At 43.4% G+C, this 144,179-nt stretch overlaps 2 protein-coding genes, 1 long non-coding RNA gene and 3 pseudogenes across 5 annotated transcripts in view; 3 read left to right on the top strand and 3 right to left on the bottom strand.

Moving 5' to 3' along the window:
• LOC105728059 (class I histocompatibility antigen, Gogo-C*0202 alpha chain-like) overlaps window positions 1–2,693 on the top strand; it is a 3,404-nt gene extending 711 nt beyond the window's left edge. The window contains exons 3-7 of one of the 3 annotated variants that reach the window (XM_064380596.1): window positions 129–404; window positions 945–1,220; window positions 1,361–1,477; window positions 1,916–2,102; window positions 2,269–2,693. In XM_064380596.1, coding sequence (XP_064236666.1) covers window positions 129–404; window positions 945–1,220; window positions 1,361–1,477; window positions 1,916–2,061 — 815 coding nt within the window. In that variant the 3' untranslated portion in view covers window positions 2,062–2,102; window positions 2,269–2,693. The other 2 variants (XM_064380597.1, XM_064380598.1) reach the window with 2 other exon arrangements.
• A 6,129-nt stretch (window positions 2,694–8,822) lies between these two features.
• Window positions 8,823–109,345, bottom strand: LOC135276615 (uncharacterized). The gene is made up of 3 exons (XR_010344158.1): window positions 109,237–109,345; window positions 61,842–61,997; window positions 8,823–9,042 (listed from the first exon to the last, which is right to left on the bottom strand). It is a non-coding gene; the product is annotated as an uncharacterized LOC135276615 (long non-coding RNA).
• On the bottom strand, window positions 25,956–26,666 carry LOC105728050 (E3 ubiquitin-protein ligase RNF34-like). The gene has a single exon (XM_064380656.1). The coding sequence runs from the start codon at window positions 26,664–26,666 to the stop codon at window positions 25,956–25,958; it is 711 nt and encodes a 236-aa protein (XP_064236726.1).
• LOC135276604 (G1/S-specific cyclin-E1-like) lies at window positions 39,624–45,050 on the bottom strand (annotated as a pseudogene).
• On the top strand, window positions 108,260–112,077 carry LOC135276613 (class I histocompatibility antigen, Gogo-C*0203 alpha chain-like; annotated as a pseudogene).
• Window positions 112,078–139,869: 27,792 nt separating this feature from the next.
• LOC105728060 (class I histocompatibility antigen, Gogo-B*0101 alpha chain-like) overlaps window positions 139,870–144,179 on the top strand; it is a 12,711-nt pseudogene continuing 8,401 nt past the window's right edge.

A 144,179-nucleotide genomic window follows, 5' to 3' on the forward strand; every position in this document is an offset into this window, starting at 1 on the left:
TCGTACCCTGGACCCGAGAGAACCCCAAGGCGCGTTTACCCAGTTTCATGTTCAGTTTAGCCCCAAATCCCTGCGGTTTGGTCGGGGCGCGGCTGGGTGGGCGGGGCTGACCGCAAGGGCGGGGCCAGGGTCTCACACCTTCCAGGTGTTGTTTGGCTGCGACCTGGGGCCCAATGGGCGCCTCCTCCGCGGGTACTGCCGCATAGCCTACGACGGCAAGGATCACGTCGCCCTGAACGAGGATCTGCACTCCTGGACAGCCGCGGACACGGCGGCTCAGGTCACCCAGCGCAAGTTGGAGGCAGAGAAACATGCAGAGCGGTTGAGGGCACAGCTGGAGGGGGAGTGCGTGGAGAGGCTCAAAAGATTCTTGGAGAACGGGAAGGAGACGCTGGAGCGCGCGGGTACCAGGGGCAGTGGGGAGCCGTCCCCATCTCCTATAGATCTTCTGGGATGGCCTCCCACGAGGAGGGGAGGAAATGGGATCAGCGCTAGAATATCGCCCTCCCTTGAATGGAGAATGGCATGAGTTTTCCTGAGTTTCCTCTGAGAGCCCCCTCTGCTCTCTAGGACAGTTAAGGGATGATGTCTCTGAGGAAATGGAGAGGAAGATGGTCCCTGGAATACTGATAGAGTCTCCTTTGACCCCTGCAGCAGCCTTGGGCACGGTGACTTTTTCTCTCAGGCCATGTTCTCTGCCTGACACTCAATGTGTCTGAAGGTCCGATTCCAGCTTTTCTCAGTCCCTCAGCCTCCACTCAGGTCAGGACCAGAAGTCCCTGTTCTTCCCTCAGAGAATAGAACTTTTCAAAGAATAGATTATTGCAGGTGCCTGTGTCCAGGCTGGTGTCTGGGTTCTGTGCTCCCTTCCCCACACCAGGTGTCCTCTCCATTCTCAGGATGGTCCCAGAAAATTGCCTAAATTTTCTGACTCTTCCCATCAGAACCCCCAAAGACACATGTGACTCACCATCCCATCACTGACCATGAGGCCACCCTGAGGTGCTGGGCCCTGGGCTTCTACCCTGCGGAGATCACACTGACCTGGCAGCGGGATGGGGAGGACCAAACTCAGGACACAGAGCTTGTGGAGACCAGGCCAGCAGGGGATGGAACCTTCCAGAAGTGGGCCGCTGTGGTGGTCCCTTCTGGAGAAGAGCAGAGATACATGTGCCATGTGCAGCACGAGGGGCTGGAGGAGCCCCTCACCCTGAGATGGGGTAAGGAAGGGGATAGGTAAGGAGGGAATTGGGGGGAGTCACATCTCTTCTCAGGGAAAGCAAGAGCCCTTCTGGAGCCTTGAGCAGGGTCAGGACTGAGGTCTGGGGTCAGGGCCCCTCACTTTCCCCTCCTTTCCCAGAGCCGTCTTCCCAGCCCACCATCCCCATCGTGGGCATCGTTGCTGGCCTGGCTGTCCTAGGAGCTGTGGTCACTGGAGCTGTGGTCACTGCTGTGATGTGGAGGAGGAAGAGCTCCGGTAGGGAAGGGGTGAGGGGTGGGGTCTGGGTTTTCTTGTCACACTGGGTATTTCAAACCCCAGGTAGAAGTGTTCCCTGCCTCATTACTGGGAAGCATCATCCACACTTGGGCTGACCCAGCCTGGGGCCCTGTGTGCCAGCACTTATTCTTTTGTGAAGCACATGTGACAGTGAAGGACAGATGTATCACCTTGATTGTGGTGATGGGGTCCTGATTCCAGCATTCATGAGTCAGTGAAAGGTCCCTGCTAAGGACAGACCTTAGGAGGGTGGTTGGTCCAGGACCCACACCTACTTTCTTGGTGTTTCCTGATCCTGCCCTGGGTGTGTAATCATGATTCTAGAAACTTCTCTTGGGTTCAAGACTAGGAGGTTCCTCTAAAGTCTCATGGCCCTGCCTCCTCCCTGTCCCCTCACAGGACATTTTCTTCCCACAGGTGGAAAAAGAGGGAGCTACTCTCAGGCTGTGTGTAAGTGGTGGGGGTGGAAGTGTGGAGGAGCTCACCCACCCCATAATTCCTCCTGGCCCACATCTCCTGCGGGCTCTGACCAGGTCCTGTTTTTGTTCTACCCCAGGCAGTGACAGTGCCCAGGGCTCTGATGTGTCTCTCACAGCTTGTAAAGGTGAGATTCTGGGGGGCCTGAAGTGGGTACGGGGTAAGGCAGAGGGGAAAGGACTGGGTAATGGTGATTATTTGATTGGGATGTTTCGAGTGTGTGGTGGGCTGTTCAGAGTGTCATCACTTACCATGACTGACCTGAATTTGTTCATGACTGTTGTTTTCTGTAGCCTGAGACAGCTGCGTTGTGTGGGACTCAGATGCAGGATTTCTTCACGCCTCCCCTTTGTGACTTCAAGAGCCTCTGGCATCTCTTTCTGCAAAGGCATCTGAATGTGTCTGTGTCCCTGTTAGCATAATGTGAGAAGGTGGAGAGACAGCCCACCCCATGTCCACCGTGACCCCTGTCCCCACGCTGACCTGTGTTCCCTCCCCAGTCATCTTTCCTGTTCCACAGAGGTGGGGCTTGGTGTCTCCATCTCTGTCTCACCTTCCTGGTGCACTGAGCTGCAACTGCCTACTTCCTTATAGAAAATAAGAATCTGAATATAAATGTGTTTTCTCAAATATTTTCCAGGAACGGTTGATGGGTTAGTTAAATAAGTCAATTCCTACAATTTGAGAGAGGAAATAAAGACCTGTGAACCTTCCAGAATCCATGTTCCCTGTGCTGAGTCTGTTGCAGGTGGGGATGGAAAAGGCTGTGAGGAGCTGAGTGTGGATGGGGCCTGTGCCCTGCTGAGTCCATCATGGGTTTTATATGGTCAGTCCTCAGCTGGGTCAGCTTCACTGCTCCATTGTCCTTGTCCCTTCAGTGGAAACTTGTCTCATGGGAGCTGTGACCACAGAGGCTCACACATTGACCAGGGCGGCCCGTGCACATGGGAGTCTCTGTGTTTCTGAGACAAATTTTCAGACCCATTCAGCTCCTGCCCTCCTTCTAGGGCTCCTCTTCTGCTCTGCTCTCCCACCTTCTCTTCCTGCCCTGGTTCCAGTGATCTTGGTGCTGGCTCCAATCCCAACTCATGAATCTATAAAGCAGAGTCTAATTTAGACTTACATTTGTTTGTGAAATTGGATCCATCATCAAGGACTATTCTTTCCTGAAGAGAGAATCCTGATTGTGTGCTGCAGTGTGCAGGGGTGTGTGTGGGTTGGGAGTTGGTGTGGGAGGAGGGATGAGGGAGGGAGGACACACTAGCAGCCCTGCTGAGAAAAGCACAGGTGGCTTGGATGTCAGTGTGAGGGGTCCTTGTTTGGTAGCTGCCAAGTAACCACACTTGGCCGGAGTCTATGTTAATAAAGATACTGCCTTTAGAATAGGAGATGCTCTAGAGTGACCTTCGTTGTCGGCCAGACATAGGACAGAGTGGTTCTGCATCTCGTGAACATCACTGAAGTAAAATCAGAAAAATCTGTAACCTTGTGGAGCATGTGCTCCAGTGGGAAGAGGCAGACGATTGATACACTATAACCAGAGCAAGGAAGGAAAGTGCTAGAAGATGGTAAGTGCAGTGAGGCTGGTAATCCAGGGTATGAAGATCAGGGACAGGGAAGGTGGCTGCTGTGCTGAAGTAGTCAGTGTGCACCACGTTGCAAAGGTGACCTTTGAGGAAAGAGTTGAGGGACATGAGGAGTGTCCACGAGGATATCTGGGGAAGTTCTTTCCAGGCAGGGGAACCTCCAGTGCAAATGCACTAGGGCAGGAAGGTGTCTGTGTTCCCAGGAGAAGAAGGAGGCCAGGAGGGCTGGAGAGAGAGAATCGGAGGTGAGGTCAAAGGTACAGCCAGGGCAGGTGGGCCTGGAGGGTGTGGAGAAGCACCTGACCTTTGCTCTGAGTAAGATGGGGAGGTAGCAGACAGTTTTGAGCAGACGAGAGATGTGGTACAACTTCTCTTTTAAAAGGAGCTCTGACTGCTGTGCTGAGAACAGAATTAAGAGGTGAGGGATGAGGGAGGCAGAAGGGTAAATAGTGGGAAGCGAGTGCAGTATTCCAGGCTGGAGATGTCGTTACCTTGACCGGGGTGTCGGCAGGGGAAATAGCGGGATGTGAGGGGATTTTGGATACATTTTAAGATGGACTCACAGCATTTGCCAATGGATTGTATCTGTGGTCGAATCAAGGACATCCACAGTTGTGAAATGAGTGAGTAGAAGGAAGGGTGGAGCTGCTGTGGAGATGGGGAGACTCTGGCAGGGGCATACTGAGGAGGGGGCATCCCAGGCACTCAGTGGAGGAGATGTCTACTCAGAATGCAGATGAGGGAGCTGGGGTGGCAGTTGGACAAACTCCAGAGTTTAGGGGAAACGAGAAATAGAGTGGACTGGAGACATAGATTTAGGCGGTCACACTGTATAAACAATACTTAAAACCTCAAGCATGGATGAGGGCACCAAGGAAGTGACTGGCTGTAGAAAAGAATGAGTGCAAGGACTGAACCCTGGACCTTCAGTTCTAAGGGATCTGATCAGACCATACCGAGAGCAGACTGCACAGTTCTGACCCTATGCCTAGAGGACACTGAGACAAAGAACTCCCATGTGCACAGGAATCACCTGGACATGGTGCTGAGATCCAAGAAGTCTAGGGTTGAGCAAGAGATTCTGGATTTATGACAAGACTGGAGCCTATGTTTCTGGTCTCCAGATCAAGAACACCAGGATCCCACATGTCTGAGCATCAGCCTCGCCTGCAGTGCTTGTTATATAAGTGATGTTTTGGTCTTGTGTATAATACTCTGAGACAGGCATTCTGGGAAGTGGCCTGAGTATTTTCTAAGTCTCTGCCCTCTCTGTTGGGAGCCAGATTGGGAACCACTGAGATCAGAGATCAGAGTGCCCAGGGTGGGTGGATAAGGTGGGTTTCCAAACCTTGTGTAAAAGAAGATTTTTCTCTCAGAAATAAAAGGCAGGATGTATATAATCAGTTATGAGATGTGATATTCCCTGTTGATCTCTTCACCATGGGGCAGAGGCCAGGTAGACAATTCAGGATGTGGCTCTCACACAAAGAACACCTCTGAATGCTGCTCTCTGACACTGCTCCACACACTGATTTCTCACTCACTTCTTGGCACAAACTATGGAAAACAAATTTCTCTAATTTATACATAAAGTGGTAATACATGGCATTGGGGGCTAATTTTATTGTGGGGAAGGCCACAGAACAAGGATGGAAATTACACAACCAGGAACAAAATCCACAGCCCACCTGGGATGAGGTCCCTCCTAGAAACAACTGCCCCTGCTGCTGAGCACAGACACCACTGCTCACACCTCTGATACCCTGGTGCTGGACACTGGACCCTGAGGCTAAGGCAGATGTCACTGCTGCACCTGGAAACTGGACATCACCACTGCCACTCAGCCATCTTTACTAAAATGCATTCTGCACAGTCCCAGCCTTTCTGTGTCACCTCATTCTGGCTCAGATTCTGGCAGTGATACAGGAGTTAAGAAGAAATTATTTAGGCAGAGAGCATGAGTATAGAAGCCCTCAGTAATGTTTTCCTTTTAATGAAAAGTGGCCCCAAATAATTTTCTTTTCTAACAAAGAGCAGCCTGTAAAATCAAGCTTCAGACACAGACAGGCAAGCTGGGAGCTGTCATGGGTGAATGCAGCAGCTGTGCCAATAGGAAAAGGACACCTGGGACTAGGCATGGTCCCCATGGTGGCTCTGTCTTCCTTTCTCTTTACCAGCCATGTGTACAGTAAAGAGCAGACAACATGGGACCAGCCAAGTGGAAAGCCCATTTCATAATAGGATTAGGGTGGGGTGAACAGCCTTCCCCACGAACTGTGTAAATGTCACACCTGGTCCAACCAACCTGTAAGCCCTACATAAATCAGACACCATCTCCTCAAGCCTGCCTATACAATCCGATGCAGTCCCATTCCAGGCTGGAATTCCCTTTCAGGAGCCCATCTGTCTCGCAAGAGAGAGCTGTTTCACGTTTTCTCTCTTTTGCCTATTAAACCTCTGCTCCTAAACTCACTCCTCATGTGTCAGTGTCCTTAATCTTCTTGGTGCAGGACAATGAACCCTGAGCATTTACTGGAGAGAAAGATGCTGCTTCAGCAGGTGGTCATCTGACTGGTGCAGCCTAAGACTCGTGTCCATGATCAACTGCAGGAGTGACTGGAGTGTTGTGCTCTTCTAGGAAGGTAGGTGGCTTCTGTCTCCTCTCAAAACTTTACATGTTGTAGGCCAGGCATGGTGGCTAACACCCTTAGTCCCAGTACTTTGAGAGGCCGAGGTAGGTGGATCACCTGAGGTCAGGAGTTTGAGACCAGTCTAGCCAACATAGTGAAATCCCGTCACTACTAATAATACAAAATTAGCCAGGCATGGTGGTGCATACCTGTAATCGCAGCGACTCGGGAGGGTGAGACAGGAGAATTACTTCAACCTGGAAGGTGGAGATTGTAGTGAGCTGAGATTGCACTCCAGCCTGGGAGCAAAACTCCACCACACACACACACAAAATCACACACACACACACACACACACACACACTCTTTACATCTTGTAAACCAAAAATAAACTTCAAAGCCCCCCCTCCCAACCATCTTAATGTACACCCTCCTCAGCCAGGGCACTCAACAGTTAACCTGAAATACTGGCTCAGGTCACCATGGGAAGTATGTGTTGAACATGTCTCATTATGCCCTCTACCCTTTTAGAGTTTAGGAAAAGCTGACCAGCATTTACCATCAACACAGACCTTAAGTCTGATCAGAAACATTTCCAGTCTATTCTCTCTGAAGGCGGCCACATGAAGGCTTCATCTGCACGATTAAATTTTGGTCTCCACAACCTCTTATCATAACCCAGACATTCCTTTCTATTGATAATAACTGAATCATTTGCCAATCAGAACATTTGAAAATCTACCTATATCCTAGAAGCACTACCCCCACCCCCACTTGCTTCAAGTTGTCCTGCCTTTCTGGACTGAACCAATATATATCTTAAATGTATTTGATTGATGTCTCATATCTTCCTAAAATGTATAAAACCAACCTGAACCCCAACCACCTGAACACATGTTCTCAGCATCTCCTCAGGGCTGTGTCATGGGCTGCAGTCACTCAAATATGGCTCAGAATAAATCTCTTCAAATATGTTACAGAGTTTGACTCCTTTTATTGACAGTGTGGAATTCTGATGTAGGAAGAGGGTTCAAGTGCTGGGTGTGAGGGGTGGGAAAAGAATGATAAATTTTAATTCTTAGAGCAGTGATTCAAGACTAGAACTTTATCTGGTACCTGGTACTTGGAGTGTCTGAATGAACCCGTGACTAATAAATAACATCTTTTCACCCTTCCCTTGAAAGTAAGTTATTACATCAAGTGTTCATCTATCCCAGTTCATACTCTAGATTATTGGAGTGGCATTGTGTGATGGTGAAATGATTATCACATGTCTTCCCTCAGCATTGTCTTTGACAAGGATTTAAAAACCCAGGTTTGTAAGATCTCAGAAGATCTAGGTGCACATTGATGTTTTATATTAATATCTATATTTTCTTGTGTGTGGAAATATTTTTAGGGAAAGAATCTCTACCATTTATTAGTTTTTATGTGACTCCCCTCAGAGGCCTAAAAGAAAATCCTAACTTCTAGGTTAGAGGTAGGACCACTCCACGTGTGGACAATAAACAGCTGCTAGCAACCTGTGTTTAGCAGAGTAGGATCATGAAATAAATGTTTATGATTTTTTATCTTTTCCTCTGGGACCAAAAGGTAGATGTTTACTTGCTTATTCTGACCGTAAGTTTCTCTCTGTGGGATAGTGATGGGATTTTACTCCACCTAAATAATTTTCTGAATATCCAACAGCAGTTGAGAGTCCTAGAATTTGACACAATTCTGACACTAACTACCTGGAGTTCGACTCAGATGCCACAGGTTTAAGGGCTTAGTCCCACAAGACTGTCCTCACTTCAAATGCAAGTAACAAGTCACACGTGGTCCAACCAATCTTTGGCCCTACATAAATCAGACATCATCTCCTCAGCCTGCCTAAAAAATCTGGGGCACTCTTATTCTGGGCTGGAATTCTCTTTAGGGCTCCCTTCTCTCTCGCAAGAGAGAGAGAGCTTTCCTCTTTATCTTTCTTTTTGTCTATTAAACCTCTGCTCCTAAACTCACTCTTTGTGTGTCAGTGTCCTTAATCTTCTTGGTGCAAGATGAGGAACCTCAAGTATTTACATGAGACAATTATGCCCCTTCAGCAGGTGATCATCTGACTGGTTTCATGAAAACTGACCCAAGAAGAAATAGAAAATGTGGCCAGCCAGAGATAAATCACAGAAATTGAATTTGTAATTGAAATACTTCCCATAGAGGAAACTCCAGGTCCAGAAGGCTTCACTGATGGATTGTATAGAAAATATAATTGAGAAATAGCATCAATTTTACAGACACTCTTTTAGAAATTAAAGCAAGTAAACATTTTCAACTAAATTTATGAGGCCAACATTATGTTAAAAGAAAAGGAAAGAAAGAAAGAAAGAAAATCCAGACAACAAAATCACAAGAAAAAAGAACCACAAACAACTATTTTTCTAGAACCCAAACCCAAAATTCTTTTCAAAAATTATTAAATTTAAATAAACTTAAAAAGAGCAATATGTCATGCCAGATTGATTTTTTTATGGAGAAGTAAGTTTGGTTTAACACCTGCAAATTAAATAGCACAACTCAGTCAATTAATATAATAAAAAGCAGGCTGGATGCAGTGGTTCACACCTGTAATCCCAGTACTTTGGGTGGCCCAGCTGGGCAGATGCCTTCACATCAGGAGTTTGGGACCAGTCTGGCCAACATGAAGAAACCCGTCTCTACCAAAAATACAAAATTAGCCAGGCATGGTGGTGGGCACCTGTAATTCCAGCTACTCAGTAGGCAGAGGCAGGAGAATCTCTTGAACATAGGAGGTGGATGTTGCAGTGAGCCAAGACTGTGCCACTGCACTCCAGCTGGGCAACAGCATGAGAATCTGTCTCAAAAAAAAAAAAAAAAATTTGAGATAGGGTCTCACTCTGCCACCAAGGCTGAGTGCAATGGCATGATCATAGCTAACTGAAGCCTCAACTTACCAAGTTAAAGCAATCTTTCTGGCTGTCACAATGCCTGCACCAGTGCTAGGGCAGACACCAGCAACTCCATCCCCACCATCACCAACACTGCTGTCAGGAGCATTGCACAGGAACACCACAGTCCCACTCCTGGTGGTACCCCACACCAGCCAATATGCCTGCATCCCACTGTGCTACCTCAGCTTCTGGCATGTACCCCAAAACTAAAATAAAGGGTTAAAAAATAACATTAAAAAATTTTTTAAAGGTATCAAATGAAGATGGCAAAAGTCAAATGCAAATAAAACAAAAATGGACAAATAGAATCTAATTGAAGAACTTCTGCACAGCAAAATAAACTATCGACAGAGTAAACAGTCAGCCTACAGAATGGCAGAAAATATTACAAACTATGTATCCGACAAAGGTCTAATATCCAGAATCTATGAGGAATTTAAACAAATTAACAAGCAGAAAACAAACAACCCCATTAAAATGTAGGCAAAGGACATGAACAGACATTTATGAAAAGAAGCCATATGCACAGCCAAGAAGCATAGTAAACACACTAATCATTAGAGAAACATAAATCCAAACCACAATGAGATACCATCTCACACCAGTCAGAATGGCTATTATTAAAAAGTCAAAAATTACAGATGCTGTTAAAGGTTGGAGGGAAAAGGGAATGCTTATACACTGCTAGTGGAATGCAAATTAATTAGTTCGGCCATTATGGAAAGCAGTTTGGCAATTTTTCAAAGAACTTAGAGCTACCATTTGACCCAGCAATCCATTTATTGGGTATATTCCCAAAGGAATAAAAATCATTCTACCTTAAAGACACATGTACGTTTATTTTTATTGCAATATTATTCAGAATAGCAAAGACATGGAATCAACCTAATTGCCCAGCAATAGTAGACTGGATAAGGAAAATGTGGCACATCTATACTGCAGAATACTACACACACATAAAAAAGGACAAAGTCATGTCCTTTGCAGCAATATGGATGGAACTAGAGGCCATTATTTTGATAACTAACAGAGGAGCAGAAAACCAAACACCACATGTTCTCAAGTATAAGTGGGAGCTCAACAATGACTACACATGGACTCAAAGATGGGAACACTAGACACAAAGGCCTACTTAGGGGTGGAGGATGGGAGAAGAGTGAGGATTAAAAAACTTCCTATCAAGTACCATGTCTGTAACCTGCTTAGTGAAATAATCTGTATATCAAACCCCCATGACATGCAATTTAAATAGATAACAAGCCTGCACATGTACCAGTGAACCTAAAAGTTAAAAAAAAATTAATGAAAAATAGAATGCAACACTTATTTGTGATGAAAATTATCATTAAATAGGAATAGTAGGCAAGTTCTTCAATTTTATAAATGGCTTATATGTAAAACTACAATTCACATCATATTTGAAGATGAAAATTGATTATTCTCTACCTAAGAACAGGAAAACGGCAAAGATGTTATGGAGGTCCTGGCCAGAGCATTAAGCCAAGAAAAACAAAGGAAAGACTTATAAATGAAAGAGAAGTGAAGTGTTCTAGTTTGCAGGTGATGATATTATTGCCTATGTTGTCTTCCAGGGTTTTTACTCCAGGGTTTTTACTCCAGTTTTGGATTTTACATTTAAGTCTTTAATCCATCTTGAGGTGATTTTGGTATATGGTGTAAGAAAGGGGTTCCATTTAAATCTGCATAAGGCTAGCCAGTTATCCCAGTACCATTTATAAATAGGGAATGCTTTCCCCATTGCTTGTTTTTGTCAGGTTTTTCAAAGATCATAGTTGTAGGTGTGTGGTCTTATTTCTGGGTTCTCTGTTCTGTTCCATTGGTCTACGTGTCCATTTTTCTACCTGTATTGTGGTGTTTTGCTTACCATAGCCTTGAAGTATAGTTGAAATCAGATAGGGTAGGCCGGGAGTGGTGGCTCATGCCTGTAATCTCATTATTTGAAAGGCTGAAGCAGGTAGATCACGAGGTCAGGAGTCTGAGATCAGCCTGGCCAACATGGTGAAATCCCACCTCTACTAAAGATACAAAAAATTAGCCTGGCATGGTGGTGTGTGCCTGTAATCCCAGCTACTTGGAAGGCTGAGGCATGAGAATTGCTTTAACCCAGGAGGCAGAGGTTGCAGTGAGCAGATTGCACCATTGTACTCCAGTGTGGGAGATGGGTGAAACTCTCTCTCTAAAAAAAAAAAAAAAAAAAAAAAAAAAAACAGAAAAAAGAAAAGAAATCAGTGTGATGCCACCAACTTTGTTCCTTTTGTTTAGGATTGCCTTGGCTATTCAGGCTCTATTTTGGTTTCATGTGAATTTTAAAATAGCTTTTTCTAGTTCTGTGAAGAATGTCAGTGGTAGTTCAATAGAAATAGCATTGAATCTACACATTGCTTTGGGCAGTATGGCCTTTTTCATGATATTGATTGTTCCTATCCATGAGCATAGGTAGTTTTTCCATTTGTTTGCAACATCTCTGATTTCTCTGAACAGTGGTTTACAGTTCTCCTTGTAGAGATCTTTTACCTCCCAAGCTATCTGTGTTCCTAGATATTCTATTCTTTTTGTGGCATTTGTGAATGGGAGTTCACTCCTGATTTGGGTCTCAGCTTACCTGTTGTTCATGTGTAGAAACGCTTGTAATTTTCTCACATTGATTTTGTATCCTGAGACTTCGCTGAAGTTGTTTATCAGCTTAAGAAGCTTTTGGGCTGAGACTGTGGGTTTTTCTAGACATAGAATCATGTCATCTGCAAATAGGAATAGTTTGACTTCTTTTCTTCCTATTTGAATACTTCTTATTTATTTCTCTTGCCTGATTGCCCTGGCCAAAACTTCCAATACTATGTTGAATAGGAGTAGTGAGAGAAGGCATCCTTGTCTTGTGTTGGTTTTCAAGGGGGATGCTTCCAGCTTTTGTCCACTCAGTATGATGCTGGCTGTGGGTTTATCACAGATGGTGTTTAATGTTTTGAGGTGTGTTCCTTCACTACCTAGTTTATTGAGAGCTTTTTAAAAACATGATTAGATGTTGAATTTTATCAAAATCTTTTTCTGTGTCTACTGAGATAAACCTGTGGTTTTTGTCTTTAGTTCTGTTTATGTAATGAAGCACATTTATTGATTTTCATATTTTGAACCAACCTTGCATCCTGGGGATGAAGCCTACTTGACTGTGGTGGATGAAGCTTTTTGATGTGCTGCTGGATTCAGCTGGCCAGCATTTTGTTGGAAATTTTTGCATCAATCTTCATCAAGAATGTTGGCCTGAAGTTTTTGTTGTTGTTGTTGTTGTTGTTGTTGTATCTCTGCCACATTTTGGCATCAGGATGGTGTTGGCCTAATAGAATGAGTTGAAGAGGAGTCTCTCCTCCACATTTTTTTGAAATAGTTTCACTAGGAATGGTATCAGCTATTTTTTTTAACATCTAATAGAATTCACCTCTCAATCATCTGGTCCTGGGCTTTTATTGGTTGGTAGGCTGTTTATTAGTTGGTAGGCTGTTTATTACTGCTTCAATTTCAGAACTCATTATTAGTCTGTTCGTGGATTCAGTTTCTTCCTCGTTCAGTCTGGTGGGCTGGCGTATGTGTCCAGGAGTTGATCCTTGTATTCTAGATTTTCTAGTTTATGTGCATAGAGGTGTTCAAAATATTTTCTGGTGGTTGCTTGTGTTTCTGTGGGGTCAATTGTAATGTTCCTCTTACTGTTTCTAATTGTGTTTATTGGAATCTTCTCTCTTTTCTTCCTTACTAGCCTAGCTAGGGCTCTATTTAGTTTATTAATTTTAAAAAACCTCCTGAATTTGTTGATCTTTTTTTAAAATTATTTATTTATTTATTGCATTTTAGGTTTTGGGGTACACGTGAATAACATGCAAAATTCTTGCATAGGTGCATATGTGGCAGTGTGATTTGCTGCCTTCCTCCCCATCATCTGTATCTGGCATTTCTCCCCATGCTATCTCCCCCCAACTCACCACCCCCCACTGTCCCTCTCCTATTTCTCCCCAACACACCCCAGTGTGTAGTGCTCCCCTCCCTGTGTCCATGTGTTCTCATTGTTCAATACTCACCTATGAGTGAGAACATGCGGTGTTTGATTTTGTGCTCTTGTGTCAGTTTGCTGAGAATGATGGTTTCCAGGTTCATCCATGTCCCTACAAAGGACATGAACTCATCGTTGTTGATGGCTGCATAATATTCCATGGTGTATATGTGCCACATTTTCCCTGTCCAGTCTATCATCGGTGGCCATTTGGGTTGGTTCCAGGTCTCTGCTATTGTAAAACAGTGCTGCAATGAACATTCGTGTGCATGTGTCCTTATAGCAGAACAATTTATAAACCTTTGGGTATACACCCAGTAATAGGATTGCTGTGTCAAATGGAATTTCTATTTCTAGGTAACTTGAGGAGTCACCACACTGTCTTCCACAATGGTTGAACTAATTTACACTTCCACTAATAGTGTCAAAGTCTTCCTATTTCTCCACATCCTCTCCAGCATCTGTTGTCTCCAGATTTTTTAATGATCGCCATTCTAACTGATGTGAGAAAGTATCACAATGTAATTTTGATTTGCACTTCTCTAATGACCAGTGATGATGAGCATTTTTTCATATGTTTGTTGGCCTCATGTATGTCTTCTTTTGTAAAGTATCTGTTCATATCCTTTGCCTACTTTTGAATGGGCTTGTTTGTTTTTTTCTTGTAAATCTGTTTTAGTTCTTTGTAAATTCTGGATATCAGTCCTTTGTCAGATGGGTAAACTGCAAAAATTTTTTCCCATTCTGTTGGTTGCCAATTCACTCTAATGACTGTTTCTTTTGCTGTGCAGAAGCTGTGGAGTTTGATTAGGTCCCATTTGTCTATTTTGGCTTTTGTTGCCAATGCTTTTGGTGTTTTGGTCATGAAGTCCTTGCCTACACCTATGTCCTGAATGGTTTTGCCTAGATTTTCTTCTATGTTTTTTATGGTACTAGATATTATGTTTAAGTCTTTAATCCATCTGGAGTTAATTTTAGTGTAAGGTGTCAGGAAGGGGTCCAGTTTCTCCTTTCTGCATATGGCTAGCCAGTGTTCCCAACACCATTTATTAAACAGGGAATCCTTTCCCCGTTGCTTGTTTTGGTCAGGTTTGTCAAAGATCGGATGACTGTAGATATGTTGTGTTGCCTCTGAGGCCTCTGTTCTGTTCCATTGGTCTATATCTCTGTTTTGGTACCAGTACCATGTTGTTTTGATTACTGTAGCCTTGTAGTATAGTTTGATGTCCGGTAGTGTGATGCCTCCTGCTTTGTTCTTTTTGCTTAGAATTGACTTGGCTATGCGGGCTCTTTTGTTTCCATATGAAGTTTATGGTGGTTTTTTCCAGTTCTGTGAAGAAGGTCTTTGGTAGCTTGATGGGGATAGCATTGGATCTGAAAATTACTTTGAGCAGTATGGCCATTTTCATGATATTAATTCTTCCTAACCATGAACATGGAATGTTTCTCCATCTGTTCGTGTTCTCTCTTATTTCCTTGAGCAGTGGTTTGTAGTTCTCCTTAAAGAGGTCCTTTATGTTCCTTGTTAGTTGTATTCCTAGGTATTTTATTCTCTTTGTAGCAATTGTGAATGGCAGTCCATTCTTGATTTGGCTCTCTTTCAGTCTGTTATTGGTGTATAGGAATGCTTGTGATTTTTGCACATTGATTTTGTATCCTGAGACTTTGCTGAGGTTGCTTATCGGTTTCAGGAGATTTCAGGCTGAGATGATCTTTTAAGTGATTTTTCACTTCTCTGTCTCCTTCAGGAGACAATACCTTAGTTAATTGTTTTGGTTGTTTCTTGTCTTCTACCTTTGGGATATGTTTGCTCTTTGTTCTCAAGTTCTTCTGTTTGCAATTTCAAGTTGTTAACTTGAAATCTTTCTATCTTTTTGATGTGAACATTTAATGCCATAAATTTTCCTCTTAACACTGCCTTAGCTGTTTCCCAGAGATTTTGGTATGTTGCATCTTTGTTCTCATTATCTTCAAAGAACTTCTTAATTTGTGCTTCAGTTTCATTATTTACCCAAAAGTCATTCAAGAACAAGTTATTCCGTTTCTATGTAATTGCATGGTTTGAGTGATTTTCTTAATCTTGATTTTGAATTTGATTGCACTGTGGTCCAAGAGAATGTTTGTTATGATTTCAATTCTTTTGCATTTGAAGAGGAGTGTTTTACTTCCAACTGTATGATCCATTTTAGAGTAAGTGCCATGTGACAACGAGAAAAATGTATATTCTGTTGTTTTGGGGTGAAGAGTTCTGTAGATATTTATCAGGTCCATTTAATCCAGGGCTGAGTTCAGGTCCTGAATATCTTTGTTAATTTTCTGTCTTCATGGTCTAACATTTTCAGTGGAGTATTAAAGACTCCTACTATTATTTGTGAGGTTCCAAGTCTCTTTAAAGGTCTCTAGGAACCTGCCTTATGAATCTGGATGTTCCTATATTGGATGCATATATTTTTAGGATAGACAGATCTCCTTGTTGAGTTTAACCCTTTACCATTATGTAATGCTCTTCTTCGTCTTTTTTGACCTTTGTTGGTTTAACACCTGTTTTGTCAGAAACTAGGATTGCAACCCTGCCTTTTTTCCTGCTTTCCATTTGCTTGGTGAATTTTCCTCCGTCTTTTTTTTTTTTTTTTTTTTTTTGAGCCTGTGTATGTCATTGCATGTGAGATGGGTATATTGAAGACAGCATACTGATAGATCTTGGTTCTTTATCCAGCTTGCTACTTTCTGTCTTTTAAATGGGGCATTTAGCCCATTTACATTTAAGGTTAATGCTAATATGTATGGGTTTGATCACTACCTCATGATGTTAGCTGGTTACTTTACAGACTTAGCTTATGTGGTTGCTTTATTGTGTCACTAGACTGTATACTTTAGTGTGTTTTTGTAGTGGCTGGTAACTGATTTTCCTTTCCATATTTAGTGCTTCCTTCAGGAGTTCTTGTAATTCACGTCTGGTAGTAATGACTTCCCTTGGCATTTGTTTGTCTGAAAGGAATCTTATTTCTCCTTTATTTATGAAGCTTAGTTTCATTGGATATCAAATTCTGGCTTGGAAATTCTTTTCTTTAAGAATGTTGCATACTGGCCCTCAGTCTCTTCTGCTTGTAGGATTTCCACTGAGGGATCAACTGTTAGTCTATGGGCTTCCCTTTATAGGTGATCTGGCCTTTGTCTCTGGATGTCCTTGACATTTTTTCTTTCATTTCAACCTTGGAGAATCTGATGAATATGTGTCTTGGAGATGACCTTCTCATGAAGTAACTTACTGGGGTCCCTGCATTTCTGAATTTAATGTTGGCCTGTCTAGCTATGTTGGAGAAGTTCTCAGGGATGTTATCCTGAAGTGTTTTCCAAATTGGTTCCATTCTCCCCATCTCTTTCAGATACACCAATTTTTCTTAGGTTTGGTTTCTTTACATAATCCCATGCTTTTAAAAATTTTATTCATTCCTTTTCCTTCTTTTTTCTCTATTCTTGTCTTCCTGTCTTATTTCAGAAAGCCAGTGTTCAAGTGCTGAGGTTCTTTCTTCCACTTGCTCTATACTGCTGTTAAAACTTGTGAGTGCACTATGAAATTCTCATAGTGTGTTTTCCAGCTCTGTCAGATTGGTCATGTTCTTTATACTGGTTATTTTGTCTGTCAGCTCCTGCAATGTTTTATAATGATTTTTAGCTTCCTTGCATTGGGTTACAGCACACTCCTTTAGCACAGTGAGCTTCATTCTTTTCCATATTCTGAATTCTAATTCTGTTGTTTCAGCCATCTCAACCTTAGCCTGGTTCCAAACCCTTGCTGGGTGTTTGAGTTTTCAATATTCCTTTACTGATTCCTTATCAACTTTGTGGGCTTATCTACCTTCAATCTTTGAAGTTGTTGACCTTGGAATGGGTTTTGTTTTTCTCTTCTTTTGTTCTCTCTTTTAACAGTCTGGCCACTTTTCTGTAGGGCTGCTACAGTTTGCTGGGGGCCTTCTCTAGTCCCTAGTTGCCTCAGATTTTCCAGTACCTGGAGGTATCACCAGTGAAGGCTACATAACAGCAAAATGGCAGTCTGCTTCTTCCTCTGAGAGATCTGTTCCACTAAAGTACAGACCTGTTACCAGCCTGAACACACCTGTAGGAGGTGCTGGAGACCCTGGCTGGGAGGTCCTGCCCAGTCAGGAGGAACAGGACCAGAATCTAGAGGTTTACCAAAAGGAGAAATGCTCCCTCAGGAGACACAGAGATGATTCCATTGAGCTGGAAGCTAAGACAGCTTCAGTTCCTTGTGATTCTGAATCAGCAAACAAAGGAAGGAATTACTGCACTGTCTGGGTGAATGGTTTTGGTCATCAGGGAGGAAATTGTTCTGCTACTACACAGTGGCAGTAAGTAAGACTATGTCTGGAACACAGAAGACCTCTTAGAGCATCTCTTAGTAATACTCTGCCCTATAATTAAAGTCAATATACACTACAACAGCCCAAGTCAGGTAGGAGTACTAATGAGCCATATCCTTCAGGAATGAAGGTTTGAGTCATCCAAGCAGGAAAAGAAACCTGATCAGCTGAGGGACTTGCTGAAGACAATGGGAATATAGGATGGTCAGTTAAAAAAAAAAAAAGTATTTATAAATACTAGCTGTGGCCAGCACAGTGGCTCAGGCCTGTAATCTCAGCACTTCAGAAGCTGAGGCGAGTGTATTGTTTAAGTCTAGGAATGTGAGGCCAACCTGGGCAACATGCTGAAACTACATCTTTACTGAAAATAAACACAAAAATTTAGTCAGGCATGGTAGTGTGCTTGTAGTCCCAGTTACTTAGGAGGTTGAGGTAGGAGCACCACTTGTGCCCAGGAGGTGGAGGTTGCAGTGAGCCAAGGTAATGCAACTGCACTCAATCTAGCCTGGGCAATAGAACAACAATCTGTTTCAAATAAATAAGTAAATAAATAAATAAGTAACCAGCTGTAGTCATGTGACCAGTTACAGGAATAAAGATGGTAAATGTTATCAGTACTACTTTCTAATTTTTTTGTTATTTACATTCATATTTATTCCTAATGAACACATATAGTTACTTTACATTTTTTTTTATTGTACTTTTGGTTCTGGGGTACATGTGCAGATCATGCAGGATTGTTGCATAGGTACACACATGGCAATGCGGTTTGCTGCCTCCATCCCCCTGTCACCTACATCTGGCATTTCTCCCCATGTTATCCCTCCAAAACCTCCCCACCCCCTCACCGCTGTCCCTCCTTTGGCCCCACCAACAGACCCCAGTGTGTGATGCTCCCCTCCCTGTGTCCATGTGTTCTCATTGTTTAACACCACCTATGAGTGAGAACATGTTTGATTTTCTATTCTTGTGTCAGTTTTCTGAGAATGATGGTTTCCAGATTCATCTGTGTCCCTACAAAGGACACAAATTCATCATTTTTTATGGCTGCATAGTATTCCATGGTGTATATGTGCCACATTTTCCTTGTTCAGTCTATCATTGATGGGCATCTGGGTTGCTTTCAGGTCTTTGCTATTGTAAACAGTGCCACTATAAACATATGTGTGCATGTGTCTTTATAATAGAATGTTTTATAATCCTTTGGGTATATACCCAGTAATGGGATTGCTGGATGAAACAAAATTTCTATTTCTAGGTCCTTGAGGAAGCACCACACTGTCTTCCACAATAGTTGAACTAGTTTACACTCCCACCAACAGTGTAAAAGTGTTCCTGTTTCTTCACATCCTCTCCAGCATTGTTGTCTCCATATTTTTTAATGATCGCCATTCTAACTGACATGAGATGGTATCTCAATGTAGTTTGATTTGCATTTCTCTAATGACCAGTGATGATGAGCATTTTTTCATATGTTTGTTGGCCTCATGTATGTCTTCTTTTGTAAAGTGGGTAGATTGCAAAAAGTTTTTCCCATTCTGTTGGTTGCTGGTTCACTCTAGTGATTGTTTCTTTTGCTATACAGACACTGTGGAATTTAATTAGGCCCCATTTCTCTTTTTGGCTTTAGTTGCCAATGTTTTGGTGTTTTGGTCATGAACTCCTTGCCTATGCCTATGTCCTGAATGGTTTTGCCTAGGTTTTCTTCTAAGGATTTTAGGTCTTATGTTTAAGTCTTTAATCCATCTGGAGTTAATTTTAGTGTAAAGTGTAAGGAAGGGGTCCAGTTTCTGCTTTCTGCACATGGCTAGCCAGTTTTTCCAACACCATTTATTAAACAGGAAATCCTTTCCCCATTGCTTGTTTTTTTCAAGTTTGTCAAAGATCAGATAGTTGTAGATGTGTGGCATTGCCTCCAGAGCCTTTGTTCTGTTCCATTGGTCTATATCTCTGTTTTGGTACCAGTACCCTGCTGTTTTGATTACTGTAGCCTTGTAGTATAGTTTGAAATCAGGTAGCACGATGCCTCTGGCTTTGTTCTGCTTGCTTAGGAGTGTCTTGGCTATGCAGGCTCTCCTTTGGTTCCACATGAAGTTTAAGGTGGTGTTTTTCAGTTCTGTGAAGAAGGTCATTAGTAGCTTGATGGGGATAGCATTGAATCTATAAATTACTTTGGGCAGTATGGCCATTTTCACAATATTGATTCTTCCTAACCATGAACATGGAATGTTTCTCCATCTGTTTGTGTCCTCTGTTATTTCGTTGAGCAGTGGTTTGTAGTTCTCCTTTACAAGGTCTTTACATCCTTTGTTAGTTGTATTCCAAGGTGTTTTATTTTCTTTGTAGCAATTGTGAATGGGAATTTGCTCATGATTTGGCTCTCTGTTAGTCTGTTGTTAGTGTATAGAAATGCTTGTGATTTCTGCAAGCACTCCTATACACCAATAACAAACTTAAACACAGCTAAATCAAGAACGAACTGCCATCCACAATTGCTACAAAGAGAATAAAATACCTAGGAATACAAATAACAAGGCATGTAAAGGACCTCTTTAAGGAGAACTACAAACCACTGCTCAATGAAATAAGAGAGGACACAAACAGATGGAGAAACATTCCATGTTCATGGTTAGGAAGAATCAATATTGTGAAAATGGCCATACTGCCCAAAGTAATTTACAGATTCAATGCTATCCCCATCAAGCTACCAATGACCTTCCTCACAGAACTGGAAAAAAACCACCTTAAACTTCATATGGAACCAAAAGAGAGGGCTCATAGCCAAGTCAATTCTAAGCAAAAAGAACAAAGCGGGAGGCATCACACTACCGGACTTCAAATTATACTACAAGGCTACGGTAATCAAAACAACATGGTACTGGTACCAAAACAGAGATATAGACCAATGGAACAGAACAGAGGCCTCAGAGGCAACACAACATATCTAAAACCATCTGATCTTTGACAAACCTGACAAAAACAAGCAATGGGGAAAGGAGTCCCTGTATAATAAATGGTGTTGGGAAAACTGGCTAGCCATGTGCAGAAAGCAGAAACTGGACCCCTTCCTGACACCTTACACTAAAATTAACTCCAGATGGATTAAAGACTTAAACATAAGACCTAACGCCATAAAAGCCCTGGAAGAAAATCTAGGCAAAACCATTCAGGACATAGGCGTAGGCAAGGACTTCATGACCAAAACATCAAAGCATTGGCAACAAAAGCCAAAATAGACAAATGGGAGCTAATCAAACTCCATGGCTTCTGCACAGCAAAAGAAACAGTCATTAGAGTGAATCGGCAACCAACAGAATGGGAAAAAATTTTTGCAGTTTACCCATCTGACAAAGGGCCAATATCCAGAATTTACAAAGAACTAAAACAGATTTACAAGAAAAAAACAAACAAACCCATTCAAAAGTGGGTGAAGGATATGAAAATTCACTTTACAAAAGGAGACATATATGAGGTCAACAAACATATGAAAAAATGCTCATCATCACTGGTCATTAGAGAAATGCAAATCAAAACTACATTGAGATACCATCTCATGTCAGTTAGAATGGCGATCATTACAAAATATGGAGACAACAGATGCTGGAGAGGATGTGGAGAAATAGGAAGACTTTTACACTGTTGGCGGGAGTGTAAATTAGTTCAGCCATTGTGGAAGACAGTGTCATGATTCCTCAAGGACCTAGAAATAGAAATTCCATTTGATCCAGCAATCCCATTACTGGGTGTATACCCAAAGGATTATAAATCGTTCTACTATAAGGACACATGCACACGAATGTTCATTGCAACACTGTTTACAATAGCAAAGACCTGGAACCAATCCAAATGCCCATTGATGATAGGCTGGACAGGGAAAATGTGGCACATATACACCATGGAATATTATGCAGCCATCAAAAACGATGAGTTCATGTCCTTTGTAGGGACATGGATGAACCTGGAAACCATCATTCTCAGCAAACTGACACAAGAGCACAAAATCAAACACCACATGTTCTCACTCATAGGTGGATGTTGAACAATGAGAACACATGGACACAGGTAGGGGAGCATCACACACTGGGGCCTGTGCAGGGGAAATAGGGGAGGGACAGCAGGGGGATTGGCGAGCTGAGGAGAGATAACATGGGGAGAAATGCCAGATATAGGTGAAGAGGTGGAAGTGTGTACCTATGCAACAATCTTACATGTTCTTCACATGTACCCCAAAACCTAAAATGCAATAAAAAATAAAAAGGGAAGGAAGAAAGAAACAAACAAACCAAAAAGAAATGCTTGTGATTTCTCAACATCGATTTTGTATCCCGAGACTTTGTTGAAGTTTCTTATCAGTTTAAGGAGATTTTGGGCTGAGATGATGGGTTCTTCTAAATATACAATTATGTCATCTGCAAATAGAGACATTTTGACTTCCTCTTTTCCTAATTGAATACCTTTATTTCTTTTTCTTGCTTAATTGCTCTGGCTAGAACTTCCAATACTGCCTTGAATAGGAGTGGTGACAGAGCGCATCCTTGTCTAGTGCCACATTTCAAAGAGAATGCTTCCAGTTTTTGCCCATTCAGTATGATATTGGCTGTGGGTTTGTCATAAATAGCTTTTGCTATTTTCAGATACATTCCATCAATACCTAGTTTATTGAGAGTTTTTAGCATAAAGCGCTGTTGAATTTTGTCGAAGGCCTTCTCTGCATCTGTTAAGATAATCATGTGGTTTTTGTCTTTGGTTCTGTTTATGTGGTGGATTATGTTTATAGACTTGCGTATGTTGAACCTGCCTTGCATCCCCAGAATGAAGCCTACTTGATTGCAATGGATAAGCTTTTTGATATGCTGTTGCAGTTGGTTTGCTAGTATTTTATTGAAGATTTTTGCATCTATGTTCATCATGGATATTGGCCTGAAGTTTTCCTTTTTTGTTGGGTCTCTGCTGGGTTTTGGTATCAGGATGATGTTGGCCTCATAAAATGATTTGGAAAGGATTCCCTCTTTTTGGACTGTTTGGAAGAGTTTCATAAGGAATGGTACCAGCTCCTCTTTGTATGTTTGGTAGAATTCAGCTGTGAACCCCTCTCAACCTGGACTTTTTTTATTGGTAGGCCATTGCTGCCTCAACTTCAGCCCTTGTTATTTGTCTATTCAAGATTTCAACTTCTTCCTGGTTTAGGCTTGGGAGGATGCAAGTGTCCAGGAATTTATCCATTTCTTCCAGATTTACTGGTTTATGTGCATAGAGTTGTTTGTAGTAATCTCTGATTGTAGTTTGTATTTCTATGGAATCAGTGGTGATATCCCCTTTATTGTTTTTTATTGCATCTATGTGATTCTTCTCCCTTTTCTTTTTTATTAATCTGTCTAGTGGTCTGTGTATTTTGTTGACCTTTTCAAAAAACCAGCTCCTGCATTTATTGACTTTTTTGAAGGGTTTTTTTGTGTCTCTATCTCCTTCAGTTCTCCTCTGATCTTAGTTATTACTTGTCTTCTGCTAGGTTTTGAGTTTTTTTGATCTTGCTCCTCTAGCTCTTTCAATTTTGATGGTAGGGTGTCAATTTTAGATCTTTCCTCACTTCTCATGTGGGCATTTATTGCTATAAATTTCCCTCTAGACACTGCTTTAAATGTGTCCCTGAGATTCTGGTATGTTGTGTCTTCATTATCGTTGGTTTCAAAGAACATCTTTATTTCTGCCTTCATTTCATTGTTTATCCAGTCAACATTCAGGAGCCAGTTTTTCAGTTTCCATGAAGCTGTACAGTTCTGAGTTAGTTAATTCTGAGTTCTTATTTGATTGCCCTGTGGTCTGAGAGACTGCTATGATTTCTGTTCTTTTGCATTTGCTGAGGAGTGATTTACTTCCAATTATGTGGTCAATTTTAGAATAGGTGTGATGTGGTGCTGAGAAGAATGTATATTCTGTGGATTTGGGGTGGAGATTTCTGTAAATGCCTATTAGGTCCACTTAGTCCAGATCTGAGTTCAAGTCCTGTACATCCTTGTTAATTTTCAGTCTCATTGATCTGTCTAATATTGACAGTGGAGTGTTAAAGCCTCCCACTATTATTGTGTGGGAGTCTAAGTCTCTTTGTAGGTCATTAATAACTTGCTTTATGTACCTGGGTGCTCCTGTATTGAATGCCTATATGTTTAGGATCATTATTTCTTCTTGATGTATTGATCCTTTTACCATTATGTAATGCCCTTCTTTGTCTCTTTTGATCTTTGTTGGTTTAAAGTCCAGTTTATCAGAGACTAGAATTTCAACTCCTGCTTTTTTTTGATTTCCATTTTCTTGATAAATATTCCTGCATCCCTTTATTTTGAGCCTATGTGTGTCCTTGCATGTGAGATAGGTTTCCTGACTACAGCACATCAATGGGTCTTGACTTTTTATCCAATTTTCCAGTCTGTGCCTTTTGATTGGGCTGTTTAGCCCATTTACATTTAAAGTTAATGTTGTTATGTGTGAATTTGATCCTGCCATTTTGATGCTAGCTGGCTGTTTTGCCCATTAGCTGATGCATTTTTTTTCATTGTGTCAATTGTGTTTACATTTGGTACATTTTTGGACTGTCTGGTACTGGTTGTTTCTTTCCTTGTTTAGTGCTTCTTTCAGGAGCTCTTGTAAGTCAGGACTGGTGGTGACAAAATCTCTCAGCAATCACTCGTCCATAAAGGATTTTCTTTCTCTTTCGCTTATGAAGTTTAGTTTGGCTGGATATGAAATTCTGTGTTGAAAGTTCTTTTCTTTAAGGATGTTGAATATTGGCCCCCACTATCTTCTGGCTTGTAGGGTTTCTGCTGAGAGATCTGCTGTGAGTCTGATGGGCTTCCCTTTGTGGGTAACCCTATCTTTCTTTCTGGCTGCACGTAGCATTTTTTCCTTCATTTCAACCCTGGTGAACCTGACAATTATGTGCCTTGAGGTTGCTGTTTTCAAGGAGTATCTTTGTGGCGTTCTCTGTATTTCCTGGACTTGAATGGTGGACTGGTTTGCTAGGTTGGGGAAGTTCTCCTGGATAATAACCTGAAGAGTGTTTTCCAGCTTGGATTCATTCTCTCTGTCACATTCAGGTACACCTATCAAACATAGATTAGGTCTTTTCACATAATCCCATATTTCTTGGAGGCTTTGTTCATTTTTTTTCACTCTTTTTTCCCTATTCTTGCCTTTTTATTTCATTGAATTGATCTTCAATCTCTGATATTTTTTCTTCTGCTTGGTCAATTTGGCTAGTGAAACTTGTGTATGCTTCATGAAGTTCTCGTGCTGTGTTTTTCAGCTCCATCAAGTCATTTATATTCTTCTCTAAGCTGTTTATTCTAGTTAGCATCTCATCTAATCTTTTTTCTAGGTTCTTAGTTTCTTTGCATTGGGTTAGAACATGTTCTTTTAACTCTGAGAAGTTTGTTATTACCCAACTTCTGAAGCTTGTTTCCATCAATTTATCAGATTCATTCTCTATCCATCTTTGATCCCTAGCTGGTGAGGAGTTTTGATCCCTTGGAGGAGGAGAGGCATTCTGGATTTTGGTGATTTCATCCTTTTTACACTGGTTTCTTCCCATCTTAGTGGCATTTTTTTTTTCTTTTAAAACTAATTTTATTCCTAAAGTTAAAATCAGCTAGTGGGTAGCACTGAAAATACACCTTCACTATACAAAACAGTGTAAACTGATTACACATTAATAAAGAATTTAGCACACATACTTCTAATAAAAGAAGCTAGATGCAGCCCTTGCTTATAAAAAGCTATACTTGAACAAAAATGGACTTGTGTAGTCTAAGGCCCTGGCAGTCGACTATAGAATGTTGGTTGTTCCCAATTATGTTTAAATGCAGAAACAGCAACAATGTGGAAACTTACATTCATCAAATGTTAGCATTTAAAATATACATGACTAATAAAGTGAACATTCAGAGGAGCCCCTGCTCAGCATTTTCCATGTCGACCACTTGTGGACACTTATCTTATCCAAAGAAGACAGAAGTTTCAAACTTCTGAGTTTAAGTTAAAAATAGGATGAAGGGGAAATAAGAGAACAGGATAACTGTCCTCCAAAGACAGCAGTAGCTGATGCCCACATGGCACAAACAGGCTGACTTCAATGAGTGTTCATGGGATGTGTGATAAAGCCCAGCTGAGCCTGGGAAGCTCATGTGTCCACAGGCAGACAGGCTCATAGCATGGACCAAGGTTTCCACAACTCAGTATGGATCTTTCTGTCCCCACTTAGTAATGAAAATAATTTTTAAAAATAGTTTCAGCCTTTGAATAGTAACTTTCTAGTTCCTTCTGTGCATTGAAATGTTTGGGGTCAAGTTTGGGGGTGACTATCCTGTTGAGGGGAGCCTCAGTTTTAGGACCTGAACGCATGCACAGTTTGCACCACATGCTGCTGGCAGATGGGACACTCACTCATGTGCTTGCCACACTTGGTGCAGGTAACCATGTGCCCGTACTCCAGCAGGATACAGTCGATGACAGCCTCCATGCAGATGCAGCACAGGCTGTCATCTTCCTCAACTTGCAGCTGCAGCCGCTCGCCATAGGACTTTTGGTTTTCTTCATTCTCTTTGTATAACCGGTTTACTTTCCTTACCAGTTCCCATTTTTCACAACAGCCAGAATAGTTGACAAAATTCCAAGCTAGAATTTCCTTCAGCTGGTGCACGCTCATCCCTTCCACATCATCAAGGCTTGACAAGTCAGACAGCGAAGCTCTCACTCTCTCCTTGGAGAGCCCAGGGGTCTGAACAACCACGTTTTCTTCTTCTTCATTGTCATCCTCATCATCATTGTCATTATCATCTGTGTTTGCTGAAGTGATTTCACTCTGTACCTTCTTTCTAAAGACTGAAAATGAAAGTCCACAGGCTTTGCAAACTATGTTGGGCCCTTCTGTAGCTGCTGGTGGGTAGGTGGAAAAATCAGGGTTTGGTGTAAATCTGAATGGACTGGTGGCTCCTGCAAATCCTGACTGCTGGCCCCTGGCAGCTCCAGTTCCCATGACTTCATTCAGCAGCCCACAGCACGAAGCCTGCATAGATGTGGCACCCACCTTCCTCATGCTTGGGTTTTGTTTTCTTTTTTAAGAAAACACTCCCCAACCTTCATGGCCACAACTGCCTTGGCTTGGCCGGCTCTGCCAGGGAACTCAGCACCATAGCAGCTCCTCACACTGCTGAACTTCTTTTCTCTGGGCAGCGATTATGGCACCTCCCATCTAGTGGCTTTATCTCTCTGTGGTCTTTGTAGTTGGTGACTTTCAGATGGGGTCTCTGAATGGATGTTCTTTTTGTTGATGATGAAGTTATTTCTTTCTGTTTCTTAGTTTTCCTTCTAACAATCAGGACCCTTTTTTGAAAGACTGCTGGAGGTCCACTCCAGACCCTGCTTGCCTGGGGATAACCCACAGGGGCTGCAGAACAGTAAGGGTTGCTGCCAGTTTCTTCTTCTGTTATCTTCATCCCAGAAGGCTACCTGCCAGATGTCAGCCTGAGCTCTCCTTTATAAAGTGTCTCTTTGGGAATATGGGGGTCAGGGAGCTGCTTGAGGAGACAGTCTGTCCTGTATAGGAGCTCAAGTGCTGTGATGGGAGCTCCATTGTTCAGTGAAGAGATGCTGGGCAGGTACTTTTAAGTCTGCTGCAGCAGAACTCATAACCACCTCTTGTCCCAGGTGCTCTGTCCTAGGATGTTTGGCTTTATTTATAAATTCCTGTCATGCTGCTGCCTGTTTTCATAGCTGCCCTGCCCTGCACAGAGTAGTCTAGTCACAGTCTGCCAGCAGAGGCATTGCTGAACTGCTGCAGGCTCTGTCCAGCTGCTGTGTGAACTGCCTCAGTAGTGGCAGACTGCCTAGGTAGTGGTGGTTGCCCTTCCCCTGACTGAGCTGAACTGTCCCACCTCTAGCTGCACTTGCTGTGAAACTCTCAATCCAGAGCATTTCAGATTGCTTGTTTAGTGGGGGTGTTACCCACAGAGGCAGATTGCCTGGCTCCCTGTCTCTGCCCCCTCCCTTTCAGTTGAATGGGTGGCTCTGTCTCCCAGGCATTCCAGGCACCAGTTGAAATGGCTGCCCAAATTTGTGTGTTTCTATGTGCCAACCTAGCACTGGCTGAAACCACCATGCTGAAAACTTGTGGCACTTTTCAGCCTGGGAATCTGCTGGTCTGTGGGCTGTGAAAAGTTTTTCTGGAAATGCAGTGGGCACTCACTCTCTGCATTGTTCTTGCTGGGAACTGCACTATGGAACTGTTCCTATTTGGCCATCTTGGGTCCTCCCTTTCTAATATTTATATAATGATATTTATGTCTGTGTGTATGTATCCATACATGTATTAAGGAAAAACCTTTGTTTTCATATTTTCCTTATCATCTTGTAATAAAACAAAGAATGTGATAACAAGAGTTCCCTTTTATAAATGATTATTTACCTTTTATTAAACATGGTATTTAGGTTACAGTATATCAAAGAGAAGAGTGCATATCATACATTCAATTTGAATCTTTTTCTGAGGAAAGGGTCAGTGTGGTTTTAATTGGATGCAAGATAGTTGTATAATCTTTGCAAACATGACTTTATGGTTGCTTTTATTTGGAAACTAACTAACTATGGTTTAAGAAAACATTAATGGATGCCAAGTTCACAAGCATGGACTGGGATAATGGCTCTTATGTGTTAATTTCACTAAACCATAGTGCCTAGTTATTTAATCAAACACTAAATTTATATGTTGCTATGATGGTGTTTTGCAGTTGTGATTAAAATCTGATGTCAGTTGATTTTACAAAAAGGGAATCACCCTAAAAAATGTGAGTGACACTTTTTGAATCAGCTGAAGGCCTGGGCAAAATGTGAGGCTTCCCAGAAAAGAAAAATTCTGCCTCAAGGTGATAGCAGCAACTACAGTTTAGGGTTCCAGTCTGCCAAACTGGTCTACAAATTTTAGACTGAAGACGGCAACACTGAATTTCCAACCTGCCAGCCTGATAAGGTGTAATTTGTGACATCAGTAATGTAAAATGAGGGGTGGAAAAAGATATAAAAAAGCAGAGTTTTCATGTTAATTTCAATTCAAGACTGTTATAACTGTATTGTTTTATACAATATCATAGTAATGACAAAGAAAATATACATAAACTATACACAAAAGAAAATGAGAGGGCAATAAAAACATGCCACTAGAAAAAAATTGACTAAACACAAAGGAAGGTTGGAACTAAGGAGATGAGGGATGAAACAGCTACAAGACATGCATAAAACCAACATCACAATTACAGAAATAAATCCTTCCTTATCAGTAATTACTTTAAATGTAAAATGATTAAACTCCCCAATCAGAACTCAGAGGTTATCACAATGGATAGAATAAAAAGAATCTAATCATATCCTCACTACAAGATACTCACTGTGACTCTAAGGACACATAGGAGTTGAAATTTGAGGGATAGAAAAGGATATTCATGAAACTAATAACTAAGAATTTTTTATGATCTCTCATAGGGGTCTATGTGTTGGCTGGACTCAGATGATGGCATGGGAGATTTACATGGTTCAGGGATTGAAGTGGAGGGAAACAGATGCAAGCAAGGTGTTTAATACCAGTGTCCAGAACTGACACAACCAGGCTTCTGCCATATTTTGCAGATAGCAGATCTACTCATGTTAAAGAGGGTGGAGAGACCTTACCTCTTGATGAGGGAGTGGTGGGTCAAACTAAAAAAAACCAAGTGTGGTGAAAGATATTTTTGCAGCCATCTTTGAAAAATACATTCAATCTAAAACATCCCATCTGTCATAAAGGAATAACATCATCATGCCTTACACCTCAAGTCAAAGTCCTGTGATTTTATAGGTTGGAAAATATTGCTCAGAGTTGCAAAGAAAATAAGCACTTAAATGAAGATTTCTCAGCAAGGCAAATTTACTTCTGCAGAAGGGTGCTACTCACACTCTTGGTTGCTTAGAGTGCACACTGGACAAAGGAGAGCAGGGGTTTTTATCCCTAATGCAGTCACTACTTCTGTGTCCTTTCCCATTGGCTGGAATTGGACTGCACAATCTAAGTTGACCCCGATTGGATATTGTTTATCAATTTCCAAATAAGGGAGGTACAGGTTGGTTTCAAAAGTGGTGAAGAGAGACATGTTTAAGCATGTCCAGGCATGTCCAGAGATGGCAAAGGAAGGAAAGATTACTCACAGGGTCAGGAACAAAAAAGTAAGTAGAGAGACATATTTTTCTACAGATTGGGACTGGTGGGAAGAGTTGTTGACCAAGCAGATGATGAAGGTGAGAGATGAGGAGGTACAAGGATAAGGAACTTGCTTTGGAGAACAGAGAACAAAAAGGTAAATCTTTTGAAGAGGAACTATTTGTTCCTAACATACAGTATCCTGGGGAAGGATCATGCCTTAGGAAGTAGGTGTGAAATTGAAACTCTAAATAAGGTAATCATTTACAGCCACGATTTTACTTTATTTTGATAAAATTTTGTGTCATTTTTGGTAAAATAGGGGCTCACAAATCTCTCTTCAGGGATCTCTCCAGTGGTGGAGATGATATGCTTCCCTCCTCCACAGTTCTGTCTTACAGATAAGTGGATCTATGTCTCAGTTTCAATTCTTTAAAACACCAGAGACTTGGATGCATGCATGCCACAAAATGGTGAAAGAATGCTGTCTGTCACTTTCCCTTCTCTCACTCACTGCACTGTGAAAAAGAACCTGCTCTACCTTGACCTTTTGAAAGGGGAGGAGGATCACACTCCTGCACAACTTTCAAGCTTGCAGAGCTAAACCTACTGCCCAAACAGCATTGTTCATTGTAAAGACTAAACCCTACACCAAGAGCTCTCCCTTCATCCACCATGGCAGGGACTGAATCCCATGAAAAGGTCCAGAGAAATCCTGGCTCAAAAGGTCCATTGTCATGTCCCTTCCATCTAAATAAAGTCAACATATTCATCACAATATGGGATATTGATAAGGATATAAAAATAATTATCACAAAAAGTTGACACATACATTCTTTTTATATATCAACATTTTTTATTCTGCAAATATAAAGAAAAGAAGCCTGCACAGCATTAAAAGTTTTTCCCCTTGGAGAAAATCCTATTCCCAGTTGAAAAGGTGGGGCCAGAATCACTAGAATGGAGCAAGACTTTCAGGAATGACACAGCAGTAGGTCTTGGGGCAGCCAGAGTTAGGGAGGGCTCACATTCTGGGTGATACCAACTTTTGACTCTCTTTTTTTTTTGTTCTCATTGCAAGAACAAAATTTCACAGTGTCAAGAGACAGAGTCAAGCCCAAGAGATTTACTGCATTTTATTCTTTAGAAATTGCAAACTCAAGAATAATCCAGATTGTTATGGGCCAAATTCTATCCCTGCAAATTGAGAAGTTGATGTCCTAAACCCCAGTAACTGAGAAGGTGACTGCATTTGGAGAGATCTTTAAGGTGGTCATTAAGGTAAAATGAGATCATATGAGTGGGCCCAAATTCAATGTGGCTGGTGTCCTTATAAGAAAAGAAGACTAGGAAACAGACAGATAGAGAGGAATAACCATGTGAAGACCTAGGAAGAAGACATCTACAAGCCAAGGAAAGAAGCCTCAGAAGAAATGTGCACTGCCAACACCATCATCTGGGACTTCCAGCCTCCAGAACTGTGACACTGTGATACAATAAATTTATGTTTTTTTTTGTTGTTTGTTTTGTTTTGTTTTGCTGTTGTTTTTGAGACAAAGTCTTGCTCTGTCAAGCAGGCTGGAGTGCAATGGCGCAATCTTGGCTCAAGGCAACCTCCACCTCCCAGGATCAAGTGAGTCTCCTGCCTAAGCCTCCTGAGTAGCTGGGACTACAAACATGCACCACCACACTCAGCTAATTTTTGTATTTTTAGTGGAGATGGGGTTTCACCATGTTGGCCAAGATGATCTCAATCTCTTGCCTCGTGATCCACCCACGTCAGCCTCCTAAAGTGCTTGGATTACAGGCATGAGCCACCGTGTCTGGCAATTTCTGTTACTTAAGTCACCCAGTGTGTGGTAATTTGTTATGGCTTCCCTAACAAATTAAACCACATATATTATCCTGCCTAGTATCTGGATATGGAATTTTTCCAGGGTATGAATTATTTGGGTTTTCTAAGAATTTAATGAATCAACTAAAAATTGACAATCATAGGTGATAAAGGGTCATTTCCAAGCCACTTTGGGTCCCATGGTCACCACTCAAAAAAGTGGAGATGTCCCCATTTCTTTTCAGATTTTCTCAGAATGAAGCTTGTGGTTCCAATCTGATATATAATCACAAGCTGTATTTAAGTTTCTTAAGATGCTGAAGAGCAAGTTTTCCCCCTAGTTTTTTAGAAATTATGAGAAATAATTATTTTGTAATTGTTACTAAAGTAAAAGGGGATTTTTACTCAGGACTTTGTAAGTATTATATATTTTCTACCTGCTTTTAAGAGTCATGTTTCTTAAAATCCTAAAAGCTAATGACTTCACTTTCATGTTCTCTCTGCATTTACTCCTTGGTACTGGAGAGACCCTCACTGCATCTCAGTAAGGATGAGTTATGTTCTCATTTATTCTCACTAGAATGGATATGTTTATCCATGACTCACAGATGAATTAAAAAGCACCAGGATTTAAAACATTCTCCTGAGGTCACAGCCATTGAGTGGTGGAGCAGTGACAAGCACATGGAACCCTTGATCTAGTCCAGAACTCTGGGTGCCACCAGAATTGGAGAAGAATTGCAACCCTTGATTTTTATAACTTTGGATATTTTCTCTTTCTTTCTTTCTTTTTCTTCTTTCTTTCTTTTTCTTCCTTTCTTTTTTTCTTTTTTCTTGAGACAAGGTCTCACTCTATCACACAGGCTGGAGTATAGCAATACAATCTCAGCTGACTGTAACCTCCGCCTTCCAGATTCAAGTGATCCTCATGCCTCAGCCTCCTGAGTAGCTGGGACTACAGGTGAATGCCACCATGCCTGGCTAATTTGTGTACTTTTAGTAGAGATGGGGTTTTTCCATGTTGGCTAGGCTGGTCTTGAACTCCTGACCACAGGTAATCCTCCCATTTTAGCCTTCCAAAATGTTGGGATTACAGGTGTAATCCACCACATCCAACCATTTCATTATTTTCTTAACTAGATAAGGAAAATGCATGGTGAAAATAAAGTGCAAAAGCCCTAAGCCCTTGCCTTCACTTTACTGGGCTGGAGGATGGAGAGAGAGAGGCTGCCACTGATTCTTTAAATTTCAGCTCCCATTATTGGCCACTCAATTAAGGGCAGGAAGCTTACCTTCTGTACTTGAGGCATCAGGGCAAAGATGACAGAGTCCCATAACTACCATGAAAGAGAAAAGGTTCCCTCCTGCCTAATAAATCATGTACCAGTTTTCTCATTGCATGTGCTTTCCTGCACACATAACTATTTATCCTTACTTCAAGTACCAGCTGCCACAGGGCAAATATAGCAACAGCAGAAAGGAATTGCTACTGAGCCTGATGCCCTGGTGGAAGTTCTGAATGGAGACTTTATTTCACACTTGGTGCCTCTGAGTCAGTGCAGAGTTTTGCCTGACTCCCCTCTGGCTCCAATTTGATCAAGGTCTATATACTCTGGGACCTCTCCAGCTCCTCATCAGACATGACAAAGAATTCCATGTCCAACTCCTGAGGTCCCTGATGGCAGTGAGAGGCAGCTCCTAATGGAGGAGAGATTTGAGGAGACCAAAGCCTCATAGACTTCATTACTGTTGGGCCACTTGGCTTCAGTTCCCTGACAACAATGGATCCATGGGCCTGAATACACCTCTGACATTCATGTTTTTTTGGGGGGGCTTCCACAAGTGAGATGGAGGGAAAGGACACAGGGATTCAAAATCTCTGACTACCCAGTGACCTCCCCTCACTTCCACTCAGAGGCAACATGGCCATTTCACTAAATCCCTGAGAACGTGGTCAATATAAGTAATGGAGAGAGTTTCATGAAAGGGTGGCTGGTGCCTTCTAGACCCTTTGTCTACATCTGCTGGGTTTTCTATAACATGAAATGTCCCAGAGACAGTCAAATTCTAATCTTGGATCCTCAAAGCAAAATATGTGAGGCTTTTAGCCATGGTCAAAGGAACAAGGGCTTTGAGAGACCAAGAAACCTTCTAAATATTGGGATGCTTTACTACTGAATCCTGAACCATGAATCCTGAATCCTGGAAGTCAGTTTCTGGCCAGGGAGGCCAGAATCATTATATCTGGTCTGCCTCTGTGAGGCCTCTTGTCCCTCTGCCTTTCACATCTTTCTACTCTCATTAATCCCAAAATAGATAGGAACATACTGCCTTCATTGATGCCTTTTGATATAAATTTCAGTGGCAATTGATTGAATTAATAAATGAAAGCATTAATAAAAGATGAGATTTAAAGAATGGCAGTTAACATGGGTTTAGAGTGAATAAATGGATCAAGTAATGAATTTTGAGAAAATGCATGTAAAATTTATCTTAATTCCCATTGGTAATATTAACTTGACTGTGGAATTAACAAATGATTCTAAAATAAAACAAAAAAGTGCAATCACAAATGTGTGAATGCACAGAAGTGTGAATGAAAGGCAATGCACACAAGAAAAAAGGTGTGCACATGAAGAAATTCTTCATTCCAGGGTGTTTTGTTTTTCTTTCTTTTTTAAAACTGAAAAGTAATATCACCAAAATTAAAAGCAAAAGGGTGGCTTTGCAGACAATGAGACACATTTGTAGAAAGAGAGCATTGGAGATTAGGAAACTTGCTTATCCTGAACCTATTTTTAACTTTGAAAATTGTTGCTGGATCTCTCACAGGAAGATGCTGACTGAGATTCCCATTAAACTTTCTCTATCCATGAGAATCCTGCTGTATATGACTCAATATGACTCAGCCTCTGACTCTCCTCAGAGCAGCCATCAGCACTCATGAACCCTTACTCAGGACCTAATGGGAAAGTCACCTTGAGATTCTGGGCCCAGGGCTTCTACCAGCAGAGATTATGCTGATTTGACTGTGAAAATGAGAGGACCAAAGTTAGATCCAGGATGCATCCCTTATACTGAGGTGGGTAAAAATGGGTATACAGTGGGAATCCCTTCACAGAAGTGGCACAATGGAAGCTGCTCTGGACCCTGTGGTAGGGTCAGGATTTTCACCTAAAGGTCAGCCCCTTTCATTCTCTTCTCAGAACCACCTTCCAAGCTCATCCTAACCATCATGGGAACCATTGCTGGCTTAGCATTACTTCCTGCTCTGGTCTTGGTGTTGTGATGTGCAAGAAGTTCTCAGGTATGGAAGAGGCTGGAGAGATGGCTTTGCCCCTTCTCACCTGTAGGGATCCCACTGTTTTGTGGGAGACTTGCTGAGTCCCTTCTCCCTGTTCCTGCTGGAACTGGGGATGGTGAACCCAGTCAAGCCACAAGCCCTGAGAGGGAGCCAGGCAGACTGACAAGGAGGGCACTGCCTGTCAAGTGCCCAATGGCCCCGATCAGAAGAGGTGAAGGGTGAGAGAGGAGGCTGCTGGGAACTAGAAGCTTGGCAGCCAGGAAGGCTGAGAAAGTGCAGGCTGACAGTAGAGGCTAGAGGCTGGAGACCCTGGGAGTCAGCTGTGCTGCTTTCTCTGAGCCCTAGGTGCAAGGGAGGGTCCTTTACACCAGGGAGCTTCAGGTCTCATGGTCATTTCCGGGCTCTGTACCCCCTTGATCCTCCATGAGGATTTTAAACATCAGGATAAGTTATCCAGGACCCCAGGAATCTGATTCTCACATAACCTAAATTACTTTTAATAAAAATATCATCCTTCTATTTTGTTTATTTCTTACAAGACATAAAATATTAAACCAAACTTTTGTGCAGTATTAACTAATATGTAGGTACCAGGTGTGTGTGAACAGATCCTCCTAGTTATTTATATGGAGGAAGGTAGGGGTCCAGCCCCATTCACAGATGAGAACAGCAGGATAACAACACTCAGGATCATGATACTGGATGCCCTGAACCCTGAAGGAAAGAACTTTGCTGCAAACAAACATCCAGGAGACTGCAGGGTCCTCCACTGTCTTTTCCTCCTGTCCTGGGTCCTGGGTTTATTGGTTTAATTTCCTAATCTCAGCTAGTAGCAATATATTAACCAGGTATTCATTGACCTTTGGGCCTCCCTCTACCATGGCACCTAACAGGGTCTTCTCTCCTCATAAGAACATCAGGAGGGGTCTACTCTATAAAAACCAGCAAGGAAGGGGCAGTGGGGGCAGCTCATCTCTAACCCCTGGAATAGAGAGGATGGAGCCATGGTCCTGTTCCTCACCCATCCCATGGTCCTGTCTCAAATACAGTCTACTCCTGCAGGCTCTGCTGGGTCCTCTTTATTATCATTCTCCAGGTGGTGACAGGGTCCCTGACACTGATGTGGTGTTCACAGCTTCCTGAAATGTGATCCTTTGGGCCCAATGTCAATAGGAGTTGACTGGGGAGCAGCTTTGTGCTGTAGGGGATCTCTGAATTTGAAGGTAGGGGATGGCGATGGGCAGCCCATAATGCTCAGGGTGTTGAGGCTGAGAGTGGTTGAGCTGAATCTGGTCATTACAGTGTTCTCCACAGTTTGAGAGCTGCCTTGTGCAGACCAGCAAGACACAGATTGTTCTCAGCTCCCTTGTCTCTGGATCCTGACTTCTCTTCCCCCAGCTGTGCAGCTGATGAACTGTGCCTCCTCCCAAGCATAGCACAGGGAGGATGTAGGGAGAGGGACCCATTCCTCTAATACTTCAGAACCCCTTCCACATAATCTCACTATCCAGGCCTGGGATCCCTGTCCCTGGATCAACCTTCCTTTTCTGGAAATGAGAGGGTTACTGTGTTTCCCTCCCAGATCTTCCCTGTGACTCACTCACTCTAAATGGATGTCTTACTCTATAAGTTATTGTTCTCACATACTTTCCTTGAAGCTGTGCTAAGGTATTACAAACTATCTTTTTTTTTTTTTTTTGAGACAGAGGTTTGCTCTTCTTTCCCTAATTGGGGTGCAATGGCAGATCTCGGCTCACCACAACCTCTGCCTCCCAGGTTCAAGCAATTCTCCTGCCTCATCCTTCCAAGTATGTGGGATTACAGGCACACACCATCAAGCCTGGTTAATTTTGTATTTTTAGTAGACACGAGGTTTCTCCATGTTGGTCAGGCTGGTCTCGAACTCCCGACCTCAGGTTATCTGCCCACCTGGGCCTCCCAAAGTGCTGGGATTACAGATATGAGCCATTGTGCTCAGCCAGATATTACAAACTATTAAGAGAACATGGGGGTCACGCACAGTGCTCATGCCTGTAATCTCAGCACTTTCGGAGGCTGAGGTGGGCAGATCATCTGAGGTCAGGAGTTGGAGATCATCCTGGCTAACATGATGAAACCCTATCTCAAAAAAAATTACTAAAATTAGTCTGGCTTGGTGGCAGGCACCTGTAATCCCAGTTACTCAGGAGGCTGAGGCAAGAGAATCACTTGAACCTGGGCAGAGGAGGTGTGGTGAGCCAAGATTGTGCCATTGCACTCCAGCCTGGGCGACAAGAGCAAAACTCTGTCTCAAAACAAAACAAAATGAAACAAACAAGGAAACAGAGAACAGGATGGTAGGTTCACTTTTTGGATTCTGAGGATCTGCTGTGCTGAGGCAGGGGTAGGATAGAAAAGAAGTGTGGGTGGAGGGGCAGGTACTGAGTGGTGTGCCTCCTAGTGCAGGGGTCACAGTGGATTATGGTGAGCAACTGCTCTGTGGGGAGAGGGAAGTAGAGAATAATGCACTCACCTGTTTACAGTGTTCACATTCCTCAGGGAATTCACTTAAATATCCTAGAGTTTGCCCTAATCCAAAGGTATAGCTTTAAAAAGAAATACATGTCATTTATTTATTCATTCAACCTCCCTTGTATGTAGCCACAGATGCTGAAGCATTGTTAAAAGGGAAACACAAGACTTAATAAGGCCACCACCTCAATAATATCCAACAAAATGTGATGCAATTCTTGTAATCCCAGTTACTCAGGAGGCTGAGGCAGGAGAATCACTTGATCTTGGGAGGCGGTGGTTGCGGTAACCTGAGATTGCACAATTGCACTTCACTGTGACAGAGCAAGACTCTGCCTCAAAATAATAATAACAATGATGGGAGCTGTACACATTAGGCCTTCAGGTGGACAGTGACCATTAGTAAGGCACTTAGTGGTTCCATCAATGGCCAGGGAACAGACCGTATACTGACACCATGCCCTTCAGCTACATAGGAATTTACTGCGCATTTTTTTCTTAAAATCATAGCTTTAGGCTACTACATTAACAAAGTCTCCAAACAAAATTAATTTTTTTTTAGATGGAGTCTCACTCTGTTGCCCAGGCTGGAGTGCAATGTCCTGATCTCAGCTCACTGCAACCTCCACCTCCTTTGTTCAAATGATTCTCCTGTCTCAACCTCCTGAGTAGCTGTGATTACAGGTGTTCACTACCATGCCCAGCTAATTTTTGTATTTTTAGAAGAAATGAGGTTTCACCACATTGACTAGGCTGGTTTTGAACTCCTGACCTGGTGATTCACCTGCCTCCAGCCTCCCAAAGTGGTGGGATTACAGACATGAGCCACTGTGCCTGGCCCATTTATTTATTTATTTATTTATTTATTTATTTATTTTGAGACTGAGTTTTGCTCTTGTTACCCAGGCTGGAGTGCAATGGCGTGATCTCGGCTCACCGCAACCTCCGCCTCCTGGGTTCAGGCAATTCTCCTGCCTCAGCCTCCTGAGTAGCTGGGATTACAGGCATGTGCCACCGTGCCCAGCTAATTTTTTGTATTTTTAGTAGAGACGGGGTTTCACCATGTTGACCAGCATGGTCTCGATCTCTTGACCTCGTGATCCACCTGCCTCGGCCTCCCAAATTGCTGGGATTACAGACGTGAGCCACCACGCCTGGCCCCATTTATTTTTTACAATAAGATATGGGTAAGGGTGAAAAGAGTCTTAAATAATGCTGATTACAGATTCTTTATGACCTTTAGCCAGGCCTAGGAAAGAAATTATACCTAAGAATTCTATTGAATGTGGAAATAACTTCCACACCAGTGCCATCGAGGGGGGCTGAAGAGACTGAGGCAGGAGAATTGCTTGAACTCAGCAGGTGGAGGTTGCAGTGAGCCAGGATTGTGCCACTGCACTCCAGCCTCAGTGACAAAGCAAGACTCCACCTCCAAAAAAAAAAAAAAAAAAGATAGCAGCACTTATAAAACAAGCATTTGTAAAAGGCATTCTGCATTGTCAACAGATAGTGTGAGAGGAGCAGCCCCAGCTGTGGGCTCTGAATCACAAAAAACTTTTGCTCACAACTACCTGCTCCACTTAGTACCACACAGTGCAGATCCCCTGAGGAGAGACCAACAGCAACAGTTGCGCTCCTCACCTTCAAGCTGGTGCTATTGTGTCAACAACCAATCAAGTCTAGTGTTATCCTCCTTGGCAGCATCTGAAGGACTTACTGGTGTTCTGGAGGAGGCTGATGTACTTGACTCATTTATTTTAAAAGTCTAAGTGGCCAGGAGTGGAGGCTCATGCCTATAATCCAAGCACATTGGGAGGCCAAGGCTGGTGGATCACCTGAGGTCAGGTGTTTGACACCAGCCTGACCAACATGGTGAAACCCCATCTCTATTAAAAATACAAAAAAACAGCTGAGTGTGGTGGTGGGCACTTATAATCCCAGCTGCTGAAGAGGCTGAGGCAGGAGAATTTCCTGAACCTGAGAAAAGAAAAGTCAAAGCAGTCAATAAAAACTACTTCTCCCTGTGCAATGCCATCACAGAAATACTTCTACTACAGAAGAGGTGCAGTCTACCATTTACATGTCTGTAAAAGCTAACACACGCCTCTGCTCCAGTAGACAGAACAGAGCTGTGCAGCCCCTTCCACACAACTGTCTTTGGTGGAGAATGCTGATGTGGCTACAGTGTTCCCTGTCCTCTGCTGTGCATTTTCCTGCTGTGGTGAGGGGTGAGGACCTCAATGGAGAGAGGAGAAATTCTGTTTTGTTCAGACAAGGTGGCTATCTTTGGGCTTTGTCTGGCAAATCTAAGCTGTGTCTGTGGGTCTGTATGCTGTGTGCATCTTCAGCAGGAACCCCTGTGAACTGCTTCAGTTTTGAGCTCCCAGTCTCTCTTGTAACCATGGCAAATGGAACCATCCACTTGACAGAGTTCTTTCTCTCACACCACTGATGCTCTTAAACCTTTTGTGTCAATTCAAGTGAAGAGAAATACAAGGCAGAAGCAGTGAGTACATCCTAAGGAAATTCTAAGCCGTCAGCATCCAGCACACAGAGATCTAAAAGCCCTGCAATCTGTAAACATTTGCTGGGGATGCTGTGGCAATAGCACTTTGTATAAGTCATTTAGAGATGCCACCTGCATGTACACATTCAGCCAGGACACAGTGGCCAGGGGACTTAAATGCCACTCAGGGGCCTTCATACTCATTCATTCCACAGTAAGAATGTTATCTCCTGAACAAGTCCCAAAGTTGCACACTGGTGCAACTGTGAAAAACAGATTTCCTCAAGTTTGGCTGCAGGAAATAAAGATAAAATCCCAATCATCTGTAAAAGTGTTTTTACAACATTCTGTGCTGTCATGTGTTGATCAAAGCAATCCTGTGCCAAGTAAACTATTTCCCTGTGAAGTTTGAGACCTCACATGCCTCCAATAGCCAATCCAGAAGAGGCCACAGAAGACGGTGCCACTGCCTAGAGTGTTCATCCCATAGGTATGACTTTTGCTTGTTTAATATGATTTTCTAGACCTCTTCTCTGTTTGCCCAGATCTGTATAGGCAGTGGTGAGGCTGTGGATCACAGGAAACACTGAGGCTCGCTCAGCCATAGTGGCTCACACCTGTAATCCCAGCACTTTGGGAGTTCGAGGAGGGCAGATCACCTGAGGTCAGGAGTTCAAGATCAGCCTGGCCAACATAGTGGAATGCCGTCTCTACTAAAAACACAAAAAATTAGCTGGACATGGTAGTGGGTGCCTGTAATCCCAGCTACTTGGGAGGCTGAGGCAGATAATCACTCGAGCCTGGGAGCCGGGGTTGCAGTGAGCTGAGATCACACCATTGAAGTTCAGTCTGGGCAGCAAGAGTGAAACTCTGACTCAACAAATAAATAAATAAATAAATAAATAAGAAAAAGAAAAAAATGATGAGGCCTATACATAAAATTTGGATAAACCAGCCTATCTTTTACTTTGTCAGATGTGGGGATCAAAGAGCAGGGTTTTCACAGACTGCATTACTGTCCCAAAGCTTAATGCCACACTGGCCTCTCATAGTCCTGTCAATATTGGCAAGTTGTCTACTGGATTCTGAAAACACACACACACACACACACACACACACACACACACACACACATTTTCCTTCTCTCTGGAACAACAGAGAAATCAGTACCACCTTCTCTTTCCTGCTGCCCCGTTCCCAGTGGAGAGATTGAGACCATCCTGGCCAACGTGGTGAAACCCCATTTCTACTAAAAATACAAAAATTAGCCTGGTGTGGTGGCACATGCTTTTAGTCCCAGCTACTCAGGAGGCCGAGGCAGGAGAATTTCTTGAATCCTAGAGGCAGAGGTTGCAGTAAGCCAAGATCATGCCACTGCACTCCAGCCTGGGCAACAGAGCAAGACTTCATCTTAAAAAAAATAAAAAATTGAACACTTCTGCCATGGCTCAGTTTGCTATCTCATCAGAGAACAACAAAGGCCACCCACCTTGTAGCGTAATAGTCATAACTTTGGTTAAGGCACTTGGAAGGATAACTTTTGGTAAAGAAGATTAAAAGGCAGGAATATCAACTGCTCCTCCTGGCTAACATCTGGTAATAAAAGATTTGAAAGGACTTTTTTTTTTAGCTCAATAGTCAAAACTTGACTTAATTAAAATTTAATATTTTGGACTTTATGTGTATATATTGTTTTAAAGTCTCTGTTCTCTCTGCATAAACATTTCTCAGTCAACTAAATGTTTCCCTTCTTAAACCCCCTGCTAATCACATGCACTTTCTGTTTCCCTATTTCCCTATTTCTTTCTTTTATTTTCTTTTTCTTTTTCTTTTTTTTTTAAATGGAATATCATGTTGTTGCCCTGGCTGGAGGCTGGAGTACAATGATGTGGTCTCCACTAACTGCAACTTCTGCCTCCTGGGTTCAAGCAATACTCCCACCTCAGCCTCCTGAGTAGCTGGGATTACAGACATATGCCACCACACCTGGTTAGTTTTTGCATTTTCAGTAGAAATGGGATTTCACCATGTTGGCCAGGCTGGTCTGGAACTCCTGACCTCATGATCCTCCTTCCTTGGACTCCCAAAGTTCTAGGATTAGTGAGCCACTGTGCCCAGCCTTCCCTATTAGTTTCTATCAGCCCCTCTTTCCTCTTACCAACCTTAGTGCCATATAAGGAAAAAATAAGATAAAATAAAATTCAAATAGCCCAGGATCCCTTAAGAAAAACACAAAAGGCACCCCAGACTCATTTTTGTGAAAAACTGCTGTTTTTTCCTCAGGGAATCCCAAGAGGAAATCCAAGAGAGGACAAAGACCTCCCAGATCTAAAACTCTGTTTCTTTGCATTGCATGACCTAATTTTGGCTTTGGATGGCATCAGAAATCACTTTGTATTGTGAGAATACTTGACTTTGATGTATATAATGGCTGGGAAATGGGCTGATTGGCACTGGTTCCCCCCAGCCTTGGGAGAATGTTTTTGTAGCAAAACACACTGAAAATATTGCATGGCCAGGTCCCCAAGGCCTTGTTCTCTTTTTGAGAACCCAAAATTCAGTTTAGGCTCTACCCTGAATCCAATGGTCCAGTTAAAAGATACAGACCAAATTAAAAGCACTTATCTAAATCCAATTGATCTCTTTATAAGATCCTATGATAGACTGGGCATGGTGGCTCATGCCTGTAGTCCCAGCACTTTAGGAGGCTGAGGTGGGCAGATCATGAGGTCAGGAGATCGAAACCATCCTGGGTAACATGGTAAAACCCATCTCTACTAAAAATAATTTAAAAAAAATTGGCCAGGCATGGTGGTGGGTGCCTGTAGTCTCAGTTACTTGGGAGGCTGAGGCAGAAGAATCATTTGAACCCAGGAGGCAGAGGTTATAGTGAGCCAAAATTGTGCCACTGCATGCCAGCCAGGCAAGGCATGGTGGCTCTTGCCTGTAATTTCAGCACTTTTAGAAGATAAGGTGGGATGATCACTTGGCTTCAGCAGTTGGAGACCAGCCTGGTTACACAGAAGAAAGGAAAACATTAGCTGGGCATGGTGGTGAGCCCCTGGAGTCCTAGTGTCTACACTAGCCAAATGTGTACACAGATTAAAAAAGGGTCACCAGAGAATCACCAACCTGCCTGCACACTGGGAGAATGGGGTGGAGCTTTCATAAATTCACATATTCGTCAGGCAGAGAGGAGCCTGGTCACTTCAGCTTGTGTTGGGGTGGCCTGGAATTCAATCTGTGAGGTGGGGTTCTGTCAGCAGGACTCCCTCTCAATTTGTGAGAGGCTTTTTTTCCTTTTCTTTCTATTTCCTTTTCACCCAATAAATTCTGCTCTACTCACCCCTCAATGTGTCCATGAGCCTATTCTTTCGTGGTCATGTGACAAGAACCCAGTTATAGTTGAACGAAGGAGCAAAATTCTGCAACACTAGCTATCAGGAGGCTGAGGAAGGAAAATTGTTTGAGCCCTGGAGTTCAAAGTTGCAGTCATCTAGGAGCATGCCACCGCACTCCAGTATGAGTGACAGAGGATGACCCTATCTTCAAAAAAATAAAAATAAAACAATAATATTGGCAAATAAAGAATTTTATAAATGTATAAGATCTACTTCTATCTGTGTGCCCATATGTGTATTTATTTACATGTCTTATGTGCCTATTGTAAGGCTTGTTAGTTTCTTGCCGAGTTTAAAATGAAGAAACTGAAGCCAACACAAGAAGATCCAATGTGAAGGATTTATTCAGCTCCTGGGTGAGGTTCTGTGGTCTGACAGGAGGGGCTGGAGAAGTTGCATGGACTCCTCTCAGATGTGGGGTTTTATAGGGAGTGGAGGCATTCGATTGGTTGTGGGAGAGCAGGGTGTGGGCAAAGCAGGACTACTATTGGGTAGGGTTACAAGACTTTGTTTGCATACAGGACTCAACTGCTTATGGCTAGAGTTACAAGACTTCATTTGCATACTAGACGACTGCTATTGGCTAAAGTTACAAGACTTCATTTGCATACTAGACTTGACTGCTATTGGCTAGAGTTACAAGACATTGTTTGCATTTTGGCAGCATTTTTAAGGGAGAGCTAGGCTGTGTGAGGGGGGTGGATGAGCTCCTGGGGGTGGGTGTTCAAGTTCCTGGCTAGGTGACTGGCCTTACATTCCGACCTTTTGATGATAGAGGGTGGCGCTCTTTCTGGCTACTTCCTGCTGAATAGGGGCAGAGTGAGGGGGACAGGTCAGTTGGCTGGTGACTCGACTGAGAATCGGACGTAGGGATGAAGCAGCATTTGGTTAACAGCCACTCATCCAATTTCTCGCATATGAGCTTGTAGGAACCTGGGCCAGTGATGTGATTTGTCACTGGAGGGAGGCCAGGGAGGCGACTGATGCTTCAATGGCCACACAGAGCTTGTCTTCCAGTTGAGCAGCTGAAGTGATACTGTACCCTAGGGCACCGCTCCTTAGCCCATCTGCTGCTAGAGAGGATGCTAGAGAGAGACCAACAACTATTGGGAGGAAGACTGCTCATTTGTTTCAGTGAGCAGAGGGAAGTGTAAGGTGAGATAGGAGCTCAGCTTGCCCGTATACCTTTAACTGTGAGACTAGAATAATGGACACACAGAGGGAGCGGAGGGGGGCATTTATAATCTTGGTTAGGTTCCCATTACACCAAAAGTATCCTCCTGGAGGCGCATAAAGGGTGGATCTTACTTTTGCAGTTGTATTGCAGCTGGAGCTGTTGGCCTTTCCATAGCAGAGAAGGAGACCTTGGAAGTGTGCCTTGAACAGCGGGATCCCCATTAGGGTGGTGTCAGGTCCCGTAGATGATCATGACAGGTTGAACCTGGTCTGGAGGGGAACTGCAGCCAAGGGGGGGTTGTTAAGGGAGGCACCTAAAGGCAATTAGTGAAGTTTATGTCTTGGTCTAGTGTTAGCCAAGAGAAAGGTTGGGGGTTGTTGCACCTTCATTATCACCCTTATTATCATCACTGTCATCACTACAACCTTTATCATCACCACCTTCAGCATCATCACTTTTACCATCACTACCATTAGCATCATCACCATTACCACCTTTGCCCTTTACCATTACTTTCATCATTATTACCATCATTATTAATAGTCACCTTCATCTCGAGGGCCTGAGTTGGTTAGTTAAGGTGGCCTCATTCTGTAGGTCCATTGGGGAGGTGATGTGCCTTGAGGGTGGCTGAATCTGTGACTACTGCATTGGCCACTTTTCATCACCCCTCCACTGTCACTATTGAACTCCCATTTACATAAAAATTAAGGTCTGGGCTAGAGAGAGGAAGGTTAGGCAGGCCCTTCCAAGGTATAACAAATGTGTCCATTAGTTTAGGACAGGAATGGGCTAGGGAAGAGGAATGGGATGGAAGAGGAAACAAAGTAGCTGAGTTGAGTAGAGAAGTGGGATGAAGGCTGACTGAAGGATTTTCAAAGAGAAAGTAAGACTCAGAGTGTAGAGGAATGGTAAAGAAGGCATCTTTGAGGTCAAGAACTGTAAAAATGGAGGCAGTGGAGGGAATGTTGGATAGCAGAGTGTATGGGTTGGGGACTACAGGGTGAAAGGGTACCACCACCTTGTTGATAAAGTGTAGGTCCTGAACTAGGTGGTAGTCACTGGATGACTTTTGGGGCATGGTGTCGGTTAGGAGGGGCAGTAGGAAGTGTGCGGGAGATGGACTTGAGTATGGGGTGCCAGTAAGTTGGAGAGTGGCCCCACAGTCTGAATATCTCATCCTAACAGGGGAACTGGGCATGAGGGTATGATTAGAAAGGAGTGAGAAAAGGGGTGTCCTTCGAGGACACAGGTTAAAGGATGAGTTTGATTAGGGCAGGAAGGCTTTCTATTAATTTCCATGACTGAGAATTAGGCCCTGAGTAGGAAGGCAATACAGAATAGTTAGCTCCCATATCCACTAAGAAGGAAGTGGACTTACCCGCTACCTGCAGCTTTACCCTGGGCTTGGCAAGGGTGATGGGGGTCCTCAAGTCCGGGCTGCATCAGTCATCCAGAAGGCCGAGAAGTTCAAGTGAAGGGATTGCTTCCTGCAGACCGGCCTGCTCCTCACATAGAGGTGCGGGGAGTGGGCCTGTGGTCCAGGACAGGCAATCAATCTTCCAGTGTCCAGCCTGTTTGCAGCTTGGGCAGGGTCTGGGAGGTGGATGAGGACAGGGGCACTGCCAGGCCCAATGTCCCTCTTAGTCACATCTGAAACAGGACCTGGGCTGGGCCCTTGAAGCATTTTGGAAGGGTTTCGATGGACTTCCCCCACTGGGCATTTGGGGGGCTGCTGACATCAGGGCTGCTACAAGAGCTCGGGTTTGGAGGCCTACCTTCTGCCATAAGTAGGCCTGTCGGGTGGCCTCAGCCTTATCCTCTCGGCCATTAAAAACTTTGAATGCCATGTTTACCAGGTCCCATATGGGAGTTTGGAGGCCCTCCTCAGCTTTTTTAAGTTTCCTCCTTATATCAGCTGCTGACTGGGAAATGAAGTGGGTGGCTAGGACTGTAGCCTCCCACTAAGGAGACTGGATCCAGCCGGGTATGGAGGATCATAGCATTCATTAATCAGCAAAGGAAGGTGGCTGGGTTTTCATCAGGTCCCTGAGTTATTTCACTGAACCTGTCATAATTAACTACCTTCTGGGCTGTGCTTTGCATGCCCGCTAGGAGGCACTGTATCATTTGGTCTTGGCAGCGGCAGCCATCTCGACCATCCTGATAGTCCCAATTAGGGTCAGCCTCGGGGACTGCTGCCACACCTACTGGTATCTGGTTGTCAGTTAGGTGTACCTGATCAGTGTGTGCTCAGGCTGCTATAAAGACCCAGTCATGCTCATCTGAGGTGAGGGTGGAGGATAGGATTACATATGTGTCATGCCAGGTTAGGTCGTATGCCAGAGTAAGATAGTGGAATTCTTTGGTGTAAGCAGTAGGATTGGTGGAGAAAGACCCTAGGCATTTTTCAATGGCTGATAGATAGGAGAGGGAGAAGGGAACATGCACTCGGACAATGCCCTCTGCTCCAGCCACCTTGCAGAGGGGGCAAAGGAGGGAGGCTTCATCGTTAGGAGCACAGCGTGAGTGGGTGTGAGCACTAACAGGAGAGGCCAGGTTGGGATTAGGAGGTGGAGGAGCTGAGGGGGGTTGAAGTCTGTCATAAAGCAGAGGATTATTGGGTTGGGCCAGTGGAAAGGAGAGTTCCTCAGGCACATCGGGGTAGGAAAAGAAAGAGGAGGAGGGTGGAGGGGTTAAGGGTGAAGATGAGGTTTCTTTAACTAGGAACACCTGGGCAGTGGTGCAAGAGGAACAGAGGGTGGGGTGGGAACGAAGATACCAGAAAGCCTGAACATAAGGGATTTCTGACCATTTACTGTTCTTTCCGCAAAAGTTACCAGAGGCCACTTAGACTGGTTGTCTAGAGGATACTGTGGCCAGGCGACGGTGGAAAGGAAGAGCAGATTTTTCCTTTTTATGGAAAGACCTAGTTTGGGTAGGTTTTGGACTAGACATCCTAATGGCGACTTGGGGTCTAAGCGGGACTTCTGATTCCCCATAGTTGGCTTTTGTGGGGCAGTCAGAGGCGAGGAAGGGATAGGAACAGGTATTACACCCAACACAGGCAGAAGTATTCCTTTCCCAGAGAGGGTGGCTGAGAAAACCTACAGGCTCCAATGATTAATGCAATGATGATAATAAGGAGGAAAACAAAGAGACAGGGCTAGGACTGTCTGCCATATGGCAAAATTAGAGGCTACAATAAAGACAGTCCCACATATAAGAGTGACGGTCAAAGGATGGGTGCCCCCCAGATGGGAGACCAATCTGATGCCTTCCTGGCCACATCCCCAAAGGGATGTTTCAGGGGCATCTTGGCTAAGGTCTACCCATATAACCCCTGGGCCCAGTCACCTCAGAACTTTTCAGTCCAGAGGTGAATCACCATTATGCCTTATGACGTCCCTGTGGAACTGTGGGTTGAGGCCCACACAAGTCCCATAGCTGTTAAGCCATGGGACTACACATAAACTCACTCACTCACTCACATCGGGATTAGGAAGAGAAACTGAAGGTGCAGTTCTAGAGAGAGAGAGAGAGAGAAAGATAGAGCTAAGAGTGGGAAGCGGCCACCATCTTAGGAGTGGGGAACGGCCACCATCTTAGGTGCAGGAGAGAGAGAGAGAAAGAAACTGAAAGTTCAGTTACTTAATTAACAGGAGCCTTTGTGCCAACACGCTGGTTCAAAATAAAGATTTTGGTTGTGTAAGCCAGGGGTTTTGACTCTGTCATGAGGCAGGGCTGCTTGAGTGGGGCTCTGAGTACCCACACCTCAGTTGCTGGTGAGGGTTCAGGAAAGTGGGGATGTCTCCCTCAAAATCCTGACCCTAAGAAACCCCTCATGGGGAGAAGACAATAGTGCAGGGATGTCTCCTCTTACACTCAGGTCCTAAGCTGGAGTCCCAGACTCACAGCAGCCGGAGTCCTGGACTCACGGTAGGAATCCCTGACATTGCAATGGTTTTGAACAGGGACTACCCAAGGACAGCGGGTGGAGTAGTGGGCAACAGAAGTCTTACCTTGTAGTGTAATGGCAGCTCCCTGGTCCAGCTTTGAGTGGAGGAGTCAGTTTCCCCCAGGAGGGGTCTTACAACTCCTCCTGGGTTTCGGCACCACTTGTAAGGATTGTTAGGTTCTCGCCGAGATTAAAATGAAGAAACTGAGGCCAACACAAGAAGGTCCAATGTGAAGGATTTATTCGGCTTCTGGGTGAGGTTCTGTGGTCCCACAGGAGGGGCCAGAGAAGTCACACGGACTCCTCTCAGACGTGGGGTTTTATAGAGAGTGGAGGCGTTCGATTGGTTGTGGGAGAGCAGGGTGTGGGCAAAGCAGGACTACTATTGGGTAGGGTTACAAGACTTTGTTTGCATACAGGACTTGACTGCTATTGGCTAGAGTTACAAGACTTTGTTTGCATACTAGACTTGACTGCTATTGGCTAGAGTTACAAGACTTCATTTGCATACTAGACTTGACTGCTATTGGCTAAAGTTACAAGACTTCGTTTGCATACTAGACTTGACTGCTACTGGCTAGAGTTACAAGACTTCGTTTGCATTTTGGCGGGGTTTTTAAGGGAGAGCTAGGCTGTGCGACAGGGGTGGATGAGCTCCCGGAGGGGGGTGGTGTCCAAGCTCCTGATGAGGCCACTGACCTTACACCTATGTGATGGTTCCATTACCAAAATACATAGAAGAGCTCTAATAAATTGGCTTAAAGTAACAGTAGTCCAGGAGCGACTGCTCACGCCTGTAATCCCAGTGCTTTGGGAGGCCAAGTCAGGTGGATCACGTGAGGTCAGGAGATTGAGACCAGCCTGGCCAACATGAAATCCCATCTTTTTAAAAATGCAAAAAATTAGCTGGGCATGGTGGTGGGTGCCTGCAATCCCAGATACTCTGGAGGCTGAAGCAGGAGAATTACTTGAACTCAGGAGGTGGAGGTCGCAGTGAGCTGAGATCGTGCAATTGTACTCCAGCATGGGTAATAAGCAAAAGTCCAACCAAAAACAAACAAAAACAAAAACAAAAAAAACCCAAAAAACTCAAAAACTCAAAAAAAGAAAAAAGAAAGAAAGAAAGAAAGAAAAAGACAAAAAGAAAGAAAAAAGCATGTACTGAAATCAAATATTTTATCAGAAAATAGATATAGAAATTCAATTCAAATGCCTTTTAGTTCATGTGACTTTAGTAATCTTTAGTATATAAAGGTAAGTTTTAAATTATTGATGAAATACAATAAAAAAGGACTTCAAAATTTAGACATTTGGTTTGAATTAGTCAGGTCAGATACCATCTCAGCTAGATTCCTGCCCTTCCTCCTTCAGATGGACTTTATTGTTGCCCAGACTGGAGTGCAATGGCACAATCCCGGCTCACTGCAACATCTGCCCCCCAGCTTCAAGCAATTCTCCTACCCCAGCCTCCTGAATAGCTGTGATTACAGATGCATGCCATCATACTTGCATAATTTTGTATTTTTTTTTTTGGAAGAGACAGGATTTCACCGTGTTGGCAAGGGTGGTATCGATTTCTTGACCTTGTGATCCACTGGACTCAGCCACCCGACGTACTGGGATTACAAGTGTGAGCCACTGCAACTGGTAATTTCTATTCTTTAAGTCATCCTGTGTGTGGTACTTTTTTTTGGCTGCCCTAACAAATTAAAACACACCTAATACCCTGCCTAATATCTGGACAAGATTATGAATTATCTGAGTTTTCTAATATTTGAGTGAATCAATTGAAAGTTGACAAGTATAGATGATAAAGGGTCATTTCCCAGACACTTTGGGTCCCATGGTTGCTCTTTTCAGTTTTACTCAGAACAAAGCTAGTGGTCCCAATCTGATATACAATCACAAGCTGCATTTGTTTCTTGAGATGCTGAGGAAGTAAGTTTTCCCCTAATTTTCTAGAAATTATGAGAAATAATTATTTTGTAATCATTACTAAAGTAAAGGGGATTTTTACCCATCTTACTTTTTGCAAGTATGGTGTGTTTTCTTCCTGCTTTTAAGGGTGTATCTTAAAATCCTATAAGCTAATCACATCACTTTCATGATTCTCTCTGCATTTACCCCTTGGTACTGGAGAGACCCTTACTGCATCTCAGTAAGGATGAGATGTGTTCTCATGTATTGTCACTAGAATGGATGTGTTTTTCCATGATTCACAGAATCTAACCATATCCTGGCTACAACATACTCACTTTGGATCTAAGGACACATAGAAGTTGAAATTGCAAGGGTAGAAAAGGATATTCATAAAAATAGTAATTAAGATTTTTTTTACGATCTCTCATAAGATTCTATGGGAGGCGTGTGTTGGTTATAAACATGGCAGGGAGAGACATGTCCTAGGTATGGGTATGTGGGGGCACAGCAAAGGCGGGAAAAATTACTTGTGGAGTAAAGAACAAGGAAGTGGAAAGGCATATTTTTCTACAGACTGGGACTGGTGACAAGAGTTGGTGACCAGGCAGGTGACTAAGGTAACTAGAGGTGGGAGATACAAGGACAAGGAAGTTGATTTTGAGAACAAAGAACATCTCCTTTCTTCATCTCCTTCCCTTATCTCCTTCTGTCATCTTCTTCCAAAGAAAAAATAAGTAAAACTTCTCAAAAGGAACTGTTTGTTCCTAACATATAGTATCCTGGGGAAGGACCATGTCTTAGAAAGTAGGTGTGGAGTCGAAGCTCTAAATAAAGCCCCGCCTACAGCCACAATTTCACTTTATTTTGATGAAATTATGTGTCATTTTTGGTAAAATTGGGGCTCACAAATCTCTCCTCAGGGATCTCTCCAGTAGCAGGGATGATGTGTTTCCCTCCTCCACAGTTACGCTTTACAGATAAGTGGATCTAGGTCTCAGTTTCAATTATTTAAAACACGAGAGACTTGGATGTGTGCATGCCACAAAAAGGTGAAAGAATGCTCGCTGTCACTTTCCCTTCTCTCACTGCACCGTGAACAAGAATCTGCTCTACCTTGATCTTTTGAATGGGGAGGAGGATCACACTCCTGCCTAACCTTCAAATTTCCAGAGCTAAACCTGCTGCCCAAACAGTTTTGTTCATTGTAAAGACTAAACCCTACACCAAGAGCTCTCCCTTCACCCACCATAGCAGGGACTGAATCCCATGAAAAGAAATCCTGGCTCAAAATGTCCATTGTCATGTCCCTTCCATCTAAATGAAGCCAACATATCCATCACAATATGGGGTATTGATAAGGATATAAAAATAATTACCACAAAAATTTGACACATACATTCTTTTTATTACATCAACTTTTTTTTTTGTCCTGAAAATATAAAGAAAAGAAGCCTGCACAGCAGTAGAAGTTTTTCCCCTGGGAGAAAATTATCTCTCCAATTGACAAGCTGAAGCCAGAATCACTAGAATGAAGCAAGACTTTCAGGAATGACACAGCACTGGATCTTGGGGCAGCCAGAGTTAGGGAGGGCTCACATTCTAGGTGACACCAACCTTTGGCTCTCCTTTTTTTTGTTCTCATTGTAAGAACCAAATTTCAGAGTATCAAGAGACAGTCAAGCCAAAGAAATTGACTCTATTTTATTCCTTAGAAAATTGAATCTCAAGGATAATCCAGACTGTTATGGGCTAAATTGTAACTCCCCAAATTGACATGTTGATTGCCCTAATCCCTAGTACCTGAGAAAGTGACTGCATTTGGAGAGATCTGTAAGGAGGTCATTAAGGTAAAATGAGGTCATGTGAGTGTGCCCTAACTCAATGTGACTGGTGTCCTTATAAAAACAGATTAGGATACAGACAGACACAGAGGAATGACCATGTGAAGACATAGGGAGAAGACATCTACAAGCCAAGTAAAGAAGGTGCAGAAGAAATGTGCACCGCCAACACCATGATCTTGGACTTCCAGCCTCCAAAACTGTGACACAACACATTTCTGTGTTGTTTCTTTGTTTTTGTTTTGAGACAGAGTCTCCCTCTGTCACCCAGGCTGGAGTGCAATGGTGCTATCTTGGCTCACTGCAGCCTCCACCTCCCAGGATCAAGGGATTCACCTACCTCACCCCAGAGCAGCTGTGACTACAGATGTGTACCATCAGGCTCAGTTGATTTTTGCATTTTTAGGAGAGACAGGGTTTCACCATGTTGGTCAGGATGGTCTCAATCTCTTGACCTGGTGATCTGCCTGCCTCGGCCTCCTGAAGTGCTGGGATTACAGGCATGAGCCACCATGCCTGGCAATTTTTGTTTTTTTAAGTCACCCATTGTATGGTGCTTCATTATGGACACACTAGCAAATTGAAACACACATAGTACCCTGCCTAGTATCTGGACATAGAATTTTTTCAAGATTATAAATTATCTGGGTTTTCTAAGAATTGAGTGAATCAATAGAAAATTGACGAGCATAGATGATAAAGGGTCACTTTCAAGCCACTTTGGGAACTGTAGTCCCCTCTCAAAAGTGGAGATGTCCCCAGTTCTTTTCAGTTTACTCAGAACATTGATTGATTGTCATCTCAATCTGATACATAATCACAAGCTATATTTAAGTTTCTTGAGATGCTGAGAGAGCAAATTTTCCCATAATTTTCTAGAAATTAGTAGAAGTAATTATTTGGTAATCATTACTAAAGTAAAAGGGGATTTTTACATAGGGCTTTGCAAATATGATGTGTTTTCTTCCTGCTTTTAAGGGTCATGTTTCTGAAAATCATATAAACTGATGACTTCACTTTCATGATTCTCTCTGCATTTACCCCTTGGTACTGGAGGGACCCTCACTGCATCTCAGTAAGGATGATATGTGTTCTCTTTTATTCTCAGTAAAATGGTTGTGTTTATCCATGTCTCACAGATGAATTAAAAACACCAGGACTTGGTGAGATTCCCCTGTGGTCACAGCCATTGAGTGGTGGAGCAGTGACAAGCACACAGCACCCTTGATTTAGTCCAGTACTTTCGGTGCCAGAAGAACTACAGAATTGCAACCCTTGATTTTCATATATTTGATTATTTTCTCTATTTTCCTTCCTTCCTTCCTTCCTTCCTCCTCCTCCCTCCTTCTCCTCCTTCTTCCTTTCTCTCTCTCTCTTTCTTTTTTGAGACAGGATCTGACTCTATTGAACAGGCTGGAGCACAGTGGCACAGTCTCAGCTGACTGCAACCTTTACCTTCCAGGTTCAAGTGATTCTCCTGCTTCAGCCTTCTGAGTAGCTGGGACTACAGATGCATGCCACCACAACTGGCTAATTTTTGTATTTTTAGTAGAGACGTGGTTTTGCCATGTTGGCCAGGCTGGTTTCGAACTCCTGACCTCAGGTGATCCTCCCACCTCAGCTTCCCAAAATGCTAGAATTACAGGTGTAACCCACCATGCTCAGTCATTTGATTATTTTCTTAACCAGAGAAGAAAAATGCATGGTGAAAATAAAATGCAAGAGCCCTAAGCCCTTGCCTTAGATTTACTGGGTTGAGGGATGGAGAGAGAGGCTGCCACTGATTTTCTGAATTTCAGCTCCCATTGTTGGTCACTCAACTGAGAGCAGGAAAGTTTACCTTCTGCACTTGGGGCATCAGGACAAAGATGACAGGGAGTCCCACATTACTGTGAAAGAGAAAAGAATCCCTCCTGCCTTATGAATCATGTCCCAGTTTTCTCATTGCATGTGCTTTCCTGCATGCACAGCAATTTCTCCTTCCTTCAAGCACCAGCTGTCACAGGGCAAATATAGAAACAGCAGAAAGGAATTGCTACTGAGCCTGATGCTCTAATGGAAGCTCTGAGTGGAGACTTTATTTTACTCTCGGTGCCTCTGAATCAGTACAGAGTTTTACCTGACTCCACTCTGGCTTCAATTCGATCAAGGTCTATATGCTCTGGGACCTTTCCAGCTCCTCATCAGATATGATGAAGAATGCCATGTCCAACTCCTGGGGTCCTTCATGGCAGTGAGAGGCAGCTCCTAATCAGGGGGAGCTTTAGGGTGACCAAGGCCTCATAGACTTCATTACTGTTGGGCCACTTGCCATCAGTCCTTGGACAACAATGGATCCATGGGATTGGATTCACTCCTGACATGTTTGAGATGGAGGTAAAGACACAGGGATTCAAAATCTCTGACTGCCCAGTGGCCTCCCCTCACTTCCACTCAGAGACAAAACAGCCATTTCTCTAAATTTCTGAGGATGTGGCCAGCACAAGTAATAGAGCTCAGGTTGGTGCCTTGAAGAGAGTTCCATGGAAGGGTGGCTCGTGCCCTCTAGCCCCTCCATCTACACCTGCTAGTTTTTTTTTTTTTTAAGCATGAAATATCCCAGAGGCAGTCACATTCTAAGCTTGGATACTCAAAGTAATGTGTGTGAGGGTCTTAGCCCTGGCCAAATGAGCACTGAATTTGAGAGAGACCAGAAAACTTTCTAAATATTGGGATACTTTACTCCTGAATCCTGAACCCTGAATCCTGGAAGTTGGTTTCTAACCAGGGAGGCAGGTGTCATTATATCTGGTCTGCCTCTCTGAGGGCTCTTGTCTCTTTGCCCCTCACATCTTTCTACTTCCACTAATCCCCGAACAGATGGGAACATTCTACATTCTTTGATGCCTCTTGCTAAAAACCTCAATGGCATGATTGAATTAATAAATGAAAGCAACTTTAATAAAAGATGATATTTAAGGATGTCATTTGACATGGGTTTAGAATGAATAAATGGATCACGTGATGAATTTTGAGAAAATACATGTAAAATTTATCTTTAATTCCCAATGGCATTTTATTAACTTGATTGCGGAATTAATAAGTGATTCTAAATTGATACCAAAATGTGCAATCACAAATGTGTGAATGCACAGAAGTGTGAATGAAAGGCAGTGCACAGAAGAAAAAAAGCTGTACATATAAAGAAATTCTTCACTCCAGGTTTTGTTTGTTTGTTTGTTTTGACAGAGTCTCACTCTGTCACCCGGGCTGGAGTACAATGGCACAGTCTTGGCTCACTGCAATCTCTGCCTCCCAGATTGAAGTGATTATCCTCCCTCAACCTGCCAAGTAGCTGGTATTACAGGGGCTGGCCACTGTTGGGGGAAAACCCCACAAGTGCCGTGGCAAGGGTCTAAAGCCTCAGACTATTCCCATATAAATATTGATTTAGAAAAGAATTAGAAATATAGGCATATAGTTATTCCTTTATATAATCATATATAATCTTATAGTTACTCACTTATAATCATAAAGATATGTCCTCAATATAATCTTTAATTTTACTAATAACTATCAGGTTATGAAGCATGGAACTGAGGTGGCATTGTGAACAAAGTGACCCTAAGGCAAGATGCTCTAAGCCCACCGTCATGCCTGCATAAGGGCTGCTGGAGGGTGCCTTGGCTGTGCAGCAGTGTCAGCTCTGGAAAAGCGCCCTCTGTTTAGCCAGCTAGGGAAGGAGATGTACAAAACGACTGAGATGTCTCCTTCCTGGGGAAGTCAGTGTAAGGCCGGTTGCCTCGTCGGGAGCTCAGTTGCAGACCTCCCACCTTTTTTTCAAAAGCTCAGACAAGCCTGGACGAGCTCGGGCAAGCTTACACATGCTCGGGCATATTCCCTTCTCCCATGCTCGCACAGCCTGGCCTTTTCTTAAAAAGCCCAGTATGCAAACTAGGTATTGTAACTCTATCCTCTTTCTAGCCAATAGCAGCTAAGTCTTTCTATCCAATAGCAGCCAAGCCTTTCTGGCCAATAGCAGCCAAGTCTTTCTAGCCAATAGCAGCTGAATAATTCTAACCAACAACAAGCCAAGTCCTAGGTGAAGGCTTGTAACTCTACCCAATAGCAGTCCTTCTCTCCCACAACCAGTCGAGCTCCTTCACTCCCTATAAAACTCTGTGCCTGAGAGGAGTCAGTGCAACTTCTCCGGCCACTCCTGTTGGACTGCAGAATCTCACCTGGGAGACTGAATAAACCCTTCACATTGGATATTCTTGTGCTGGCCTCAGTTTCTTCATTTTGAACTTGGCAAGAACAAACCTTACAGTTAGGAGAAAACTCCACTTCTCCAAGTTCTTGTGGTAGGCCTGATGGCTCTCAGGGAGGCCCACAGACATCCGGGGACTTACTTGTCTCTATGTGATGCTGTGCTTCAGTGGTCACGTTCCATGTCTACTCACTCTCCACTTCTGCACCTGGTTTCTCTTTTTCTCAGAAGATGAGAATTAATGTTCTTGACATTTCTACCAAATATGCAAAAGTGCTGAAGCATTAGTTTTCTCCTCCTCTTGGCTACTTGAGAGTCCTCGGCCCCTGTCTCCAAGACACATGATTTACCTGACCTTGTCACTGACCACCATTACCTCAACCTGCCTTCCCTGCCCACTGCTTTGTACTCAATAAAAGTCAGACTATTCAGACACTCAGGGCCACTGCAGGTCTCTGTGCTTTGGTTGGCAGTGGACCCCCAAGCCCAAACTCTCTTTTTTCTATTTCTGTGTCTGTGTCTTTTATTTCCACAGTTTCGCATCTCCACACCAGCAGGGGGGGACTCACGGAGCCCTATAGGGCTGCACCCTGTAGGCCACCAGGGCCAGCTCTTTTTGTATTTTTTATACCGATGGGTTTCACTATGTTGGCAAAGCTGTTCTTGGACTCTTGACCTCATGATCCACCCTTCTAGGCCTCCTAAAGTGCTGAATTTACAGGTGTGAGACACAGCGCCTGGCCAATTCCAGGTTTTTACAGATCTCTCTTGTCAGGATGGGGAAATACCTGAAAATCTGCTTTCTTCACCTGATCAAATGATTGAGCATAAAAACAACTGATTGGCCACAATTATCTATGCTTTAAACATTTTTAAAAAATTAATAAGGAAAAACAATCCTACCATCACTAAAATTTTTAGCCATCAGCACTTGTGACCCTTCACTCAGGACCTAATGGGAAAGTCACCTTAAGATGCTAGGCCCAGAGCTTCTACCCAGCAAAGATTATGCTGATTTGACTGTGGGAAGAGGAGGACCAGACCCAGGATGTATATGCTGCTCCAGGTTGGAGGCCTCACACATCTCCAGGCTGAGCCTTTCTCCAAGTCTATGAAGGTCAAGGGCTGAGAATGTCAGCTCTCCATGCCGCCCTCAACTCCACATTGTGTGTGCCTGTATTTTCACATGCTGACATCATCTTCCTCATCAGAGATTTACAGGAATAGTATCCTGTAGGAGAGCCATTATCATCCTGCTCTGGCCAGGCTCTGTCTCTCACTCTTGGGTCGTGTGTTCTGTTTCTTGTCTTCTAAAGACTTGAGGTAGCCTCTGCACTTAGAGCTTCTTAGATGCCCTAAATTGATGGTTTCCACCTCTGCTCTCCTTTCTGCTCTGTTTCCAGAATACCCTCATCTTTCCTTTTCATTGTAGGAAGTTAATTTTTTGAATTAACATCATGAATAGATGTGTTAGTGCAATGCCTTAAATACATTCTTGTCACTCCCCCTTTTGTGGGAGCCCTGTGTGGTCAGGAACCTGATAGGAAAGAGATGACACTTTTTTTTTTGAGACAGTTTCACTCTTGTTGCCTAGGCTGGAGTCCAAAGGTGTGATCTTGTCTTACTGCAACCTCTGCCTCCTATGTTCAAGCGATTCTCCTGCCTCAGCCTCCTGTGTAGCTGGCATTACAGGCATGCACCACCATGCCTGGCTAATAATGTATTTTTAGTAGAGATGGGTTTTCTCCATGTTGGTCAGGCTGGTCTTGAACTCCTGACCACAGGTAATTCACCCACTTCAGTCTCCCAAAGTGCTGGGATTACAGGCAGGAGCCACTGTGCCCTGCCTGAGATGACACCTTTTACACAGTTGCCAGCAGGGCTAAGAAAGTCACAAGGGATGCTGAAGCCCCCTGGGATGATCCCCGGCAGGAAACTGTTCTTATCTCTGAGCTTGAAAGAACAAGGAAGGCAGCAGTTTCTAGAACTCAGGGAAATCTGTAGCTTTCATTAGGGGCAGCCCCAAGTGTCTGTAGCTGTAGGTAGAGAAAGGCAATGATTACAGAACTACAGAGCTGCCCAGAGGAAGTCAGGGAAATGAAAACCTGGGTTACTTCTCCCACACTCCCATCTCCTGCAGGTGCCTGCTATCATTTAAACCAAAGCAGAAGCCAGATGGTGAAGGAGCAAAGGCAAAACCTGTCATGGTCACCTCCTAGTGCAGGGGGCAGGGTGGATGTTGGTGAACAACTGCTCTGTGGGGAGATGGAAGTAGAGAATAATGCACTCACCTGTTTACAGTGTTCACATTCCTCAGGGAATTCACTTAAATATCCTAGAGTTTGCCCTAATCCAAATGTATAGCTTCAAAAAAAAAAACACACACATGTCATTTATTTATTCATTCAACCTCCCTTGTATGTAGCCACACATGCTAAAGGATTGTTAGAAGGGTAACACAAGACTTAATAAGGCCCCCACCTCAAAAATATCCAACAAAATATGATGCCTTGCATGTAATCCCAGCTACTCAGGAGGCTGAGGCAAGAGAATCACTTGAACTTGGGAGGCGGTGGTTGCAGTGACCTGAGATTGCACCATTGCACTCCACCCTGAGTGACAGAGTGAGACTCTCTCTCAAAATAATAATAACAATGATGGGAGTTGTACACATTAGGCCTTCAGGTGGACAGTGACTATTAGTAAGGCACCTAGTGGTACCATCAATGGCCAGGGAACAGACCGTATACTGATGCCATGCCCTTAAGCTACATGGAATTTACTGTGTGTTTTCTTCTTAAAATCACAGTTTTAGGCCACTACAGTAACAAGTTATCCAAACAAAATAATTATAATTTTTTTGAGATCGAGTCTCTCTTTGTTGCCCAGGCTGGAGTGCAATGGCTTGACCTCAGCTCACTACAATCTCTGCCTCCCAGATTCAAATGATTCTCCTGCCTCAGCCTCCATAGCAGCTGAGATTACAGGTGTGCACAACCATGACTGGCTAATTTTTGTATTTTTAGTAGAGACGGGGTTTCACTGTATTAGCTAGGCTGGTTTCAAATTCCTGGCCTGGTGATCTGCCTGCTTTGGCCTCCCAAAGTGTTGGGATTACAGATATTGAGCCACCGTGCCTGCCCATTTCTTCTTTACAATTAGATTTGGGTAAGGATATAAAGAACACTGGTTACAGACTATTTATGACTTTTAGCCAGGCCCAGGGAAGAAATTATACCTAAGAATTCCATTGAATGTGGAAATGACTTCAGCACCACTGCCACTGATGGTGCTGAAGAGGCTGAAGCAGGAGAATCACTTGAACCAGGAGGTGGAGGTTGCAGTGAGCAGAGATTGTGTCACTCCAGTCTGGGTGACAAAGCAAGATGCCATCTCAAAAAAAAAAAAAAAAAAAAAAAAAGAGACAGCCATAGCAGCACTACTTACAAAACAAGCATTCATAAAAGGCATTGTGCATTGTTAACTGACAGTGTGACAAAGGCAGCCCCAGCCCAGCTGGTTGTGGGCTCTGCATCACAAAATGCTTTTGCTCCACTCAGTACCACACAGCACAGAAACCCCGAGGAGAGACCAACAGCAACAATTGCAATCCTCACCTTCAAGCCGGTGCTATTTGTGTCAACAACGCATCAAGTCTAGTGTCACCTCCTTGGCAGCATCCAGAGCATTCACTGGTGTCTGGAGGAGGCTGGTGTACTTGACTCACTTATTTTAAAAGTCTAAGCCTCTGGGCATGGTGGCTCATGCCTGTAATCTGAGCAATTTGGGAGGCTGAGGTGGGTGGATCACCTGAGGTGAGGAATTTGAGACCAGCCTGAACAACATGATGAAACCCTGTCTCTATTAAAAATACAAAACATTAGCTGGGTGTGGTGGCAGGCACCTATAATCCCAGCTGCTGGAGCGGTTGAGGCATGAGAATCACTTGAACCTGGGAGGCAGAGGTTGCAGTGAGCTGAGATCTCACCATTGAACTCAAGCCTGGGCAACAAGCATGAAACTCCATCTCAATAAAAAGAAAAGAAAAGAAAATTCCAAGTAGTCAACAAAAACCACTTCTCCCTGTCCAATCCCATCACAGAAATACATCAACTGCAGAAGAGGTGCAGTCTTCCATTTACATGTCTGTAAAAGCTAACGCACACCTCTGCTGCAGTAGACAGAACAGAGCTGAGCAGCTCCTTCCACGCAACTGTCTTTGGTGAATGCTGGTGCAGCCACAGTGTTCCTTGTCCTCTGCTGTGCATTTTAGTGCTCTGTGGAGAGGTATGAGGACCTCAGTGGAGAGAGGAGAAATCCTGTTTTGTTCAGACAATGTGGCTATCTTTGGGCTTTGTCTGGCAAATCCAAGCTGTGTCTGTGGGTCTGTATGCTGTGTGCATCTTCAGCAGGAACCCCTGTGAAATGCTTCAGTTCTGAGCTTCCAGTCTCCCTTATAACCATGGCAAATAGAACCATCCATTTGACACTGTTCTCTCTGTCACACCACTGATGCTCTTAAACCTTTTGCATCAATTCAAGTGAAGAGAAATACAAGGCAGAAGCAGTGAGTACATCCTTAGGAAATTCTAAGCCGTCAGCATCCAGCACACAGAGACCTAAAAGCTCCACAATCTGTAAACATGTGCTGGGGATGCTGTGGCAATAGCACTTTGTATAAGTCATTTAGAGATGCCACCTGCATGTATACATTCAGCCAGGACACAGTGGCCAGGGGACTTAAACACCACTCAGGGGCCTTCATACTCACTCATTCCACAGTAAGAATGTTATCTCCTGAACAAGTCTCAAAGTTGCACACTGGTGCAACTGTGAACAACAGATTTCCTCAAGTTTGGATGCAGTAAATAAAGATAAAATCCCAATCATCTGTAAAAGTGATTTTACAACATTCTGTGCTGTCATATATTGATCAAAGCAATCCTGTGTCAACTGAACTATCTCTCTGTGAAATTTGTAGACCTCATGCACCTCCATTAGTCAATCCAGAAGAGGCTGCAGAAGAGGGTGCCACGGCATAGAGGGCTTATCCCATAAGTATGACTTTTGCTTTTTTAATATGATTTTCCAGACCTCTGCTCTGTTTGTCAATGTCAGTATAGGCAGTGGTGAGGCTCTTGATCACATGAAATGCTGAGACATATGCATAGAATTCAGGTAGGCCAGCCCATCATCTTCTTTATCAGATGTGGGGATCAAGCAGCAGGGGTTTGCACAGACTGTATTACTGTCCCAAGGCTGAATGCCACCCTGGCCTCTAACAGTCCTGTCAATATTGGCAATTTGTCCACTGGATTCTGAAAAAAATAAAAAGCCACAATTACCTTCCTTTTCCTGGAACAAACAGTGAAATCAGTGCCACTTCCCTCTTTCCTGCTGCCCCATTCTTTCACATCCTCCCCACCTCTCCCTGGGCATGGTGCAGGGGTCAGGCACAGACCTCAGGCCTGAAGCTCTCCCCAGGGTAGGCGGGAATGGACCTGTCAAGGCAGAAGGCAGGAGGTGAGCAGGAGGAAGCATGCCTTTAAAAAGCAACATCTCACTTAAAATTGCTTAGCAGGTAAAAAAATGCAATGGAATCGAACTCTCCCTCCCTTTCCCCACAGGGACTGTACAAATTGTATATGAACCACTTGAGTTATTTCAGTGCAAGCCATAACAGTGAAATCTGGCTTACATAGGCACAGGGGATTTCCACAGAGCTAGAGCCGCAGTTCATGGAATCACAGACGCTGCCAAAGTAATGAAAATGGTGAGTCACCTTGTCCCTAAAGGCAGAGAGGTTGAAGGCGGCACCTCTCAACCCAGATTGGGAACCTGACATGCTGGACTGCAGGAGGATTTTTGCAGCCATGGTTCTAATTTCCCTGTGGTGGCGGGCTCTGTGGGCAGTGGGCTGAGTGTGTCTCAGGAGGGAACGAGGATGCCCAAGCAAGTGCCTGGTGATTGTTTTCCCCTCCGATCCCTTCTCAGCACACACAGGCACACAGGCAAGGCTGACAACAGAAGAAGCTGCATGGACACCTGAGGACTCACAGAGGAGCAGCTTTCCTCCAGGTGCTCTGAAGTGGTGACATCAGAATGGAGGAGACCTGCTGACACCGGCTCTGCCACCTCTTCCCTCCCCTCCCCAGCCCCCAAGTTCCAGGACTTTAGGCACAGAAAATGGGTCAGACAACAAGGACCAGGTTGGTGGGAATATCCCTGCCAACTGGCAACTTGGGCTTGACCCAGACCTCACCTCCTCACCCCGCACTCCTCAGACCCTGTTCCTCCAACTCAAAGTCAGACATGCAAGGGAAATGCCGGGCACAGATGACAGGCTGCATAATTGCTTGAGAAGTTCCCCAAGTCTAGAACCAGACACCTGTCTCACCCTCTCAGGTGACCTTAGTGATCATCCTGAAGGCACTTACACTCCTTCTCAGGACTATCTCTTTCTGTAGATGGTCAAGGTCCTCTTTCCTCTCAGGGTTCAGCCTGAGCACTGGGGTGACCAAACATGCCATGCAAAGGGCAGGAGCCTCTTCAATGCCAGCTTATGAATCTGTACCCTCACCACCGCCAATGGTGGGAAATAGCACCTCAATTCACAATCCACTATTCCTTCCTGTCCTTACCTCCTCACACCCATCTGGAATTTAGGGGAATGGGGAAGGCAGCCAGCAGTGATAGCAGCAGCTGAGGCCTGAGGAAAACTGAACAGGAAGCCAAGGAAACACCTCAGGTGACTACAGTTGTTTTCTGTTCTGCACGTGTGTCCAAGAATGACCCCAAAGATTTTCAATGAGCAATTCTATGGTTGTCAACCTATTTGGCCACATCATAGACATCAAGTGGATGAACATTGCCTTTATCGATGACATGGGTGAGGATTCTGACACCTACCTGCATCAGGCTAACCACACACCCAGAAGGACCCCCACTCTCCCATTCCTTATTTTTTGTATCTTTTTATAGCTTATATCCTCATTCCTTCTTCTGGGTGTCTTCTCCATTTGGGGTCTTCTGCTTCTCTCTCTGTCTCCTTTCAGGTGGCCAGAGCAGGCTGGTTTGGCACAGGGCTTGGCCATCACATTCACATCACATGAGAATGATGCCAGGATCCTCAGTGATGGGCAACATCGCTTTGAGGTGAGTGTTAGGAGCTGTCTGATGAGACAGACGTTCTCCTCCACAGTGAGTGCTGAGCTCATGAAACTTTTAGATCCTCCTGTTTTTTAATCTGTTTGTTCTCAAGCTCATCATATAGGTCATGGGCACCTGATACCTAATGGACACTTGACTGGTTCATGCCCCCTGGCCTTTGATGCTGTGTTGGGCTGTTTTCCTGGCCTCTGTGTGGGGTCTCTGTCTTCTCTCATCATATTACATCCCTTCCCTCAGCCCCAAGTCTGTCCACTGAATCCACACAGTACACCAGCATCTACATGTGTGTTGTGTGTTCCTGCCTCACTTTCCCCTTTTCATGCCTTATTCTGACTATGCCATATTTTCTCTTCAGTTGAACAGATGCAGTAGAGGACTCACCAATTCTGAAATGTGACCATCTGTCCTTCAGGAGAGGACATGAGTGTGGGGGTGAAGGAGACACCATGCTCCCACCCCTGACAGCCCCCACCCCATGGCTTCCCTCCTCTGCATCAGCACCATCCCTGAACCCCCATTTTTTATTGTCAGAATTTTTAACATCTTAACCAGAAATGGAAGACATGTGTCTGTGGCATCTGTAAGTGCTACATCTTACTATGTTTGGGGAGGTTATTTTAGGACACGATCCAGGGTAAATCCCTGTAAGGCTGAGGTGCACTGCTGTGGAGTCAAAGATGGATGAGACTGAGACTGCAGAGCCCTGGCTCCCCACTACCTGCCTATGTTAGCCAGAGTTGTCTAGAGAGGCAGAACTAATAGGATATATATATATGAAGATTTATTCAGTAGTATTAACTCACACGATCACAAGGTCCCACAATAGGTCATCTGCAAACTGAGGAGCAAGGAAGCCAGTCTGAGTCCCAAAGCTGAAGAACTTGGAGTTTGATGTTTGAGGGCAGGAAGCCTCCAGCATGGGAGAAAGATATCAGCTGGGAGGCTAAGCCAGTCTAGGCTTTTCACATTTTTCTGCCTGCTTTATATTCTGGCCATGCTGGCAATCTGGTTCACCCACCCAGATTGAGGGTGGCTCTGCCTTTCTCAGTCCAATGACTTAAATGTTAATCTCCTTTGGCAACACCCTCACAGACACACCCACGATCAGTACTTCGCATCCTTGAATCCAACCAAGTTGACATAGTATTAACCCCCACACTGCCAACTTCTGGCCTTCTGTGGTCTCTTCCATTTTCCCAGTGGCCTGGGAGCAGCTGGGATATTTCTGATGCTGGGGCTCCTGGGGGATGGTGCACAGTATTTCCAGTGCTGAGGGGTGCTGTGGACACTGGTGGAAAGCTTGAGTGTCTCCTCACAGGCTCTCTTGGTGCCTCCTTATTCATTCCTTCAGGTTCTGGATCTTGACCACTAGGGCCTGGGCCCCCACCCCCTCCAGCAGGGCCTGATCCACTCCAGTTACTGCTCCAGCAACTCTTTGGCTTGGGCCAGCTCAGCTGTGTGGTGGGGCCAGGAGTCTGGTGAGGGGATCAGGGAGGGAGTGACAGCCAGGACAGGGGGCTGAGACTCTGGGAAGCTGTGCTGCAGGATCTGGCTGTAAGAAATTTGACCTCCCTTTCTCTTTTTCTAGCCCATTAGTTTCAGTCCACCTGTACCAAGTAGTCCAGGGGGCTCCCTGTCTTAGGTATAGGCCTTTGGGTGGCAGGTAGAGATCCCTGACCCAGGAGCTATACTGGAAACCTCACAGCTGCAGAAAGTCAAGTTGCACCTCTAAAACCCCCAGCTGGTTAAAAAAGATAAAAAATTTGACTACCTGAGAGGTTTCATTTATATAACAAGACCACCTTCTCAGCCTCTCTCTGTGTGCTTTTAATTTAAAGATTTCAGAGAACTCTTATGCTAAACAATTAATGAAAACATCAGGTTTTAAAAGGACACATAGTGTCATGGTTAGCCTTAACAAATTCCCTTGACTAAATTAAGAGCAAAAAAATCTGACTTCAAACACTCTGGTAGTTAAAATTATACACTTATTGACAGAGCATGGTGGCTCATACCAGTAATCCCAGCACTTTGGGAGGCCGAGGTGGGCAGATCATGAGGTCGAGAGACACTTCTGCCATGGCTCAGTTTGCTACCTCATCAGGGAACAACAAAGGCCACCCACCTTGCGGCCTAAGAGTCATAACTTTGGTTAAGACACTTGGGAGGATACATTTTGGTAAAGAAAGTGAAAAGCTAGGAATATCAACTGTTCCTCCTGCTAACATCTGGTGATAAGAGATTTGAAAGGACCTTGTTAGAGCTGTATAGTCAAAATTTGACTTAATTACAACTGATATTTTAGACTTTAGTGCATATATATTGTTTTAAGGTCTCTGTTCTCTCTATGTAAACATTTCTCAGTCAGCTGAATGTCTCTCTTCTTAAACCCCCTGCTAGTCACATGCACTCCCTGTTTCCCTCTCTCTCTATTTAGTTCTTTTTTATTTTTATTTTTTGAGATGGAATCTCATTTTGTAGCCCGGGCTGGAGCCTGGACTGCAATGGCATGGTTTTGGCTCACTGCAAACTCTGCCTCCAGGGTTCAAGTGATACTCCCACCTCAGCCTCCTGAGTAGCTGGGATTACAGGTGCATGCCACCACACCTGGCTAGTTTTTGCATTTTTGGTAGAGACGGGTTTTACTATATTGGCCACACTGGCCTCCCAAAGTGCTGGGATTACAGGTGTGAGCCACTGTGCCTGGCCTTCCCTATTTATTCTATCAGCCCCTCCTTCCTCTTACCAACCTCGGTGCCATATAAGGAAAAAATAAAATAAAATAAAACTGGAATAGCCTGGGATCCCTTAAGAAAAACACAAAAGGCACCACAGACTCATTTTTGTGAAATATTGCTGTTTTTCCCTTGAGGAATCCCAAAAGGGAATCCAAGAGAGGACAAAGATCTCTCAGATCTAAAACTCTGTTCCTTTGCATGGTGTGACCTGATTTTGGCTTTGGATGGCATCAGAAATTACTTTGTATTGTGAGAAAACTTAATATAATGGCTAGGAAATGGGCTGATCACAGAGTGGGCTGATTGGCACTGGGTTTCCCCCAGCCTTGAGAGATTGTTTTTGTAGCAAAACACACTGAAAATATTGCATGGCCAGGTCCCCAAGGCATTGCTCTCTTTTTGAGAACCCAAAATTCAGTGTGGGCTCTACCCTGAATCCAATGGTCCAGTTAAAAGGTATAGACCAAATTAAAAGCACTATCTAAATGCACTTGATTTTTTTATAAGATCCTATGATAGGCCGGGTGCAGTGGCTCACGCCTGTAGTCCCAGCGTGTGATGGCAGGTGCCTGTAGTCCCAGCTACTCAGGAGGCTGAGGCAGGAGACTCACTTGAACCTGGAAGGAAGAGGTTGCAGTGAGCTGAAATGGTGCAACTGCACTGCAGCCAGGCCAGGCATGGTGGCTCCTGCCTGTAATTTCAGCACTTGGTGAAGCTAAGGTGGGATGATCACTTGGCTTCAGCAATTGGAGACGAGCCTGGGTAACACAGAAAAAACAAAAACATGAGCTAGGCATGGCGGTGTGCACCTGTAGTCCTAGTGAGATAGCCAAATGCCTACACAGAAGAGGATCACCAGAGAATCACCAATCCACCTGCACACTGGAAGAATGGGGTGGAGCCTCCAGAAATTCACACCTTCGGCAGGCAGGGAGAAGCCTGGTCTCTTCAGCTTGTGTGTGGTGCCCTGGAATTCAATCTGTGAGGTGGGTCCTGTTAGCAGGACTTTCTCTCAGTTTGCTGACAGATGTTTTTCTTTCTTTCTTTTTTCACCCAAGAAATCCTGCTTTACTCATCCCTCAATGTGTCCATGAGCCTAGTCTTTCCTGGTCTTTTGACAAGAACCCAGTTATAGTTGAACTAAGGAGAAAAATTCTGTGACACTAGCTACTCAGGAGGCTGAGGAAGGAAAATGTATTGAACCCAGGATTTCAAGGTTATAGTCAGCTAGGATCATGCCACTGCACTCCAGTATGAGTGGCAGAGCCTGACCTGGTCTTTAAGAAAATGAAAATAAAACAATTATACTGGCAAATGAATAATCTTATAAATCTATAAGATCTACTTCTATCTGTGTGCCTGTATGTGTATGTATTTACATGTGTCATGTGCATATGTGATGGTTCAATTACCAAAATATACAGAAGAGCTCTAATAAACTGGCTTATAGAAAAAGCAGGTCAGGTGTGATTGCTCATGCCTATAATCCCAGCAATTTGGGAGGCTGAGGCAGTTGGATCACCTGAGGTCAGGAGATTGAGACCAGCCTGATCAACATGATGAAACTCTGTCTCTATTAAATATAAAAAAAATTAGCTGGGCGTAGTGGCAGGTGCCTGTAATCCCAGCTACTCTGAAGGGCAAAGCAGGAAAATTGCTTGAACACAGGAGGTGGAGGTTGTAATGAGCCAAGATCTTGAAATTGCACTCTAGCCTGGGCAATAAAATCAAAATTCCATCTCAAAAAAAAAAAAAAAAAGCAAGTGCTTAAATATTTTATCAGAAAAATAGAAATTTTAACTCAAATGCCTTTTAGTCAATATGACTTTAGTAATCTTTAGTATACAAAGATAATTTTTAAATTATTGAAATAGAATGAAATGAATTCAAAATTTAGACATTTGGTCTTTATTGGTCAGGTCAGATATTGTCTCTGCTAGATTCCCGCCCCTCCTCCTTCAGATGGACTTTCTCTATTGTTGCCCAGACTGAAGTGCAATGGCACGATCCCGGCTCACTGCGACATGGGCCTCCCAGCTTCAAGCAATTCCCCTACCTCAGCCTTCCGAGTAACTGTGATTACAGGAATGCACCATCATACCCTCCTAATTTTGTATTTTTTGGTAGAGATAAGATTTCACCATATTGGACAGGATGGTGTTGAGCTCCTGATCTCAAGTGATTCACCTGCCTTGACCTTCCAAAGTGCTGGGATTACCGTCCTGAGCCACTGGGCATGGCATAGATGTTTTAAGGTTTAAAATTGTGCTTCTGCAATATTTCTAATATTGTTCAACTGGTCTATCAGTTTCTATTTTTATATTTCAGCCTTTTAGGGGCCATGAAAAGGTCAAGTTTCAGTTATTTTTCTTTCTCCTGCATTCTGTGCCACCATTCTCAGCTAATTTTTGCATTTTTACTAGAGACAGGATTTCACCATGTTGGCCAGTATGGTCTTGATCTCTTGAACTCATGATCCACTGGCCTTGGCCTCCCGAAGGACTGGGATTACAGTCATGAGCCACCATGCCTGGCAATTTCTGTTATTTCAGTCACCCAGTGTGTGGTACTTTGTTATAGCCACCCTAGCAATTAAAACACACATATTACCCTGCCTAGTATCTGGACATGGAATTTTTCAAGATTATGAATAATATGAGTTTTCTAAGAATTGAATGAATCAATTGAAAATTGTCAAGCATAGATGATAAGGGGTCATTTCCAAGCCACTTTGGGTCCCATGGTTGCCACTCAAAAGTGGAGCTGTCCCCATTTCCTTTTAGTTTTACTCAGAACAAAGCTTGTGGTTCCAATTTGATATATAATTACAAAATGCATTTAAGTTTGTTGAGATGCTGAAGGAGCAAGCATTCCCCTAATTTTCTAGAAATTATGAGAAATAATTATTTTGTAATCATTACTAAAGTAAAAATGCATTTTTACCCAGGGTTTTGCAAGGATGATGTGTTTTCTTCCTGCTTTTAAGGGTCATGTTTCTTAAAATCTTATAACCTAGTGACACCACTTTCATGTTTCTCTCTGCATTTACTCCTTGGTACTGGAGAGACCCTCACTGCATGTCAGTAAGGATGTGATGTGTTCTCATGTATTCTCACTAGAATGGATGTGTTTATCCATGACTCACAAAATCTAATCATATTCTAGCTGCAAAATACTCACTTTGGATCTAGGCACATGTAGAAGTTGAAATTGGAAGGATAGAAAAGGATATTCATGAAAACAATAAGAATTTCTTATGATCTTTCATAGGATTCTGTGTGTTGGCTGAGCTCAGATGATGGCATGGGAGTTTTACATGGTTAAGGGATTGAAGTGGACGGAAACAGATGCAAGCAGGATGGTTAATAGCTGTGTGCAGAACTGACACAACCATGCTTCTGCCATATTTTATTGGCTAACCCAGATACCAGATCTGCTCATGTGTAAGGGGGTGGAGAGACCTTTCCTCTTGATGAGGGAGTGATGGGCCAGACTAAAGAAAACCACGTGTGATGGAAGATATTTTTGCAGCCCTCTTGGGAAAATACACACAATCCAAAACATCCTATCTGACAGAAAGGCAGAAGACCATCATGCCTTACCACTCAAGTCTAAGTCCTGTGATTCTATACTTTGGAAACAATTGCTCAGAGTCACACAGAAAACAAGCACTTTAATGAGAGATTGCTCAGCAAGGGAAATTTACTTCTGCAGAAGGGTGCCACTCAAGTTCTTGGCTGCTGCCAGAGCACACCAAACAAAGGAGAGAAGGAGTTTTTATCCCTGTCACAGTCCCTACTCTGTGTCCTTCCCCCATTGGCTGGAGTTGGAACACAATTGGCTATTGTTTAGCAATTTCCAAGTAAAGGAGGTGTGGGTCAGTTACAAATGTGTGTGGTGGGGAGACATGTCTGGGCATGTCCAGGAACAGCAAAGGTGGGAAAGATTACTTGCATAATCAGGAACAAGGAAGTAACTGGAGAGGCGTATTTTTCTACAGGTTGGGACTGGTGGGAAGAGTTGTTGACCAAGCGGTGACTAAATAATTAGAGGTGAGAAGGTAGAAGGATAAGGAAGTTGCTTTGGAGAAGAAAGAACATCTCCTTTCCTCATATTCTTCCCTCAAAGAACAAAGAAGTAAAACTGTTTAAGAGGAACCATTTGTTCCTAACATATAGTATCCTGGGGAAGGACCATGTCTTAGGAAGTAGGTGTGGAGTCGACACTCTAAATAAAGCCACATCTACAGCCACAATTTCAATTTATTTTGATCAAATTTTGTGTCATTTTTGGTAAATTAGGGGCTCACACATTTCTCTTCAGGGATATCTTCAGTGCTGGGGATGATATGGTTCCCTCCTCCACAGTTCTACTTTATGGATAAGTGGATCTAGGTCTCAGTTTCAATTATTTAAAACACCAGAGACTTGGATGCGTGCATGCTACAAAATGGTGAAAGAATGCTCTCTGTCACTTTTCCTTCTCTCAATCACTGCACCCTGAACAAGAACCTGCTCTACTTTGACCTTTTGAATGGGGAGGAGGATCACACTCCTGCATAACCTTCAAGTTTCCAGAGCTAAACCTGCTGCCCAAACAGAATGGTTCATTGTAAAGACTAAACCCTACACCAGGAGCTCTCCCTTCACCCACTAGAGTCAAGCCAAAGAGATTTATTCTATTTTGTTCTTTAGAAAATGGAATCTCAAGGATCATTCAGACTGTTATGAGCTAAACTGCATCCCCTCAAATTGACATGTTCATGTCCTAACTCCCAGTAACTGAGAAAGTGACTGCATTTGGAGAGATCTTTAAGGAGGTCATTTAGGTAAGATGAGGTCATATGAGTGTGCCCTAATTCAATGTGACTGGTGTCCTCATAAAAAGAGAAGATTAGGACACAGACAGATACAGAGGAATGACCATGTGAAGACATAGGGAGAAGACATCTATAAGCCAAGGAAAGAAGACACAGAAGAAATGTGCGTTGCCATCGCCATGATCTTGGACTTCCAGCCTCCAGAACTGTGACACAACACATTTCTGTTTTGAGGATGCCCCTTTGCCAAGGCATGAAGGTGCCACTTGACACATACAGGTATAAAAACTGCTAGGTCTGCTGAATAGTCACCAATCTTGAGTCCTGGATATTCAGAAATTCTTACCCAGTAACTACACCAAAGTCAGGTTATATGTCAGAGTCCCTCAAATGTGCAGAAGTCTGGTGCCTTTGAGAAAAGACCCTATGATTCTGTTTTAGATATATTCTTTCTACAGGTCTTTCCCAGAGGAACATTTAGTCATTTATCCCTGTCCACTGGGGAATGAAAAACCCCAAATAATCTGGAAGCTCAACTTTAATGTCTTTAATTCTGTCAAAGGTTACCCTGGGATGAATACTTTGTTGTAACCTGTATAAAAATCTTTCCCTATGCTAAAGTAATGAAGATATTCTACTATATTATTTTAAAGAATGTTTTCCAAGAGATGAGTACAATTGCATTTTTCCACATAGATAACCAATTGTTCTTAAATTATTTACTAACTAGTTTTTCTTTATCCACTGATCTGCTCTGTAATGCTACCTTTGCTTGACAGATGTTCATGGCTTTCTATTCTATTCGAAAGATCTAGTTTAGTGCCCCTGTCTCAACACCCTGAGTCTCTTAATTACAATAATTCTAACATTAAGTATTGATATCTGCTAAGGATATTCTCTCTGCTTATTCTTACTTAGAGTGTCGTAGTTATTTTTTGTCTTTCATATTTTGTTATAAGATTTAAAATCAGCTGTCACAAAATGCTTGAAAAACATTTGATTGAGATGTATTTGAGTTGTTAGAGCATTGTAAGAAATTAATGTCATTATAATATTGAATCATCCAAGCTGGGATCTTGGTAAATCTCTTCAGTTAGTTCACTGTCTTCTTTAATTACACTCTTCCATAATTACTCTGTAGGGTTTTTTAAGTAACCCAATTGATATCTTGTACCGAATTTGTTAGGTTTAGTTTTAGAAGTTTGTATGTATGCACCTATGAAGCATCAATTTTTTAAAATTTCATTTTCCATCTTTGCAAAACAGCTCCATAATTTTTTCTACTTACCATGCAAATCTATCTTACTAACTTCAAGAATGTTCCAATCATTTGTATTTTCTGTGTTCAGCATATTACCATTTGCAAATTATAAGAGTTTTGTGCCTTCTTTTAAAACCTTTTTAAGTGTATTTCTTTTCTTCTTTTATGACACTGGGAAGTCCCTCAATTACAATGTTTAATAAGAGCAGTGAAAACTGCTGGATCACCCATGCAAAAGTTGAGCTGTAACTCCTGAAAAGTGATTGAGTTGCTCTTGCATTTCAGTCCTCTGAGACCCATCCTAAACCCAGGAATTTACAGTGCCACATATGCACCCTGCAGCATTTAGATGTAGCTTTTATCTCCCAGCCCTCAAGGGTTTCAGACACTGTCCAGACCAGCAAACATCACCCAAGACAAAAGCAGCCCCACAGCTCCACTTGTGCTTCTAGACTTCTGCCTTCTCCTGCTTTCTGGCCTGGCAAATCTTCACTGCTTGGTTACCTCATCCATACCTTCAATCAGATTTTTCAAATATGCACTCTTTTCCCACTTCTCCAGTAGTACTCAATGGGAGGGATGATCCAAATTACTTAATTAGTAATTGCTGAAAACCAAAGTACAGTGTACAATTTTTATCTCAATGTTACCAAGAGAGAAAATGCGTAGGTATCAGCAGTGACCCCTTAAGCATGTGTAACTTAGGGGTCATAAAAACAAAAATGTTTGCTAATATTTATCTATTCCAGATTAAAATATATATCAATAAAACTCAAACTTCTAGGAAAAATATCTACGTATGTAATATATGACTATGACTCTGATAGACAAATGTGGGAGTACAGTAGGAAGACACTTCTCATCATCTTCACTCCATGAAACAGACACTATGAAATGAGAACCAGAGATTTGAAATGTGTTGTGAGACTCTGTGAAAGGCATTAGAGTAAGTTCTACACAAATAAATCAAAGCAGTCTCCTGACAAATGACATTGGACTTATCTGTGAGATGCATGTCCTTATCAAAATGGAGTTAAATCTTAGGTAGATGATTTTTTTAAGTAAAATGGACTCTGACTCACTAGCTACTGGTCCACCACCAGTTTTTCCCTTTGCTAAAAGGAAGCCCCACCCTGAGCCAGCATTTCCCAGGTGGAGGTGTCTTGCTGACATCAACTTCCAACAGGGTAAATTTTCATGGGAACCCAAAGAGAAGAGGAAGAGCTCAAGAAAAAGGGCCTAAAGGAATCACAATAGTGACAATATTTTACACTTTTATTATGCTATGTGACAATTAGTGGTCTTGGCACTTTAAAAATACTAATTGATTTTATTCTGCCTACACATCAGCTTGTGCCTGTTATTTTCTCTTTTACAGATTATGAAAAATAGGAGCAAAGGTCCCACACAAGTAGGAGTGGAGCTGGGTTTGCACCCCGACAATCCTGCCCCAGGGCCATGCTCAGGACACTGCACTTTTCCAAAATGTAAGGGTGGTGGAGAGTCCAGCTCAGGGAGAGAGACTGGGTGAGAGAAGAAGGAGACTGTGCAGAGTGGATCACTCTGATGGACCCACGATTCCAGGAGAGAAAGACAAGGATTATGTCACTCAGAGAAAATATTCAGAGTCTCTGGTTTAAATGTAAGCATCTTCAGCTCTAGGACACAGGTAGCTGGGTGGGTAAGACAAACTAAACCAAAGCTGCAGCTCTGAAGAGTTTCCTCTCCTGAGAGTTCTGTGGGAGTTTCCCTGACCTCATGGCCACCTCTCATCCTTATCATCCAAGAAAAAGAGGAACCAGGTGCAGAAGCAGAACTTGAAAGTAGACATGGAACGTGACCGCTGAAGCACAGCACCACTTGGAGACAATTAAGTCCCCAGATGTCTGTGGTCCTCCCTGAGAGGCGTCAGGCCTAGCACAAGAGCTTGGAAGAGCAGAGTTTTCTCCTCACTCCCCTTCAGAAGGAGACATCTTGGCCATCTTGGATGTGTCCTTCCCTAGCTGGCTAAACAGTGGGCCTTTTCATAGTGCTGACACTGTCCCACAGCCAAGGTGTCCTCCAGCAGCCCTTATGCAGGTGTGACAGAGGACTTAGAGCATCTTGCCTTAGGGTCACCTCTTTTCCAATGCCACTTCAGTCCCATACTTCTTGACCTGAGACTTATTAGTAAGAGTAAAGATTATATGATTATACAGATGTGTATATTTATGATTACACTTGAACAGCTATGTGATTATTTTATGATTATATATACAGGAATAACTTTATAACTGTATCTGTAATTTGTTTCTAATTCTATGTTTATATGAGAACATGCTGAGGCTTCAGACCATTGCCTTGGCTCTTGTGGAGTTTCTCCCACACACACAGGCCTTTCTGCTTCATCAAAAGTTGTAAACAAGGAAGACAGAAGGCAGAGTCATCTAGTAATACAGAAGTGGGGCTGTCACATGACCTCATCACAGAAATGACATCATTTTTGCCACATTCTATTGGTTAGAAGCAAGTTATAGTTCCATCAGTTTGCAGCTGGATGAGATGCCAAGAGACAGAATCACTGGGCATCATTTTAGGGTCTGTATGCAGAGGCTGGGCCATCACTGAACAAGATAATTACAAACCCCTGTCCTGGACTGGGCTGGATGATCTGCAGAGCTGAACTGTGTTTACGAAAGCAAAGTCCTGCATACAAGAATCAGACATGCCCACAGGAAAGGCTGGTCTTGTATTCTGTGTGAAGCTAGGATGGCATTCTCTCCAAATATTCTCCCTATTACTCTTCACACTGCCTGTATCTCTAAAGAAGCACCACCACTAAACCCATCTGTTTTCTTCTATCAAGTGTCATCCTGTCAGGCAAATCTTCTGCTCTCACTATTTCTTCAAGCTTGTTTTCGTGCACACTCCCCCAAGCTTACTTCTAGTAATTATTTCTTTTCCTTCACTAAGTTTATTTTTTAGTGGTTTATTTCTCTTGTATGGATTAACTAGTCGATTTGATTAGGGAATTGGTGTTTTCTAAATAAATCTTTCTACTATTTTTTGGACCATATAAGCTAAAATCCTCTTGCCAAGCCTCAGCTCACTTCCCACATGAGCACTAGACAAAATCAGTGGGAATCCTGGAAAGTCAGGGATTGGCATCATTCTGAAGCAGGAGCAGACATGTTGGTCACAAAGATATAAAACATATACCTTTGATTTCCTTATGTCCCTATGACACCATACCGGGCACTCAATACCTGTTTGTAGAAGTGAACTCAACTAAACTCCTCCCTGATCAGTCAATAGTATGTGAGCCCAACAACCTCTTATGTCATGGGCCGAATTCCCTTGTTTTATGTCATTTTTCCTGGTGGGGTGCTGTTCACATGGGGCCATTTCTCCTTTTCCACCTAATTTTCCAGGTGTGAAACACTGGATCTTGATCACTCAGGGTCCTTTCTTTTTCTTTTGTTTCTTTTCTTTTTTTTTTTTTGAGATGGAGTTTTGCCCTTGTTACCCTGGCTGAAGTGCAACCGCATGATCTTGGCTCACTGCAACCTCCACCTCCTGGGTTCAAGCAATTCCCCTACCTCAGCCTTCCGAGTAACTGTGATTACAGGAATGCACCATCATACCCTCCTAATTTTGTATTTTTTTGGTAGAGATAAGATTTCACCATATTGGACAGGATGGTGTTGAGCTCCTGATCTCAAGTGATTCACCTGCCTCAACCTTCCGAAGTGCTGGGATTACAGTCCTGAGCCACTGGGCATGGCATAGATGTTTTAAGGTTTAAAATTATGCTTCTGCAATATTTCTAATATTGTTCAACTGGTCTATCACTTTCTATTTTTATATTTCAGCCTTTTAGGGGCCATGAAAAGGTCAAGTTTCAGTTATTTTTCTTTCTCCTGCATTCTGTGCCACCATTCTCAGCTAATTTTTGCATTTTTACTAGAGACAGGATTTCACCATGTTGGCCAGTATGGTCTTGATCTCTTGACCTCATGATCCACTGGTCTTGGCCTCCTGAAGGACTGGGATTACAGTCATGAGCCACCATGCCTGGCAATTTCTGTTGTTTCAGTCACCCAGTGTGTGGTACTTTTTTATAGCCACCCTAGGAAATTAAAACACACATATTACCCTGCCTAGTATCTGGACATGGAATTTTTCAAGATTATGAATATTATGAGTTTTCTAAGAATTGAATGAATCAATTGAAAATTGTCAAGCATAGATGATAAAGGGTCATTTCCAAGCCACTTTAGGTCCCATGGTTGCCACTCAAAAGTGGAGCTGTCCCCATTTCTTTTTAGTTTTACTCAGAACAAAGCTTGTGGTTCCAATTTGATATATAATCACAAAATGCATTTAAGTTTGTTGAGATGCTGAGGGAGCAAGCATTCCCCTAATTTTCTAGAAATTATGAGAAATAATTATTTTGTAATCATTACTAAAGTAAAAATGCATTTTTACCCAGGGTTTTGCAAGGATGATGTGTTTTCTTCCTGCTTTTAAGGGTCATGTTTCTTAAAATCTTATAACCTAGTGACATCACTTTCATGTTTCTCTCTGCATTTACCCCTTGGTTCTGGAGAGACCCTCACTGCATGTCAGTAAGGATGAGATGTGTTCTCATGTATTCTCACTAGAATGGATGTGTTTATCCATGACTCACAGAATCTAATGATATCCTAGCTACAAAATACTCGCTTTGGATCTAGGGACATGTAGAAGTTGAAATTGGAAGGATATTTATGAAAACAATAAGAATTTCTTATGATCTTTCATAGGATTCTATGTGTTGGCTGAGCTCAGATGATGGCATGGGAGTTTTACATGGTTCAGGGATTGAAGTGGACGGAAACAGATGCAGGCAGGATGGTTAATAGCTGTTTGCAGAACTGACAAAACCACGCTTCTGCCATATTTTATTGGCTAACACAGATACCAGATCTGCTCATGTTTAAGGGGGTGGAGAGACCTTTCCTCTTGATAAGGGAGTGGTGGGTCAGACTAAAGAAAACCATGTGTGGTGGAAGATATTTTTGCAGCCCTCTTGGGAAAATACACACAATCCAAAACATCCTATCTGACAGAAAGGCAGAAGACCATCATGCCTTACCACTCAAGTCTAAGTTCTGTGATTCTATATCGTGGAAACAATTGCTCAGAGTCACACAGAAAACAAGCACTTAAATGAGAGATTGCTCAGCATGGGAAATTTACTTCTGCAGAAGGGTGCCACTCAAGTTCTTGGCTGCTGCTAGAGCATACCAAACAAAGGAGAGAAGGAGTTTTTATCCCTGTCACAGTCCCTACTCTGTGTCCTTCCCCCATTGCCTGGGGTTGGAACACAATTGGCCATTGTTTAGCAATTTCCAAGTAAAGAAGGTGTGGGTCAGTTACAAATGTGTCTGTGGCAGGGAGACATGTCCGGGCATGTCCAGGAACAGCAAAGGTGGGAAAGATTACTTGCATAATCAGGAACAAGGAAGTAACTGGAGAGGCATATTTTTCTATGGATTGGGACTGGTGGGAAGAGTTGTTGACCAAGCGGTGACTGACTAATTAGAGGCAAGGAGGTACAAGGATAAGGAAGTTGCTTTGGAGAAGAAAGAACATCTCTTTTCCTCATCTTCTTCCCTCAAAGAACAAGGAAGTAAAACTGTTTAAGAGGAACTGTTTGTTTGTAACATATAGTATCCTGGGGAAGGACCATGTTAGGAAGTAGGTGTGGAGTTGAAACTAAATAAAGCCCCATCTCCAGCCACAATTTCACTTTAGATGAAATTTTGTGTCAGTTTTGGTAAATTAGGGGCTCACAAATTTCTCTTCAGGGATCTCTCCAGTGCTGCGGATGAAGTACTTCCCTCCTCCACAGTTCTACTTTACAGATAAGTGGATCTGAGTCTGTTTCAATTATTTAAAACATCAGAGACTTGGATGTGTGCATACCACAAAATGGTGAAAGAATGCTCTCTGTCTTGTTCCCTTCTCTCAGTGACTGCACCGTGAACAAGAACCTGCTCTACTTTGACCTTTTGAATGGGGAGGAGGATCGCACTCCTGCATAACCTTCAAGTTTCCAGAGCTAAACCTGCTGCCCAAACAGAATGGTTCATTGTAAAGACTAAACCCTACACCAAGAGCTCTCCCTTCACCCACCAGAGTCAAGCCAAAGAGATTTATTCTATTTTGTTCTTTAGAAAATGGAATCTCAAGGGCCATACAGACTGTTATGGGCTAAACTGCATCCTCTCAAATTGACATGTTGATGTCCTAACTCCCAGTAACTGAGAAAGTGACTGCATTTGGAGAGGTCTTTAAGGAGGTTATTTAGGTAAGATGAGGTCATATGAGTGTGCCCTAATTCAATGTGACTGGTGTCCTCATAAAAAGAGAAGATTAGGACACAGACAGATACAGAGGAATGACCATGTGAAGACATAGGGAGAAGACATCTATAAGCCAAGGAAAGAAGACGCAGAAGAAATGTGCGTTGCCATTGCCATGATCTTGGACTTCCAGCCTCCAGAACTGTGACACAACATATTTCTGTTTTGAGGATGCCCCCCTCACCAAGGCATGAAGGTGCCACTTGACACATACAGGTATAAAAACTGCTAGGTCTGCTGAATAGTCACCAATCTTGAGTCCTGGATATTCAGAAATTCTTACCCAGTAACTACACCAAAGTCAGGTTATATGTCAGAGTCCCTCAAATGTGCAGAAGTCTGGTGCCTTTGAGAAAAGACCCTATGATTCTGTTTTAGATATATTCTTTCTACAGGTCTTTCCCAGAGGAACATTTAGTCATTTATCCCTGTCCACTGGGGAATGAAAAACCCCAAATAATCTGGAAGCTCAACTTTAATGTCTTTAATTCTGTCAAAGGTTACCCTGGGATGAATACTTTGTTGTAACCTGTATAAAAATCTTTCCCTATGCTAAAGTAATGAAGATATTCTACTATATTATTTTAAAGAATGTTTTCCAAGAGATGAGTACAATTGCATTTTTCCATATAGATAACCAATTGTTCTTAAATTATTTACTAACTAGTTTTTCTTTATCCACTGATCTGCTCTGTAATGCTACCTTTGCTTGACAGATGTTCATGGCTTTCTATTCTATTCGAAAGATCTAGTTTAGTGCCCCTGTCTCAACACCCTGAGTCTCTTAATTACAATAACTCTAACATTGTCTTAATATCTGCTAAGGAAATTCTCTCTGCTTATTCTTACTTAGAGTGTCGTAGCTATTTTTTGTCTTTCATATTTTGTTATAAGATTTAAAATCAGCTGTCACAAAATGCTTGATAAACATTTGATTGAGATGTATTTGAGTTGTTAGAGCATTGTAAGAAATTAATGTCATTATAATATTGAATCATCCAAGCTGGGATCTTGGTAAATCTCTTCAGTTAGTTCACTGTCTTCTTTAATTACACTCTTCCATAATTACTCTGTAGGGTTTTTTAAGTAACCCAATTGATATCTTGTACCGAATTTGTTAGGTTTAGTTTTAGAAGTTTGTATGTATGCACTTATGCAGCATCAATTTTTTAAAATTTCATTTTCCATCTTTGCAAAACAGCTCCATAATTTTTTCTACTTACCATGCAAATCTATCTTACTAACTTCAAGAATGTTCCAATCATTTGTATTTTCTGTGTTCAGCATATTACCAAAAGTGATTGAGTTGCTCTTGCATTTCAGTCCTCTGAGACCCATCCTAAACCCAGGAATTTACAGTGCCACATATGCACCCTGCAGCATTTAGATGTAGCTTTTATCCCCCAGCCCTCAAGGGTTTCAGACACTGTCCAGACCAGCAAACATCACCCAAGACAAAAGCAGCCCCACAGCTCCACTTGCGCTTCTAGACTTCTGCCTTCCCTCTGCTTTCTGGCCTGGCAAATCTTCACTGCTTGGTTAGCTCATCCATACCTTCAATCAGATTTTTCAAATATGCACTCTTTTCCCACTTCTCCAGTAGTACTCAATGGGAGGGATGATCCAAATTACCTAATTAGTAATTGCTGAAAACCAAAGTACAGTGTACAATTTTTATCTCAACGTTACCAAGAGAGAAAATGCGTAGGTATCAGCAGTGACCCCTTAAGCATGTGTAACTTAGGGGTCATAAAAACAAAAATGTTTGCTAATATTTATCTATTCCAGATTAAAATATATATCAATAAAACTCAAACTTCTAGGAAAAATATCTACGTATGTAATATATGACTATGACTCTGATAGACAAATGTGGGAGTACAGTAGGAAGACACTTCTCATCATCTTCACTCCATGAAACAGACACTATGAAATGAGAACCAGAGATTTGAAATGTGTTGTGAGACTCTGTGAAAGGCATTAGAGTAAGTTCTACACAAATAAATCAAAGCAGTCTCCTGACAAATGACATTGGACTTATCTGTGAGATGCATGTCCTTATCAAAATGGAGTTAAATCTTAGGTAGATGATTTTTTTAAGTAAAATGGACTCTGACTCACTAGCTACTGGTCCACCACCAGTTTTTCCCTTTGCTAAAAGGAAGCCCCACCCTGAGCCAGCATTTCCCAGGTGGAGGTGTCTTGCTGACATCAACTTCCAACAGGGTAAATTTTCATGGGAACCCAAAGAGAAGAGGAAGAGCTCAAGAAAAAGGGCCTAAAGGAATCACAATAGTGACAATATTTTACACTTTTATTATGCTATGTGACAATTAGTGGTCTTGGCACTTTAAAAATACTAATTGATTTTATTCTGCCTACACATCAGCTTGTGCCTGTTATTTTCTCTTTTACAGATTATGAAAAATAGGAGCAAAGGTCCCACACAAGTAGGAGTGGAGCTGGGTTTGCACCCCGACAACCCTGCCCCAGGGCCATGCTCAGGACACTGCACTTTTCCAAAATGTAAGGGTGGTGGAGAGTCCAGCTCAGGGAGAGAGACTGGAGTGAGAGAAGAAAGAGACTGTGCAGAGTGGATCACTCTGATGGACCCACGATTCCAGGAGAGAAAGACAAGGATTATGTCACTCAGAGAAAATATTCAGAGTCTCTGGTTTAAATGTAAGCATCTTCAGCTCTAGGACACAGGTAGCTGGGTGGGTAAGACAAACTAAACCAAAGCTGCAGCTCTGAAGAGTTTCCTCTCCTGAGAGTTCTGTGGGAGTTTCCCTGACCTCATGGCCACCTCTCATCCTTATCATCCAAGAAAAAGAGGAACCAGGTGCAGAAGCAGAACTTGAAAGTAGACATGGAACGTGACCGCTGAAGCACAGCACCACTTGGAGACAATTAAGTCCCCGGATGTCTGTGGTCCTCCCTGACAGGCATCAGGCCTAGCACAAGAGCTTGGAAGAGCAGAGTTTTCTCCTCACTCCCCTTCAGAAGGAGACATCTTGGCCATCTTGGATGTGTCCTTCCCTAGCTGGCTAAACAGTGGGCCCTTTCATAGTGCTGACACTGTCCCACAGCCAAGGTGTCTTCCAGCAGCCCTTATGCAGGTGTGACAGAGGACTTAGAGCATCTTGCCTTAGGGTCACCTCTTTTCCAATGCCACTTCAGTCCCATACTTCTTGACCTGAGACTTATTAGTAAGAGTAAAGATTATATGATTATACAGATGTGTATATTTATGATTACACTTGAACAGCTATGTGATTATTTTATGATTATATATACAGGAATAACTTTATAACTGTATCTGTAATTTGTTTCTAATTCTATGTTTATATGAGAACATGCTGAGGCTTCAGACCATTGCCTTGGCTCTTGTGGAGTTTCTCCCACACACACAGGCCTTTCTGCTTCATCAAAAGTTGTAAACAAGGAAGACAGAAGGCAGAGTCATCTAGTAATACAGAAGTGGGGCTGTCACATGACCTCATCACAGAAATGACATCATTTTTGCCACATTCTATTGGTTAGAAGCAAGTTATAGTTCCATCAGTTTGCAGCTGGATGAGATGCCAAGAGACAGAATCACTGGGCATCATTTTAGGGTCTGTATGCAGAGGCTGGGCCATCACTGAACAAGATAATTACAAACCCCTGTCCTGGACTGGGCTGGATGATCTGCAGAGCTGAACTGTGTTTACGAAAGCAAAGTCCTGCATACAAGAATCAGACATGCCCACAGGAAAGGCTGGTCTTGTATTCTGTGTGAAGCTAGGATGGCATTCTCTCCAAATATTCTCCCTATTACTCTTCACACTGCCTGTATCTCTAAAGAAGCACCACCACTAAACCCATCTGTTTTCTTCTATCAAGTGTCATCCTGTCAGGCAAATCTTCTGCTCTCACTATTTCTTCAAGCTTGTTTTCGTGCACACTCCCCCAAGCTTACTTCTAGTAATTATTTCTTTTCCTTCACTAAGTTTATTTTTTAGTGGTTTATTTCTCTTGTATGGATTAACTAGTCGATTTGATTAGGGAATTGGTGTTTTCTAAATAAATCTTTCTACTATTTTTTGGACCATATAAGCTAAAATCCTCTTGCCAAGCCTCAGCTCACTTCCCACATGAGCACTAGACAAAATCAGTGGGAATCCTGGAAAGTCAGGGATTGGCATCATTCTGAAGCAGGAGCAGACATGTTGGTCACAAAGATATAAAACATATACCTTTGATTTCCTTATGTCCCTATGACACCATACCGGGCACTCAATACCTGTTTGTAGAAGTGAACTCAACTAAACTCCTCCCTGATCAGTCAATAGTATGTGAGCCCAACAACCTCTTATGTCATGGGCCGAATTCCCTTGTTTTATGTCATTTTTCCTGGTGGGGTGCTGTTCACATGGGGCCATTTCTCCTTTTCCACCTAATTTTCCAGGTGTGAAACACTGGATCTTGATCACTCAGGGTCCTTTCTTTTTCTTTTGTTTCTTTTCTTTTTTTTTTTTTTGAGATGGAGTTTTGCCCTTGTTACCCTGGCTGAAGTGCAACCGCATGATCTTGGCTCACTGCAACCTCCACCTCCTGGGTTCTAGCAATTCTCCTGCCTCAGCCTCCTGAGTAGCTGGGACTATAGGTGTGTGCCACCATGCCCAGCTAATGGACTACAGGTGTGTGCCACCATGCCCAGCTAATTTTTGTATTTTTAGTAGAGATGAGGTTTCACCATGTTGACCAGGATGGTCTGGATCTCTTGACCTCGTGATCTACCTGCCTTGGCCTCCTAAAGTATTGGGATTACAGGCATGAGCCACTGCACCCAGCCAGGTTCCTTTCTTACAGGAAGGGATGGCCAAAGGCAGACCTGTGTTCCATGGATCAAATCCAAACTATGGTGCAGTAAAATAAAGCAGAGCTCAAGTGGTAACAGGAGGCCTATAGTAAAGACCATCTGAGAGTGCCCTATTACTGCAGAACACTGCTGTGTGGTTGCAGAGCAGGAAAAACTGCTTTGGTCCCACATCTCTTCCCAACATAGAGTTTGCGTCAGTGTCTCATAAACAGGGCTTATATAAAAGACTCTGGGAAGTAATGCAACCTCTGCTCACTAGACTCAGGAGGGTCTTTGCAGATGGATGCTTGTGTGGTCTGAAGGTCTTGCAGGGCGGAGATCACCAGAACGCCACAGGCTCTGCCTGTGTTCTCAGAATGTGGAGCAATTCTAATTGCTCTGTATCCACAATGCTCCAGAGATAAAAGCACCTTGATGCATGTGTGTGTGGTCAGAACTTATGGCACCTTATCAACTGCACCTCTCTTGCCAAAGCACCTGGATAGACAATGGGTGGTAAAAACTCAGTGTCCTTAGTAAGCATTTCTTAGGAGAACCACATTTGCTACTGAATGCTGCAGACAAGTGCTCTTCCTCAGGCTATCTTCCTTCTCAGTCCCTCTCCCCAAAGCCTGCAAGATTAAAAAGATAATGCACCCAATAAAAGCACACAAATCTCAGAGCTCATTGCCAACGTGGATCGCCCCGTGCAGATCACCCCACTGGAGAGTGTGTTAAACCCCTGGACTCATGCTGTAAAATTCTACTCTTGTGTCTTTGTCTTTCTTTTCTCACTCAGAGTGATTCTTCTGGAATGCAGATCTGATCAAGGATCTTCCTGACTTCAGTGCTGCCAATGCTGCACATTGTCCTCGGGATAAAAGACAAGGTTCTACCCAAACCCACGTGCCTCAGCCATTGAACCTGCTCACTGCTCCAACCTTGCTTTCTGCCCCTGTGCTCCTTTCTCTCTAATCTCCACCCTCAACTGCTGACAGTTCCCCAGACTCCCTGTGTGCTCTTTCTTCTGAGCCTGTGTTTGTGATACCGGTTCCCTAAAAGATTTCTCCTGCCATTCACCTGGGTTAACTGTTCCTCATCCAGGTCTCTGTTTAGACATTGCATCTTCCTGGAAGCAGTTTTCCTGCACTAATTATAGTAGGCTGCATTTACAAGTTCTTTCAATCCTGTTGTGGAATCTTTGATGTTTCACTCACTGAGGCCTAGGAGAGCCAGACACATAGTCACTGCCTAATAGATGTTTGCTAAATAAATGTGGGGTCGACCATGAGATACCACCTTACTCCTGCAAGAATGGTCATAATTAAAAAGTCAAAAAATAGTAGATGTTGGCATAGATGTGGTGAAAAGAGAACACTTTACACTGCTAGTGGTGAGAATCTAAATTAGTACAACCACTTTGGAAAAAAGTATGGATGTTCTGGAAAATCTTACCCAACAAGAAACCCAAGCGGCACTCAGGTGATCTGAGGAACACACTTTATTACACCGGCAGGCCCAGAAGGGTTCACACCCAAAAGTTTGGACCCCAGCTAAGAAAAGTACACAGTTTTTATAGGTAAAGGGACAGGTGAAGTAACTCAGGACTTTACACAACGCAGCAGGTTTTAGATGATGCAGCAGTTTCCCTTAAGGCTTTCCAGTTAGTAAGCAATGAGCTGAGGTACAGAAGCAGAAAGAGGCAGTTACCAACAAAAACAGGGGCAGTTTTAAAGTAGGGACAGTTGCTGAGTACATGCTAACAAAATCCTGGGCAAAATTTCCACTTCATCCCCCGCTTTGATGCTCTCTTATGGATATAGGGAGCATCCCCTTTTACACCCTGGTGTCTGTACTTAGCGGCTTGTACTCATGGAGGGCTAGTAACTGAGCACTTGGTTTTCTAATTACCATGGCTTCAATGAAGCACTGGAGTATGTTAATTAGGCAAGGGCTGAAGGCAAAGGCCAAGATTTTAATAGCAAAACAGGGAGTGACATTTTACACCAGACATGGACAAGGAATGTCCCTCGAGGGAAGACAATGATGTCAGCACAACAGTAGAACAACAAATGCTGTCAGAATAGTTCCAAGTATTGAGACTTCAGTCCACATTTGCTGATTCAGTGGATGCTCCTCAAGCTTCAGCTGCGTGTTGACTAGTCAGCTTCCAGTTGTGTGACTAGAGCAGGGCTTGATGAGTTCTCAGGATTCAGCTCACTGGAGCATGATTTTTGTGGGGTGCCAAGGGTCTGGGCGCACAGACCACCTGTCCAGCAATGTGTCTGGGTGGGTCCTCTTGGCTCTGGAATAGTGTACCCACAGAATGACTACTGTAACTTGGAGAGCAGTTGGGGTGACAAGGATTACAGCATGGGGCCCTGTCCAGACAGGTTGGAGGGGTTACTTTTTCCAATCTTTCACCCAGACCTGGTCCCCAGGTTGGAAGGGATGTACTGGATTGGCTAGGGAGATAGGTGCTCTTTCTATTACAAACTGACTGACCAGGGACAGCACCTTTCCCAATGCCTGCTGCTGGGATGTCATGCTTGTTTCCCCTAGCTGTCTGAGGTCTCCCCTTACTTTGTTAAACAGCGGGGGGTCTTCCGAATAGGATTTCAAAGGGTGAGTAGCCGGTGGGTCCTGGTTTACACCGTGACCACAACAGGGCTAGGGGAAGCATATCTACCCAGGAAGCCTGAGTTTCCTGACAGAACTTTGCTAGCGTAACCTTCAGGGTTCGATTCATGTGCTCCACTTTCCCTGAACTTTGTGGCCTGTAGACTGTATGAAGTTTCCACTTAATCTTGAGCACGCTGGTGAGGGCTTGGATGATCTCTGCTACAAATGCTGGCCCATTGTCACTGTGTATGGTGAATGCTAGCCCATTGTCACTGTGTATGGTGAATGCTGGCCCATTGTCACTGTGTATGGTGGAATCCCATATTGGGTAAAAATTTCACGAAATAGGACTTTCACTACTTCTCGGGCTCTTTCTGTCTTAGTTGGCAGTGCCTCAGCCCAGCCTGAGTATGTACATACAAGGACCAGTAGGCATTTGTACCCTTTACTGGACTTGATTTCAATAAAGTCCACCTCTATGTCCTCAAAAGGGTAGACCTACACCCGTTGCACCCCTGGGGTGGGTTTCAGCCACTGTGGGGGGGTGCTGTCAGTACATTTAAGGCACTGATTGCTTACTGCAGCACAGAGTTTAGGGAGGGTTGCAATATAGTAATAGCTATTGAGTAAGATCTCCAGAGCAGTTTTACCTAGGTGGGTGAGACCATGGCACTGAGTAATGACGGTGTTAGCCAAGTTCCTAGGCACCACCAGTCTGTTGTCAGGGAGCAGCCACCATCCCCCAGCACTCTGCTTTGCCCCCTCCTGCTGTGCCCACTGGTTTTCTTCCTTAGAGCACTCTGGCTTTCCCATATCCTCTCAGAGCCAAGGGGTGACTGAATAAGTGGGTGGGGGCCTGTACAGGTTCTTTTTGCAGTGCAGCTGCCTTAGCTTCTTGGTCAGCCAACCGGTTTCCTGTAGAGATAAAATCAGTTCCTCTTTTTTTCTTTTGAGACGAAGTCTCACTCTGTCATCCAGGCTGGAGTGCAGTGGCATGATCTTGGCTCACTGCAACCTCCTCCTCCCAGGTTCAGGCAATTCTCCTGCCTCAGCCTCCTGAGTAGCTGGGATTACAGGTGTATGCCACCATGTCCAGCTAATTTTTTTGTATTTTTAGTAAGATGAGGTTTCACCATGTTGGTCAGGCTGGTCTTAAACTACTGACCTTGTGATCTGCCTGCCTCGGCCTCCCAAAGTGCTGGGATTACAGGCGTGAGCCACCGCACCCTGCCGATCAGTTCCTCTTTGGTGGCCCTTGCAATGTATGACAGCTACCTCTTTGGGCTGCCAAACTGCTTCTAGCAGTCTGAGAATTTCTTCCTTATTTTTGAATTCTTTTCCTCCTGCTGTTAGCAGCTCTCTCTCCTTGTATATCACCCCATGTATGTGGACAGTTGCAAAGACGTACTTGGAGTCAGTGTGAATATTGGCCACTTTACCTTCCTCATGGCACAAGGCCTGAATGAGAGCATGTAATTCTGCCATTGTACTGACCAGCCTCTGGGCAAAGGGCTGCCTCGACCACTTCAGTGGCAGTGGTGACTGCATACCCTGCATACCTCTCCCCATTTTGGACATAGCTGCTTCCATTGCTGTTTCCATCAGTGAACAGGTCTAAGTCTGCCTTTGGGAGGGGGTGGTCCTTGAGGTCTGGCTGACTAGTAAAGATTTCATCTACCACCTCCTCACAGTTGTGGTCTGGGCCCCCTCCTCTGTGGGTAGAAATGTGGCTGGGTTGAGGCCATGCACTGTCTCAATGGTGACCCGTGGGTTTTCATAGAGCAGCCCTTGGTAGTGGGTTAAACAAGCATTTGAGAGCCACTGGTGCCCCTAACTGCTCATAAGGGTGGACACTGAGTGGGGCACTTTGATATGCACAGTCTGGCCCAAGGTTAGCTTGTTAGATTCCTTCATCAGAGTGACTGTGGCAGCTAAGGCTCTGGGACAAGGGGGCCATCCCGATGCCACTGCATCCAACTGTTTAGACAGATATGTTACTGGTGTTGCCAAGGCCCAGTGGTCTGGGTGAGGACCCCAAGTGCTGTCTTGTTTCTCTCTTGAACAAATAAATTGAATTCTCAGGTGACATCTGGAAGTCCTAGTGTTGGGGAACTTTGGAGCAATGCCTTGATTTCCTGGAAAACCATGTCTTGGCTATCACCCCACTCAAGGGGTCCATTTCCAACACAGTTAGTGCCCCATAGAGGGGCCTTGCTATGTCTGAGAAGCCAGAAATCCATATGTGGCAGAAGCCTTGCCACCCCGAGAAACTCCCTGAGCTTCCACTTGGTATTGGGAGTGGGCATGGAGCAAATCACCGTTTTTCTCTCTGGTCCCAAGGACTGGTGTCCTTTGGTGATTATGAACCCCAGGTATCTCACCTGTCATCTGCAGATTTGGGCCTTATCCATCCCTGGGGGGTTTGTTTCTGCCCAGACTGCAGGGAAGGTATCCAGGAATTCTGGTGGGATTTCCTCTGACCTCTCGGCAGTGTGCAGTTTCCATTCTTCCTCACGTGGAAGTGTGACTGCCCCCTGGTTCAAAAGTGATTTATGCCCTTAACAAGTTTCTTCCCAAAAGGGGGACAGGACATTCCAGTAGGTAGAGGAACTCATGGCATACCTGGTGCCCCCCTAATTGGCATATCTGATCTCGGCAGAACAACCAGGGCTCTACTTGGTTGTCTGTTGCTCCCACAACAGTTGCCTTCCACTTGCTAAAAGGGCAACTGGAGTGGTGACCACCGAGTACTCTGCTCCAGAGTCTACTATAAAAGTCATTGGGTGGCCCCCGACCTTCATCCTCACCATGGGCTCTCGGGGCCAAGTTTCATAAAGCTTGGCCCATCCTAGTCTGAGTCCATCCTGGTCAAGGCATTCAGGTGGGCCCGGCTAGGTTCTGGCTGGTATTCTGCCCTCCCTTGGGGGGAGTGCCACACCCAGGACCATCTGTTTGGGGCACTTATTCTTCCAGTGTTCCACCTGTTTGCAGTATGCACGGTGATCTAGCCAAAAGGGAGGGTGCTCAGATCTCCCCTCTTTGTGTGGGGAGTGTGTCAGGCAAGGCTGGTGGGCTAGGGGCTGATGGTGCCAGAAGGACATAAAGCAGTGGCAGCTCCTCCTCAAGGTCACCCTGATGAATGGGTTGCTTGGATCCCTTAGTTACTTGGGCTACAAGGAACTTGCACTGTCCCTTCTTGCCAGTGCAGAATCAAACCCAGGAGGAAGGAGCTGAGCTATCTCCAACCAGAAATCAATATATGGGAACTGGTCCAGGTGGCTGGGGTTGCTGGTCACAGCCTTCCAAACAGCCTGCACCATGGAGAGGTCCAGGGTGTCCTTTGGTGGCCAGCCAATATTAAGCACTGGCCACTCTGATCTGCCAAGGGTCTTTAGCTTTCCTGGGGTCATTTTGACCCTATAATCTCCAGAAAAGCCCTTCCTGAAGTTTTTGACCATACAATCTAGGACTGTGGGCTTAGACTGACTTTTCCCCATGATGTGTGTCCCCTTTTGACTGGTGGCACAAGATAGACAAAGGAGGGGGTGTCCTGTGAAGGATCACTTGGGTGCCCGCCTGGCCACATCCCTTGCAGGAACTTAGGCTTCTCTTGGCATCAGCATGTCGGTGTAATCCCCCAAATCGGATCGGGCTGAGCTCTAACTCAGTTCAAACTCAGCTCAATACTGCCATAAGCCTTATGAGGTTGCCACAGAAATGGAGGCTCAGGCCTTCTTGGACTCCATAGTTTGCACCATGGAGCCACAGACTGGAGGTTCAAGGGCAGGTCCTTGAGCTCCCCATGCACTCACATACTCACTCAGAGGTTATCACATTTCTGTCCCAACTCAGGAAATCTGCCTGCTGTCTCCAAATGGAGACACTGGGAGGTGATCAATCTCCCCTTCCGTCTGTAGATGGGCCTGCTTAGGGTCAGATTCCAGAACCTTTCTTTATTTGGAGTTCCCTTCAGTTCAGTCCATCTCCCCCACGAGCCTGGCGAGCAGCAATGCCAGAGCAGCAGCAGCTCCCCTCCCAGGGAAGGAGGCCCTGTAGAAGCTGACAGAGGGGCCCCTGCCTCATTCCCCAGTGGGGAACAGGCAAGCTGTCTGTCCTTTCTGACCCCAATCCAGTGGCTCAAGGGGCCAGCGGGGTTGGGTTTCCCAGTCAGGGAATCAAATGTTCTGGAAAATTTTACCTGACAAGAAACCCAAGCAGCACTTGGGGGACCAAAGGAATGCACTTTATTGTGCTGGGGGTCCCAGAATGGTTCACACCCAAAAGTCTGGACCCCAGCTAAGAAAAGTACACATTTTTTGTAAGTAAAGGGGCAGGGGAAGTAACTCAGGACTTTAGACAATGCAGCAGGTTTTAGACGACATGGCAGTTTCCCTTAAGGCTTTCCACTTAGTAAGCAATAAACTGAGGTATAGAACCAGAAAGAGGCAGTTACCAACAAAAATAGGGGCAGTTTTAAAATAGGGACAATTGCTGACTACGTGCTGACAAAATCCTGGGCAAAATTTCCACTTCATGGAGATTCCTTAAAGATCTAAAACTAGATCTACCATTTGATCCAGCAATCCTATTACTGGGTATCTACCCAAAGGAACATAAATCATTATATGGAAAATATGCACACACATGCATATTTAGAGCAGCACAATTCACAGTTGCAAGGATATGGAGCCAACCTGAGTGCCCATCAACCAGTGGGTGTATAAAGAAAATGTGGTGTATATACACCATGGAATACTACTCAGCCATAAAATGGAATAAAATAATGTGTTATACAGCAACTTGGATAGAACTGGAGATTATTATTATAAGTGAAGTAACTCAGGGATGGAAAAACCAAATACTGAATGTTCTCACTTATAAATGAGAGCTGAGCTATGAGGATGGAAAAAGATACAAAATGATATAATGGACTGTGGGGACTTGTGGACAGGTTGGGAAGAAGGTGAGGGACAAAACGCAATTTTGGGTAGAGAGTACATTGCTCAGGTGATGGTGCACTAACATTTCAGAATTCACTACTAAAGAACTCACTCACATAACCAAATATTACCTGTCCCCTTAAACTATTGAAATTAAAAAAAATAATAAATATGGGGTTGATTTGAAATTCAAAATTTAATTTGAATGGTGAATACAAGATTTATTCTCTTACAGTTCTGGAGCTGTGATGTCAAAAATGGGTCACTATGGGCTAAAATCAATGTGTCATCAGAGCTGCATTTATTCTGAGGCATTAAGGGAAAATTGTTTCCTCACCCTTTCCAGCTTCTTGGGGCTGCCTGCATTCTTTGGATCTTGCTCTCTTCCTCCATCTTCCAAGTCAGCAGTCACATCACTGTGACCTCCGATTCTGTTGCCACATCTCTAACTCTGATGCTGCTCTCTACTCCTTTCACTTATAAGGACTATTGTGATTACACTGAAGCTGCCTAGACAATCTAGGATAATCTTCCCATCTCAGGAGCTGCAGCTTAATCACATCTGAAAAGTTTCTTCTGCCCTATTAGAAGACAGTTCTATAAGTTTCAGGACACAGACATATTTGGGAGACCATTATTCTGCCTGTCACATGACTTCACCAATATTTGCTACCCCTGGTTTCCAAACATTAGTGTATGCTCTTATTTCTGTATTAAACACATTATTCCAAATACCAGAATGAATCTGTTTGTCTGATACAGGAAAACAGCTAACTACCCCAAGAAGAGCTCAAGAAATTTCTGTCTATTGTCTCAAAGCCTACAAATTGTACTGATTCTTCAATGTGCATTGGCTGTAAATTAGTCTGTAATCTTGTGGGGTGTTGGAGGAAGAAGAAAGAGAATGACTAGACAGCCCTCTGATTGTGTCCCATGTCCCTGATTGCTGGCCATCTTGGGCTGTAAGCGTTTCCCTCCCACATAGACTCAGTCATTTCTGACTCCCCAAGAGGTTTTCACAGTATTAATGTCCACTTCATGCATCAGTCATCTGCTTGTCCTCTATCTCCACGTTTACATTTTTCTTTTCTTCTCCCGCTGTAGTCCTGCCTTGATTCTTCAGCTATTGCCTTCCTTTTACATGCATGTGCTTCAGCAATTCTCTAGGAAGACATTCCAGACAGCTCTTTATCATTTGTTACTTTGTTTATTTTTATTTGACTACAGAGCATTCAAGATTCTTAACTTTCTATTTCTAAAATTTTTGTGTAAAAGTAATTCATGCTCACAATAGGAAATGAAACAATCAAAATATGCATAAATATACTTTCAAATCTCTCCTATCACTAAATCCAAATCCACTTTACTAGGCTGATTACTATTATATCAGCCTGCTCTCTGTATGTCTACCTTCTTCACTTGCATGCAAACCATATTGGTAGCTTTTTGAGCAAAAGACTACAAATTTTACATGTAATTTAATCATTTTCAGGAGAACTTGTGATATAATTTAAATAGCATAAAATCCACACATTGAAAATACACAATTCAGTGGTTTTCCGAATATTCACAGTTGCGCCTCCATTACCACAATCACAGATCACTTTCATCTCCTCCCAGCCCAGCAGAAAAATCCACATCCAAATCCCTAACCCTAAGAAGTTACCAGCCTAGGTTTTAGTGCTACAGATTTACCTTTTCTGAACATTTTACGTAATAAACTTATACAATATGTGGCCTTTTGTGTCTGTCTTATTTCACTTATCATAACATTTTCAAAGTTTGTGTGGGTTGTAGCTTGTATCAGAACTTCACATCTTTTTATTGCTTAACTGTATTTCACTGTATGAATGTACCACAATTTGTTTATATTAGTTAGTGACATTTTGGTCTTCATTTTGGATTATTACTGATAATCCTGCTATAAACATGGTGTATAGGTTTTATGTGAATTTGTATTTTCATTTCTCTTCGGTATACTGTATACATGGGAGGGGATTGCTGGATCATATAATAACTTAATGTTGAACATTAAGCTGGCCTGCTTTCTAAAGGAACTATGTCACTTAAATTCCCATCAGCAAAATGTGAGCATTCTAGTATCTCCACATTCTCATAAATACTAATTATTATCTTTTCAATTATAGCCATTCTAATGGGTGGGAAATAGTAACTCAGTTTCGGGTTGATGTATATTTCTCTGATGGTTGATGATATTGAAAGTGTTTCTACATGCTTATAGGTCTTTTGTGTATTATTTGTCTTTTTATTATAATTTTATTAATTATTATTTTATAATTACTAATATTATATTGAGCTACAATCATTCTTTCTATATTCTAGATACAATTCCTTTTCTTACCAGATGTAAGATTTGCAAAACTATTCTCCCTTTCTTTTCTTTTTTTTTTTTTTAATTGCATTTTAGGTTTTGGGGTACATGTGAAAAACATGCAAAGTTGTTGCATAGGTGCATTCATGGCAGTGTGATTTGCTGCACTATTCTCCCTTTCAATGAGTTGCTTTTCACTTTCTTGGTGGTGTCCTTAGACACACACACTTTAAATTTTTATGATGTTCAATTTCTTTTATTTCCTTTTATTGCTTGTGCCTTTGGTATCACTTAAGATCAGATATTTTTACCTAATCCAAAGTCATAAGGATTTATGCCTATGTTTTCTTCTAAGAGTTTTCTAGTGTTAAGTCTCATATTTAGGTCTCTGATACACTTTGAGGTAATCTTTATATGTGGTGTGAAGTAGGGATCCAGCTTTATTCTTTTGCATATGAATAGCCTATTATCTCAGCATCATTTGATGGAAAGATGATTTCTTCCCCCACTGAATTATATTAGCACCATTTTCAAAAGCCAATTAAGCGTAAAAGTGAAGAGTATTGCTGGACCCTCAATTTCATTCCATTTTATTCTTTTTAATGCTGTTGTAAATTGGATTTTTTAATAACATTTTTATTAATGAATTGATACTCTACAGAAACACTTAATTTTGTATTTTTATTTTGCATTCTATCAATGTGCTAAACTCATTTAGTATTAGTAGTTTAGTAGTTGCTAAACTCGTTTTTGGTGAATTTTTTTGTATTTCTATATATAGATTTAATCATCTGCAATTGAGGTAGCTTTACCTCTTCCTTTTTAACCTAGATGACTTTTATTTCATCTTACTGCTCATTTTAGCCTTTTAAAAATTACATTATTGTATTCACAGTGTCCTAACATTTGATATTTTTATTTCTATTATATCACAAACATTTTTGAATTTCATAGAAAAAAAGGTTTAATGCATCATTTTATTGCTATTCTATAGTATATGCACCTGTTCCCCTGGGGTAAATATTTAGGTGGTTTCCTTTATTTGTCACCCACTCTACAGACATCTTTACACACATATCCTCATAGTCATCCCAGAGTTTTCTGATTTCTCACAGCATCAGTGGTTAAAGTAATGATCTGTCTGACTAGGTGGACACACTTTCTGACAATTCCATTGCTGCTGTATATAATTTAATATCAACAACTACATTTGGAACTCAGATCATCTAGGCACAGCTACACTTAGTCTTTCCTAGTCTCAGAGATTTCTTCTCTGCCTGTTAATTTCTCTATCCCTGAAACTATCCTTGTATTCCAATCCAATAGTCCTGCATCTACCACTTGCTAACTAGAAAGTGTCATCTGCACAAGATAAGTAAGGAATTTATCTTCATTCACTTTCCGTTTAGTTATCAAATCTCCACGTAGCTCAGGTAGATTGAGCTGAAAACATTCTTGTGTTTAGTAATGTAGCCAAAAGTGTAAAACATTCTAAGGGAACTGTAAACTATAAAGGTAAATTGCCAGCTTCTGCATGTAACATATATGTTACATGGTATGTCTAACACTCTTCTTGTTTTCAGAATTGGTCTGAAAACTTGAAGACTGAGCTTTTTATGAACTGATTTGTGTCTGTTCTGCTGACAAGGTTATTCCCTCTTGACTGAGAGGATGGTTGGAAGCAAGTGCTCTTTCTTTTCAGAGGCTTTTAAAAATACTTATTAGGAAGAATGTATCACATAAGGCATTTGATTAATGAAACCACAGTGGCAAAAAAGCAAACAAACATTTCTTAACTGCCCTGCACTTGGTACATACACCCAGAGTATTACCATGATTCCAGAAGATGCCTTCAACCAAGACTAATAATCTCACATGTAGGAAACCTACAGATAAGGTAAACCTTCAGATAAGAACTTCTGTAAAATTGTAGCTGGGCTGTGATTAGAGAATTGTTACAATATCAACAAATCTTACAAAAGAACTGCTGATTCAACACGTCCTCAGAAAACCTATATGGGAGCCTATAAAATTTAAACATCCTGAATGTATTCTGTGGAAAATAATAACAACCATAGTAATAACGGCTGTGTTTAAAAGATTCTTGCTGTATTTCAGGCACTGGCTTTAGTACCTACATGGGTTATTTTGTTCAATATTTATCACAACCATAGGAGAAAGATGTTATTATCCACAATAAAGAAACAAAACCCATAAACTGTAACTTATTCAAGAAAATTAGGTACAGAGATGTTAAGTTACTTGCCCAATGTTCCATAATTTTGAATATATGAGGCCAGAATTCACTTCCATGCCATTTTATGTGGGTCCAGATGGCCCGGGGAGACCTATGGTAATTCGATCTAAATAATTATAAGCTTGCTTGGCTCAGAGTACACTGAACTTTATACACCAAACTAAACTATATTATTGGTGGAGTTAATTAGAAATCAAGCGGCAACAGGAAGCCTAAGGTAAAGACCATCCGAGAGCTTAGTAACACCAGGGAACACCTTGGGATGTTGCAGAGCAAGGAACACTGCTCTGGTCCCATGAATACCTTCTCAACATGGAGATTGCATGAGGGCCTCGTGAAGAGGGCTTATGCAAAGACCTCTAAGAAAGGAGGCTACCTCTGCTCATCCAAGAGGATCCAAGAGGGTCTTAGCAGATGGGAGCTGGCAAGGAGGAGAAAAGCCTTGCAGGGCAGAGATCAAGGAACACCTCAGGCTCTGCCTAGGTTCTTGGAATATGGTATGATATTTAATTGCTCTAGATCCTCAGTGCTGGAGATAAAAGCCCCTTGATACATTGGGTGCGGTCAGACCCTTTGGCTCTTCATCTTCTATACTTCTGATGGAGCCCTACCCTGATAACAATTGGTGATAAACTCAGAGTACTAGTTTAGCCTGGCTTAGAAGTATGTCAAGTGCTGTTAAATGCTCAGAGCACTAGTTTAGCATGTCTTAGAAGGATCTCAAGTGCTCTCCACCCGGCTATCTTACCTACTCCTTTAACCTCTCCTTCCATGCCTATAAGATCAATGAAATTAAGCACATGATAAAAATGTTTGGAGCCCAGAGCTCAGGGCCAATGCATTTCCCATGCTTGCATTGGTTCTCTGGATCCATGCTCTAAATTCTACTCTTGTGTCTCTGTCTTTATTTCCTTTTCTCAATCCCTTGTCACTGCTGGGACTAAGGGCACTTAAGTATGGGGTTGGGGCTGGTACCCAACATTTTACGCTGTATCTACTGCTTTACCCTACTGTATGATTGTAGCAAGACTGATCTAAAGCTGCCTCCCCTGTCCCAACAGGTTCTCTTATGACAGTGATTATAAAATACAGAGCTAATGAAGTATTGGGTAAGGAGAGAAGATGAAAAGAATGCAGAATTTAAGACTATGCTTATAATGCTTAAAATCACAACTCATAGCTATTAGAGTTTATCTTAAACTTTCCTCCCTGGTATCCCTGCATCCAGTTGAGAGAGCACTCTACTCCCTACATCCCAGAACATGTAGATCTGTCCGTGGTTCTGAAAGACACACTGGTGGGTCCCAGCAACGGCATGAAAGGCATTCATATTGTGGAAAACTGCCCACTAGTAAAAATGTACAATTGAATTTGTACATTCATTACATAGGGGGTTGGAGAAACTGATGTGCTGAACAATTCAACAATAACTTGGAAAGATACCATAGAAAGATGGCAGAATATTTTTATATACATGATACTGAAATGCACAAAACCAGAATAGGACACATTATAAGTGAAAACTTTACCTTGAAATTTTAATCAGAATATGAAGAAAAGAAATCCAGCATTAGACTTGGAAAAAGAGAAAATAATTTATATTTCAATTAACTATCTTTATAGATTCTCAGCAAATACACTATCCTTTTAAACCTCAATATATATTTAACCAACCATTTACCTTTATTTTTTGCTTGTTTTTTTTTCTTTCATCTCATACCTGCTATCTGGGATATCCTTTTCTCCCTAAAGTGAATGTTTTACAACTTCTTGTACTCTACTAGGTGTGTTTGTGTTAAATTATTTTTACCTGCAAAAATCCATTGAGATTTAATTTTTATTATTTTATTTTCATACTTAAGTTTTATGTGTTGGTTTTTTCAAATTTTTCTGAAGATTATTTATAGTTTCTTCTTCACTTAATATATTTAACAGTTTGTTCTGTAATCATAGGCAGTTTAGCAATTTTATATCCTATATAAAAGTAAAGTATCTACAAGTAATGTAAAATCAGAATGATGAAAATTTTTAAAATACACTCATAAAACAATGATTAAAGTAATACCAGGTTCAGGCATCAATTTTTAAATAATGTGTATGATTTGTACACTGAGATCTACATGGCACCCCCGACAGAAAATAAAGAAGATTGAAATAAACAGAGAAATAACCAGTGTTATTAATCCTCCAAGACTGAGCTATTAAATTAAGCACCATATCAATTAAAACGCTGGTGAACTTTAAAAGAAATATTTAAAGAAATTGGCAAGCTGAATCTACCATTTCTATGGGAATACAAATAACTTCCAATAGCTGCAATAATTTAAAAAGAAAAAGAAATTTGGAGGATGGATATGGGGTAATTTGAAGATTTACTATCAACTCCTAGAAATAAAAAGTACTGTGATGTTGGCATAAAATAGTTATAAATCAATGGAATAGAACCACACATACACGTCTAATCCCAATCCTGACATAGAATAGGCGCGCCCTCCTGTGTTCAGACCCCTGTCCTGCTGCCGGGAGCCCAGAAAGACCCAGGGGAGGTCTTGACTGAGCAGGCGAGTTGGGAGCTGAGGGCCATCGTTTAGCCTCGTGGCCACACGGGGGCGCCGCCGCGCTGCTCTCAGATTCTCTGAGCAGAAGAAAGGAGTGGGCTGTAAGTCAGGCAGAGATGGCTGACCCGAGGCTGAGCATCAGTGCGGGTGAAGGAGCCTCTGAGCAACAAGGCTGCTCACAACGGTGAGAGAAGGGGAAAGCTCTGGAGCCTTGTGCCATCTGTCTCCTCCCTGCAACTCCTCTCTCCAGCCTTTCATGGCAACACTCCAGAAAACTGAAAAGAAAACATTTTCTTCTACTCCTTCTTTCTTGTCAGTGCTCCTTCTTCATGTAACAAAAATAACACGCGCATAACTTCTTTCCAGGAAGGATGAAGGATGCATGAGACTTGGTAAAGTGCTTATTTCTGGCAGAGGACCTGGGGTCTGGGGAGGGAGGAAAATTTCCCCTGTAATACCTTTGGAATGTTTTGAAGAATCTTTTCAAAACAAGTTATGGAAAAAATCCCTCTCATTGACAAGGCCCTCCCCAGTGACAGCCTCAGTTTACCCATGTGTCTATGCAATGGGGCCAGGCTAAGGCCCTCCATGGCATCGTTCATCCAGCACAACCAGGTGTCCACATCTCAGAGCCTCTGCACAGCTGCTCCCCTGCCTGGAAGCTCATCTCCAGGGCTCTCTTCCAATCTCCTCGTTCTCCTCATTCTTCTCACTCTTACCAGAACCCGCCTTGCACTGCCCACTTCATGTAACAACAATAGCCAGGTGTATAACTTCTGTCCAGGAAAGATGCATGAGACTTGACAACATGTGTTCACAAAAAAGTGTTCACAACCCTTTTACTAACATTTAAGAATTATCTACTTACTTATCTTGAGAAACTGGGTTGTGCTCTGTCACCCAGGCTGGAATGCAGTGGGGCAATCTTGGCTCAGTGTAGCCTCAAACTCCTGGGCTCAAGTGATCCTCCCACCTCAGCCTCCCAAATAGCTGGGGACTACAGGTGTGTGCCCCCACATTCTGCTAACTTTTTATTTCTTTTTGGTACAAATGGAGTCTTGCTATGTTTCCCAGTCTGGTCTCAAACTGCTGGCCTCAAGGGGTCCTTCTGCTTCATCCAGCCTCCCAAAGTGCTGAAATTGCATGTATGAGCCATGGTGCCCAGCTACAAATGTATTTATTTATTTTTTAAAGACAGGGTTTCACCATGTTGGTCAGGCTGGTCTCGAACTCCTGGCCTCAGGTGATCCACCCCCTTGGCCTCCCAAACGCTGGGGTTACAGGTGTGAGCCACGGCACCCGGCCAAATGTATTTATTTTAATTGCTTGTAGTCTTTCTCTCTCTCAAATACAAGCTTTATGAGGATGAGGTCAGTGATTTTGATTGTTCACAGCTGCATTTTCCTTGCCTTGAACTTAGGGATAACCTCTCTCTCTGGGAAGGACTGTTCTTTGATTACATTTGTATTCACAACAGTTCTGAAACTGTAGAATAATAAACTCAAGACTGGCTAGGTTTTTTTTTTTTTTTTTTTCCTTCAATAAACCATCTCTGGCCAGATGCCAGATTACAGGGTGGTTCATGCCTGTAATCCCAGCACTTTGGGAGGCTGAGGAGGGCAGGCCATGAGGTCAGGAGTTTGAGATCAGCCTGGCCAAAATGGTAAAACCCTGTCCCTATTAAAAATATAAAAATTAGCTGGGCATGGTGGCCCACACCATATCTTTAATCCCAACTACTTAGGAGGCTGAGGCAGGAGAATCACTTTAACCCAGGAGGGGGAGGTTGCAGTGAGCCGAGATCACACCATTGCACTCCAGACTGGGCGACAGAGTGAGACTCCACCTCAAAAACAACAACAAAACAAAACGAATAAACAAGAAAACAACAACAAGAAACCATTGTCAAGATATGTCGATCTTTTGAACTTTTTCCGTGTCTCAATTTCCTTCAGAGCTTAATGCATTTTTAACATCTCATAGTCTACTTTCAGTTAATAATGTACCCAATACCTATAAATATACAAATCTTGCAACCATGTATCCTCTATAAAATGTCCTTATTTTATGGCACAGATATGTAGTATATCTATGCAGGTTATAAGTTCCACAAGAAAAATCTTTTTCTTATCTTTAAACAGTTCTATGTATATAAAGGAAGTGTAAATGAGGGGAGCAAGATAGCCTAACCCACTACCAAGGACTGCTATGGGAGAACCCGTGGGTCACCATTGAAACCATGCATGGCCTCAAGCTGGTCACATTCCTGCCTACGGAAGAAGGAGCTCTGGACCACGACTGTGAGGAAATGGTGGATGAAGTTTTTGCTAGTCTTCCAGACTTCAGAGACTCTCCAATCTCAAAAGGAGATTTGAACCTGTTCACTCATGGGAGCAATTACGTCCAAAATGGGGAAAGGTATGTGGGATATGCAGTCACCACCACCACCGAAGTGATCGAGGTGGCTTCCTTGCCCAAAGGCTGGTCAGTGCAATGGGCGGAATTATATGCCCTTATCCAGGCCTGTGTCATGCAGAAAATAAAGTGGCAAATGTCTACACTGATGCCAAGTACACTTTTGCAACCGTTCACATACACGGGACAATATACAAGGAAAGAGGATGGCTGACAGCAGGGTGAAAGGAAATCAAAAACAAGGAAGAAGTCCTCAAATTGCTAGAAGCAGTTTGGAAGCCCAAAGATGTAGCTGTTATACATTGTAAGGGCCACCAAAGAGGAACGGGTCTCATCTCCACAGGAAACTGGCCAGCCAACCAAGAAGTTAAAGCAGATGCAAGGCAGGAAGATCCAGCACAAACCCCCGCCCATTTATTCACAGTCACCCCTTGGCTCCTCGAGGATTTAGGAAACCCAGGGTACTCCAAGAAGGAAAATCAATGTGTGCAACAGGAGGGGACAAAACAGAGCACAGAGGGATGGTGGCTACTCCCTGACAACAGACCTGTGGTGCCCAAAAACCTGGCTCACACTGTAGTTACTCAGTGTCACAGTCTCACCCACCTAAGAAAGACTGCCCTGGGAACCCTACTCAACAGATATTACTACATTGCACGCTCCGTAAACTTTGTGCTGCAGTGAGCAACCAGTGCCTAAGCTGTGCTAAGAACAACCCCATGCAGCGACTGAAACCCATTCCAGGGGTGCAATGGGTGGGGACTACCCCTTTGAAGACATAGAGGTGGACTTCACTGAAATCTAGCCTGGTAAAGGGTACAAAGACCTACTGGTCCTTGTATGCACATACACAGGTTGGGCAGAGGCACTCCTGACAAAGACTGAAAGGGCCCGAGAAGTAGCGAAAATCATACTCCGTGAAATTGTTCCCCGGTATGGGTTTCCACTCAACTTACACAGTGACGATGGGCCAGCGTTCGTGGCAGACATCATCCAAACCCTCACCAGTGCACTCAAGATCAAGTGGAAACTTCATACAGCCTGCAGGCCACAAAGTTCAGGGAAAGTGGAGCACATAAATTGAATCCTAAAGTTTACGCTGGCAAAGCTCTACCAAGAGACGCAGGCTTCCTGGGTAGACATGCTCCCCCAGCCCTGCTACGGTCATGGTGCACACCAGGACCCACCAGCTACTCACCCTTCAAGATTCTCTTCAGGAGCCCCCCACCCTTAGTCAGCAAAGTACGGGGAGACCTCAGACAGCTAGGAGAAATAGACGTATCATCTCAGTTACAGGCATTGGGGAAAATACTGTCCCAGGTCAACCGGTTTGTAATGGAGAGAGCACCCACCTCCCTAGCCAATCCAGTGCATCCCTTCCAACCTGGGGACCAAGACTGGGTAAAGGACTGGAAAAAGGAACCCCTCCAACCTGTCTGAACAGGGCCCCGTAGTGTAATCCTTGTCACTCCAACTGCTCTCAAAGTTACAGGAATCGTTCCTTGGCTTCACCATTCCAGAGCCAAAAGGGGCCACCCGGACACGTTGCCAGACCTGTGGACTGAACATCTAGACCCCCAGTGCCCTATGAAAATCACACTCCAGCGAGCCGAGTCCTGAGGACTTGTCAAGCCCTGCTCTAGTCACACAACCAGAAGCTGACTAGTCAATGCACGGCCGAAGCTTGAGGAGTCTTCACTGAATAAGTAGATGTGGACTGAAATTTTAGTACTTGGTGCTATTCTGGCAGTGCTTACTGTTCTGCTATTGTGCTGTCATTGTTGCTATCCCTTGAAGGACATTCCTTGCCCATGCCTAGTGTAGAATGTTACTTTCTGTTTTGGTCATGATGGCCTTCACGACAAACTTAGTAAGGGAGGATGTTCTAAATAACCATCCTATCTGCACCCATCCTACATGGATGCCTCTGCTGTCAGCCTTGCTCCTTCCCCTCCCCTTCCCTGCAGGATCCTAGTTCACTCGCACCCATCATGCCTGGAAACATGCAAAATCAAAGGCATTTTCTACCCCTACTCCTATATGAAGGCCACCTACTATCCGCGAGGCAGCCATAAGCTCTGCACAGGCCTGGACTCGAAAACCAATTGGATAGGAAAAATGGGAAAATCTGATTGCCCAATCGTGGGATACCACAGGTGGGGTCAGGACCACTGCTGGACCTGTTACACCTGTTACGGGATGTTAGATGGCTCGGGAGTTCAAGACCAGGCATGAACAAAACAAATCCAAGAGGTTAAGAATGAACTTATCAAACTATCCAGGGCTACACCTGAGCCCTATAGAAGCATAAATCTCTCAGCAATCAGAAGGCTTACACAGTCTTAGAAACTGATGCCCAATTGACTCGAATTTTAAATACAACTTATCAGTAAATACAAGGGGAGACTAATCTCACTAACCCTTGCTGGTTGTGTCTCCCCATCCAACAGGGAATATTTGTGGCTACTCCAGTCCCTGATGGTTGGAATCTCTCCTGGACAGAAGCCAGCCAAATTGCTCTGCTAGGACAAGTAGCTGAGAATGTACTCATAAAGGTCAAAACCAACCTCACCTATGTCCAAAGTCCCGGAGGGAACTTGCCAGTCAACAACCTCTCAAACCTCCTTTGCACTGCTACTGTTAACCTCTTCCAGTGTGTCCCCCCCAACCCCGGGTATCTTCTTCCTATGTGGCAGACAGGCATATACTTGTTGAGACAGAAATCGGACCGGAGTATGTATCTGAGCATTCTTAATCCCAGAAACCTCAGTTGCCACAGACCAAGAAATTGAGATGGCTCTAAATCCCCACTACAGGTCCAAACAGGCTGTATTGCTTCCCCTCCTGGTAGGAACTGGGATAGCAGCCGGGATAGGCACCGGAATAGGAGGCATCAGCACTTCAGCCCACTTCTTTCATAAACTGTCCCAGGAACCCAATGAGGACATGAAAAGGGTGGCCAACTCACTAATGTCCTTGCAAAACCAGTTCCTTAGCAGCCATGGTTCTGCAAAACCATAGGACCTTGGACTTGCAGCTGAAAAAGGGGGTACCTGCCTCTTCTTGCAGAAAGAATGCTGTTACTATGTTAATCAGTCAGGAATTGTCACTGGAAAGGTCAAGGAATTGAGGGATCACATTCAAAGGTTACGTGCTGAGCCAGAAAGCCTCTGGGGCTCCCCAGGACTTGGAACTTGGACTCAATGGGTCCTGCCTTTCTTAGGGCCTGTACTAATGCTTTTCCTGGCCCTCACCTACGGCCCCTGCCTAGTCAGCACACTCCAGCACTTCATCGAGGTAGTCAAGAAAACAACAGCCCAGCTGCCACTAAACTCAACTGAAATATAAAGGTGATGCTCCATATAGTTCACAAAAGAGCATCAAAGGGGGAATGAAGTGGAAAGTTTGTGAAAAATCTCCTGATTGCCCGACTAACCACCACTATCTGCTTCTGTACGCTCACTTCCCGCTTGCTAACTAGGAAGTCCCTTGAGAAACTGCCACATTGCCTAAAACCTTCAGCTACTCCCCTGCACCCAACCTATAAAAGCTGTGTGCTGTTCCAGGCCAGGGCCAGACCTTTGGGTGTGAACCCGTCTGGGTCCGCCGGTGCAATAAACTGTGTTCCTCCACCCTCTGAATGACGTTTAGGTTTCTTGTCAGGTGAAATTCTTCCACAACAGAACTAGTTTATATTCCCACCAACACTGTAAGTGTTCCTGTTTCTCTGTAGACTTGCCAGCATCTATCGTTTCTTGACTTTTTAATAGTTGCCATGCTGACAGGTGAGAGACGGTATCTCATTGTGGTTTGTTTTGTATGTCTGTAACAATCAGTGATGTGGAGCTTTTTTTCCATATGTGTCTTGGCCACATAAATGTCTTCTTCTGAGAAGTGTCTGTTCATATCCTTTGCCCACTTTTTAATGGGGCTGTTTTTTTCTTGTAAATTTGTTTAAGTTTCTTGTAAACAAACATGTGAGCTCTCATCATTCTTGCTTAAACACCTAGCAGGCATCCCAACCAGTGCAATATGGCAAGAAAATGAAATAAAAGACCAATAGAAGAACCGGGCATGATGGCTCATGCCTGTAATCACTATATTTCTGGAGGCTGAGGTGGGAGAATCACTTGAGTTCAGGAGTCTGAGACCAGCCTGATGGTGAGACCTCAACTCTACCAAGTAAGCATAATTTTTTAAAGGAAAAATATCAATGGATAGGAAAGAAAGAAATAAATGTCTTTCTTTGTCACCAACTTAATTGCATATGTAGAAAACACTAGGAAATTCTGAAAAAGTCTCTGGAATTAATCCCTGAATTTGCAAAATAGTTCATAAAATATGTGTAATAAGTCACTTAGATGAACATGAAAAGATAGCAAACAATACTAGTCATCAAAGAAGTGAAAGTTGAAACCACAATGAGAAACCACCACACATCACCTGGAATAGGTAAAGTTAAAAAGACATATGGTAAGTCTAAATACTGGCAAGAATATGGAAAAAATAGAAATGTCTGATATTGCTGGTGGGGATGCAAAAAATGTTGCAGCCAATTTGTAAAGCGGTTTGGCAATTTCTTATACAGCTACCCATCCATTACCACATGACCCAGCAATCCCACAAATATCTATTTATCCAAAAGAATTAAAAATGTAAAGTTACACTTGTAAGCAGTTATTTATAGCGGTTTCATTAATAACAAACACTAACTGGAGTAATCGCCATGTCTGTCAACTGGAGAATAGAGAAACCAATGAATAAACTGCGATTCCAGCAATACTCAGCAGCCTCTCAGCAACAAAAATGAATGAATGGCATCATCTCAAACATTGTTATACTAAGTGGAGACCAAAGGACTACATCACATATTCTAGAAATTTCACTTTTGCAGTGACAGAAAGCAGAGCAGTGGTAGAGTGAAGGGAAGGAGTTAGAGTGGGAAGCAAGGATTGAATAGAAAGGGACAGAAAGAAAGTTTTTAGGGAAAAGAAACTGTTCTTTACAGGCCACAATTCTGGAGTGACTGGGTGGTGGGAACTAAGGAGACAGAAGGGTGTGAGGGATGAGGGGGCAGAAAGAAGGGCTGGGGAAGCAGGAGGTGAGGGAAAGGAGCAGGGGAAAGGACGCTAAAACAGTGGAGGTGCCTAGCAGGGGGTTCTTTGCATGTGGTGTTTCTCTACTGGGCAGTGTGGTAGTTACACGACTACAAATAATTACCAATATTCACCAAAAAGCACAGCTAAAACTGGTGAATTTTTTTTATATGTAAATGCCCTAATAAGCAAAAATAAATAAATAAATAATAAAAGGGGGGCCAGGGAAGAAGTCAAAAAATAAAGACATTTTTAGATAATCAAAACCATAAAATTCATTTCCTAGGCATTCTGTACTACATATAATTTGAAAGGAATTTCTTCAGGCTGAAGGGAAATGATTCCAGATGGTGACCCAGATACACAGAAAGGAACAATTAACAACATAAATGATGCACATACATATATCACATACACACTCGGTTTCTTAATTTCCTGAAGACGTATGACTGCTTTTCTAAAATGAAAACTGTTACACTGTATCACTGAGTATATAATGTATATTGATGTAATATATACAACAATAATAGCATAATGATAGGTTAAATGACACTATACCATTTGAAGTGTCCTTTATTTTGCTGGATGTAGTTTAACATTACCTCAACTTCACTGTGAAAACTCAAGGAATCGAGTTTCCATTCTTAGAACAATAAAAAATTAGTGTAAAGAAATACAGCTAAAAGCCACTGGGAGCATTAAAACCATAACCAAAAAAATGTTTCCTTGACACATAAGAAAGTAGCAAAGGAGGAATGGAAACTGTGAGACATGAGACAAATTGAAAACAAATAGCAAAGTGGTAGACCAGAATCCAACCATTGTAAGGGAAGAAATGACACGACCTGAATCACATTAGCAGAAGGACTGAGCACTGCGGGGAGAACAGACAAGGGCAGGAAGTGAGCGACGGTGTTAATGCCACAATTCAGGAGTGATGGGGTGGCAGGGACTAAGGGAAGAGGAGGATGTGAGGGATGACAGGGGCAGAGAGAAGGGCTGGAGAAGCAGGAGGTGAGGAAAAGGAGAGAGAAAAGAATACTAAAGCAGTGGAAGAGCCTAGGAGGATTGCCTAAGAACTAATAGCCTCCTTAAGATTAAAAAAAAAAAAAAAAGGGTTACAAAAATACTAAGTGTCCAAATAAAGTGTGTACACTGCTTGGATGTGCATCGTTCACAAAAACAGGCAGCGCTCTAGTGTTGGTGAAGAGCATTGGGACTGCATGGAGCACTGACAACTTTGCGGTGCTGACTACAGGCTCCCGGTTGCAATATACAGAAACAAACCGTGCTGCTGCTGATTCTTTTTCTTTTTCTTTTTCTTTTTTTTTTTTTGTACTTTAGGTTCTGGGGTACACGTGCAGCTCATGCAAGATTGTTGCATAGGTACACAAATGGCAATGTGGTTTGCTGTATCCATCTCCCGTCACCTACATCTGGCATTTCTCCCCATGTTATCCCTCCCCGACCTCCCCAGCCCCCTCCCCCCGTCCCTCCTTTGCCCCTCCTCCCCAAACAGACCACTGCTTCTTTGTCTTCAGGAGATGTTCTGGACTCACGTGGGGAATCTCCAGCAAGGGAATGAAGGTAATTTTAAATGTAACAATCCAGAGTCAGAGATCCATAGTCTGGGAAAGTAAAACTTAGGACCTTTGAGAGTTTAATTGTAATGCTGTTTTGACACAGATCTTTTACAGATTGGTATTCTAATCATTCAGGGATTACCAGTATTGTGCTACCTACTGTATTAATAAACAAAAAGGAAACTGGTCTCTATGAGAATCTCTGTCTGGTGCCTTCAGACAAAACTTCACCAGGTTTAGAGAGAAAACCCCTGTCTCTACACCTCCATTCCCACGGCGAGCTTACTCTCTGGCATCAAGTTCCCCGTGGTGAGTTTCCTTGTACAAGAGTCCGAGGGGAGAGGTAAGGAGTGTGAGGCAGGGAGTCCAGTTCAGGGACGGGGATTCCAGGACGAGAAGTGAAGGGGAAGGGGCTGGGCGCAGCCTTGGCGTCTCTGTCTCTCCCTGGTTTCCGCAGACAGATCCTTGGCCAGGACTCATGCAGGCAGTGTGACAAAGAGGCTTGTGAGGGATTAGGACAAAGTTCCGGGTCCTGGGCATGGGTCTCAGGGTGTCAGGTTCCAAGGGCCGCGTCTGCACTGGGGAGCAGCTTTGTGGATTCCTCACTTCCCTGTGTTTCACCACTTCTCCCAACCTGTGTTGGGTCCTTCTTCCAGGATACTCACCAGGCGACCCCAGTTCCCATTCCCATTGGATGTCGGGTTTCTAGAGAAGACAATCAGCGTCATCGAGGTCCGGATTCTAAAGTCCCCACGTACCCACTGGGACTCAGATTCTTCCTCAGACACCGAGACTGGGGTCATGGCGCCTCGAACCCACCTCCTGCTGCTCTCGGGGACCCTGGCCCTGACCGAGACCAGGGCGGGTGAGTGCAGGGTCAAGAGGGAATGGCTTCTGCGGAGAGGAGCGAGGGGCCCGCCCGGCGGGGGCGCAGGACCCGGGAAGCCGCGCCGGGAGGCGGGTCGGGCGGGTCTCAGCCTCTCCTTGTCCCCAGGCTCCCACTCCATGAGGTATTTCGGCACCGCCATGTCCCGGCCCGGCAGCGGGGAGCCCCGTTTCATCGCCGTGGACTACGTGGACGACACGCAGTTCGTGGGGTTCGACAGCGACGCCGCGAGTCCGAGGATGGAGCCGCGGGCGCCGTGGGTGGAGCAGGAGGGGCCGGAGTATTGGGACCGGGAGACACGGAGAGCCATGGCCAAGGCACAGACTTTCCGAGTGAGCCTGCGGACCCTGCTCGGCTACTACAACCAGAGCGAGGCCGGTGAGTGACCCCGGCCCGAAGCGCAGGTCACGACCCCTCCCCATCCCCCACGGACAGCCCGGGTCCCCCCGAGTCTCCGGGTGGAGGTCCACCCCGAGGCTGCGGGACCTGCCCAGACCCTCCACCGGGGAGAGCCCCAGGCGCCTTTACCGAGTTTCATTTTCAGTTTAGGCCAAAATGCCCGCGGGTTGGTCCGGGCGGGGAGGTGCTGCTCGGTGGGCGGCGCTGACCTCGGGGACCAGGCCAGGGTCTCACACCCTCCAGGGGATGTTTGGCTGCGTTGTGGGGCCCGACGGGGGCTTCCTACGCGGGTATCTCCAGTTCGCCTACGATGGCGAGGATTACATCTCCATGGACAAGGACCTGTGCTCCTGGACCGCCGCGGACACGGCAGCTCAGAGCACCCAGAGCAAGTGGGAGGCAGCCAACGTGGCTGAGCGATCGAGAGCTTACCTGGAGGGCGAGTGCGTGGAGTGGCTCCGCAGACACCTGGAGAACGGGAAGGAGACGCTGCAGCGCGCAGGTACCCGAGCAGTGGGGAGCCTTCCCCATCTCCTGTAGATCTCGCGGGATGGCCTCCCGCGAGGAGGGGAGGGAAATGGGATCAGCGGTAGAATATCGCTCTCTATTGAATGGAAAATGGCATAAGTTTTCTTGTGTTTCCTCAGGGCCCCCTCTGCTCTCTAGGACAATTAAGGGATGATGTCTCTGAGGGAACGGAGGGGAAGACAGTCCCTGGAATACCGATCAGGGGTCCACTTTGACCCCTGCAGCCGCCTTGGGCACCGTGACTTTTTCTCTCAGGCCTTGTTCTCTGCCTCACACTCAATGTGTTGGAAAGTCTGATTCCGGCTTCTCTGAGTTCCTCAGCCTCCATTCAGGTCAGGAGCAGAAGTCGCTGTTCCTGCCTCAGAGACTAGAACTTTCCACGGAATAGGAGATTATCCCAGGTGTCTGGGTCCAGGCTGGTATCTGAGTTCTGACACGCCAGGAGTCCTGTCCATTCTCAGGATGGTCACATGGGTGCTACTGGGATGTCTCATGAGAGAGTCAAAGTACCTGAATTTTCTAACTTCCTGTCAGACGCCCCAAAGACACACGTGACACACCACCCCATCTCTGACCATGAGGCCACCCTGAGGTGCTGGGCTCTGGGCTTCTACCCTGCGGAGATCACACTGACCTGGCAGCGGGATGGGGAGGACCACACCCAGGAAACCAAGCTTGTGGAGACCAGGCCATCAGGGGATGGAAACTTCTAGAAGTGGGTGACTGTGGTGGTGACTTCTGGAGAAGAGCAGAGATATACGTGCCATGTGCAGCACGAGGGGCTGCTGGAGCCCCTCACCCTGAGATGGGGTAAGGAGGGGGATGGGTAAGGAGGGGAATTGGGGTATCATGTCTCTTCTCAGGGAAAGCAGGAGCCCTTCTGAAGTCTTGAGCAGGGTCAGGGCTGAGGCCTGGTGTCAGGGCCCCTCACCTTCCCCTCCTTTTCCAGAGCCATATTCCCAGCCCACCATCTTCATTGTGGGCATCGTTGCTGGCTTGGCTGTCCTGGAAGCTGTGATCATCAGAGTTGTGGTCACTGCTGTGATGTGTAGGATGAAGAGCTCAGGTAGAGAAGGGGTGAGGAGTGAGGTCTGGGTTTTCTTGTCCCTTTTGGGGTTTCAAGCCCCAGATAGAAGTGTTCCCTGCCTCATTACTGGGAAGGACCATCCACACATGGGCCAACCCAGCCTGGGGCCCCATGTGCCAGCACTTTTTCTTTTGTGAAGTACATGTGACAATGAAAAACAGATGAAAGACAGATGTCACTTTGATGATTGTGGTGATGGGGTCCTGATCCCAGCATTCACAAGTCAGAGGAAGGTCCCTTCTAAAGACAAACCTTAGGAGGGCGGTTGGTCTAGGACCCACACCTGCTTTCCTTGTGTTTTCCGATCGTGTCCTGGGTCTGTCATAGTTCTGGAAACTTCTCTTGGATCCAAGACTAGGAGTTTCCTCTAAGCTCTCATGGCCCTGCCTCTGCCATGTCCCTTCACAGGACATTTTCTTCCCACAGCTGGAAAAAGAGGGAGCTATTCTCAGGCTGTGTATAAGTGGTGGGGCTGGGAATGTGGAGGCGCTCACCCACCCATAATTCCTCCTGGCCCACATCTCCCGCGGGCTCTGACCAGGTCCTGTTTTTGTTCCACCCCAGGCAGCAACAGTGCCCAGGGCTCTGATGTGTCTCTCCTGGCTTGTAAAGGTGAGACCCTGGGGGTCTGAAGTGGGCAGGGTTAGAGGCAGAGGGGACAGGACTGGGTAATGGGGATTCTTTGACTGGGACATTTCCAGTGTGTGGTGGGCTGTTCAGAGTGATGTACCATGACTGTCCTGAATTTGTTCATGACTATTTTCTGTAGCCTGAGACAGCTGCCTTGTGTGTGACTGAGATGCAGGATTTCTTCACGCCTCCCCTGTGTGACTTCAAGAGCCTCTGGCATCTCGTTCTGCAAAGGCATCTGAATATGTCTGTGTCCCTGTTTGCATAATGTGAGGAGGTGGAGAGACAGCCCACCCCCGTGTCCACCGTGACCCCTGTCCCCACGCTGACTTGTGTTCCCTCCCCAGTCATCTTTCCTGTTCCAGAGAGGTGGGGCTGGGTGTCTCCATCTCTGTCTCACCTTCATGGTGCACTGAGCTGCAAACTCTTACTTCCCTACTGAAAATAAGAATCTGAATATAAATTTGTTTTCTCAAATATGTTGAGGTTGATGGGCTAATTAAATAAGTCAATTCCTAAAATTTGAGAGAGGAAATGAAGACCTGAGAACTTGCAGAATCCGCATGTTCGCTGTGCTGAGTCTGTTGCAGGTGGGGATGGAGAAGGCTGTGAGGAGCCGAGTGTGGACGGGGCCTGTGTCCAGCTGCTGTTGAGTCCATCATGGACATTCTGTGGTCAGTCCTCAGCTGGGTCAGCTTAACTGCTCCACTGTCCTGGTCCCTTCAGTGGAAACTTGTCCAGCAAAACTGTGACCACAGAGAATTACACATCACCCAGGGCAGCCCCTGCACATGGGAGTCTCTGTGTTTCTGAGACAAATTTTCAGACCCATTCAGCTCCCTGCCTCCTTCTAGGGCTCCTCTTCTGCTCTGCTCTCCTGCCCTCTCTCCCTGCCCTGGTTCTAGTGATCTTGGTGCTGGCTCCAATTCATGAATCTAAAACATAGTGTAATTTAGATTCTTATTTGATTGTAAAATTGGGTTCATAGTCTAGAATTGTTCTTTCCTGAAGAGAGATACCTGGTTGTGTGCTGCAGTGTGTGTGGGGGTTGGTGTGGGAGGAGGGTGGGGGAGGGAGGACACAAGCAGCACTGCTGAGAAAAGCACAGGCAACCTGGATGTCAGTGTGAGGGCACCTTGTGCTGTAGCTGCCACAAAACAGCACTTGGCCTGACTCTATGCTAATAAAGATCCTGTCTGGAATAGGAGGTGCTCTACAGTGATCATTCATTCACCTGCATTTGAATCGTTCGGCATCTGGGGAACATCACTGAAGTAAAATCAGAAAAATCTCCGGCCTTTTGTAGCATATGTTCCAGTGGGAAGAGGCAGACAATAGATACACTATAACCAGAGTAAGGAAAGAAAGTGCTAGAAGGTGGTAAGTGCAGTGAGGCAAGTGATCCAGGGTGAGAAGAGTGGGGACAGGGAAGGTGGCTGTTGTGCTGTGTGGTCGGTGTGCCCCATGTTGCAAAGGTGATCTTTGAGGAAAGAGTTGAGGGACATGTGAGTGTCCATGAAGATGTCTGGGGAAGTTCTTTCCAGGCAGGGGAACCTCCAGGGCAAATGCTCTAGAGCAGGAAGGTGTCTGTGTTCCCAGAAGAGCAAAGAGGCCAGGAGGGCTGGACAGAGAGAAACTAGATGAGGTCAGAGGTACGGCCACAGCAGGTGGGCTTGAGGTCAGTGGGGTTGGATCTGATCTGTGCTCTGAGTGGGATGGGAGTTAGAGGACAGTTTTGAGCAGAAGGACATTATATGACGTCTCTTTTAAAAGGATCTATGACTGCTATGCTGAGGATGGAATCGAGAGGTGAGGGACAAGGGAAGCAGAAGGCAAAACAGTAAGAAGCGAGTGCAGTATTCCAGGCTGGAGATGTCGTTACCTTGACTGGGGTGTGAGCAGTGGAAATAGTGGGACATGAGGGGATTCTGGATGCATTTGAAGATGGACTCACAGCATTTGCCAATGGATTGTATCTGTGGTGTGAGAAAGAAGAATCAAGGATACCCACGGTTGTAAATGAGTAAGTAGAAGGGCAGAGCTGCTATCAGTGGAGATGGGGGGACTCTGGCAGGAGCATGCTGAGGAGGGGGCATCCCAGGCACTCAGTGGAGGAGATGTCTCCTAGGAATGCAGGTGAGGGAGCCAGGGTGGCAGTTGGACAGACAATCCAGAGTTTAGGGGAAAGGACTGGCCTGGAGAAATAGATTTAAGATGTCACACCATATAAATGATACTTAAAACCTCAAGCTTGGATGAGGGCAACAAGGGAGTGACTGTGGAAAAGAATGAGGGCAAGGAATGAAACCTGGACCTCCAGTTCTAAGGGGTCTGATCAGACCACACCCAGAGCAGACTGCACAGTTCTGACCCCATGCCTGGAGGACACTTAGACAAGGACATCCCATGTGCACAGGAATCACCTGGACGTGGTACTGAGATCCAGGAAGTCTGGAATCAAGCAAGAGACCTTGGATTTATGACAAGGCTGGAGCTCCTGCTGCTGGTCTACAGATCACACTTGGAGCAGCAAGAACATGAGGATCCCACATGTCTGTGCATCAACCTTACCTGTCGGGCTTGTTATATAAATTATTCCTCAGTCTTGTGCATAATACTGTGAGACAGGGGTTCTGGGGAGTGGCCTGAGGATTTTCTAAGCCCCACCAGCAATCCTGTTGCTCAGCCAGATTGGGAACCACTGAGATCAGAGATCAGAGAGTGCCCAGGGTGGGTGGGTGGATTAGGATTTTAAATCTTGTTTAAAAGATGATTTTTCTCTCAGAAAGAAAAGGGAGGATGTATATAATCAGTTATGAGATGTGATATTCCCTGTTGATATCTCCACCATGGGGTAGAGGCCAGGTAGACAATTCCGGATGTGGCTCTCACACAAAGAACACCTCTGAATGCTGCTCTCTGACACTGGGCCACACACTGATTTCTCACTCACTTCTTAGAGCAAACTATGGAAAACAAATTTCTCTAATTTACACATGAAGTAATATATCTGGTATTGGGGGCTAATTTTGTGGTGGGGAAGGCCACAGAACCCTGCTGGAAACTATACATCCAGGAACAGAATCCACAGCCCACTCTTGATCTAGTCCTTCCTGGGAACAACTGCCCCTGCTGCTGAGTACAGATGCCACTGCTCACACCTCTGACACCCTGGTGCTGGACACTGGACCCTGAGGCTAGGACAGATGTCACTGCTGTATCTGGAAACTGTTCATCATTACTGCCACTCAGCCATTCTCTCTAAAATACACTCTGCATAGTTCCAGCCTCTCTCTGTCACCTCATTCTGGCTCAGAGTCTGGCAGTGATATAGGAATTAAGTAGAAATTATTTAGGCAGGTAGCGAGGGTATGGAAGACTCAGTAAGGTTTTCCTTTTAGTGAAGAGTAGCCCCCTAATCATTTTCTTTTCTAAAAACAAGCAGCATGTAAAATCAAACTTCAGACACAGACAAGCAAGCTGGGAGCTCTCACGGGTGAATGTGGCAGCTGTGCCAATAGGATAAGACACCTGGGACTAGGCATGTTTCCAATGGTGGCTCCATCTTCCCTTCTCTTTACCAGTCACATGTACATTAAGGAGTAGACAACATGGCACCGGTCAAATGGAAAGCCCATTAGCGTAATATGATTAGGGTGGGGTGAGCAACCTTTCCCCACACACTATGTAAATGTCACAACTGGTCCAACCAACTTGTGGGCCCTACATAAATCAGACACCATCTCTTCAAGCCTGCCTATAAAATCTGGAGCACTCCTATTCTGGGCTGGAATTCCCTTTCAGGCACCCCTCTCTCTCACAACAGAGAGCTGTTCCCCTTTGTCTTTCTTTTGCCTATTAAACCTCTGCTTCTAAGCTCACTCCTCATGTGTCGGTGTCCTTAATGTTCTCAGTGCAAGATGGAAAAATCCCTATTATTTACCCAAGATAATGACACAGCTTCAGCAGGTGTTCATCTGACTGGTGAAGCCTAAGATTCATGCCCATGATCAACTGCAGGGGTGACTGGAGTGTTGCACTCTTCTAGGGAGCGAGGTGGTTTCTGTCTCCTCTTAACAATTTACACCTTGTAAACCAAAAATGAACTTCAAAGCCACCCCTCCCAACCATCTTAATGGACACCCTCAGCCAGGGCACTCAAAAGTTCACCTGAAAGACTGGCTCAGGCCGTCATGGGAAGCAGGTGTTGAACATGCCTCATTAAGCCCTCTTCCCTTTTAGAATTTAGGAAAAGCTGATCAGCATTTACCATCAACACAGACCTTAAGTCTGATCAGAAACATTTACAATCTATTCTCTCTGAAGCCTGCCACATGGAGGCTTCATCTGCATGATAAAATTTTGGACTCTGAAACCTCTTATCATAACCCAGACATTCCTTTCTATTGATAATAACTGAATCAATTGCCAATCAGAACATTTTAAAATCTACCTATATCCTAGAAACACTACCCCCACCCCCACTTGCTTCAAATTGTTCCACCTTTCTGGACTGAACCAATGTATGTTTAAATGTATTTGATTGATGTCTCATATCTTCCTAAAATGTAAAAAACCAACCTGCACCCCAACTACCTGAACACATGTTCAGGGCTGTATCATGGGCTACTCACTCATATTTGGCTCAGAATAAATCTCTTCAAATATTTTACAGAGTTTGACTCCTTTGATGATGTGGAATTCTGATGTAATAAGGGGGTTCAAGTGCTGAGTGTGAGGGGTGGGAAAAGAATGACAAATTTTAATTCTTGGAGCAGTGATCCAAGACAAGAACTTTATCTGGTACCTCATAGGCACTCAGAGTGTCTGAATGAACCAGTGACTAATAAATAGCATCTTTCCACCCATTCCCTTGAAAATAAGTTATTACCTCAAGCGTTTTTCTATCCCAGCTTATACTCTAGGTTATTGGAGTGGCCTTGTGTGATGGTGAAATGATTATTCACACATCTTTCCTCCGCATTATCTCTTACTAGGATTTAAAAACCCAACTTTGTAAGATCTCAGAGGATCTGTGCGCACACTGATGTCTTATATTAACATTTATATGTTCTTGTGTGTGGAAATATTTCTGGGGAGAGAATCTCTAACACTTGTTATGATTTTTGTTTGTTTTTGAGAAGAAATTTCACTCTTGTTGCCCAGGTTGGCTTGCAATGGCACGATCTCAGCTCACCACAACCTCTCCCTTCTGGGTTCAAGCAATTCTCCTGCCTCAGTCTCCCCAGTGTCTAGGCTTACAGGCATGAACCACCATGCCTGGCTAATATTGTAATTTTAGTAGAGACGGGGTTTCTCCATGTTGGTCAGGCTGGTCTCGAACTCCTGATCTCAGGTGATCAGCCCACCTCAGCCTCCCAGTGTGCTGGGATTACAGGCATGAGCCACTGTGCCCTGGCACATTTAATTGTTTTTATGTGACCCCCTCAGAGGCCTAAAAGAAAATTCTAACTTCTAGGTTAGAGGTAGAGCCACTCCATGTCTGGACAATGCACAGCTGGTAGCAACCTGTGTTTAGCAGACTTAGAACATGAAATAAATGCTTACATTTTGTTTATCTTTTCCTCTGGGACCAAAGAAGGTAGAAGTTTACTTGCTTACTCTTACCATAGGCTTCTCTCTGTAAGATGGTGATGGCGTTTTCCTCCACCCAAGTAACTTTCTGATTCTCCAACAGCAGCTGGTAGTCCTAGAATTTGACTCAATTCTGACCCTAACTACCTGGAGTTCACCTCAGACTCCACAGGTTTAAGGGCTCAATCCCACAAGACTGTCCTCACTTCAGATGCAAGTCACAAGTATTGGGTCCCAGGTTACCTGCACTTCTGGCTAACGTGGATGCAAAGTCAGGGGTTTCTCACCTCCCAAGGCTTGATAATTCTTTTTTTTTTTTTTTTTTGCATTTTAGGTTTTGGGGTACATGTGAAAAATATGCAAGGTTGTTGCATAGGTGCATACGTTGCAGTGTGATTTGCTGCCTCCCTCCCCTTCACCTATATCTGGCATTTCTCCCCATGCTATCCCTGCCCAACTCCCCACCCCCCCACTGTCCCCCCTCCCTCCCAACAGACCCCCGTGTATAGTGCTCCCCTCCCTGTGTCCATGTGTTCTCCTTGTTCAACACCCACCTATAATGAGAACATGTGGTGTTTGATTTTGTGTTCTTGTGTCAGTTTGCTGAGAATGATGGTTTCCAGGTTCATCCATGTCCCTACAAAGGACATGAACTCCTCGTTTTTAATGGCTGCATAATATTCTATGGTGTATACGTGCCACATTTTTCCTGTCCAGTCTATCATCGACGGGCATTTGGGTTGGTTCCAGGTCTTTGCTATTGTAAACTGTGCTGCAATGAACATTTGTGTGCTTGTGTCCTTATAGTAGAATAATTTATAATCCTTTGGATATATGCCCAGTAATGGGATTGCTGGGTCAAATGGAATTTCTATTTCTGGGTCCTTGAGGAATCGCCACACTGTTCTCCACAGTGGTTGAACTAATTTACACTCCCACCAACAGTGTAAAAGTGTTCCTGTTTCTCCACATCCTCTCCAGCATCTGTTTTCTCCAGATTTTTTAATGATCGCCATTCTAACTGGTGTGAGATGGTATCTCAATGTAGTTTTGATTTGCATTTCTCTAATGACCAGTGATGATGAGCATTTTTTCATATGTTTGTTGGCCTCATGTATGTCTTCTTTTGTAAAGTATCTGTTCATATCCTTCGCCCATTTTTGAATGGGCTTGTTTGTTTTTTTCTTGTAAATCTTTTTTAGCTTGTTGTAAATTCTAGATATCAGCCCTTTGTCAGATGGGTAGGCTGCAAAAATTTTTTCCCATTCTGTTGGTTGCCGATTCACTCTATTGACTGTTTCTTTGCTGTGCAGAAGCTGTGGAGTTTGATTAGGTCCCATTTGTCTATTTTGGCTTTTGTTGCCAATGCTTTTGGTGTTTTGGTCATAAAGTCCTTGCCTACGCCTTTGTCCTGAATGGTTTTGCCTAGGTTTCCTTCTAGGATTTTTATGGTGTTAGGTCTTATGTTTAAGTCTTTAATCAATCTGGAGTCAATTTTAGTGTAAGGTGTCAGGAAGGGGTCCAGTTTCTGCTTTCTGCATAGGGCTAGCCAGTTTTCCCAACACCACTTATTGAACAGGGAATCCTTTCCCCATTGCTTGTTTTTTTCAGGTTTGTCAAAGATCGGGTGGTTGTAGATATGTTGTGTCGCCTCCGACGCCTCTGCTCTGTTCCATTGGTCTATATCTCTGTTTTGGTACCAGTACCATGCTGTTTTGATTACTGTAGCCTTGTAGTAGAGTTTGATGTCCGGTAGTGTGATGCCTCCCGCTTTGTTCTTTTTGCTTAGAATTGACTTGGCTATGCGGGCTCTCTTTTGGTTCCATATGAAGTTTAAGGTGGTTTTTTCCAGTTCTGTGAGGAAGGTCATTGGTAGCTTGATGGGGATAGCGTTGAATCTGTAAATTACTTTGGGCAGTATGGCCATTTTCACGATATTGATTCTTCCTAACCATGAACATGGAATGTTTCTCCATCTGTTTGTGTCCTCTCTTATTTCGTTGAGCAATGATTTGCAGTTCTCCTTGAAGAGGTCCTTTACGTTCCTTGTTAGTTGTATTCCTAGGTATTTTATTCTCTTTGTAGCAATTGTGAATGGCAGTTCGTTCTTGATTTGGCTCTCTTTAAGTCTGTTATTGGTGTATAGGAATGCTTGTGATTTTTGCACATTGATTTTGTATCCTGAGACTTTGCTGAAGTTGCTTATCAGTTTCAGGAGATTTTGGACTGAGGTGATAGGGTCTTCTAGATATACAATCATGTCGTCTGCAAATAGAGACAATTTGACTTCCTCCTTTCCTAACTGAATACCCTTTATTTCTTTTTCTTGCCTGATTGCTCTGGCTAGAACTTCTAGTACTATATTGAATAGGAGTGATGAGAGAGGGCATCCTTGTCTAGTGGCTTGATAATTCTTAAACTAACTCAAAGAACTCAGAAAATTGCTATTGTCATGCAAACCATAAAACATCTGAAACAGTTCTCAATCAGTTTGGAAGTTTATTTTCCCATGCTGAAGATACACCTTGGAAAAAGAGACACAAATCATTGTAGCATCTGTGACCCATGCTTTTCCTAAGAGGGTTTTGAGGGCTGCAATATTTACAGGGGAAAAGCAGGCAGGAGAGTAAGAAGGAACAGTCAATTATGCTTTCATCTCGTGCTCAATAAATCTGCATTTTACATGAGATAAAGTAAACTGTGGGGAAGAGAAGTCAAATATGCATTTGTCTCTGGGTGGGTGGAGGGATGATTTCTAGTCTTGTGTTTTCCCTGTACCTGTGAAGATCAGCTGTTAATTTACATTGTCAGGGGAAATTCAACAAAACTCTGTTTCAGAGTGAAAATGTTGGGGCCCACAAGGAATTATCCTGGGAGCAATTTGTGAGGGAGGCCACCTGGGGAGATATGTGGTCTTTTATCTTAGCAGTTAGTTGTTTAGGAACAAAAGGAAGGCAATTTTTCCATCACTCAGTTTCCAAACTTAACATTTTCCTTTGGTATAGTGAGTTTGGAGTTCTGAAATTTTATCTTCCTTTCACACTCAGTATTGCAGTTTATTATTGTTATAGCTTAAATCAGCTGTCCCCACCTTTTTGGCACCAGGGACCAGTTTCATGGAAGACAATTTTTCCATGGACCAGCAGAGGTGGCAGGGGGTGGAGGGGAATGGTTTCAGGATGAAACTGTTCCACCTCAGATGCTCAGGCATTAGTGCCTCATAAGGAGCATGAAACCTAGATCCCTCGCATACAGAGTTTACAATAGAGTTCATGCTTTTATGAGAATTAAATTCCGCCACTGATCTGACAGCAGGTGGAGCTCCTGTGGTCATGCTCACGCTGTCTTGCCCAACAATCACCTCCTGCTGTATGATCTGGTTCCTACCAGGCCAGGAACCTGTACCAGTCCACAGCCCGGGGATTAGAGACCCCTGGTTTAAATTATGCCACTATAGCAGAACACCTGATACTGGATAACTTATAACAAGCAGTAATTTATTTGATTCATGGTTATTGAGGATGGGAATTCCAAGATTAAGAGATTGTATCTGGTACAAAGCAAAAGAGCAAGAGAGGGTGAGAGGTAGAGGGAAAAAGAGGTCAAACTCACAGCCTCAGATCCTTTCATGATCAGACTTAATCCATTAATGAGGCCAGAGCTCTGATGATCTAATCACCTCTCAAATGTCCCACCTCTTAAAGATGTTGCATTGGTGATAAATCATCCAACACATGCATTTTCGGACAAACATTCAAACCACAGCAGTTATAAAGGATACAAATGAGCAGCCAGATGAAGTGTGCACAGGGTGAGGTCTGGAAGGGCTCTGAGCACAGGAGCCTCTGTTCCCATGGAGATGGGGTGTACCATCCTCCCAGCATGTGGACACATGAGTGTGCTCAGCAATTGGAAAGCTCTCCAAAAACTGATCTCTAGACGTTTCTATGCAAGTTTCATGTGTAGGCAAGATTAATTAAATCATTGGCCATTGGTGACTGAACTCAACCTCCAGCCCTGCTTTCCTTTGCAAAGGTAATTGATTGGGCTGAAAGTTCCAATCCTCTTATCACAGCTTCATGCTCCTGACAAGCAGCTCCCATCCTGAAGCTACCTAGGAGCTCCTCAGCCCATAGTCATCTCATTGCCATGTTAAAGTCATGCTTATTACTGAGGAGACTGTAAATGTTTTATAACCTGCTTGCCAGGAAACAGGGACAAAACCAAATATTTTGATTGGACCACTGATCACATCTTGGTCTTTGACCACATTATCTCTTTTTATAATATTTATATATTTATTTTAGAGACAAGGTCTTGCTCTGTTGCCCAGGGTAGAATCCAGTGGCACAATAATAGCTCACTGTAACCTTGAACTCCTGGGCTGAAGTGATCCATCTGCCTCAGCCTCCTGAGTAGATAGCATCACAGGTGCATACCACCGTGCCTAATTAATTTTTAAATATTTTGTAGGGATGGAGTCTCACTATTTTGTCCAGGCTAGTCTCAAACTCCTAGCCTTAAACAGTGCTCCTACTATGGCCTCCCAAAGTGATAAAATTGCAAGCATCAACCACTGTGCCTGGCCAATCACAGATCTCCTATATCAGAGGAATCATAAGAGTAAAAAGAACCTGGCACATTACCAGAATCCTGTTTGGTCATTAACAATTATCCCAGTGTAGTCCAAAAACAGGAGTAGTCTCAGCAACATATAGATGCACCCTTTCAGGCATCTGGGAAAATTGAGCTAAGAGACAATATCATCTCCTGCTTATACCTCTTTTGAGTAGTTCATGTAACATTGGATTTTCCTCATTACATTACCCATTTATTCATTCATTTGCCCTCAGCTGCTATTTCCCCTTCTCTTCATTTATACCAAACATTTCCAGTTTTGGAAGGAACATGAGGTTCTGCTGCTCTGCTGGCCTAGACTGCAGGAAGCAATACTGTTCTAGCAAGTGTCTCCTGTCAGCCCATTCCAGTTAACAGAGGTTAGAGTTATGCAGGTAGAGAACTGGTTGGCTATCTGACCCCAGGCAATACAGCTGCATTCAGTGTTAACCTCAATGTATCCAGATGCAGTGAATGCATAACCTCCTTCTCCAGGCCCTCAGGAATTCTTGCATCACAGACATAAAATATATTTACAGTTTCCTGCTTAAGAATAATTCCTGTTTCTGGATGCTATTTGCATCCCTAGTCCTGGGACCATCAGGTATGAGAAAAGCAAGATGAGGTAAAGTACAGGCATCACTCCAGTGTCCTCCCACCTTGGGAAGGATTGTATGTAGATCACACCAGCACCTTTCCCAGCTCTACCAGGAAAAGAGAGATACTCTCATGTCATGTGTGAACCCACTCATGAAGGTGTGTAAGCTCACCCTTCATGCTTATGTCTCCCCACTCCTGCTTTATACAGTAAATGTTTCGATGGACTATTTTAATTCTCTATAGAACTCTTCCTCTGAGGAAGCTATTTCTCTGACCATTGTTGGACATTGTGGGCAAGTGTGTTTCCTGGTATAATGTGGCTCAGTGGTCCACATGGTGGCAATACCTCCCATTCAGGTTCATTTTTTTTTGTCTCTGCTTATCTCTGTCTCTTTTCTTGTAACACTTTTTTTTTTTTTTTGAGACACAGTCTCACTCTGTCTCTCAGGATGGAGTATAGTGGCACCATCTTGACTCACTGCAACCTCTGCCTCTCAGGTTCAAGCCATTCTCCTGCCTCAGTCTCCCAAGTAGCTGGACTACATGCAGGCACTACCCCATGCCAGCTAATTGCTTTATTTTTAGTTTCACCATGCTTGCTAGGCTGGTCTCAAACTCCTGACCCCAGGTGGTCCACTCATCTCAGCCTCCAAAAGTGCTGGGATTACAGGCATGAGCCACTGCACCCATTCTTGTTAAATAGAATAGTTCTTATGAGTATTTTGTACTTGTGAGGTGGGGAATGCAAGAGGAATATGTCTTGATTCAGTCCATCTCTTCATTGCTACAGCTCCGGTGTCTACTTATTTCATGGACCCAGGTGATCTTCACAAACAAATGTAAATTTTTTTCTGAGATGTGGTCTTAATACATTTCCCAGGCCACACTCAAATATTTATCAGGCTAAACTCAAATGCCTTTACTCAAGATATCCTTCTGCCTCAGCCACTTTCATAGCTAGAATTACAGGTGCACCTGGCAAGAACTTAGAGATAAATGCTTGTTGATTTCAATCACCTTTCAGACCTGGAAGGGAATAATTCTGATGGGCATTGAACAGCACTGAGGGGGTGATGCTGAACCATTTATGAGAAACTGTCCCATAATCCAATTACTTCCTACCTATAATGCTGGGGATCACATCTTGACATGAGATTCAGGCAAGAACAACATCCACTCTATATCAGGCATCAATGTGTCTTACATTAATGCACCTCTCAACTTACCATAGTGATGTTCATAGGACTGTGTCCCATATGGACATTCTTTTCATAGGCCAGTTTTCCATTCCTCTCTTGATTAATTATATGGCTAGGCCATCAGTCACTGCCCATAAGTCAGTAAAAACTAAAACATAGGAGTTTTTATCATTGTTCAATCCTTCCATCACTGCTAAGAAAAAACTATGCAATTCAGCCCACTAGCGTTGTTCTGTTTTTATCTTCTTTGATCAAAGGGGAGGACTTCCAAACAGGATGTTGTCCATTCATCTTGCAAATGTTGTACATGAACAAACCAGCTCTTTATGGGTCAGAAGACTGATACTGCAGTTCAAATCCCAGAGCAGAATTCCATCTTGCTTGGGAAAGGTCAGTGTTTTATTCAATTTACACTTTCAATGAATTGAATGAAGTCCATTCATTTTATAGAGGGCAATCTACTTTGCTCAAAGTACAGCAATTTGTATGTTAATCTTATCCAAGAAACAGCCTAAAAACATCCTCCAGAATAATGCTTTACCACCTACCTGGGCACCAGGTCCAGATGACAAATAAAATTATTTATGACATTCTTTAATACAAGAATATTCTAAGGAAATTAGCCTTTGACCTAATAAAACAAGGAATAAACAACTATTTCTGAAAAAATATAACCAATCATCACAAACTCTCCTTACAGATTGTTTCTCAAGTTTAGTTTAAAATTGTGGGTGAATATAATATATATTTGTTCAAAACCAAACGAAGAGAGAAAATTGAAAATAGATAAAATTAAAAAATCATAAGAATAATAATAAAGATGACAGCAGTTATTTCATTGGAAACAGTGCAAAGGAGGAGACGGATGAGCAATATCTCTAAAATTCTGAAAGGAAAATCCTGTCAAACTAGATGTTATTCCCAGAAAAAAACCCTTTAAAAACATATATGTAATATGCATAATTTTAATTGACAAATAATGATATATTCATGAGGAACTGTGGGTTATACTGATCTATGTATACCATGTGTAATGATTAAATCAGGCTCTTTAACACACCCTAAGAACATCTATCAAGAAATAAAGGGATTTTAGACTTATAGGAAGTGAAAAAATTTACACTGTAATAATGAACTGTAATATATAAACTGTAATAAATGTTTCACCCCTTCAGGCAAAAAGAAAATGATACCAACTGCAAATTTGTAATGAAGAACACCAGAAATGGTAAGCATGTGGGTAGATACATAAGATTTTTTCATAATTTTAAAATCTTATTAAGAGACAACTGTAATGCCTTTACCAAAAAATGGTAGAGAACTCCAAAAACACAATCCCCTACTAAAGCAACTATTAACCTAGAAAAAACTATCAAAATTAAGTTATTCTGTACTCTGGAGTCTATGAAAAAACTTTTTACAACAACCAAAGTAGTGCTTAATGAAAAAGAAGCTCTAAATTTTGGTAAAAGAGCATGATGACACTATTCCATAGCCACCTACTCACTCCCACCCCCAACCCCTCAGCTATGAGGTAGCCATGGGGACAGTGGCCACATTCCTGGTGTAGTTTCCTGATGCCAGAGAGGCAAAATAAAGTTTCTTGTCAAAGAATTGTGTTTGTATCCTTTGACAGGTATGACAGCCCCCAAAAAGATCAGCTCAGAGGCTGGTCTTTGCTTCACTCCTCTTGGAACTTTATTAAGATCGGAGTGGTCTCCATAGCAATGTTTGTCAAAAGCATTTAAAGGCAAATACTAGTCAGAGATGCCCGGGGCAGGGAATAACATATGGGTAAACAGCAGACCGACTGAAAAGCCTAGAAAGGTAGAGGCTGAAGATAGAGATACGTAGGGCAATATGACATTCAAAATATCCTACATATGCTGAGAAAACCAGAATGCCACACACATGGCCAGGGCTAAATGCATGCTTTAAAAATAACTGAGATGACCTTAGGCTTTTACCTTTGGATGATCTTTAGCCTCTATGTAAGCAGTCAATGAGGTTAAGGTGGATGTTTAAACTTACTGGTTATGTGTTGAAGGAGTGTCCCACCTCAGAGTCTATCTGCAAAGTCTAGGGGGGCATTATTTATTTATTTTTTGGCTACAGCTGTTTAAGGAAACCTCTGTCAAAACACTAGCTGATCATGAAGCTAATAGAATACATTTCAGTGACCATACGTGGCAAAGAACAAGCTTAAAAAATAGTTTAGAAAAGTCACTAAGAAACAATTCCATCCACAAGAAGCTCTGGGGAATGGGAAGAATATGATATTCAGAGTTACCACATTGTTGTATTCAAAGTGTTCATTTTTAACAAAAAATCTTGAGGTATTCAAAAGTTTAAGAAAGTGGCTCATTCACAGAAAAAAAAAAAAAAAATCAGCAGAAGCTGTCCTTAAGAAAGTCAAGTCATTGGACTTACTAGACAATGACATTAAACCCATGGTCTTAAATATGATCAAATAGATTAAAAAAAGAGAGACAATAGAAAAAAGGAAAACAAATAAAGAAAGAAGAGCAATATCTCACCAAATAAAGACCATCATTAAAAATATAATAAGGAAACTGAAATTCTAGAGGGGAAAGTATAATTACTGAAATAAAAAATTCATTAGAGATATTCAATAGCAGAATTGAACAGGTAGAAGAAAGAATCAGCAAACTCAAAGACAAGTCATCTTAAATTGTAAACTGTGCAGAATACAAACAAAAAAAGAAAAAGAAAAATAATAGTGAACAGAGCCTAAGGGACTTCTGGGACACCATCATGCTGATCAATACATGAAGAATTTAGCAGGCAGAAGAACCAGGAAATTGAAGATAGGCCAATTACGATTATGGAATCTGAAGAGCAGAAAGGAAAAAAAAAAATAAAACGGCAAATGATCAGAGGCTATGACACCTCTGAACAGCATCAAGTGGACTGACAGATGCATAATGGGAATCCTCAAAGTAAAAGAGAGATGGAAAGAGACAGTAAAAATATGGGGTAATATAACCGGTGAAACCTTGCCCAATTTGGTAAAAATCTGTGAATCTACACATTCATGTTGAAAAACTTCAATGAAGTACAAGTGGAATAAACTCAAAGAGAGCCAAACCAAAACACATTATAACCAAAGTGTTAAAATAGAAGCAGAGAGAACTTGGACAGCAGCAGGTAACAACACATTATGGACAAGGGATCCTCAATGAGATTACCAGCCAATTTCATACCAGAAAACACCCAGGAATGTCAGAGTGGTATGACAAGTTTAAAGTGCTGCAAAAATAAAACTGTCAACCGAAAGTTCTATATCTAGAAAACTTATTCTTCAAAAATGAGAATATACAGTTTTGCAAGATGAAAACAATTTTGGAGATTGGTTTGCAAAACAGTGTGAATGTTCTTAGCAGTACTGAACAGTACTATTACAAATGGTTAAGATTGCAAAATTTATATTATGTATATTTTATCACAATTAATAAGTTAAAATGAAGAAGAAATTGAGATTTTCCACATAATTAACAACTGAGAGATTCCAATGCTAGCAGATCTTTCCTATAAGAAATACTAATATGAATCATTCAGATTGAAATGAAAGGGCACTAGACAACAGCCCAGAGACACATAAAGAAATTATATGCAAAAAACCTAAGACAATTCAATGTGGAAAAGCATACACTCTTCATCTAATGGAGCTGTGACAATTGGATGTCCACATTCTAGAGAATGAAGCTGAGAGCTGGAAGTGGTGACCCCACCTGCAATCTCAGCATTTTGAGAGGCTGAGACAGGAGAATTGCTTGGACCCAGCAGTTCAAGGTTACCATGAGCTCTGATCGCACCACTGCACTCTAGGCTGGGTTATACACTGTCTCTACCAAAGAAAAAAAAGAAAGAAATTAAAACCCTACCTCACAGTATATGCAGAAATTAATATAAAATGGATTAGAGACCTACATGTAAGGGCTAAAACAGAAAACTCCTGGAAGAAAAGAGAGTGGGTTCATTTTTAATAATTTTTTTTCTGTTTGTCTATTCCTGAACAAATACTTCACTCTTTTAATCACTGTGGCTTTCAAGTATCTGTTGATATCTGATAGTTTAAGTCCTCCAATTGTGTTCACTTCCAATATTGTTCTGGCTATTTTAGGCTCCTCACATTTTTGTATACATTTTAGAAGGAGCATGTTGATTCCCACAAAAAAAAAAAAAAAAAAAACTGTTGAGATTTTCATTACAATTGCATTGGTTTCATAGATCATTTTGTGGATAAATGGTATCTTAGCAATATTGTCTTCTGCACATATATGAAATAATATATTTAATTTGTCTCATCAATGTCTTGTAATTTTGAATGATGAGATTTTTGTATAACCTTTATATTTATTTCTAGGAACTTCTGTTTCTTCATGGTATTACACATATAACTGTTTAAAGAATGTCAGTTCTTCTCACTGTTTATTACTCATGTATAGAAATGTTACTTTTTGTTTTATATTTGCCTTGCCAAATTCACTTATTTTTAATAATCTGTTCATAGAGCCTCTTAGATTTTCTTTATACACAATAATGTTTTCCTTGAAGAAGACAGTCATATTTCTTATCTAATATAATTTTTTTTTTTTTTTGCTTTGGGTCACACAGTACAATGTTAAATAAAAGTGACGATTACTGGTCATCCTTCTCTTGCCCCCAATTCAGAGGAATGGGGATTATGATAACTACAATTCAATATGAGATTTGGGTGGGGAAACAGTCAAACCATGTTACACAGTCTGCTTTAATGTCTGTGGGTTCCACACCTGCAAATTCAACTATCTGAGGGTTGAAAAATGTTATGTTGTTGCTGATGTATACTATGCAGTTAGGACTCCCTACAACGGTTACATTCTCATCTGTACATGAAGATGTACAGACATTTTTCTTGTCATTATTTTCTAAGCAATATAGTATAACAACTATTTACAAATCATTTACATTGTATTAGAAATTATAAGTAATCTAGAGATGATTAAAGTATATGGAAGGATGTGCATAGATAATAGGAAAATACTAGGCTACTTTATATATGGGACCTGAGCATCCATGGATTTTGGTATCCACAGAGGTCCTAGAATCTATCTCAAAATGTACCAAGAGAAGACTGTATAAGACTAACCAGCCTATTTTAAGTTTTTGAAAGAATTGACAGGTAAAGAAATCTGGGCAAGGAGTTTTTCTGGTGGCAAAGAATTTATTTATAATGCAATTTCTTGATGGATATGGGACTATTTATATTTTCTATTTAGTTTTCTGTTGGCTTTGTTCAACCATTTTTTTCAAGAACTCATGTCATTATACCTAAATGGTAAAAGATCTTGCCATGAAGCTGTGTCTAACATTCTCTTATTTTTGTTTCAATAAAACCTACAGTTTTGTAATGTCCCTTCTCATAGTGTTCATTTGTGTTTTCTCTGTCCTTATAATTATCTTTCAGGGGATTTTGAAATAGATTGCCCATCTTTTCCTCTATTTTCCTTAACATATTGATCATAAATATTTTGAAGAATGTACTTGCTTGCTGGCTTCAATATCCAGGTCATCTCTGAGTCTGCTTCTTTTGATTATTTCTTCTCTAGTTGTTGCATTCGCTCTGCTGCTAGGCTTGGCACATATTCTAGATAATGTATTTTAGAGATTCTCTGTTTTGTTATCTTCCTCCAAAGACTGCTGACAGTTTGACAGTTAAGTAATCATTGAAGAATCACCTTTAGTATAAATCAGACCCACTTTGATTCTGCTTAGTTTTGATTTTAGCCTTTGCTAGGGTGGGTCTATTTCAGTGTGGTCCTTACTCCAAGGTCAGGGTCCTCACTTATAGGGCTTCCCCATCCTGATGTCTCAACACAGGTTTTGCAGGGCTAAAATTTCAACATCTCCTCACATGATGGAGCTTCTGACATTTCTACTTAGGATGCAATCTCTAAGCAGCTGTTCTCTGGTGGGCTTCTTAGAGTGTTACCTGGAGCATATGCAGCTTAGGAGTGTAGATTTTGGGTGTTTCTTCTCTGTAACTCTGTCCCTCAGCACCCCTACCCCTAAATCCCAGCCAGTGTTCCAAGCATGAACTCTGATCTCTGTTTCCTTTGCCAGTGAGATTGTTTTTCTTTGCTTGGGTTCCATTTCCCCTCATTGTATATTGGCAAATGCTTTTAGAAAGAAAGATGATGAGGATGTGAATCTCCCTTTCAGGAACTTCCATTCTCTGAAGGGTGATAGTCCTGTGCTGGCTGCTGTTTTGTGGCTGCACAACTGCATTGTATGTTTTGTCTGGCTTTTATACTTGTTTACAGTGGGAGGATGAGTTTAAAATGAGCTGTTCTGTGACAGTTTGAACCAGAAGACCTCTAAACCTCCAATAGTCATTTGCATTTCAAATTCAGCATAAGATAATTTAACACCTCACAGGAAAAATTAATATATTTTATCTTGGTGCCTGGTTGAAACCTCAGTTTCAGTTTTAACAACCTTACACACACAAAATACACACACACACACATGCACACACACACCACTGTGTTACAGTCATGCATTGTATAATGATGTTTGGGCCAATGACGGATGGCATATATGACTGTCGTCCCATGAGAGTTTAATGGAGTTGAAGATTTCTTGTCACCTCATAACATTGTAGCCATCACAGCCTCATAGTACAATGCATTAATCACGTGTTTGTGATGCTGCTGCTGTAAACAAACCTACTGCACTGCCAATCCTATAAAAGTCTAGCACATACAGTCTGTACAGTACATAATACTTGATAATGATAATAGATGGCTATGCTATGTTTTATGTATTTACTATAGTTTTTATTGTTATTTTAGAGTGTGATCCTTCTATATATCAAAAAATTAACTTAAAATATCCTCAGCCAGGCACTTCAGGAGGTATTCCAGAAGAAGGCATTGTTATCATAGGAGATGGCAGCTCTATGAGTGTTATTACCCCTGAAAGTCTTCCAGTAGGACAAGATATGAAGGCTGAAGATGATTGATATCGTTGATCTTGACCTTGTGTCAGCCTAGGCTAATGTATGTCTTTATTTTTACCAAAAAAGATTAAAAGATTTTAAAAAATAGGAATGAGCTTCTAGAAGGAGAATATAAAGAAACATATTTTTGTAGAGCTGTATAATGTGTTGATGTTTTAAGCTAAGTGATATTACAAAAGAGTAGAAAAGTTAAAAAGTTTATAAAGTTAAAAGGTTACAGAAAGCTACAGTAACTAATTTATCAATTAGTTATTAATTATTAATGACTAATAATAAAATTATTAGTTATTATTAATTAATAAGCTAATTTATTATTAGAGAAAGAAAATAATTATTAAAATCAGTTTAGCGTAGCCTAAGTGTACAGTGTTTATAAAGTTTAAGCAGTGTGCAGTAATGCCCTAGGCCTTCACATTCACTCACCACCCACTCACTGACTCACCCAGAGCAACTTCCCATCCTGCAAGCTTCATTCATGGTACGTGTCCTAGACAGATACGCCATCTTAAAAATCTTTTTTATTTTTACCACATTTTTACTATACTTTTTCTTTGTTTACACATATTTAGATCCACAAATACTTACCATTGTGTTAAATTGGCTGCAGTATTCCATACAATAACATGCTATGCAAGTTTGTAGCCTAGGAGCAATGGACTTTTTCATGTAGCCTACATGTGCATTAGGTTATACTATTGAGGTTTCTGTAAGGACATGCTATGATGACCACACATGACAAAATCACCTAAGGACTCATTTCTCAGATGCTATCTCACTACCAAGCAAAGAAAGACTGTATGTGCATGTATGTTACTTGAAGTTTAAAATTTTCAATTTGATATATTTGTGTTTCTTTTAAGAAACATTTTCCATTCTATCAACTGTTGCTAAAAAAAGAGAAAGGAGCAGGGCATAGTGGCTCATGTCTGTAATCCCAGCACTGTGGGAGGCTGAGGTAGGTGGATCATTAGAGCCCAGAAGTTTGAGACCAGCCTGGGTAACCTGACAAAACCCCATCTCTACTAAAAAAAAAACAAAAATGAGCCAGGCATGGTATTGCATGACTGTAGTCCCAGTTCCTCAGGGGGCTGAGGCAGAAAGATCACCTGAGCCTTGGGAGGTGGAGGCTGCAGTGAACCATGTTAGGGCCTGCACTTTAGCCTGAGTGACAGAATGAGACCTGACTCAAAAAAACAAACAAAAAAAAGAAAAGAAAAGAAAAACAAAAGGAAAAAGAAATATTTTTGTTCCCAAATAGTTTTAGGTTATCCTGTTAATAATTTTGGTACTAACTTACTTTTTCATATTTGTCTTTACTGTTGATTTAATTTTTTGTTTATATCAAGGTATAGAGATATAATTTAATCATGGCATGTTTGGTAGACTACAGATGCTGGGAAAGGGCTTAGGAGAAGATGATGAATCAAAACACAGGATAGAGGCTGAGTGTGGTGGCTCAGGCCTGTAATCCCAGCATTTTGGGGAAGTTAAGGTGGGTGAATTGTTTGAACCCAGGAGTTTGAGACCAGTCTGGGCAATATAGTCATACCTTGTCTCTACGAAAGATTTTTTTAAAAATTAGTTGAGTATGGTAGCACATGCCTGTGGTTTCAGCTACTTGGCAGACTGAGGCTAAAGGATTGCTTCATATAGGGAGGTCAAGGCTGAAGCGAGCAATGATTGTGTCACTACACTGCAGCTTGTAAGGTTTTTGTTTGTTTGAGGCAGGGTCTCACTCTGAAAACAAACAAACAAACAAACAAAAATTTAAAAAATAAAAAACCCACCCCACAGGATAGAAATACATTATGATATATGGAAAAAAAATGACAGGGATCATATAAATGAAGTCATTTTTGTGTCGAAGTCTTTCTGATGATTTTGATGTTTTTGTTTGTTTATTTCCTAGAAATTTTTCTTTTTCTCTCCAGAAATTATGTATGATAAGAGTAATAGGCCAGGCATGGTGGCTTATGCCTGTAATCTCAGCACTTTGGGAGGCCAAGGCAGGTGGATCACCTGAGGTTGGGAGTTCAAGACTAGCTTGGCCAACACAGTGAAACCCATCTCTACTAAAAACACAAGTTTGTGTGTGTGTGTGTGTGTGTGTGTGTGTGTGTGTGGCACCTTTTTTTATTTTTTATTTTTTAGTGGTGGTGCATGCCTGTAATCCCAGGTACTTGGGAGGCTAAGGCTGGAGAATCGCTTGAACCAGGGAGGCAGAGGTTGCAGTGAGCCAAGATTGCACCATTGCACTCCAGCCTGGGCAACAAGAGTGAAACTCTGTCTAAAAAAAAAAGAAAAGAAAAGAAAAAAAAACTTATGATAAACAGCCCTTTCCTCTGACTCCTGACTTTCTGGTTTCCCTTCATCTCCACTGACATCAAGACAATCCTGAGCATCATGAAAGTCTGCAATTATAGCCATTTAGAACTATTGAAAAATGCAGTCACTCTCTTCCAAACCAGTATTTGTTAAAGCTGCAGAGAGAGTATTTTTTGGTTTCTTGGGAGACAGGGAGGATGAAGGGGGCCACACACAGAACATCTATTACAACACTCCTGTCTTCATCAGTCTTTGGTTCCTTCCTCTATATTATATCAAAACATTTATCGCATCTAACCCTATTTAGTTAGGCCATTACTAAGTCAAATTTAAAAGCAACTCAACATTTAGAACCACTCTGAGTGGAAAATCTCAAATCATTTTTCCCCTGCTCTCACACTACAACAACTATCAACATAGACTTCTCTGATGAAATGTAGGGAATTTCTCCAACAAACAAGCAATCGGTTCTGTGATGGACACCAGCTGGGTGTCCTCTAACTCAATTCTAACACTGTCTCCCTATATAAAGCATCACATCCCATGGGTTGAGAGCTCAGTCTCTATGACTGTCCCCCTCCCACTCCTGATGTAGATCTCAAGCCTCAGGTTATTTTGCTTGTATTTCTAACCGACTTGCTATAAATCAGGGTTCCCACAACTCACTTCTCAGATTTGATTGATTCGCTAGAATAGCTCACAGAACTCAGAGAAACACTCACATACATTTACCAGTTTGTTTTAAAAGGTATTCTAAAAGATACAAATAAAGAGCCACATGAACAGATACATAGGGCAAGTTCAGAAGGGTCCCCAGAGCAGGAGCTTCTGTCCCATTGAGTTGGGATGAACCACCCTCCCTGGCACATGGATGAGTTCTTGTTTACCTTCCTCTAAGCCTCCCTGTGTTCAGCTACCCAGAAGCTCTCCAAACTCTGTCCTTTTGGATTTTGATGGAAGCCATATTTTGTATGCATGACTCATTAAATCATTGTCCATCAGCTTAACCTTCAGCCTCTCTCCCCTCCCTGCCAATGATATGATCCTTATCTAGAAAAACCTGAAGACTCCACTAAGGAACTATTAGATCTGATAAATAAATTCAGTAAAGTTGTAGAATGCAAAATCAGCATACAAAAATCAGTATAATGTCTATACATTAGTAATGAAGTAGTTGAGAAGAAATAAAAAAAGCAATTCTATTTACAATAGCTAGAAAATAATGCCTACGAAAAAGTTTAAGCAAGGAACTAAAAAATCTCTTAAAAAGAAATCTATACAACACTGATGAAAGAAAGAAGAGGATGCAAACAAACAGAAAGATATTCCATGCTCATGAATTAGAAGAATTAATATTATTAAAATGATCATACTTCCCACAGTAATCTAGAGATTCAAGGGAATCCCAATAAAAATGCCAATGTTATTTTTCACCAAATTAGAAAAAATAATTCTAATATTCCTATGGAACCAAAAATAAAAGAAGGAACTGAAATAGCCAAAACAATCCTGAACAAAAAGAACAAAGGTAGATGAAAAATATATTACAAGGCTATAGTAACCAAAACAGAATGGTATTAGCATAAAAACAGACATGTTAATCAATGTCAATCAGCGGAACATAATAGAGAATCCAGAAATAAATTCATATGCTTATAGCTAACTGACTTTTAACAAAGGTGCCAAGAACACACTGAAAATGGATAGCCATATGCAGAAGAATGAAATTAGATCCCTATCACTAACTCTATATAAAAACCAACTCAAGTTGAATTATATACTTAAATGTAAGACCTGAAACTATAAAACAACTGGAAGAACACCTAGGGAAAACATCCTAGGACATTGGTCTGGGCAAAGATTTTATGGTTAAGACTTCAAAAATACAGAAAACACAAACAAAAATAGACAAACTAAAAAACCTCTGCACAGCGAAGAAAACAATCAACAGAGTGAAGATATAACAATATATCTGACAAGGGACTAATATATAAAGTATATAAGAAACTCAAACAACTCAAGAATTAAAAAAACAAATAATCACATTAAAAAGTGAGCAAAGGATATGGACAGACATTTCTCAAAAGAAGACATATAAATGGCCAATGGGTACATTAAAAAAAAAAAAAGCTCGATATCACTAACCATGAGGGAAATGCAAATCAAAACCATGGAGACGTTTTCTTACCCCAGATAGAATAGACACAGCTAAAAAGACAAAAATAAAACAAACAATAAACACAAAAAACAAACAAACAAACAAAGCAGATGCTGATGATGTGGAGAAAATGGAACTCTTACACACAGTTGATAGGAAGTTAAATTAGTATGACCACTGTAGAAAACAGTAAGGAGAGTTTTTAAAAATATAAAAACAGAATCACTACATTATCCAGCAATCTGTGGGTGGCGTGGCAAAATCCTGGAGTTCAAGGGTCAGGGTTGGCAGACAGCAGGGCCTAGGGGCACTTGGGTAGCCGCAGGAGAATGAAAGAGGCAGACACCTGAGTCCTAGAGTATGGAAGTGAGGGAGGTGACTGGCTGCCCCCAGAGGGCAGGAGATTAACAGAAGAATTCTTGAGACCTCTTGGGAATAGGGAGGATTCAAGCCCTCAGAATCCAGGGCAAGGGGTCAGAAGCTTGGACCAGGCTCTTCGTTGAGCTCTTTGTAACCCACAACCATCTTCAGACTCCAACTTAAGTCATGCACACATCCTCTGAGAACAACATCTCCTCAGCTCCAGCAGAGGGACCTCGTCTCTGCCTGTGACACTGTTGGCATGGTGGCTTCTGCTGTCAAAGGCAATGAGAGGCAGCCACTCAGCAAGCTGAGTGCTGTGACCCCAGGTCTCGTGGGGCTCACTCTGATGTAGCAATAAAGTCCTAGCTCAGAAAGTACATCCCTGGAATTATTACCCTGGGCCCCATAGCGCCTGGCCTTAGCTATCTTTTCTTCAGGACCCCAGGGACTTCCTCCTGCTCTACACACACACACACACACACACACACACACACACACACACACACACCTTCTAAAGGAATGCTTCCCGTTTTTCTCTCCTCCCTGACTCACTATTCTTCCTTCTTTTTTCTTGTTCTTCTTTCCTTCTCCCATCCCTCCTTACTCCTCCTCCTCCTCCTTCTTCATCATAATCTCCTCCCCCTCCCCATCCCCCATCCTCTTCCTCCTCCTTCTTCTTCTTTCTTCTTCGTCCTCTCCTCTTCCTCTTCTTTATCATCTACTTCTTTTTCTTCTTCTCCCCTCCTTCTCCTCTTCCTCCTCCTCCTCCTCCTCCTTCTCCTTCTTCCTTTTTCTTTCTTCTTCTTTTTATAAAGAAGATTTAATTGACTCACAGTTCCAGTGTTGGGTATGATTCCTTGTTCTCTTATAATCCATTTCTTCTCCCTTCTGTTCCCTGGAGGCTCCCTTCTTCCTGGACCAAGGCTGCTGTCCCTGGACCCCAGAGTTGGCGCTCACACGCTGATTCCTGGGACGAGCAGCCTCCACTTGCAGTAACAGTGGCAGGAACAAAGGACAGGACAGGAGACCAAGGTCTCATCCTGGAGGCTGAGGGATTAGGTCTTCTGGTAACAAGGGTATGAGGGCGGGTCAACCCCAGACCTGATCCTGCTGTTTAGCCCTGGAAACCTCTCTCTGCCCTTAGATGAAAGTGCAGTCAGTTGAGGGAGAAAACGGTCATATCAACATGGATTTTGGGAAGGTCGATGGACTCAGAGTCTGACTCAAGACCCAGAGGCTCCCTCACACGCAGAGCCCTGTCCATGTGCTGGGAGCAGAGGGAGAGCCTGGGAGGTACTGGCTGGGGAGAGAGGGGAGCATGGTCCTCTGTCCTGGGTCCTGTGGCCATGCTGGGACGCAGCTGTGCTGCTCTTGGATTCTGACTGGGTGCCCTCTGGGACGGGGCTGCGGGCTAAGTGGGCAGAGGGAGCTGAGCCTGACATTACCCACGTGAATTGGAGGTTCCTCCTGAGCAGCCCTGGAATCCACAGGACTCAGGCTAGATTTGCTTGTCTTGCAACATGAGGCAACTGTGGAGTAGCAAGATCTGGCTCTAGAATTCTTAATGGTGAATACAGTTCTCATAGACTCCAACCAGAATGAGAGTCCAGGGCCTGTGATGACTGTCCTGGGCACACTTGGCTTTGATGGAGTTGCCAAAAATGTAACTTTGGCACTTGCAGAAATTTCAATGATTTTCGAAAACACCAAATATTTGTGTACAATTTCACTTCTGATGTCTCTGGTTGTGCTTTGAAAGGGCAGAAAGAGCCATGGAAAGAGGCTGAAAGACTCCTCTGGGAATTCTGAAGTCCTTTTTCATAGCAGTAACAATTCAGAAGTGACTGGGCAGTAGGAAGTAAAAAGAGAGGAGGGTGTGAGGAATGAGGGGCAGAGAAAAGGGCCAGGGAGCAGGAAGTGAGGAAAAGGAGCAGGGGAAAGAATTCTAAAGCAGTTGAGGAAGCCAGCAGGGGGTTCTTTGCAATTGCTGTTTCTCTACTGGGCAGTGTGATAATCACACGAATATAAATAATTACCAATATTCACCAAAAGCACAGCTAAAACTGGTGACTTTTATTACATGTAAATGCCCTAATAAGCAAAAAAAGGGATGAAAAGGGAAAAATAAAAACATTTTTAAATTATCAAAACCATAAAATTTATTTCCTAGGGGACCTGTACTGCATGTAATTTTAAAGGAAGTTCTTCATGTTGAAGGTAAGTGGTACTAGATTGTGACCCAGATATACAGAAAGGAACAACTAACAAGAGAAATTATGCACAGACACATATCACATATGCACTCATTTTCTTAATTTCCTGAAGACATATGGCTGTTTGCCTAAAACAAAAAGTATTACACTGTATCGTTGAGTTTATAATGTATGTTAATGTAATATACATAACAGTAATAGCATAATGATAGGTTAAATGAAACTATACCATTTGAAGTGTCCTTTATTTTGCTGGATGTATTTTAAAATTACCTGAACTTCACTGTGGAAAGTCAAGGAATTGAGTTTCCATTCTTACAACAATAAAAACATGAGTGTAAAGAAAAGTGGTGGCTTACACCTGTAATCCCAGCACTTTGGGAGGCTGAGGTGGGCGGATCACCTGAGGTCAGGAGTTCAGAGACCAGCCTGACCAACATGGAGGTCTCCATATGCAAGCCTGGATCCAGAAAGTCTGAAGTCCTGCCTCCCTCGGCTGATCACACCCACCCCTCCACCTCCTACCTCCAACTCCCCACTCCCTTCCCCCTCACCCGCCCTGCCCCTCATCCCCACCTGCATTCACCATTATTCCTGATAGCCCAGCTGAGCTTCCCCAGGATGTGAGCTTCCCCAGGATATAATCTTCCCTCTCACTCCACCCTGCCATCTTAACTGTTATTATGATAATGTTAATACCCCTCACCCCACCCTGCCATCTTAACTGTTCTTATAATATTTTGAATACTTCTCACCCTACCCTGCTATCTTACTCTTACGCCTTACCCCACCTGCCATTGTAACTGAACATATAGTAATGTATACTCCTTGCCCCTACCCCCACCACTGTAACTGATCTTACCCCATAACACTCCTGCCCCCTCCCCAAAGATCTTCCCCAACCTATAAAACTAACTCCTATCCCACCGCCCTTCGCTAACGGCCTTTTTAGCCTTAGCCCACCTGCACCCAGGTGAATAAACAGCCATGTTGCTCACAAAGCCTGTTTGGGGAGTCTCTTAGTTCAAAGCGCATGTTTTAACATGGAGAAACCCTGTCTCTACTAAAAACACAAAATTAGCCAAGTGTGGTGGCGTGTGCCTATAATCCCAGCTACTCGGGAAGGCTGAGGCAGGAGAATCGCTTGAACTAGGGAGGTGGAGGTTGCGATGAGCCGAGATCGCGCCATCCATTGCACTCCAGTCAGGGCAACAAGAGCAAAGCTCCGTCTCAAAAAAAAAAAAAGAAAAAGAAAAAGAAAAAGCCACTAGGAGAATTAAAACCATAAACTGAAAAATGTTTCCTTAACACATAAGAAAGTAGCAAAGGAGGAAAAGAAACAAAAAGATAGGAGACAAATTGAAAACATGTAGCAAGATGGTAGACCAAAATCCAACCATTGTAAGTGAAGAAGGGACACGACCTGAGTCACATTAGCAGGACTGCTGAGCACTGTGGGGAGGACAGACATGGGCAGGAAGTGAGGGACAGTGTCAGTGCCGCAATTCAGGAGTGACAGGGTGGTGGGGACTAAGGGGAGAGAAGGGCGTGAGGGATGACAGGGCCAGAGAGAAGGGCTGGAGAAGCAGGAGGTGAGGAAAAGGAGAGAGGAAAGAACTCTAAAGCAGTGGAGGTGCCTAGCAGAGAGTTCTTTGCATTCGTATTTAATACATTTTGTGGGACTTCCTAAAAACTAATGGCCTGTTTATTATTTTAAAAAAGGGTTACGAAATACCAAGTGTCCCAATAAAATATACACACTGCTTAGATGTGCATAGTTCACGAAAACAGGCAGCGCTGGAGCGTTGGTGAACAGCATTGGGACTGCATGGAGCATTCGCAACTTTGAGTGATGACTACAGGCTCCCGGTTGCAATATACAGTAACAAACATGCTGCTTTGTTCTCAGACATTCTGGACTCACACAGGGAATCTCCAACTAGGGAATGAAGACAATTTTAAATGCAACAATCCAGAGTCACAGATCTATAGTCTAGGAAAGTAAAACTTAGAGCTTTGAAAGTTTAACTGTAATGCTGTTTTGACATTGGTCTTTTACAGATTGGAATTCTAATCATTCAGGGATTACCAATATTGTGCTATCTACTGTATTAATAAACAAAAAGGAAACTGGTCTCTATGAGAATCTCTATCTGGTGCCTTCAGAAAAAACTTCACCAGGTTTAAAGAGAAAACCCCTGTCTCTACACCTCCATTCCAGGGCAAGCTCACCCTCTGGCATCAAGTTCCCGTGGTGAATTTCCTTGTACAAGAGTCCAAGGGGAGAGGTAAGAAGTGGGAGGCAAGGAGTCTAGTTCAGGGACAGCAATTCCAGGAGGAGAAGTGAAGGGGAAGGGGCTGGGCACAGCCTGGGGGTTCTCTCTCTGGTTTCCACAGACAGATCCTTGGCCACGACTCAGGCAGACAGTATGACAAAGAGGCTTGGTGTAGGAGAAGAGGGATTAGGACAAAGTCCTAGTTCCCGGGCGTGGCTCTCAGGGTCTCAGGCGCCGTGTCTGTACTGGGGAGGCGCAGCTTTGGGGAGTCCCCACTCCCCCGAGTTTCACTTCTTCCAACCTGTCAGGTTCTTCTTCCTGGATACTCATGACGCCTCTCCAGTTCTCACTCCCATTGGGTGCCGGGTTTCTAGATAAGCCAATCAGAGTCGCTGCGGTCCCGGTTCTGAAGCCCCCGGTCACCTACCTGGACTCAGATTCTCCCCAGGCGCCGAGGATGGGGTCATGGCGCCCCGAACCCTCCTCCTGCTGCTCTCGGGAACCCTTGCCCTGACTGAGAGTTGGGCTGGTGAGTGCGGGTTCGGGAGTAAAATGGCCTCTGCAGGGAGGAGCGAGGGACCCGCCGGGCGGGGGCGCAGGACCTGGGGCCACAGGGAGGAGGGTCGGGCGGGTCTCAGCCCCTCCTCGCCCCCAGGCTCCCACTCCATGAGGTATTTCTACACCGCCGTGTCCCGGCCCGGCCGCGGGGAGCCCCGCTTCATCTCCGTGGGCTACGTGGACGACACGTAGTTCGTGCGGTTCGACAGCGACGCCGCGAGTGGGAGAGGGGAGCCGCGGGCGCCGTGGATGGAGCACGAGGGGCAGGAGTATTGGGGCCGGGAGACACTGACCCTCAGGGCCAGCGCGCAGACTCATCGAGGGAACCTGCGGACCCTGCGCGGCTACTACAACCAGAGCGAGGCCGGTGAGTGACCCCGGCCCTGGGCGCAGATCACGGGCCCCTCTCATCCCCCACGGACGGTCCGCGTCGCCCCAAGTCTCCTGGTCGAGATCCACACTGAGGCTGCGGGACCCGCCCAGATCCTTGACCCTAGAGAGCTTCCAGACGCCTTTACCCGATTTCATTTTCAGTTTAGGCCCAAATCCCCGCAGCTTGGTCTAGGCGGGGGCGGGGTTTGGTGGATGGGTCTGACCGCTGGGGCGGGGCCAGGGTCTCACACACTCCAGACGACCTATGGCTGCGACCTGGGGCCTGATGGGCGCCTCCTCCACGGGTATTACCAACATGCCTGTGAAGGCAAGATTACATCGCCCTGAACAAGGACCTGCGCTCTTGGACAGCGGCTGACAGGGCTGCTCAGATTACTCAGCGCAAGTTGGAGGCCGCCCATGAGACGGAGGCGCTCAGAGCCTACCTGGAGGGCACATGCCTGAAGTGGTTCCGCAGATACCTGGCCAAGGGGAAGGAGACACTGCAGCATACTGGCACCAGGGGCAGTGGGGAGCCGTCCCCATCTCCTGTAGATCTCCCAGGATGACCTCCCATGGGGAGGGGAGGGAAAATGGGATCAGCGCTAGAATATTGCCCTCCCTTGAATGGAGAATGACATGAGTTTTCCTGAGTTTCCTCTGAGGGCCCCTCTGCTCTCTAGGACAATTAAGGGATGACCTCTGAGGAAATGGAGGGGAAGACAGTCCCTGGAATACTGATCAGGGGTCCACTTTGACCCCTGCAGCACCCTTGGGGCACCGTGATTTCTTCACTCAGGCCTTGTTCTCTGCCTCACACTCAATGTGTTTGAAGGTCTGATTCCAGCTTTTCTGAGTTCCTTGGCCTCCACTCAGGCCAGCACCAGAAGTCGCTGTTTCACCCTCAGAGACTAGAACTTTCCAAGGAATAGGAGATTATCCCAGGTGCTTGTGTCCAGGCTGGTGTCTGGGTTCTGTGCTCCCTTCCCCACCCCAGGTGTCCTGTCCATTCTCAGGACAGTTACAAGGTGCTGCTGGGGTGTCCCATGAGAGATGCAAAGTGCCTGAATTTTCTGACTCTTCCTATCAGACCCCCCAAAGACACAAGTAACCCGCCACACCGTCTCTGACCATAAGGCCACCCTGAGGTGCTGGACTCTGGGCTTCTACCCTGCGGAAATCACATTGACCTGGCAGCGGGATGGGGAGGACCAAACTCAGGAAGCTGAGCCTGTGGAGACCAGGCCCAAAGGGGATGGAACCTTCCAGAAGTGGGCAGCTGTGGTGATGCCTTCTGGAGAAGAACAGAGATACATGTGCCATGTGCAGTACAAGGGGCTGCCTGAATCCCTCACCCTGAGATGGGGTAAGGAGGGGGATGGGGTAAGAGGGGGATAGGGGCATCATGTCTCTTATCATGGAAACCAGGAGCCAGTCTGGAGCCCTTCAGCAGGGTCAGGGCTGAGGCCTGGGGGTTATGGCCCTTCACCTTCCCTTTCACAGAGCCATCTTCCCAGCTCACCATCTCCATCGTGGGCATCGTTGCTGACCTGGTTGTCTTTGGAGCTGTGGTCATCGGAGCTGTAGTCACTGCTGTGATATGGAGGAGGAAGAGCTCAGGTAGGGAAAGAGTGAGGGGTGGGGTCTGGGTTTTCTTGTCCCACTCAGGGTTTCAAGTCCCAGGTAGAAGTGTTCCCTGCCTCATTAGTGGAAAGCACCATCCACACTGGGCCGACCCAGCCTGTGGCCCTGTGTGCCAGTACTTCTTATTTTGTAAAGCACATGTAACAATGAAGGACAGATGTATCACCTTGATGATTGTGGTGTTGGGGTCCTGATTCCAGCATTCATGAATCAGGGGAAGGTCTCTGTTAAGGACAGACCTTAAGAGGGCAGTTGATCCAGGACCCACACCTGCTTTCCTCGTGTTTCCTTATTCTGTCCTGGGTCTGTAGTCACCTTGGCTAGAAACTTTTTTTGGAGGAAAGTTTCTTGGAGCCTCCAAGTCTAGGAAGCTCCTCTAAGATCTCATAGCCCTGCCTCCTTCCTGTCCCCTCACAGGACATTTTCTTCCCACAGGTGGAAAAAGAGGGAGCTACTCTCAGGCTGCCTGTATATGGTGGGGGCGGGTGTGTGGAGGAGATCATCCACCCCATAACTCCTCCTGTCCCACATCTCCTGTGGGCTGTGACCAGGTCCTCTTTTTGTTCTACCCTAGGCAGCTACAGTGCCCAGGGATCTGATGTGTCTCTCACAGCTTGTAAAGGTGAGATTTTGAGGGTCTGAAGTGGGTACGGGGTGGGGCAGCAGGGAAAGGACTGTGTAGTGAGGATTCTTTGATTGGTACATTTCAAGTGTGTGGTGGGCAGTTCAGAGTCTCATCACTTACCATGACTGACCTGAATTTGATCACACCTATTGTTTTCTGTAGCCTGAGACAGCTGCCTTGTGTGTGACTGAGATGTGGGATTTCTTCACGCCTCCCTTTTGTGACTTCAAGAGCCTCTGGCATCTCTTTCTGCAAAGGCATCTGAATGTGTCTGCATCCCTGTTAGCATAATGTGGTGAGGTGAAGAGACAGCCCAGCCTGTGTCCACTGTGACCCCTGTCTCCACGCTGACCTGTGTTCCCTCCCCAGTCATCTTTCCTGTTCCAGAGAGGTGGGGCTGGGTGTCTCCATCTCTGTCTTAGCTTCATGGTGCACTGAGCTGCAACCTCATACTTTCTTACTAAAAATGAGAATCTGAATATAAATTTGTTTTCTTAAATATTTGTCTTTAGAGGTTGATGGTTAATTAAGTCAATTCCTAAAATTTGGGCGAGAAAATAAAGACCTGAGAACCTTCTAGAATCTGTGTGTTCGCTGTGCTGAGTTTGTTGCCGGTGGGGATGGAGAAGGTTGTGAGGAGGCAAGTGTGGACAGGGCCACTGGGTTTTCTTCTAGTGTTTTTATGGCATTAGGTCTTAGTTTAAATCTTTAATCCATCTGGAGTTAATTTTTGTATAAGGTATAAGGAAGGGATTCAGTTTCATCTTTCTGCATATGGCTAGCCAGTTTTCCTAACACAATTTATTAAATAGGGAATCCTTTCACTATTGCTTGTTTTTGTCAGATTTGTCAAAGATCAGATGGTTACAGATGTGTGGTGTTACTTCTGAGGCCTCTGTTCTGTTCCACAAGTCTATATCTCTGTTTTGGTACCAGTACCATGCTGTTTTGATTACTGTAACCTTGTAGCATTGTTTGAAGTCAGATAGTGTGATGGCCTTCAGCTTTTTTTTTTTGCTTAGGATTCTCTTGGCTATGCATGCCCTTTTTTGGTTCCATATGGTGTTTAAGGATTTTTTACCCCCCAATTCTAAGAAAAAAGTCAATAGGTAGCTTTATGGGGATAGCATTGAATGTATAAATTACTTTGGGCAGTATGGCCATTTTCATTATATTGATTCTTCCTAACCATGAGCATGGAGTGTTTTTCCATCTGTTTGTGTCTTCTCTTATTTCTTTGACAGTATTTTGTAGTTCTCCTTGAAAATGTCCTTCACATCCCTTGTTAGTTGTATTCCTAGGTAGTTTATTCTCTTTGTAGTAGTTGTAAATGGGAGTTCACTCCTGATTTGGCTCTCTGTTTGTCTGTTATTGGTGTATAGCAATGCTTGTGATTTTTGCACATAGATTTTGTATGCTGAGAATTCACTCAAGTTGCTTATCAGCTTAAGGAGATTTTGGGCTGAGATGATGGGGTCTTCTAAATATACAATCATGTCATCTGCAAATAGAGACAATTTGACTTCCTCTTTTCCTAATAATACCCTTTATTTGTTTTTCT

This window comes from Aotus nancymaae, unplaced genomic scaffold, assembly GCF_030222135.1.
Source record: "Aotus nancymaae isolate 86718 unplaced genomic scaffold, 86718_ANA_hifiasm-v0.15.2.pri h1tg000027l, whole genome shotgun sequence".
NCBI lineage: Eukaryota > Metazoa > Chordata > Mammalia > Primates > Aotidae > Aotus > Aotus nancymaae.

Excerpts from the sequence above, each read along its gene's own strand:
- LOC105728050 (XM_064380656.1), bottom strand. The coding sequence starts at position 26,666 with ATGAGGAAGGTGGGTGCCACATCTATGCAGGCTTCGTGCTGTGGGCTG.